Source organism: Ctenopharyngodon idella, chromosome 12 (assembly GCF_019924925.1).
Source record: "Ctenopharyngodon idella isolate HZGC_01 chromosome 12, HZGC01, whole genome shotgun sequence".
NCBI classification, from domain to species: Eukaryota; Metazoa; Chordata; class Actinopteri; order Cypriniformes; family Xenocyprididae; genus Ctenopharyngodon; species Ctenopharyngodon idella.
In genome coordinates, this window is record NC_067231.1 from 30,908,159 (window position 1) to 31,026,972 (window position 118,814).

General features: G+C 38.4%; 2 protein-coding genes and 1 long non-coding RNA gene across 20 annotated transcripts; all 3 read left to right on the plus strand.

Annotated features, from left to right (window-relative positions):
• The first annotated feature begins 3,204 nt into the window (after positions 1-3,204).
• Positions 3,205-28,474, plus strand: dlg5b.1 (discs, large homolog 5b (Drosophila), tandem duplicate 1). Of its 4 annotated transcripts, none has more exons than XM_051913609.1 (34): positions 3,205-3,847; positions 10,038-10,106; positions 11,459-11,612; positions 12,033-12,176; positions 13,493-13,676; positions 14,965-15,224; positions 15,530-15,878; positions 16,103-16,333; positions 16,406-16,590; positions 17,064-17,189; positions 17,459-17,591; positions 17,706-17,833; positions 17,910-18,085; positions 18,191-18,294; positions 19,322-19,414; positions 19,509-20,336; positions 20,580-20,682; positions 20,784-20,919; positions 21,021-21,142; positions 21,320-21,400; positions 21,507-21,666; positions 22,033-22,110; positions 22,316-22,478; positions 22,553-22,686; positions 23,568-23,702; positions 23,797-23,968; positions 24,040-24,188; positions 24,336-24,506; positions 24,625-24,821; positions 24,906-25,049; positions 25,152-25,279; positions 26,140-26,249; positions 26,652-26,761; positions 26,854-28,474. In XM_051913609.1, exons 1-34 carry the CDS (start codon positions 3,556-3,558, stop codon positions 26,955-26,957), a joined length of 5,853 nt encoding a protein of 1,950 aa, XP_051769569.1. In that variant the 5' UTR covers positions 3,205-3,555; the 3' UTR covers positions 26,958-28,474. The 4 variants fall into 4 exon arrangements, with proteins under 4 accessions (XP_051769569.1, XP_051769570.1, XP_051769571.1 ...); XM_051913610.1 differs by having other exon boundaries at positions 15,530-15,842; XM_051913611.1 differs by lacking the exon at positions 22,033-22,110.
• A 737-nt stretch (positions 28,475-29,211) lies between these two features.
• LOC127523192 (calcium-activated potassium channel subunit alpha-1) lies at positions 29,212-108,242 on the plus strand. 13 transcript variants are annotated; one of them, XM_051913614.1, is made up of 33 exons: positions 29,212-30,182; positions 50,470-50,634; positions 63,251-63,312; positions 69,436-69,529; positions 70,015-70,126; positions 73,351-73,426; positions 74,757-74,832; positions 75,023-75,193; positions 78,175-78,266; positions 79,786-79,896; positions 79,983-80,088; positions 80,835-80,917; positions 81,012-81,081; positions 81,325-81,480; positions 81,563-81,672; positions 82,084-82,152; positions 84,401-84,412; positions 86,434-86,520; positions 86,637-86,713; positions 87,901-88,074; positions 88,972-89,004; positions 91,368-91,461; positions 94,536-94,659; positions 95,338-95,562; positions 95,639-95,831; positions 96,708-96,821; positions 97,275-97,358; positions 98,347-98,477; positions 99,322-99,516; positions 99,638-99,756; positions 100,210-100,425; positions 103,028-103,056; positions 105,104-108,242. In XM_051913614.1, the coding sequence occupies exons 1-33, from the start codon at positions 29,889-29,891 to the stop codon at positions 105,250-105,252; spliced, it is 3,903 nt and encodes a 1,300-aa protein (XP_051769574.1). In that variant the 5' UTR covers positions 29,212-29,888; the 3' UTR covers positions 105,253-108,242. The 13 variants fall into 13 exon arrangements, with proteins under 13 accessions (XP_051769574.1, XP_051769573.1, XP_051769575.1 ...); XM_051913613.1 differs by lacking the exon at positions 78,175-78,266 and adding an exon at positions 77,999-78,090 and having other exon boundaries at positions 29,213-30,182; XM_051913615.1 differs by lacking the exon at positions 78,175-78,266 and adding an exon at positions 77,999-78,090 and having other exon boundaries at positions 29,213-30,182; positions 91,371-91,461.
• LOC127523227 (uncharacterized) lies at positions 32,892-34,793 on the plus strand. Of its 3 annotated transcripts, none has more exons than XR_007932831.1 (4): positions 32,892-32,952; positions 33,463-33,513; positions 34,228-34,635; positions 34,687-34,793. It is a non-coding gene; the product is annotated as an uncharacterized LOC127523227 (long non-coding RNA). The 3 variants fall into 3 exon arrangements; XR_007932832.1 differs by lacking the exon at positions 34,687-34,793 and having other exon boundaries at positions 34,228-34,329; positions 34,432-34,670; XR_007932830.1 differs by lacking the exon at positions 34,687-34,793 and having other exon boundaries at positions 34,228-34,670.
• Positions 108,243-118,814: the final 10,572 nt, after the last annotated feature.

Consider the following 118,814-nt stretch of genomic DNA (forward strand, 5'->3'; position numbering starts at 1 on the left):
TCTTAGTTACATTATTGATGAAAGCATTCATTAGTGTGCAGAAATTGAGTTCCAATGACGAGATCACTGCTTTCATGATCTCAACAACATGTCTGTGATCGACTACAATGTTCATCTCTGCAACCTTTCATGCCACGATCTAAATATAATGCTATAATCAACACTTTTCACGATTAGTTAACCTTGAGAGCTGTAATAGTAAAAACATGCTAAAAGTTTTCGAGAGAGTAATACTGAGCTATTTGATATGCAAAGATGTCAGCCAATCACAGCAGTGGGCGTTTACACTGAAGTCTCACACAGACACGCCCCTTAAAACAGAGCGTTCAAATCAGAGGATAAAATCAAAGAATCTAAATTATGACAATTTTTGATGTAAAAATCATACTAACATTTTAAGTGCACCACATTATTAAACAATAAAACAACGCAGTTCATGACCCCTTTAACTAATGCAGTCAACTAATGGAACCTTATTGTAAAGTGCTACCGTGTTTTGTTATGTGTGCTGCTTATTTTAAAGTACAAACTGTAGCAGTGTTCACTTGCACGTGACACAAAAATAGACTGAATTTGCATTTCAAATGCATTTTCATCCCTGCAAAGCATAAACAAAGAAGGAAAACATCTTCATTCATTCATTTTTCAGGGCATCTTCTCCACATAAACCCTGATGTTCTCTCTGGTGTTACCAGTGGTTGATCGCCAGTGAATCAAGTGATTTGATTGGACAAACAGGTCGTGTTCATGACCTCAGGCCTTCTATAGTGTGTGCTGCTCCATTAGTGTACATTGACCTCATCTGGGAGTTTTGGCTGTAATCATTTGAATCCATTTGCCTGACACAATTCCAAATGCCATCTGGGATCAGACATATATTCAGTCTTTTTGATGATTGCTGTAAACTGGGTTTGTATCATGGAGATTATGTGAAGCAGACTGTGTAATCTGAGCTTCAGATTTAAACACTCAATGCACATCATGAGCGCCTCAAAGCTTTAGCATATAAGAATAACAGATAAATATGATCAACAATCCTCTCAAATCAGGCAGATTCTGCCTCCGTTTACAGTGACGGCCGGGATTTAAACCAATCCACAATACAAACTAATGTTTTAGAAGAGGAAAGAAAAGTTAAATTGAGTTCCCAGATCAAGAGTACTTTTTATTAATGTCAGTTTGGGGCAAGTTGTCACATCTTTAAATGTTGGTCGATTGATTATTTATAATTTGCATTGGCCGAAATAATGGTCTGATATTTATGTAACATGTCAAAAGACTTTTTGGACGTATGTATCAGTAGGCTACATGTTTTTTATACTAATTTTTGTGGTGTTTTATAATTATTTTGTTGAAAAGTGTTTAAATATGATTAGATATGTTTCTCGTTATGAATTAGATATTGACAAATATATCAATAAACAGCAGATTTCCCGTGTTTCATGACTTTAAGGTTTGTATCTGTACAGAAATTGAATTTCATATATAAACCTACACTGAGAAGCATTCACTGGAGTAAAGAGTGTGACAACTAGCCCCGGTATCACCATTTTTGTTGTGATTTGTTGGTTCCAGCAGTGCTAAAGCTAATGAAACTCCACCGTCAGTCCTCTCAGATGAGTCGGGCAGGGTGTCGAGACTCCGTTGAGTTTCCAAATTAAACACTCGGTGAGATTGTGAGGTTATGTAATCACCAAACACAGTCACATGAGCACTGCTCCTTTCAGGTCCTCATCTCACATATGTCAGTTTGTTTGCTCAAATTACACCTGGATCAATCCTGCTGTGTGCTAACCTTCATTCTCATGTCCCTTCATTGAAACATTAAATCATTTCTGTCTTGTTACTGCACTATAACAAACTTCATCAATGAGAAACTGAACATTTAAATGTTCTTTCATTGAAACAGGAATATTCAGGAATATTATTGTAATTTCCTGTGTCCTCAAGATCACTTTCAATCCCATTAGTCTTTTATTTTATAAAATCCCAGTTTCTTAATGACATCACCTGACAGGAAGTGACATCATTTTGGAGGGAAATCAGCAGCACAAACATCAGTAAGGGTTTGATGGATTCCGTTTGGTTTGTTTTGATCTATTTGATCGTGGATCAGTTTGATAATATCAAAATACCAAAGATATTATTTTACAAATATATTTCAAAAGATATAAAATATGTAAATGAACTTCAAGCTGATGTTGTTCACTAACCTCAACTCATTATGAACATCCTGTTAATTAAAGTTATATGAAGTGAATGTGTTTCTCATGAGTTTAAATCTGTTTATTAAAATACTATGGTTTATTATGAGCTGCAGTTTATGTTATTGTGTGTTTTCTGTGGACAGTGAGTGTGTGTTGAGTGTGTGTTCAGGTTACACATTACACAGTTAACAATGGAAAATCAAATATCATATATTCTGTGCTTTGTGGACTTTACTGTTTGAATCACAACCAAATAAAAATCCATATAACCTTGATAACAGGAACCAAAATCTGTTTTGTTTTATTTTCTCAGCTCTATCTAATAAACATTTGGATATGTAGATTCTATTACTATTATTCTAATATTAACATATACACCTTATGCATAGTACATTTTTCTCCATAAATAATTTTTTTTTTCTGAGTTCATTAGTTCCATCAATGATTCTGCACTGGATTTTTAACAGTACAAACATAAAAAAGTTTTAAAATAAGTTTAAAATAGTTTTAGATGAACTACACCACAGGACATTACTGAGTGAAATTTCACTTTGTAAGTAATTGTTTGTTTTTCATGATAGAAAAAAGCAATTGTTTTTCATTTTGTATGGTTCACAAAATTAATATTAATAATAGTCAGGCATTTAATATGAACTCTCACATAAACTCTTCAGACTGTCAGTTTTTTCTTATTGCGATGAACACATTATTATCTACAAGCAGACACTTACAGGAACAGCATAGACATCTAAAAGAAATAAAACATTAAAACAAAGCATGAGAGTGTTTTATTACTCTGTACTGGTCTGTAAATGATGAAATAGTGAACGCCTAGGTGTTTTATCGGAAGCCCCGCCCCTCTCTGGTTCCCCTCCCATTTAACTGTTTTGAGTGGCATGTTGCAGCCCCGCCCCTTTCTCGTTCCCCTCTCGTTGAACCGGTTTGATTGGCAGGCGGAAGCCCCGCCCCGGCCTCCTTTCTCCTCCCGCTCCTAGGCTTTGATTGGCAGATGATAGCAGCTGCGGAGTTGTGGAGTCATGGCGGAGCTCCGCCGCGCCTCAGATCATTGGAGTTAATTTGTGATAAACTGTCAAACTTTACAACAAATCTAAAATGATCGAATGCGGGTTAAAGTTACGAGCGCCGTCGGACCACCGTCAAACGATCTGAAACAGAAAACTGGCAAAGATGTGAGACTCTCCGAAGCCGAAGAAGAAGAAGAAGAAGAAAAAACCGTTGGAGTCTCTCCTAAAGTCGCAAATATGGCTTCTTGTTTCTTTCCATTTCACACAAAAAACTCTTTAACAGGAGCTTCGTTGTTTTCAGCGCTTTGTGTCGCTCGGGTGTGATGGATCCCAAGCACAAAGAGTTGTTAGAGCAGTGCCAGCAAAAGTTGTCCGAGTCCGTCACAGATGTGGATCGGGTTCTGGAGCTGCTGGCCCAGTCAGGCAGTCTGAGCCCGGCCGAGCGCGCGGAGCTCGACAAGAACTGCTCCAGCGGCGCCGAGAAGGTCCATCTGCTCCTCAAGACGCTGGTGGAGAAGAAGGAGAGGGATCATTTCCAGGAGTTCTGCTGGGCTCTGGAGAAAACCCAACCGGTGCTGCTCAGCGCTCTGCTGCCCGCGAACAACCACAACACGGGTAAAACATCCAAACTCTGTCAACATTCCAGCCAAGTTTACTAGCCGAACCACCTTAGTTTAGTTGGTTGTCATTCCAGCAATATATCCAGAGAAGTGTTAATTAACCTGGATACTGACGGGATCAACAATACAAGCACTAATAATATTCATATGAACTATTTCCAACATGTAGAAACACTCTAAGCTATATTTATGTTAAACACTTCAGTATGGGAACAAGCCTCACTTTTAACTAGTTGCTTATTACCAGGATATTGGCTGTTTATTACTGCTTATAAAGCACATATTAATTCCTTATTCTGCACGACCATATTCTACACCCATAAATCCTACTCCATACCTAAACTTAACCTTACTAACTATTAATAAGCTGTAAATGAAGAGTTTATTGAGGCAAAAGTCGTAGTTAATAGGGGATATGTGTTCCCCATACTAGAGTGTTACTAATATAATAATATATGACACATGTAATTTTATTAAATATTAATTTAATTAAATATTTAATAGCTTTTTCCATATCTATCTGAATCTGGAAGTGCCTATCTATGATGTTGTTTTTATATTTTTAGGTACCTTAATTTTGTTGCAGTACACTTTAATTTTTAAGTACAAATACTCAAAATGGTTTCTAAATGTATATGATATCATAATAATTATGCATGAATTATGTTAAAATAAGATTTAAAATAGTTTTAGCATGTCACATTGCTGCTATTTCTTGATGTTGGAGATGTAGCCACATATGTAATATTTGGTATTATTGTGTGTATATTTTGTATATAATATCTAGTTTTTGTTGACACTGTCAGAAGTCTTTTTGCGCTGGATGTGGTCAGACCGACGCTTATAGGAAACACAGACCCGTCGGTGAGTAAAGCGTCATAGAGCTGTTGTGTAAATCTGCCGTGCGAAACATCGTACAGTAAATGTGTTACAGATGTTCCCAAGATTCCTGCGGCCAGAAAAACTCATCAGACGTGCAGGGATTTTTGCCATAAGCCAGAAATAGCTGCCGACTATAAAATAATGCAGCTTAAAGCTGGATCAAATAACATTACCTAGAAAGCCATTAAACCCATGTTACAGGAATCTGATTGGATGACAGAGAAACACATGAGAGTAATATTGCACCGGCGCAGCCGCTCCAGACTGAAAGAAAGAGTCGTTTAGAGTCTGTCTGTTAAATGGAGCATTTCTGATCAATTAGAGAAGTTAGAGATCTATGATGGCCGTCGATATAAAGCTCAGCGGGCGTCTGTTGGGTTTGTTTAGCTCAATTTAACACACTGATCATTTCCTCTCACTGATGTGTCCTGCGGCTCTGGGCTGTTTTTAATCATGCTTCAATTAAATAAACAGGCTCCTGAGTGATTGTGTCCGCCTCAATTATATAAAACCCCTATAGAACGTGACAGTCAGGCTCCGGAAGTAAAAATCCCATTTTTTTTCCCCCATTGATTTTTAGTGCTAACATATATAGAGCGTTCAAAGCAGACCAAGAGCTCTGAGGTTAAAGGATTAGTTCACTTCAGAAATAAAATCTCCTGATAATTTACTCTCCTCCATGTCATCCAAGATGTTCATGTCTTTCTTTCTTCAGTGGAAAAGAAATGAAGGTTTTTGAGGAAAACATTCCAGGATTTTTCTCCATATAGTGGACTTCACTGGGGTCCGCCTACGTCACACGTGACCTTTCCAACGTGATTACGTAATGCGTGGAGCATCACAGAGCAGTGCAAGACGAGCATTTATGGTTAAAAAGTATATCATTTTAATTTTTTTTAGAAAATGTCCGATGGTTTCTCTAGATAAGACTCTTATTCCTCGTCTGGGATCATGTAGAGCTCTTTGAAGCTGCACTGAAACTGACATTTGGACCATATAGTGGACCTTAAAGTCCACTATATGGAGAAAAATCCTGAAATGTTTTCCTCAAAAACCTTCATTTCTTTTCCACTGAAGAAAGAAAGACATGAACATCTTGGATGACATGGAGGAGAGTAAATTATCAGGATATTAATCCTTTCAGAGAGAGATTAATAAAAAACATGTTTAATAACCAAATTCTTGGGAAACACTAGACCAAAACGTCATGTTAGTTCACAGTGCATTGGCTTATATTATTAACAGACAATTTTTAATCTTAATAATGTATTTGTAAATGTTGATATTAACATTAAGATTAATAAATGCGTAAAACTATTGTTAGTTAACTAGTGAACCCTTGTAAAGTGTTAGTTTCTGATTCGGTGTTGTGGTTTGTAGTGATTGATGGGACGGTGGTGTGTGATGCTGTGGTTCTTCAGTCATATAGAGCGCGTCAGTCCCGGGCGGATGAGGATGACCTGTAATGAAGCCCCATGTGGAAGGCCGAGTTTAGAGCTGGTCTGGAGAGATGAGCTGTCATGACTCCGTCCAGTTGGTGATATGGAGTCCGTTTCTCAGGGCTGTGAGTAATGAAGGACACAGAGATTCTACCCAGCATGCAGTCTGGCACACACAGAGAGGGCTCAACAGATCGAGCGCCTTTCTCTGTCGGGTCCAAGTTTCCGTTGTCCGGCTCACAGCTGTGTGAGGGAGACAGAATTAAATAGAAGTCCAGTTTATGGGCCGTAGTTTGCCAAGCTTCATGCACTCTGTTTAAATGCCAGACAGGACACACACACACACACACACAGACAGAAGCACATGCACACTCACTCACATGTGCACACATACGCGCGCACACTATTTTTTTTTTTATTAATGAATTCATTTTTTAAAATATTTTATTTTGTTTTATTTTTTCATATTTCACATTTAAATAAAAACCCGCCTTGTACAGCTATGATCAGCTGTTCGGCTGAGCTTTCGATGTTTTGTTACGGAAAGGCCGACTTTCACTTTCAAATTAATGGCAATTGCTTGAATGGTGGGTTACTCTTACTGAAAAACACTCGACAAAACAGACATTTTGGCATAATTTGTGTATGTTATGGTTTGTTAAGTGCAGAAGAGAACTCGATCCTAGCGTGCGCGCGTTGTGTGTGTGTGTGTGTGTGTCACATAGGCAGGACATTCACAAGACAGCGCGTTCTCTTTTGCCTTGTCGCGCTTGGATGGTTTAAAAGCATTAGCATGAATAAGAGCTTGATCATATAACGCAGAAAACGGATACTACGTTAATTGCATTAAATGCAAATATTTTTAACACATTAAAGTGGAAAAAAAATTAACCTCGGTGCCACGGTGGGCAAGTGATGAAACCGGTGTTGCGACTGATGATCATGTATCGAGGATAGCCAGAGATATTGTCAAAAGCATCAAATCTTGGCAATATTAACAGGATTTGGTATTTCCGATTAATGTAGGCCTGTTACATTCTTCTAGTCTATTATTATAACTATTAGGTTCTTTTATTATTAAATTAATACGTGCTGTGAGGATAATAAAAGATTAGGCTATTAGCTATCTTTGAAAATGTTTTAAACATTTTTTTAGGTCTATTATACAATGAATTATAGGCCTAATTAAAATTATGAAGAGTGTAGGCTATAATATTGTCATCAATGAAAATTAAGCGCAGCTTTACTTCAAGCACCGACTTTAAAAAAACAACCTGTTTAACATGAAATACTGTTTCACTAGCCTATATGTACGTCCACAAGAGAAATAATGAAATAAATTAAGAAAATTAATAAATTTGTTGAAATTCGTCTCGGAGAGAATATGCTCTGTTAATGCAGCGTCAGACAGCTCCGTCACTTTTTACTTTCACTTTCTGTAGTGAATACTGACCGAGGTTGAGACTTTTTCACCAGCATAATTCTTGCGCAAAGTTTCCAAGTTGCTTCTTGTGATATCCACTGGCTCCGCTTCTTGTTTCAAAAAGGAAGGATTTCCAATATTATGACGAAGGGATACAGCTACGCCCCTGCCTGTTGGCAAACATCTTTACAACTAAAGACGTGAACGTGAACTTGCGCACTGCGTAATGCGTGTCAACACTGCACTGCGCATGTGACCCAGAGACTTCTGAATACGATTGAGAAAGTAGTCGGATTCAAGCGTTGGATCTGGATCGGATTAGAAAAGAAATAAACCACCCCTTCCAATCCGATCGAAATTTAATTCAGATCGAGCTCAATCGGATCGATTAAGGTGTTTACATGAACGTTTTTAAATCCGACTGAGCCGTCAATCCAATTACAAATGGATTATTTGGTTGCATGTAAGCGTAGCCACTGATCAAACATAGGGTCGTGCTTTGGTACTGAGAAACGAGAAACTTGGTACCGACTCCTGAAATTTCACAAAACTGTGTGGAATCCATTCAGATTCAGACTCTGAGTCAGGTGGTCAGATTCAGACTCTGAGTCAGGTGGTCAGATTCAGACTCTGAGTCAGGTGGTCAGATTCAGACTCTGAGTCAGGTGGTCAGATTCAGACTCTGAGTCAGGTGGTCAGATTCAGACTGGTGTGACTCGTGTGTTTAGAAACACATGTGAGGAGTCAGTATTTTACACACGTTCAGCATCTCTTCTGCTCGTTTCCCCGTCTGTTGACCCAGTTCCTGTCAGCCTCTGTCTGGATCTGTCGCTATAGTAACGCTGAGCCTTGTCACACCTCGCAAACATAATCATAATTAACTTCAGGTGTTAATTAACTCTTGTGTATTAATTATTTCTCAGCATTGGTGTGTTAGAAAGGAAACATCTGAGAGAGAGCGTGTGCGTGCTTCTACATGGCCAAAATCATGGATTTACCATGATACTTTCAGTGCATGTTTCTCTCTCCATCAGCATCCGTGGTATTTCCGACGTGTGTGTGAACGAGAGTTGATCAGAGCTCATCCTGTGCCGTCTCATGGGTGGCAGCAGGTGGACGGCGCATCCGACCGGATCAGAACACATGAACACAACCCGCCCGCTGTACAGACAGACAGACTCACAGCAGCAGTACAACATTTCAAATTCTTTCCTTTAAAGAACACAAAAGATGTTTTAAAGAATTTTTAAAGAAAAAGCGCATTAGTGCCGCCCACTTTTTCACCGACGTTGGTTCCGGAAGTATTTTTTCCGTTCATTTCTACCATAGGGATTAAAACAAATCTTCATTAAGGAGTTATAATCCCCAAGGAGAATCACAACATTACAAACTTTGATTTGAAATTAAAATTCTGTGCTGAAACCAAATATTCTGGATGCACTTAGGGTTATGCTTTTATAGAATGATTTATTTCTTATTTTAAAGGTAGGGTAGGCAAATTCAGAGTGAATAGCAATTAGGGTTGGGTATCATTCAAAAGTTTCGATACCGATACCTTGAATTATCGTCATAAATAATATATTGGTATGAATAATGAACATTGTATAAAATAAAACCCGACTGCTGCAGATTAATTTTGGTGTTAATAGTGTTGACACTATCACATAAATCTGCGTCTGATGTGAACAGCTATATATATAAAACAAGTATAGAGTTACAAATGTACATTCTTTTTTTAAATAAAAAATAGATTTACGATGTTAATAACTGTAAAACTGGATCCCATTGACTTTCATTGTTTGAAAAAAAAAAAAAAAAGTTTCAAAATGTCGTCTTTGGTTGTTACACAGATAAAAGAAGTCATAAAGTTTTGTAATGACATGAGAGTGAGGAAATGGACAGAATTGTCATTTTTAGTTTGCACTGTTCCTTTAAGAAGACCAGTGGTGTATCAGGTGTAAGTCGTGAGTGTGTCCATGCAGAAGTATATGTTAGTGTGAGTGTGAGTGTGTGACAGTAGAGCGAAAGAAAGACGAGCAAATGAACAGAGCCGTCCTGAGAGAGAAACTGAGTCTCCATTCAAGCCCAATTACAGGCTCAAGTTACTCAAGTACAGCTGGAGGCCTGTGTGTGTGTGTGTGTGTGTGTGTGTGTGTGTGACTGCACTGTTTATTTCAGTAGAAGTAGAGATGTCCATGCAACCGTTCTTCTCACAGGTGTGTCTCAAAGTACCTGCCATTTTTCATTGCCAAACTCATTCCAGCGCACTGAAACTGTGTTCATGTTCACCGTACACTGACGGACACAGGGCACTAGTGAGAAGATTGAGATGCAGACGACTGTTCAGATGCTCTTACGTTTCATTCACTCATTGATGATAGAGTACGTGTTGATGTTTGTTTGTTTGTTTGTTTGTTTGTTTGTTTGTTTGTTTGTTTCAGGCTCCACGTGCAGCGTTCTGTCTGCGATGCCGTCGGACTCGGAGAGCAGCAGTTCTCTCAGCAGCGTCGGTGAGTCCTGTCAGGATAGCGTGTGTGTTTGTTAGCCATGGCTATTCTGAGCATTTTGTCTTGCAGAAGCATCATATTGTAGTTGTAGGATGACCATGACACGATTAAAAAGCTTCATTATTTCATGGCTACACACAAAACACGCGTTTCGGTGCATGCCTTCCTCTCGGAGAGTAGCATCATACTGCATCTTGAATAATTTTTTTAGGAGGGAAATGTGCTTGAAATTAATTCCTAAAAATTCCACTATATTAGGCTTCATTTACTTTGTGAAACTATATTATTATAATTTCAAACAATATTTTTTCATCTTTTGATTTTTGATGTGATGTTCTTTACAGGTTTTATTATTTTGTGTACTCTATAAATAGTTTTTAATATATATATTTTTTTTAATTAAAATTTAATTAAAGACTTTTTTATATTATTTTCCAAATCTGGTTTATATGTTTACAGTAAAGTTCAAAAGTTTGGGGTCAGATTTAAAAAAAAAACATATTTCTGTTCAGCAGAGACACATTAAATCGATCAAAAGTGACAGTAAAGACATTTATAATGTTACAATAAATGCTGTTCTTTTGAACTTTCTATTCATCAAAGAATCTTGAAAAATAAAATATATCAGTTTCCACTAAAATATGAAGCTGTTTCCAACATTGATAATAATCATAAATGTTTCTTGAGCATCAAATCATCATATTAGAATGATTTCTGAAGGATCATGTGACACTGAAGACTGGAGTAATGATGCTGAAAATTCAGCTTTGATCACAGGAATAAATTACACTTTACTATATATTCACATAGAAAACAGCTGATGTACATTGGAATAATATTTCACTATTTTTACTGTATTTTTGATCAAATAAACACAGCCTTGTTGAGCAGAAGAGACTCTTTCAGAAACATTAAAAATCTTACTGCACCAAACGTTTGAACGCTAGCGTATGTTTTGCAGTCCTACACATATTCCTGACTTCTGCTGGTGCGAGACTCACTCGCTGTGAAAAACACAGAGCGAACTCAGACACCAGCTGCGAGACGCTTCTGTCCATTAGACGTCTAAAACGAGACAGACGGCTCTTGTTTTCTGCAGCGAGGGATATGGGACGGGTCGTCAGTGGCCCAGATAAAATCATTGTTTATTCATAACATCTGTATGAAGAGCAGAGCTGACTCTGAAAGTTTATAAACTGGCCTTCCATCTTCAAATCTGCGTTTGAAAGAGAAGCTCTCTTCTGAGCACTGCATCTACACGTGCTGCTAATTTACCTCTTCAGCACTAAAGCTACACCAGTACATGTGCTAATATTTTATTTTCTGAGCACTGATGTTCTGTCTGTCTATCCCAGCATCCTCACCCCCTCCTGCACACCTGGACAAGCATGTGATGAGTGAGAAACTGGAGACTGTGATCTTCCAACTCAGACAGGTGACCCGTGAACGAGACGACCTGCGCAAAAGACTGGCCCTCTCCTCACCCGGCACCACCTTCGACGACTGCAGGTACAGTGACACGGTGACCGCAGCTACGCTAACACAGACGGGCAACTGTAAAAGAGATCGAAGAGGGTGTTTGTTACTGACCTGGAGATTCATGGCCAGTTTCAATCTCCTGCCAGTCATATTTTCTTATCTGTATGTGAGTGTGAGATTGGACAGAGTGCTTTATGTGTATGAATAAAGTATGTGTACTTTCATTACTATTTCATAAACGGGGCTTTTGACTCTGTTTTTGTCTCTTCACCTGCATGCTGACAGACACTGAACAAACACACACTGAGCTTTCTTGTGCATGTGTGTGTGATCTCAATGAAACATCTCAATCAGACCTGTATATGACGAACAATGAATGATTACCCAAATCATGTGGCACAGTGTGAAGTGTAGAGCTCGGGCCGTTTACATGTGTCTGTGTGTCTGTAGGCCGAGCGTGAAGCCGGGTCACGATTACGAGCGTCTGAAGCTCCAGTGCATGAAGGCCATGTCAGACCTACAGTCTCTGCAGAACCAGCACACCAAAACCCTGAAGAGATGCGAAGAGGCCGTGAGAGATGCCGATTACTACCAGTGAGATCTCTACACTTATATTTCCCTTATGGAGTTCATTTTCAAGGGCTTTTTTTTACCTTTTATGAGGGCAATTTAGTTCTAACCATATACACTTTTAATTTAATACATTTTTTAGAATGTAATAATTTAATTTATAAACTGAGAACACGTCTAGTGGTCAACCGATATATCAGACAATATTTGGCATTTTTGTTCTAACCATATAAAATTTGATTTTAAATAAATATTTTTCATTTTAATCAATTACATTTTAAAAATGTAAATTAATTAAAAACTCATTTTTATGTGTAATTTCAGAACATCTAGTGGTCAACCGATATATCGGCCAATGTTTGCCTTTTTGTTCTAACCATATCATTTGAATTTAATAAATTGCATTTAATTATTTATTTTTAATTTTAATCAATTATTACATTTTAAAAAACATTTTATGTCATATTCTTATCACTGTGTACTCCCATTATCCATCAAATCAACAAATAATGACTCAACACACTGTCTGCTGCTCTCGAGGCGAGTAACAGGAGTGTGTGTGTGTGAGGCCTGTCCCAAATGGCACACTTCATATGCACTTACAGTCTTGTGGACTTACAGTGGGCACCACATGCGTGTGATCGTGAAGTCCTCGAGACCATAGGGTGCCCCATTTGTCATTTTAGGTTTCAGAAGGGTGATCGCGAGCGCCTTTTTTGCGGTCAATATGCGCTCAAACTTTTGTTGAGCTACGCAGCAGACTTCTACCCAACAGTCAGAGTGGCATTACGTCACAAAAGCACAGACTTGTAGGAAGTGAGTGTTTAGGGTACCATTTGGGACAGGGCTTGAGAGGATGGGCCGACAGCAGGATGTGCTCATTAGCGTGATGTGGAAGGCTCTGATTGGCTGCTGCGAGATAAAGCAACATCTGGTGGTAAAGCAAACACACAGATTAGGGATCTCCATCTTCATCTGAGATTACCCAATGATTTAGTTTTATTAATTTTCCCTTTAAAACTATTTTAAATTTGTGATTTGTTGAATTGAGTTGTGTTTTTGTGCATGTGCTGAAATTCTGAAGTAGAAAAACTGAAATGGTGATAACGTACTCCAATAATCTTTGAAAAATAATTTTTTACAGTGTTGGCACTGGGAAGTGAACCCATGACCTTGGCATTGCTAGTGCCATGAAAGTCTTAAAGTCTTTTCCATTGTCATCATTTTATCTGGTAGATAAAATAAACATTAACATTTAATTTGTTGTTCTGCTCACTGATGCGTCGGTTACAGTTGATGTCCGAGTCGATCAGTAACACATGTGACTCTCTGTCTCTCAGCACTCTTCACGGGCGTGTGGTTGGTGAACAGACTCAGCTGCGGGACGAGATGGAGGCCGTGAAGCAGAACTACTCTCAGCTCGTGCAGCAGCACTCACAGCTCCAGCAGACATGTGACGAGCTGCGCCGCATACACGACAGCGACCAGAGAGAGGTGGCCGACATGCGCCTGCAGCAGCAACAGGTAGACATCACACGTGCACGCTCAACTCTGTTCATGTGAGTCCCTGGCATGCAGAGATCTCTTCATTGATTTGTCTGTTTTAAATTGATGCATTTTAACTGAATTGAACTTGCAAACACTAATGCAGTTTTTGCTACTTAAGTTTAAATAAGAGACGATAGTGTCTACCGGTATATATCACACAACCCTAACTGAAATAAAGCTGAAATAATATAAAATATAAATATTAGATGAAAAAGTGAAAGTGTGAAATGTTGCCTAGCCAACTGAAATAAGTTCAATTACTAAATTACTAAACTAAAACCAAAATAAATATAATTTGCAGCTAATTGAAAATTAATAAAAACTGCAATAATATATAACTAATACTAAAATAACAGTTTTTGTGTCATTTGTTAATATAACGTGACATTTGTTTCTCCACGTCTATCTGTCTGTATCTGTCAGTTGAGGTCAAGAAATGACTGGTTCGTATTTCTGTCTGTTCAGACGAGGAAAAGCTCTTAATCTATTAATAATGCTGGAAAGCATGACAGGTGAGGTGAGGTGAGGTGAGGTGAGGTCTTCCTCAGACTGTGTGCTTATGAAGATACACCAGAGACAGAGAGGAGTTCGAGAAACAACCCCAGACGCACTCAAACTCGGGTTGCCAACACATTTTTATAATAAAAAACTCTCATCTTTATTTTGGCATAAAATATCACATTGTGAGTTCACTATCATGATTTGTATTGAATCGTGACATGAGTGTATCGTTAAACCCCTATTCAATATTTTAATAAAAACCACAATAGTATATAGATCATACAAAATAACACTGCTATATTCTTGTTCTTTCATTGAAATGTAGTAACTTTTATTTTTAAATGTAATCTTTAAAACCTCTAATATGACCTCTTGTTCTGATTCCGGTTGGACAGGCAAAAATAACGTGACCAGTGGGATCATTTATATTTTTACAGTATGATCAAATTCTGATGGATATATTATTTTCTTCTGAATAATCGGTTTCATTCTGACATGTCATGGTATACAAAATGTGGCATTTTGTGTTGTTTTTAATCTGAAGTGTTTTGAGTCCTGATCTGTGACTCAGTGGCGCCATCAGCTGGTGCAATGCTGCATTTTGTCAGTGATATTTATCCAGACATCTCTCACTCCTCACCTAAAATAATCCTCTTATATATAAATATTGTAGTTAATCCTGGAAATTTAGTCAACTCAGTGATTTGGTGATGGGTTCAATTTCTCCTCAGGGTCACAGTCGTGTCACAATCTATTGTTGTAGGTCATGAGGGAGAACGGCTCTTCAGACCTGCTGAATAAACTTTACGACACGGCCTTAAACAAGCTGGAGGGGATGAAGAAAGAGTACGATGCGCTGAGGAAACGATACAACGAGAAAACGGCGAGTCACAACGCCGACCTGAGCCGCCTGGAGCAGATGGAGGAGGAGAACAGACGTCTGCAGAAACAGCAGGAGGTTCTGCTGAAGCAGAGAGACTCTGCGCTGCACTTCCAGCAGCAGTACAGCGGCTCCATCAGGAGGTACAACTACACACTAGAGGTTTTTTGGAAATGTCCCGCCCCTTACCATAACCGCCAGTTTCAACACACTACTAATTAACTTAACCAGGCCCCGCCCCTTTATTCTGCATATGAATTATTTAAATGAGGAATATTGTGAAGAAAACTCAAGATGGAGGCGTTTCAGGAGTTCAGAAACACTGACACTGATATAGAGAAGAATAATAATACGTTTTTCATGCTCAAACAGCAACATTACACACTAAAGACAGATGAAGATGGGAAAAGCACCCTTTAAAGCAGAGCGAAATATCAATCTCTTTCAGGTTTGACAGCCTCCAACAGGAGCTGAATAAGATGTCCGCTCAGAACGAGGAGCTGCAGAGAGAAACCGAGCGTCTCCAGATGGAGAACACGCGCTATAAGACCCTGCAGCTGAAGGCGGTGAAGGACGGCGAGAAGCTGAAGGAGGAGAGAGACTCCGTGCTAAACGAGTACAGACTGATCATGAGCGAGAGAGATCAGGTCATCAAGGAGGTGGATAAGCTGCAGACCGGACTGGAGGCGGCCGAGGCCAAACTCAAGAACACGTCCAGCGAGAGGAGGGTCGCCAGCGAGGAGATCGAGGCTCTGAGACAGGTCAAACACACACAACTACTAAAGACAACATTTAAAGTAAATATGAAACGTTTATAAAATGTTTGACTTGCATAATCTGGTGTAATCTTGTATGGCATGTGAGCTAAACTGATGCATTTGAATCATCAATCAAAAGTTTTCCCATTAAAGAAATAATATGAACCCTAAAGAACCGCTAAAAAAAATATAACCTGCTCAACATTGCCTCTTTGTCGTGCAGAATTTACTCACTGATGGTTTGACACGTGTTGTGTGCGCAGGAACTGAACTCCGCTCTGCTGGACCGGGACCGGGCGATCCGGGAAAAGACAGAACTGCTGGAGAAGTACTGTCACGAGGTGCAGGACAAGGCGGAGACGCAGAAAGAGCTGAGCCAGGCCTGTAAGGACATCGAGATGGTGCGAGAGGAGCGTGACGTGGCCCGTAAAGAGCGAACGGAGGCCATCATCCAGAGAGACCAGCTCCTGAGAGAGTACTACCAGGCCAGACAGGTACCTGTCCTGTGTTCACACGACCTCTGGACTCGTATACTACTGTTATTTAATTGCATTTCTCTCCTGCAGAAGCAAGACAGCGCAACGCTGGACATGGAGCGCGTCAGTAAGGAGCTGGAGGTTTTGAGGAAACAGTGCGAGGCCATTTCGGAGGAGCTCCAGGAGGCTGTGCAGGAGGCAGAGGTGGCCAAGTGTCGCAGAGATTGGGCCTTCCAGGAGAGAGACAAGATCGTAGCAGAGAGAGAGAGCATACGGTGAGCAGATCTCTGTTACACATGTGATTCAGTTCAAGTGTGTCTCGTCATATGAAATCTGTGCCCTCATAACTGTTAAAAACCACCCAATCCCAATAATGTTCAAATCCAAAAACAGATGCAATAGTGTATAAACAGTATGGAGCTCAAATTATATATTTTTTTTAGTATATATGTTATATTTTATGTATATTTGAGTTTCTATTTATTTAAATAAGTTTATAAATATTTAGAATATATATAAATTCTTATTTTGTACATTTAAGTTGGGTTGTGCATTTGTGAAAGTAAATGATGCTTTTGTGAGTCATATTTTGAAAATGTTATTTTTGAGACTATTTAAGCTCCATAAAATGGGGCCAAAGCAGACAGCTTTCATTTTATGAGCAAAAATTGCTTATAAGGTCCTATAAAACAATATTCTAAATCGTATTATTGCTGTGTTTGTCTGTGTGTGTGTGTGTGTGAATCAGGACGTTGTGCGATAACCTGCGGCGCGAGAGGGACCGAGCTGTTAGTGATCTCGCCGACGCTCTGAGAAACCTCGATGACCTGCGGAAACAGAAGAACGACGCGGTGCGAGAACTGAAGGAGCTCAAGTGAGTCTCAAACACACACCATCACATCAGGGAATCTACTGGACTGAATTATTTTTATGTTCTCTTAATGATTGATGAGCGTCTGCATTCTTCTGCACGTGAACGAGACGCTGTACTAAAATACTAAAGGTTTTCTGCTGAATCTACATGGCGAAAGAAATTAGTTTGATTCCCAAACAAATGACTCTTATTCTTTTGAAGAGAATGAAAGAATGAATCATTCTCAGGTTGGAGTAAATTATGTGAACTCTTCCTAAAATGTGTTTCAGGGAGTGTATGGAGGAGCAGCTGGAGAAGGAGTCACGTTTTCGCCAGCTGATGGCCCACAATTCTCACGACTCGGCTATCGATACGGACTCGCTGGAGTGGGAAACGGAGACGGTGGAGTTTGAGAGGAGTGCGGTATGAAGCTGTGATGAACCTCCAAAGCTATTAAAAACATTTTTTGTTAATTGACATGAAGCATAAATATAAACCAAGAGTTTCAATCATCACCATCTCTGATCCGTCCTATAGGACGACATGGATTTGAGTGCTTTTGGTTTCGATATCGCTGAGGGGGTGAGCGACCCGTATCTACCCGGGGATTATGGGATATTCGTGAGCAAGGTGGACAAAGGAAGTATTGCGGAGGGCAGGTTAAGGTGGGTGAACTCTGTGTTCTCGGTCTCCCGTTCAGCATTGGTGTGCGTTTCTAACCAGCGTTTGTTCATACCGCAGAGTGAATGATTGGTTGTTGAAGATAAACGATGTGGATCTGGCCAATAAGGACCGGAAGCAGGTCATAAAGGCGGTGTTCAGTGGAGGCGGGGTCATCAACATGGTGGTCCGCAGGAGGAAGTCTCTTGGAGGAAGGATGGTCACCTCTGTTCACCTTACACTGGCAGGGCTCAAAGGTCAGATCAGGGGTCATTGTCTTTCAGTTGGTCAGGCAGATAAACCACCTTCATCAGTGCAGTGATTTTCTCTCTCTCTCTCTCTCTCTCTCTCTCTCTCTGCAGATTGTGGTGTTGGGTTGGAGAGTGGCGTGTTCGTGTCGTCTGTTTCTCCAGGCAGTCCTGCGGCGAGGGACGGTTCGGTGTGTCCCGGCGATCGGGTTCTCAATGTGAGTTACATATTTTCCGAACTGAATTATGACCCCAATTGTGTAAATCCTTGGAAAAAAAATAGTCCCTGCATTTTATTTTTTTGGTTACTAGAATAAAAGCTCTATGGTTTAACATTTGAAAGCAACGAAATTAAGACATACTAGTAGTAATTTTACTATTGTTCTGTAAAATAAAAGTATTATTATTATTATTATTATTATTAATAAATGTTTTTACTTTAAAGTGCAACAACAATATTATTACAGTAGTAATATATTTCTTATTCTGATTTGTTTAGTTTTTTTATCATTTTAACAATAATAAAATATTAATTTGAATAATAATAATTAGTTCACATTTTAGTTTAGGGTCCACTTCTCATTATTTAAGGATTAGTTCACTTTAGAATTCAAATCTCCTGATAATTTACTCTCCTCCATGTCATCCAAGATGTTCATGTCTTTCTTTCTTCAGTCGAAAAGAAATGAAGGTTTTTGAGGAAAACATTCCAGGATTTTTCTCCATATAGTGGACTTCACTGGGGTTCAACGGGTTGAAGGTCCAAATGTCAGTTTCAGTGCAGCTTCAAAGAGCTCTACACGATCCCAGACGAGGAATAAGAGTCTTATCTAGAGAAACCATCGGCCGTTTTCTAAAAAAAAATAAAAAATTTTATACTTTTTAACCACAAATGCTCGTCTTGCACTGCTCTGTGATGCTCCACGCATTACGTAATCACGTTGGAAAGGTCACGCCAGGCTTTTTTCTCCTTCAAATGATAGTAACGTTCATCTCAGAGCTAGATGTTTTGGTTCAAAGCTTATACAGCTTATTGAAGAGAGAACATGAATGAGAAAAATGTATCCAGATCTGAAGCTACTGAAACGAGTCATACTCCTAAATTGGGAGCCTCTGATTGGTAGATAGAGCAGAGGCTCATTTGCATGTATTCTGTCTCGTTAGAGTTACAGCAGGCAATACAGAATGAGGATAATGAACATATCTGCTGTGGTTATTTTAAGCTTGTTTAATTTTTTCTGGCAGATAAACGGAATTTCGCTGGATAATAAATCCGTGAGTGAATGTGAGACTCTCCTGCGGAGCTGCAGAGATTCCGTTTCTCTTTCCCTCCTGAAGGTGAGACATTATTGATCATTATTAATTTCCTTTTCAATCAGCTCACTCATTCCTGAAGTCTTTAATGTTTCACAGTTGTTTCTCCTCATCCCAGTTCTTTCCACAGAGTCTGTCGGGTCAGAGTCTCACAGAGAGCCAGCGTGACTGTGAAAGGAACTCCAACGGGAAGTCGGCCGATCACCTGCGGCCCTGCAGGAAGCAGCCCAGCAGCCATAAAGACACGTACAGCCCCACACGTGACGTCGAGAGCGACCGCGGTCAGTATCGCTCGGAACCGTATCATGAGATCTGTCTGCATCCCAACTCTAAACGACCCCTCACCTTTCACCCCGTTTCCCCCGGCGACTGCATCGCCGTAGAGATGGGTCAGGAGAGGCGGAAACAAAGCGGCGGCACGTGGCCGAAAATGGTAGCGGTTGCAATGACGACTGCTGACAGCATCCCTCCGCTGTCTATTTTTAAGACCCCAAAGAAGCGGAAGTCGATATTCGACGCAGACATGTTCAAACGGCCGGAGACGCCGTCCAAGCTGGACTACCTCAGTTTGTCCCAGATGCCCAAACATTCCCCGCAGAGCTCCTGGACGGAGGGGCAGACGCCACCCGACCCACCCAAGCGCAGCGACTCCTTCAAGTTTAAACACAAACCACAGGGAAGCTCCGCCTCCGATTCCACCATTACCACCGGTTCGCCCCCGGCCACGCCCATTCAGACCGCACCCGCAGACAAAGCCACGTCTGATTTTGAAAATCGAGACCGCAACGGGAATGTTCTTCAGAGACAGGGGTCCGGCGGCGGAGGGCCGTTTACGGAGGAAGCGCCCGGACAGGGCGCAGATGACCTGGAGATGAGGAGAGGAAGGCCGAGCTCCGCACCCGCTCAACGCCGCAGCCTCACGCCCCTGAAGATGCCGTATCCACAGGTGCTGCACCTCATAATCCCTGCTGGATCATGTTTGATATGTACAGTTCTAACGCCTCTAAATGATCAACATGATCGGATAAACCTGATCACTCGATCTCCTACAGTCCTTCTGTCGTCTGATTGACAGTTTAGACTTTTTTCTAAAGGTTCAATAAGGTGTTGCATTTCAAATGTCAGGGTTAACTCAACTACAACTAATCACATGGTCATAATCACTTCCTCATCTTGTTCTCTGCTGCAGAGCTTCTCTCATGACGAACACTCTCCTGAGCCTGTGGATCTGGTTCGGTTCTCTCCTTTCCGCTCAAATCGTCACAGTTCAGGCTTCTCACCTGTACAAGCGCGTGAGTTTGACAGCAATCAGACAGTGACCAGTTCTGTGTGTGTGTGTGTGTGTGTGTGTGTGTGATGTCAAAACCATTTATTTGTGTGTTTGTGTGTCTAGACACTGCTCCCAGAACGCTGTCTCCCTACCCTGCTGTCACCGCGGTCATGAGGAACCCAGTGTACACGGCCTGGAGTCACTGTGTCAAAACCACTAACTCTCCGTCAGTTCCTGCACACACATACACTCAAGTCAGGTACACACACACACACACACACACACACACACACACACTTCCTGACGTATCGCATCCGTTCCGATGTGAGACGGTGAATCTCTCTGTGTTCTGAACCGCAGTCCGCAGCACCAGGGGCGATGGAGTGTGGATCTCAACCACAAGTGCTCCGGTGAACTGTTCGACGGCTCTCGCGGATCAGGGCCGCACAACACCAACTCCCTGCCCTCCAGCGCAAGACTGGGTCTGTACCCCGAACGCCACACCAAGTGCACTAGCGCTTAACTCTCATGACCCTCATGACTCTAAAATATGCAGTCTGTGATTGGTTATCTCAAGTCTGTAGTCAATAATCTCATCGATGAATGTAAAGTCTGTCTTCTGTGACTGATGATGATCATGTCTGTGTTTACGTCTGTAGGTTTGTCTCAGTACCGCGAGCAGCGCATCAAGATTCCCTCCACCCCTCGCTATGCTCGATCTGTTCATGGCTCTGACAGAGGTGCTGATCTCGTAAAAATCTGGTTTATAACATTACCTGTAGTTGCGTGGATGATGGACGTACATATAATTGTACAAACCAAAACATTGTTGTTGTTGTGTTTCAGGATCACTGTCTCACTCTGACTGCAGCAGCCCAAGTCTCGTAACTCCGCCCCTCTCTCCTCTGGACGCCGCCTCCTTCACCAGCAGCCAATCACAGGGCTCCATCTCCGCCCAGACCAGGCTGTCAGTCAGCCCTGTGCCAATAGACAGGAGAAGGGACAGGTAGAAATAGAAATAGATAGTTAATGTCATTTACTCGCCCTCATGATCTCAAATCATTCTGTTCAATACAACAGTTCATAGTGAGTTCAAAAAGGACAAAAACTTATAAGAATCATAACAATAGTCCATATGCCATAAGTTGACTAAAGTCATATGATCGAATAAACAGATTCACACCCATTCACAGAAGCAGTAAAAGCTCACACAGGTTCATAAAAACATGAGGGTGAGTAAATATGGCGCCATCTTGCAGCCTGTCACGGGCGTTCTCCTCCTCTTCCTCTCGTACTTTATTTACCTCAGATCTGCTTGACTCCTTTCTAGTCTTTCTGCTCTTCTGCCCCATTTCTCTCCTTCCTGCTCCAGATGTGCGTTGCGTAACAGGTCTAACCTGAAGCTTTCTCGAGCTCAGAGATTGTGGTTTGCGTCTTTACGGATCCTGAGGTTTGTCCACTACGCAGTGAGAACACTAAAATGAACAAGCAAACAGGCTCAGTTTTTGCTGTTTAAGTGAATTTATCTTATTTGCTTTTCTTTTGTCCTCTTTTTATGTCATGTCTCTTTAAATGCATGCTCTTAGAACTCTTAGATTTTTTTGGTTTTGTTGGCTGATGAAGCTGATGGCCCATATTGTGTTTTTGTGTTTCAGGCCGTACATAGAAGAACCACGATGTGTCACTATCCCCAAAGGGGCGGAGCCTCTGGGCATCTCCATCGTGGGTGGGGAGAATGGTGGCATTTTTGTTTCCAAGGTAACGGGAGGCAGCATTGCTCAGCAGCACCACCTGGAGTTTGGAGATCAGCTGCTGGAGGTGCGTTAGAAAACACTCTTTAAAATAGGAGTCTTAATTTCAACACCTGTGAATCACTTCCTGTCTCTCTTTAGTTTAACGGCATTAATCTCAGGAACGCCACGGAGCAGCAGGCGAGACTCATCATTGGGCAGCAGTGTGACACCATCACCATACTGGCACAGTACAACCCACACATGTACCAGCTGGGCAACCACTCGCGCTCGAGGTACGCACACACAGAGCATGTGACTCTCTGGTGCTTCCAAAAAAATATCTACATGCCTCATAGTTGAAGCTGGGCGATTACATAGTTTATTATATAGTTTATTGTTTTCTATCGTAAAGAAGTGGCCACATATTAAAGTAAACATTTAAATTAAATGTTGTTTGGCCAATATTAAACAAGGATTTGATCTGCTGTAAAGGGTAACGACAGCAGGCTGCTGGCGCCATCTGCAGGCATTTGTTATAATACATAATGTACATAAAATGATTGTTTATATTATGTATTTTAACAGTGTTGTTCTATAAAACCTTATGATTACTTGCTTTTGATACTTTATTTGAACCAAATATTATTGCCTCATTGTTATGTATTTTAAGTCATTTTAAAAGCTTAGGTCTATTTTAATTACACAAAAAATCTGATTAATCGCCAAAAATAATAGACGATTACTCAAAATAATTGACCAATTGCGCATCAAAATAATTGGTCGATTACGGATCAAAAATAATTGACCAAGTACTCGTCAAAATACTTGATCAATTGGCAAAAATAATCGACAGATTACTCGATTAATCACAAAAATAATTGACCGATTGTGTCGAAATAATCAGCCGATTACTCGATTACCTGTCAAAACAATTGACTGATTACTTGACAAAAATAATATACGATTGCTTGATTAATCGACAAAATAATCGAGCAATTATGCGTAAAAACCGGCCGATTACTCGTCAAAATACTCGATCACTTGGCAAATTAATCGATCGATTACTCGATTAATCGTCAAAATAATTGAGCAATTACTCGTTTACCAAAATAATTGTTCATGACAGCCCTACTGGACACCCTTAATACTAATACATGTCCACTCATGCTGTCAGCTCCCGCATGGAGTCGTCCATCAGCTCTCACTCCACGCCCGGAACACCTGACACGCTCAGCGAACAGGACGAGGGCACCATGACCCCGCCCTCCAAACAGACCACGCCCACATCCAGCCCTCACAGTGCCGTCAGGTAACACACGCATTCTTTTTCTCTCGCTGTCAGCGACGTGAACGCCCCCTGCTCTAATTGGTTTAACTGTGCTGTCTGCTCTGTGATTGGCCAGGGAGGGCAGGAAGCAGGCGGAGCCGAGGCAGGTGGTGCTGAGGAAGACTCGGGTGGATCTGGGGCTGAAGATCTGCGGAGGAAACCTGACGGGGGTTTTCGTGGAGGACCTAGAAGAGGACAGTCCTGCTCGAGGAGCCGACGGCCTGCAGCCTGGAGACCTGATGCTGGAGGTACGGAGGAGAGATCACACATGTTTCAAGACTAGACATTTCCCTGTCGTGATGTCATTTCCTGTTTGCAGTGTAACTCAGTAAGTCTGAAGAATAAGACGGCTGAGGAGGTGTACTTAGAGATCCTGAAACCCACAGAGAACGTCGTGCTCAGAGTCCAGAACCGACCCGAACACTTCCGGAGGGTCAAAGACGCACCTGGAGACGGGTTTTACATCAGGTAACGTGTGTTTTGAGTTTTGACTAGAATATAGAATCGTCCTTCCTTAATTATTACATTAATATTAAAGCCACATATGAATATTTAATGACATTATATCATCTGCTCTTCATGATGTTTCTTACTCTTCATCTGTGTGACTTTCAGGGCTTTATTTGACCATGTTGGTGATTTAGAGCAGGAGTTGAGTTTCAAGAAGGATGATATTCTCTATGTGGACGACACGCTGCCCAGGGGGAATTTCGGCTACTGGTTGGCATGGCAACTGGACGAGAACGCACAGAAGCTGATGCGCGGACATGTGCCCAGCAAGTGCATGTATGTGATCTTCATGTAATCATCACTGGTTTTGTTTTATAGTTAAACATGAAAAATTCATTCAACACTCTTCAGTGCACATGATAAAGCGTGTGTGTGTGTGTGTGTGTGTGTGTAGGATGGATCAAGATGCTCAGCGGCGGTACAGCATCACAGATGGTAAGGACGAGAGTGGATCCGGTAAAACGCTCTCAGCCGCGGCGCGCCGCTCGTTCTTTCGCCGTAAGCTCAAACACAAGCGCAGCAGCTCCAGAGACGGGCGCGACGCTCCCGCGGCAGACGCCGTCAGCACCGACTCCGTGCTGTACATGGAGGGTGAGAAACAACACACATGTGACTCTGTTCTAAAACTTCACCTTTAGTTTCTCATTGACTCTGTGTGTGATGGTGTGTGTTCAGACTGTGTGAGTCCGGCGTATCAGCGCGTGCAGAAAGTTGAATCGGCCAATCGCAGGCCGGTGCTGATACTGGGGCCTCTGGTTGAGCCAATCAAAGACATGCTGCTCAGAGAGGCTCCTGGTAAATACTGCCGCTGTTTACCTGGTGAGATCGCTACCTTGACTGTGTTTTCATTTTTGCCTGTTTATGACTGTGGGATGATAAAAAGATGATGTCAAATTCTCACTCGCTCTTGGTTTTGTTCAGAGGGGATGAAGGCTACCCAGCAGGCCATTGAGAGAGGCGTCAAAGACTGTCTCTTCATCGATTACAAGCGCAGGAGCGGACACTTTGATGTGACCACTGTGGCGTCTATTAAGGAAATTACAGAGAAGGTGAGAGAAGCGACTCTTGTTCCAGTCGCTGAGTGGGAATAGTTTAAGTTTGACGTGAATCTGTTTACACACATCTGAATCTGATTCCGTGAATGTGTGTGTGTACGTATGTATGTATGTATGTGTGTGTATATACATATATACATATTTATTTATTTATTTATCAGATACTTTTTATGCAAAGTAACAAATGTTGCAAACAGTAAAAAAAAAAAAAAAAAATGAAGAGAATGTCATGAAATTGTCAAAAAAATATCTTAATAATTCTAAACCACTTATTTAAAATGTAAAATTGTATTTATTATGTAATTGTTATTTTATATATATATATATACACAATATGATAATAAATGTAGTTGTAATGCATGTAGTATGTAGTAAATATATTAAATAAAATTGTATTATATTAAATATATAATTTTCTCTCTTTCTGTCTCATATAATATAATAGTTATATTGAAATACAAATAGTATATAGTAATATATTAAACAAAATATAATATATGCTAAAATAATAAAAATATATATATAAATAGTGCTGTTTTACATGTGTGTACTGTGTGTTTATGTATATATAAATACACACACATGCATGTATATATTTAACAAAAATATATATTTATATATAAAATATTTATATATAATATAAATTATATATGAATATAAATATATAAATATACATACATGTGTATTTATATAATAATAAATAATAAAAAATTATATATATATATATATATATATATATATATATCTGTACATGTTTTCATGAGATTCTAATTTATTATTAGTTTTTCACTCAAAACATTCTCATTCTGAGCTCATGCTCTCTCTCTCTCTCTCTCTCTCTCTCTCTCTCTCAGGACTGTCATTGTCTGCTGGACATCGCACCTCACGCCATCGAGCGCCTGCACGTCGTAAACATTTACCCCATCATCATATTCATACGATACAGAAACGCCAAGCAGATCAAGTAAGTGACGTCTGCTGTCAGATGTTTGCATGGACAAATGCTCATTTGAGCTCATTAATGTCTCAAATTCATCCTGAACGTCTGTTTTTCCTAGTGTTAATGTGTCTCGTCACATTCAGTGCATGCAAAAACATACGACACAATGCCTTATTTATTATTGCATGACTCTCACATGGTTCTTTATAATGAAAAAGACTCAATTTGAATCAGTCACTCTACTAAAGCCAGGGATGTGGAATTGAGTCACATGACTTGGAATTGACTTAGACTTGTCTGTATTAACTTGAGACTTGAATGCAAAGACTCAGGATTTGTAAAACAATGACTCTGTTAACTAGAAGTGCTTATAAATGCATGTGACTCTGTGCAGTAGTTGTGTCTGTGTGTGTTTCATCGACTCAGGGAGCAGAAAGACCCCGTGTATCTGCGAGACAAAGTGTCACAAAAACATTCCAAAGAGCAGTTTGAGTCTGCGCAGAGGATCGAACAAGACTACAGCAAATACTTCACAGGTCTGAGACGCACACGCATGCATTTACACGGTGACGCACGTGTGACGACGACGTGTTGGTGTGTGATTTGTGTTGCTGCTGTTCTGATGCAGGTGTCGTCCAGGCCGGCAGTCTGTCCAACACGTGCTCTCAGATCATGGCCGTCGTGGAGCAGGAGCAGAACAAAGTCCTGTGGATTCCTGACGGAAGCACGTGAACAGAGTCCCCGCGACAGATAAACACACTTCCTTCACAATAATAACACCTGGCTGTAATAATAATAATAATAATAATAATGATAATAACACTCCACTGCTGTAAACTCCCCGGGGCTGGGCGCTGTCATGCGTTCATTAAATATGAAGCGTTTAATGAGCAAGCAGCTTATTTCAGCTAGATTCACAACTCTGATTCAAAGATTCATCGCTCATAAATGTCCTGTTTTATGTAAATATTGCTGTTAATATCGCCCAGCCCTGAACAGACACTCCTCAGGCAGCGATCACATCTGATCGAGCAGCAATATCCTCCGTTCACTGTGTTTTCTCTGTGGTAACACTAATTTATGAGGGCTTTCATGTAGTTCTTCATGTTTACAGAGCTGAACCAGCTTACTTGAATGTTTAACTTCACGTATCTGTCCCTGCGTGGGTCCGATCCCATCCCGGCAGACGCTAGTTCCACACAGACGCTCAAAATACTGACTGTTAGGCTTGTTTTCTGATCGCCGTGTTAAAGGATTCATTCACCCGAAAATGAACCTTCTGTCATCATTTACTCTCTCGTTCAGTGGAACACAGAAGCGGATGTTTGAGCTGCTCTTTTCCGCACAGCGAACGCAGACGGGCCTCAGAAAACAACACGAAAGAGCCGTGAAATAATGTATTTAGAGAGCTGAGGGGGAAATGTTCATTTTGAGATGTTTTTTCGCTCACAGCGGTCACGTGAATCAGAATAAAGTGTTTTTTGTCGTTGTGACGCTCGACAGCATCCGCCTCCGTTCGCTCTCACCGCGTGGACAAGAGCAGCCTGAACTTTCTGCAACTTCGGGTTTGAAACGACAGGCAAATCTTTTTCGTTTTTGGGTGAACTCCTCCTTTAAGCTTTAATGTAGCAGTTTCTTTATTTCATTTTCTTTTAAGTGTACTTTTTTATTATTTAAATGAACGATGCAATAATCTGCTGCATGATCATTCTACTATATGCTCTGATTATTTTTACTGTTTTTAACTCTAATTTAAATGTCTTTTGTGGTCGAGTATCTTCCTGTTCAGAAACAGACGTGCCAAACGTTTCCTTCTGCTTTGCCTGTATTTTGCACTTGAGTTCGATGGAAAGGTGGACAGACCTACTTTACTTTATTAATCCCGACGGGAGATTCAGTAATCCACGTTCGGGAATAGTTAGTTAATCCTCTCTGTAGTGAAACTCAGTGGTACTACACTAGTCTTCCTGTTTACCTTACAGACGGGTGCTCACTAGCCACAGTGACATCACTTCCTTTTCTGACCAATGAAACGAGTCGCCTGGTGTAGCTGCTTCAACATCACTCTCCGACGGCATCATCACTCTGGCGTTGGCGTTTGTAGCTGGAAAAAACACATAATTCCATTTAAAATTGTTTCTCGTAATGTTTTATAATTGTATAACACATTGGTACTGCCACATTAAAGAATCCTATGACAAAAATATGATTTTGTAATTGTTATATTAATAAAGTCTAAATTAAACACGGCTGTTTACACTTTAGTCATTTTTCCCATCTGTATGTTTTCAGTTTCTGAAGTCATGGAAAACCTGGAATTCTATAAATTTCTACAATCCCTGGTGTTTTTATGGCACTTGTGTCCCACAGGTCATGATGCAGTTCCTGTGAGGAGTCGCCGAGATGGCGCCATATCCTACTTCACCGATCATCATAATGAGGATTATATAAACTTCAAATATCAGGTGAAATATTATTTCTGGATGACGAAAGTATCATATGGCAGTGGGAAGATTATTTGTTATCAAGCAAAAGGAAAAAAGAGCTCATGTTACGCAATAAGACTTTAACAATTAAAACAACTGATTATTGAGAATATTTGTAGAAATTGCAGCTTTTTTATTTTTTAAATCATGTAGTAAATTAAACTTGTCAACGCTTTTAATTTTAAAGTCATAGCTATATCGTAATATGCCACATTTCAATATAAAAAAAAAGAAGAAAAAGTTTGGTTATTTTAAAAGAGTATTTTTATATATATGGCAGTTTGGCTAAAGCTCGCGCTCGCTCAACGCAAATGTTTATTTTATCGAACTGTTACGAAGACATTTTAAAATAAGCATAATGTTTTGTGATTATATTTTGTTGTGTAAGTTAATAATAATTAATAATAATGACAGTAAACTATATATATATTTTCGATACACCACTCGATTTTCGTCATATAACGCTGTTACCATGGTTACGTTCTCGGGCTAAAGCGGCTTCATGCGTGCCAGCGTTTTAACTTGAAATCGTACTTTTTGTGGTTACTGAAGCGTTTTAAATATTTTATCATGTTTTAAGCGTCCCCCTCCACCCCCTCACATAATTCACCCACTGAAAATAGATGATGTTTTTCTGAAGACGGCAGATGTCTGTACAATGGGAGCGATTGATGGACTACTTGCTGGGTTTGGAGACGTTCTGACGGGCATCAGACTGACTGACTCCGCCCTCCGGTACCTGTAAATCTGCCCTAAACGCGCCGAATGAATAGATCGGATCTGAACGCAACACGTTACCGAATGAGAGCGAGGTGATTAGACAGCGGTCTGTCCATCAGAGAGCGCACGGGGAGATCAGCGCCGGACTGACGGGGGAAACGGCGGTCACGCAGGCTTTAAATCGGGGGAATGTTTTTCGTCATGATAAATATCCACAGTACGACATCGTTTAAAGACGTACCGACGCTTTTCTAATAGGAGTTTACGTGCGTTTTGAGGACGACTTCTCAGCCGCGCGTCACTGGGTGCGTGGAGAACCGAAGAGCGGGCGAGAGCAGAGAGCGCGGCGGGAGGAGTGTGCGCGCACACGGGGACACACACGCGGGGCTGTCCGCCCTGCCAAACATGGCTGATCGTCAGGTGTGGGGCGCTGCCGGGATCTCCAGAAAGACGCTCGATGCTCCCCACTGAAGAAGGTGAAGATGACGACGGTGATGAGAAGCAGCTCTCCACAATAATGATCAATTTCATCGAGAATTCAAAAGCGGGTCCGTCCTCGGTTCGGAAGATGGATGTGATCATCCCCTACACCTCTGACGTGCCCTGTGACCCTGTGAACGGCCAGAGGATGTGGTGGGCTTTCCTCGCCTCCTCCATGGTCACTTTCTTTGGGGGTCTCTTCATCATCCTGCTGTGGAGGACTCTCAAGTACCTGTGGACGGTGTGCTGCCACTGCAAGGGTAAAAAGAAGGTAAATGACACCTGTTTTTAGGTCAAAAGTTTGGGCGCCCATCGCAGATGCTCTCAGGATGTGAAAAGCCTCGTTATCTGAAGAGAAATGCATTTACAGACAAAAAAAAAATGGTGGTTCTGGGTTAAACACATTGGGTCATTATGTTGGGTTACCTTAAAATTTGTTGGGATATATTTTTTAGTGACAGTATGACCCAGCAGTTGGGTTAAATACGGTTCCCGCCTCGATGGTTTAAATTTTAACGGTCCAGTGACAGTAACGGACATCAGTTACTACACGCGCGCGCGCACATACACACACAAAATATAATTATAATAAATGTTTTAGGTATGTTAGAGCAGAAGCATCACGAAGTGCTCATCTTCTTCCTTCAATTGTTTAAAATCACCTCATAAAGTTGGCGCTCAGAGAGGGCTACAGGAGAGTTTTAATTCAGTTTTAATCATATTTGTGCTGCTTCAGAGTTTACATCACTTGACGATTATTTTAACATGTAGGAAACGGTGAGGAATGAGTGTATGTGTCCAAACCTTTGAATGATAATGTATGAAAAAGTTTTCACTGATCTCCTTTCTTGTAACACAGCTTTTCAACGTCTTGATGCTGTTAAAATATAAACCACGAATGCACCGGAAGTCGCTTCGGATTGAAGTTTGCTAATTGTGTGAATGTAAATGTAGTTTTGCTCAGCTCTAAAATATTTATTATCTCTTTTTGGGAGTGCTTGAGTAGAGTAAATCTTTCCATGATAATTTTGTGCTTCAGGTTCTTACTAAAGTAATAATTGTTTAAAAAATGTGGGAACCCTGTACTGCAAATAGAAAATTATGACAAACTTTGAATCTTGGCTTGCCTGAAAGTTGAAGTCTGGTTGCTTTCAGTTGCGCCACAGACATTTGCTAAGGTGTTCTGAGAGGTCGCTATGCTAATACTAGATATGGTTTGTGTTTAAAGTCACAGTTCCTGGAAAAGTGGTTTCTTGTCTACCAACAGCTGTAAGAGATCAAATCAACATGAGACACGGTTTATAGCCCAGTTTACATCCATAATGGACATTTGTTAGAAAACAATGCAGGGCAGCACTTGATTATATCTATAGTTGATTGGATAGTGAAAAGTGTCTGATATAAAAATGAAGATAATAGTCATCAATGATACGGGCTAAAGTGGAAAGTCATTTCAGAGGTGGGGAAGGACAAACTTCTGTTTCTTTGGAATAACATGTACAGTTTAATCATTCACAGTAAGACCAGGAATGAGTTAAAGGGTTAGTTCACCCATAAATGAAAATTCTGTCATTAATTACTCACCCACATGTCATTCCAAACCCGTAAGACTTTCGTTCATCTTCAGAACGCAAATTAAGATCTTTTTGATGAAATCTGAGAGTTTTCTGTCCCTCCATTGACAGCTATGCAACTACCACTTTGACGTAGGGCTGGGCGATAAAACGATAACGAAATGTATCGCGATAGACAAGTGATCGATATCAATAAAAAATGTGTTCGATAAAACATTCAATATTTTTTTATTCTTTGTCGGAAGAAAACAGAGGTTGCGAAGCAAGTTTGGTTGCATTAACAAAGGCACTCGCTCTCTGGTAACCTAGCAACGTAGGGAGTGACACGCTAACAGCCAATCATGTAACAGTATCATGTTTGGTTGCGCCATATCGTTGTCTCGTGCTGGTCTGCTGGATTCCTCTTCAGTAACCGGCGACTGATAAGCAGAAAATGAGTGCCGCAGCGAGCAAGGAAATTGTAAATAAAAGAGGAAAAGTCAGCTCGCCAGTATGGCAGTTTTTTGGATATTATAAGTCTGACCGTAGTCAGACCAATGTCGTCTGCAAATTATGCAAGACCGTCGTCCCCGCCAAGACTGGTAATACCACGAACTTGATGTACCACCTTAGCCGCGCTCACCCTTTGGAGCACAGCCGTATTCAACCAACAACATCTGTAGCTGCAACACCGCACAACATTTTAATTATTTGAGTTTTCCATGGTTGTTGACATTTCTGTCTTAATAACTCAGGGGATTATGATCAGAGGAAGGTTAAGTTTAAAATAAAAATGTTTAAATGTAATATATTTTTCTCCTGGTCCTTATTTTAAATGGGTCATAAAAAATATCAATAATTATCGATATCGACCGATATGAAACACTGATATCGTGATACAGTTTTCAGCCATATCGCCCAGCCCTACTTTGACGCTTCAAAAAGTTCATAAAGAGATCGTAAAAATAATCCATATGAATTGAGCGGTTTAGTCCAAATTTTCTGAAGAGACTCGATGATGAACAGATTGAAATTAGGCTTTTATTCACATGTAAATATTCATCAACTTACACATCAGTTGTGGTAAACGAAAGCTCAAGCATGATTGCATGACGTGTGAGAACCAATCAGGTTCATTCTCGTGTTACGCATCACATTTGAGCTCCAACAAGAACCAATGAGGTTCATTCTCGTGTTACGCAGCACGTTTGAGCTTCATCGAGAACCAATGAGGTTGATTCTCGTGTTACGCAGCACGTTTAAACTTCTGCGAGAACCAATGAGGTTCATTCTCGTGTTACGCAGCACGTTTAAACTTCTGCGAGAACCAATCAGGTTCATTCTCGTGTTACGCAGCACATTTGAGCTTCAACGAGAACCAACGAGGTTCATTCTCGTGTTACGCAGCACGTTTAAACTTCTGCGAGAACCAATGAGGTTCATTCTCGTGTTACGCAGCACGTTTGAGCTTCAACGAGAACCAATGAGGTTCATTCTCGTGTTACGCAGCACGTTTGAGCTTCAGCGAGAACCAATGAGGTTCATTCTCGTGTTACGCAGCACGTTTGAGCTTCATCGAGAACCAATGAGGTTCATTCTTGTGTTACGCAGCACGTTTGAGCTTCAACGAGAACCAACGAGGTTCATTCTCGCGTTACGCAGCACGTTTGAGCTTCATCGAGAACCAATGAGGTTCATTCTCGTGTTACGCAGCACGTTTGAACTTCCGCGAGAACCAATGAGGTTCATTCTCGTGTTACGCAGCACGTTTGAGCTTCATCGAGAACCAATGAGGTTGATTCTCGTGTTACGCAGCACGTTTAAACTTCTGCGAGAACCAATGAGGTTCATTCTCGTGTTACGCAGCACGTTTAAACTTCTGCGAGAACCAATCAGGTTCATTCTCGTGTTACGCAGCACATTTGAGCTTCAACGAGAACCAACGAGGTTCATTCTCGTGTTACGCAGCACGTTTAAACTTCTGCGAGAACCAATGAGGTTCATTCTCGTGTTACGCAGCACGTTTGAGCTTCAACGAGAACCAATGAGGTTCATTCTCGTGTTACGCAGCACGTTTGAGCTTCAGCGAGAACCAATGAGGTTCATTCTCGTGTTACGCAGCACGTTTGAGCTTCATCGAGAACCAATGAGGTTCATTCTTGTGTTACGCAGCACGTTTGAGCTTCAACGAGAACCAACGAGGTTCATTCTCGTGTTACGCAGCACGTTTAAACTTCTGCGAGAACCAATGAGGTTCATTCTCGTGTTACGCAGCACGTTTGAGCTTCAACGAGAACCAATGAGGTTCATTCTCGTGTTACGCAGCACGTTTGAGCTTCTGCGAGAACCAATGAGGTTCATTCTCGTGTTACGCAGCACGTTTGAACTTCCGCGAGAACCAATGAGGTTCATTCTCGTGTTACGCAGCACGTTTGAGCTTCATCGAGAACCAATGAGGTTCATTCTCGTGTTACGCAGCACGTTTGAACTTCCGCGAGAACCAATGAGGTTCATTCTCGTGTTACGCAGCACGTTTGAGCTTCATCGAGAACCAATGAGGTTCATTCTCGTGTTACGCAGCACGTTTGAGCTTCATCGAGAACCAATGAGGTTCATTCTCGTGTTACGCAGCACGTTTAAACTTCTGCGAGAACCAATCAGGTTCATTCTCGTGTTACGCAGCACATTTGAGCTTCAACGAGAACCAACGAGGTTCATTCTCGTGTTACGCAGCACGTTTAAACTTCTGCGAGAACCAATGAGGTTCATTCTCGTGTTACGCAGCACGTTTGAGCTTCAACGAGAACCAATGAGGTTCATTCTCGTGTTACGCAGCACGTTTGAGCTTCAACGAGAACCAATGAGGTTCATTCTCGTGTTACGCAGCACGTTTGAGCTTCAGCGAGAACCAATGAGGTTCATTCTCGTGTTACGCAGCACGTTTGAGCTTCATCGAGAACCAATGAGGTTCATTCTCGTGTTACGCAGCACGTTTGAGCTTCAACGAGAACCAATGAGGTTCATTCTCGTGTTACGCAGCACGTTTGAGCTTCAACGAGAACCAATGAGGTTCATTCTCGTGTTACGCAGCACGTTTGAGCTTCAACGAGAACCAATGAGGTTCATTCTCGTGTTACGCAGCACGTTTGAGCTTCATCGAGAACCAATGAGGTTCATTCTTGTGTTACGCAGCACGTTTGAGCTTCATCGAGAACCAATGAGGTTCATTCTCGTGTTACGCAGCACGTTTGAGCTTCATCGAGAACCAATGAGGTTCATTCTCGTGTTACGCAGCACGTTTGAGCTTCATCGAGAACCAATGAGGTTCATTCTCGTGTTACGCAGCACGTTTGAACTTCCGCGAGAACCAATGAGGTTCATTCTCGTGTTACGCAGCACGTTTGAGCTTCATCGAGAACCAATGAGGTTCATTCTCGTGTTACGCAGCACGTTTGAGCTTCATCGAGAACCAATGAGGTTCATTCTCGTGTTACGCAGCACGTTTGAACTTCCGCGAGAACCAATGAGGTTCATTCTTGTGTTAGAATTAGCCAAAAGGCTGTGCAGCACGTGAAGCAAGTTCGGTTGAGCTTCTGTTTATGTTCGCTGTTCAATGTTTATTGATTTATATGCAAGTAAAAGCCTAAATTCAATCTGTTCGTCATATAAAGCGATCGAGTCTCTTCAGAAAATTTGGACTAAACCGCTCAATTCATATGGATTATTTTTACATCTCTTTATGAATGTTTTGAAGCGTCAAAGTGGTAGTTGCGTAGCTGTCAATGGAGGGACAGAAAACTCTCAGATTTCATCAAAAAGATCTTAATTTGTGTTACGAAGATGAACGAAAGTCTTACGGCTTTAGAACGACATGAGGGTGAGTAATTAATGACAGAATTTCAATTTCTGGGTGAACTAACCCTTTAAAACAGGAAAAAGGGTCTATTTTGATTTCCTGTTGATACTAGAAACAGTTTGAGGAACTGTGTTCACACATTGTAGTTGAACATGCTGCGATTTCATTAATTTGACAATATTGTTGTTTTGTTTGTTCCTCAGTATAAACAATTATTGAAGACTTATGAGTGATTTTTAAGCAATCTATTTGAGTATAGCCTGCCGTGCGTGTAATTATGCGTTTACACCTGTAGCTGCATGAATGCTGGAGCACAGAGAGAGAAGAGAGCCGCCTGTTCTGTTAGTAGAGACGTACGAGAGCTTTGCTTGCGTCTTTCCCCATGTTTGACATGGAGCCAGTGGTCAGGAATAGGTTGAGTTTTCACTGCCATTGTGTAGTCTGCCCACACACACACACACACACACACACACACACACACACACACACACACACACACACACACACCACAGCTGTTGCTTTCATTACAGGCCTGTCAAACATAGTTGTGTTCATTCTGCAAGACATTTCAGGAAGCCTTTTTCTCCTGTTCCACTGAAACACGACTCTGATCGAACCGGCTGATTGAAAGTCAACATGAAATCAATATTTATTCACTCTGCTTTTTTCTTAATACATGTTTCTGGTCTTGTTGTGAATGATTCATCTGTGACTGTTCTGAATTGTGTCGTCCAATACAGCAGACATTGAAAATATAAGTCAAAACTGGACACTGGTTAGATGTTGCTTACAAAAAAATGATGTCTTTGTAGAAATCTGAATCTGATCTATTCCCCCTCTGTATGTGTGTATATATATATATATATATATATATATATCGTTTACTGAAGACATTTACTAAATAAATCCCTCGATGCGGAAGAAAAAACTCACTTGACTTTGCCTCAGCAGACTTTGTCATAACTTCAAATCTTTTCAGAACACAAAAGAAGACATTTCTTTTCAACGGGGTCCAAAACAACATTGACTTTCAAAATACCTTCTTTTATGTTCCACAGAAGAAAGTCATGCAGTGACGTGAGGGCCAGTAAATGATGACAGAATGTCATTTTGTTTTGGGTGAAATATCCTCTCAGTACTTGTTGAAACATGTTTTCGTTTCACAGTGATTTACATCTGGCCGATCCAGTGAACGTAGTGTTAATTTAACCTCTCTATCTGTCCATCTCCTCTCACTTTCTCTGTTTTCATACATGCATCTTCCTCATTCAAACTGCCATGTCACTCTCCTATAGTGTGCGTGAATCAGATGCTTGTTGCTAAGCAACAGGCGGCATATTCATTATTGAGCTGGGAAATATCCCCTTATGTAATTGTGCTTTTCCAGAGACCACACACACACACACACACACACACACACACACACACACTCACCTGTCAGAGTGTGTTTCTTCACCATAAACACATTTACATGCAGAATCTACAGGCGTCACACACACAATCTGAGCCAGAAATAGAAATCCACCGTCTGATCTGCTTCAGATGGGTTTGATTATGTTGATGTTCTGCAGGATTCTGGTGTTTACTAATTACTTTTGCTCACACATAATTAAAGCATTGATACGGATGATAAATCAGGGGTTTTCAAACTATGGGCCGTGAGGGAAAAGCTGTAATAATAATAAATAAGTAAATAAATACGTTAGAGTAAAATAAAAATAAATATATATAAATAAATATAAATTTTGGTTTATATAAATAATAAGAAAAAATTAAATTTAAATAAACAAATAAATAAATAGAAAAAATATATAATAATCTAACTACTAATTTTAGATTTATAATATTAATTGTTCAGTGTATAAACTGGGTGTTTGTCACGGGTCAGTGAGAGAGACGGGTTTTTAAAAGTTGAACTTATTTTAACTTGAGCGCAGTGTTTCAGAGCGTCACGAGCGCAGTGTGTTGACACTGAACAACAATGGAACGGAAAAACCGGTTACAGTGTGAACAGCATCATAACTAATAAAGAACCTCACAAGTGACCGATCTGGACACTCTATAGGCAGCAGCTCGCTGTGTTATACAGATAGTGCACAAGAGTTTAACAACATGATACTCTGATAAATATATAGTCTATTTATTAATAGCCTAATTTTTTGTCATGTTTTCGGTTAATCGTTTCACTGATCTTGTTGCAGTGCATTCTGGGATTGTGTTCTCCATCAAAGATACCTTAATAGGTGATTTTGTCTGCTTGTTTGAGTTGAATAGAGTGTGTGTGTGTGTGTGTGTGTGTGTGTGTGTGTGTGTGTGTGATGGTGAGGTTTATATGCAGTCAGATAAACACGCAGATAAGATCTGTGTGTGTGTGTGTGTGTGTGTGTGTGTGTGTGTGTGTGTTCTCTCAGACTGGACAAACAAAGGCCGTCTGTCCACACACACATTAACCATGACGCTGTCCCAGAGTTCAGTGTTTGAGTCCATCTGAGATTAATTTTAGTCCATTATTTTAAACACTTGCTGCGTCCCAATTCACATACTATCTGTCCTGAAGAGTATTTGAAATTAGAATTAGTGTGTCCCAAATCGTAGTATGTTGAAATGAGTATTCCAAAGATACCCGGATGGTCTACTTTCTCCGGTTAGAATCCGAAGTGCAGATCCGTGAACACTCTAACAGCTAATATTGCCCACAACCCATTGCGCTTTGGACAAAGAACTACAAACACGAATAAAAAGTGTTAAAACTACAAACATGATGGAAGTGCGAGACCAACGGTTAAGATAAAGGGGTTTGAGTGATTAATAAGTAGTAGCCTAACTTGACGAAAAGATCTAAAAATGCATTGTGAACTTTTATAATGATGCGTTTGGTCATTAACTCTTAAATGCTTCATTATACAAAGTTGAGAAGAGTTCTCCACATGAAAGACCCACGACTGGCAGATAAATTTAATTGAATGTGGAGGATTTTAACGATGACAGGTTGCACGTAACTAAGCGACAGAGCGTCCGTTAAAGATGCAATTATGATGAAGTAGTATGTCCCGAAGCTGGCATACTCTTCTGCTGCACACTCAAAAGTATGTACTTTTTTCTTCTCAAAAACAGTACATACTTCTAGGGTATAGTATAAGTAGGCGAATTGAGACGCAGCAACTCTTATTCCACATCCTGCCCACTGCTGTCCTCCAAACAGTGTATATGAAGCCTATGAAAACAAATATAGGCCAGTGATCTATGTAGGCTGTACATTATAAGAGAGTTAAAATACAAACATCACATACTAAACCTAAAACATCTGATTGCTCGTTAAAGCAGAACGATAATAAACAAAAGCACAGAATGTGAACTTGTGTGAGGTGTGAGGAACACACTCATTCACTCGTCTGGACAGAGTAATTATATTACATTAATGAGCTATTCCAACAATATTGCTCTCATAAATATGATTACTTGTGTTACATGTAGAATTTTAACCTACATTTAAGTTCTAACAAAAGATATTTTAGCAAAATGTGTATTTTAGTCAAAATTATTGCGCTCCGTCCGTTTGATGCGCAAGTCACGATAAACGCTTATAAATATAAAGCATCCTCATGTTTTGATCGTGTGCCTTTCCCGCAGCAGCTCATCTGTTTTCCAAATGCGTTTTTTGTCCATAGAAATGGTTTATTAACTACAGTAAAGTGACGTGACTGGCTGATGGTGTCCGAGCACGCCGCGCAGACGTGAATAATCCATAAACAAATTCGTTGTCGATTATTTTCATTATCAATAATAATTGATTTCGATTAGTTGTTGCAGCCCTATAATTAGACCAATCTACATTTTTATGTAACTGACTTAAAAAAGTTATAAGCAGTCTGAAAGAAAACAGTGTGATGACTAACATGTAAGACTAGTCTTAGCAGTTTATGCAACTCGCCCCAGAAACGTAGTTTGTCTAGTCACAGTGAGGAAACGAGGAGGAAGCAGGATAGACACGGTTATTCCTGAACCGCAGAAAAGCTCATGATAAGAGTAAAATGAGACGTCTGTCAAAGCTTGAGCTGTGTGTGTGTGTGTGTGTGTGTGTGTGTGTGTGTGTGTGTGGAGCAGAAACATGAGAATGCTTTATATTAAAAAGCATTTACCGTGACTTTACTGGACGGAGCGCAGTAGAATAGGAGCGCAATAATTCTGACTAAAATATTTTGCTAAAATATTTTTTGTTAGAATTAAAGGATTAGTTCACTTTCAAATGAAAATTAGCCCGAGCTTTACTCATCTTCAAGACATCCTAGGTGTGTATGACTCTCTTCTTTCTGATGAACACAGTTGGAGAAATATTAACATCCGAGCTTTATAATGGCAGTGAATGGGATCAGTGAGTCATAAACGTACTCCACACGGCTCCGGAGTGTTAAGTGTGTTTGTGTAAAAAAAATATCCATATTTAACAAGTTATGAAGTAAAATATCTAGCTTCCGCCAGACCGCCTTCCGTATTCAACTTACGAAGAAAGTGTAAACTGGCGTCGCGTTAGTTAATCTTTTTCCGTAAGTTGAATAGGGAAGGTGTGGGACGTAGCGTAAGCTTTGTGAACTGTGAGAGTTTCACACTTTCTTCGTAAGTTGAATACAGAAGGTGGTCTGGTAGAAGCTAGATATTTTACTTCATAACTTGTTAAATATGGATATTTTTTTACACAAACACATCGCTTCACTTCAGAAGGCCTTTATTAACCCTCCGGAGCCGTGTGGAGTATGTTTATGATGGATGGATGTGGATGGAGACTCTTTCTTCAGCTCATACTCACTGATCCCGTTCACTGCCATTATAAAGCTCTGATTCGTCAGGATATTTATTAATATTTCTCCGATTGTGTTCATCAGAAAGAAGAGAGTCATATACACCTAGGATGTCTTGAGGGTGAGTGAAGCTTGGGCTAATTTTCATTTCAAAGTGAAATAATCCTTTAATGTAGGTTTAAATTCTAAATGTAATTTAAATCATATTAATGAGAGCAGTAACAGTAAAGGCACTATTGTTGTTGATATAGATAGATAGATATTATATTTATATATTTATATCTATCGTTCTGTCTGTCTCTGTTTTTCAGGTTTTTTTGAGCGTGTGTGTGTTTTTAATGTGTGTGTTTAGCGTGTGAGTGCGCATGTGTGTTTTAGCGTGTTATTGTTTTGGGGAGGATGGGGTCTGTCTGCACATTGTCTGGCATGCGGATAAAAGCTCTCTCTCTCTCTCTCTCACTCACTCACTCACTCACACACTCACTCACTCACTCACTCACTCACTCACACACACACACACACACACACACACACACACACACACACAATCTCTCTCTCTCTCTCTCTCACTCACTCACTCACTCACTCACTCACTCACACACACACACACACACACACACACACACACACAATCTCTCTCTCTCTCTCCCCAATCACATAAACAGTCTCATTAGTGGAACACCATTAAGAAGGAGGTCAACGCCAAATCTACTTTCACAATCCCTCCCCTCCCTTCCGCCGCTCTCCTCCCCCTCTCTCTCTCTCTCTCTCTCTCTCTCTCTCTCTCTATTTCTCTGTTTCTCTCTTTCTCTGTTTTTTTTCCCTGAATGAAAGCACCGCTTCTGACAGTCGGTTGTGACACATCTGCGTCTATATTTATCATATAAACAGTGGTTGTAATACTTGTTTTCTTGTTAGTCGTGATGACGGCGTGAACAGAATGAAGCGAGCGCATCGGCCGCTCCTGTAAATACAGTGTTTATTTTGTCCGTGAGCACTAACGGTCGTTAACGGTTATTGACTGGATTAAAGCGGGTGGAGGGAATCTCTATGAATGTTTTGATGCACACCAGATTTAAAATATTAATTTTTATTGAAATGAAAGAACGTGCGCACAATGTAGTTGGGGACTAAAGGCCTGCCTTAAGAACATTCATTAATTATAATTCATTCATTTGTGTAAATTGTTCTAATACAGTAATTTTTATTATATATTTGCTTTTTCATTTAATTTAGTTTATTAATTTTTTATCTCATCCCAAATTATGAGATAATCAAAACCAAATTTTAAAAATATATATTGTCCCTTGTCATATGTTTTGTTTGAGCTTAATGTGTTTGTTACTTGGAAACTCCCTCCTTTTTTAGTTGCGTTTAATTGTTATTATTGCAGCCAGAAACACTGCATGCTGATTGGCTGAAAGATGTTGCAGAATTAAGTTAGACAGACAGCATTCCCACACATAACAGTCACCGGTGAGTCGGAGCAGCTGAAACCGGGACACATTTACATGTTTTTGTGAATTTTTGGGCCACACCTCGTGTTGTGAGTGTTCGTGTGCGTCTGCGGATGTTTTGCCACTGGATATGTGAGATTATGCTGATCAGAGAGTTTTCAGGAACGAGGTGCAGCTCTGATAATGAACGTCAGGCACTTCCTTTATCAGTTAATTAACTAAATGGCCCAAACTCCTGCTGTGAGCTCTGAGTTATGCTTTATTATTCAGACTGATGGATATGGATTCAGGCCGGCCAAGAGCTGAGATGGTGAAAACCATTCCAGAGTATTTTAACTTCAGAAGTCTTCAGCCATTAAACTGAGCCCTGTCGGAATAACTCGCGTTCATAAACGAGTCTGTCGGAGCGGCGATGTTTCCGGCCAGGCTGATAAATGATACGAATTCACTTTTAATGTGGATGAATGTGACTTTGCCAAATGAAAAGTTTCCTTGCCTAATTTAGCCTCTCCAGATGGAACATCGTTGAAGTTTGTTTGAGGACATGATCGTATGATTGAACGAGGGTTTCTAATTTGAGCATTTAATTACAGTACAGAGAGAAATACAGATGCTGTGTGTGTGTGTGTGAGTAGTTGTGTAAAGGCTGTTGTCTAGTTTAGAAACAAAAGACACAAGAAATTACTTGCAATTAAAATAACTAGTTCTGTAATTGTAGGGAGTCCAAAGAGCAATCGGGTCAAGAGCCCAGAGACTCACTGAGTCTGTTATTAAAGTGTGTGTGTGTGTGTGTGTTTATATATGAAGGGACAGAAAGCTCTCAGATTTCATCAAAAAGATCTTCATTTGTGTTCCAAAGATGAATGAAAGTCTTACGGATGTGGAACGACATGAGAGTGAGTTACACTTTTGGGTGAACTAACCCTTTAACCCTTTAAATTGTTGTATGAAATCAATATATTTCCACTCATACTATTTGAAACAAAACTCCCCGCCCCCTTTCCAGAAGAGGGCGGAGCTTTAACAGCTCGTGCTTCGGTCGCTCAACAACAACAAAGCTGGAGAATCTCACGCAGCCAAAATGAGGATTGAGCGGCTTGTTTTTTCACATGCTTGCGGAGAAAGGTTGTGAAAGTGACTGGGTTGTCCTTTTTCATGTTTCTGGGTTGGTAGATGCACTGGGGACCTGATTATAGCACTTAAACATGGAAAAAGTCAGATTTTCATAATATGTCCAATTTAATTAAAAAATATATCACAAATAGTAAGACTAACATTTATGTAAATAATACTTCAAAATAGCCACATAATCAAATTTCTGTTTATTCACTTTTCATAACCTCTTAAGTGCGTTCTAAGATCTCTTTTAGTAAATTCTTATTTATTTTTTTTAAATACATTTATTTTACTTTATTGTATTATTTTTTCTTTAATATATGTATTTGTTTATTTAAAGTGTTAGTTCACCCAAAAATGATAATTCTGTCATTAATCACTCTCCCTCATGTCAATCCACATCTGTAAGACCTTCGTTCATCTTCAGAACACAAATTAAGATATTTTTGATGAAATCTGAGTTTTTTTTTTATCCCCAATAGAAAGCAACGTAATTACCACATTCAAGGCCAGAAAAGTACTAAAGACATCATTAAAACAGTCATGTGATTGCAGTGGTTCAACTTTAATGTTATGAAGAGACGAGAATACTTTTTGTGCGCAAAAACAAAAATAACAACTTTATTCAACAATCTCTTCTCTTCTGATGTAGAACACGGAAGCTGCACTGTCTGTACGACATAAACAGTGTAGGAGACTGACAGGGAAGAGAAGAAGTTGCATTAAAATAAATTGCATTTTTGCATTATTTTTCTTTTTGTAAATGAATATCGTGATTGGAGCCACAACAAATCCATTGGCTCACAATTTTGGCTCGTTTCCACTGAGCGGTACGGTTCAGTTCAGTACAGTTCGGAACGGTACACCCTGATCAGGCTTGCGTTTTCACTGCCAACAGTGCCCTCACTTGATAGGCGTGGTGTAGCCGGACAGTAGCGATCAACGTCATTCTCGTGCGAAGAAGAAAACGACACAGTAAACAACAATGGATACAGCAGATCTTGTTCTTGCTTCTCAGCTTGAGGCTGTCTGTCACAAGAAGAAGACAAGCTTTGCTTGCTGCACACCAGCATACGGCGTTTCACAATACCAAGTACGCAAAGTTCAGACGTCCATGCAGCAGCACCTATTTTAAAAACATTGTGTCATGAAATGTAGTTTTAAAAGTTTTTTTAGGCGAGAATTTAGTTGTTTAAAGCTCAAATCTGTGGTTTATTTATAAAGATAGCACCTATTTGAAAAATTGATCCGATCTGATTGTGAGATCCGGGCGCTCAGCGCTCATGTACCCGTCCGAGAGCAGCTGTACCTCGGCTAGTCCTTCTGACGTTTGCCGCTGGCTCAGATGTCTCTGTAGTGGTTAAAAACGAGATATCATTCATCTTGTGTATGACGGGCAATCTTTGGTCTCATGAATTTATAATTTGTTACCGCGGGCAAATCATTTTGGCTGAGGGCAAAGTGAAGTTTCATAACTTTATATATTTATTTAACTTTACCGTTGTACTAGAGCGCTGACTTTGTTCGTTTGACTGAATTGTTTGCTTGTCTTTATTTCTTATTGTACAGCTTCTCATACTTTATACTTTTATAATGGTCATTATTGGTAATTAAAACAAAAAGAGAGGGTTTTGTCTTATTTCGTTTTATTATAGGCTACATATACAGTGAAGATAATCAGAGTACATATGCACATATTGCCTGAGCCACACATTAATAGGTTTCATATTTTTTAAATGAAAATGAAAAGAGGCAGGGTTGTATTTTATCTTTTGTTTTGTTATATAGCCTACATGAAGTGAAGATAATCAATGCACTTGTGTTGTCATTCCCCTTGTAGCTCGCGCAAGTGACGATTCTCTGTCAACCAATCAATGTTCGGCAGAGAGTAGCTCCACCCTTTTGGTACGGTATCGTGCTTGGTACCCCAACGAAAGGGTACCAAAAAAGTGGTACGGTTCGGAATTAGGGTACCATTCACAACTTTTGACAATGGAAACGACAAAAATTGCGTACCGTACCGTACTGAACCGAACCGTACCGCTCAGTGGAAACGAGCCATTATGGAAAACAATTTGTTGTTCTGCATCTTCCTCTGCTAAACAGTGTTTTGGTGCCGTTATTGGAGCTTTATCAAACTTAATTAACTTTATCATCATGTTGTCTTTGGATTGAATGGCTGAGGACGGGTATATTCATATGAACATTGATGTTATGACCTGTTATTATTTAACAAGCGTGTAATCTAAATGTAAAAGCAGCTTATATGTCATTCTTTTTTGACTGTATTGTTATGTTGACGGATGAAACTGGCATAACTTGTGTAAGTCCCGTAGGGAAAAGATTTATAGGCTTAATTTTTGCGGGAGGAGTTTTAGACGTGTTGGACGTGTTTCAAGCAGCTGTAGTTTCCCATTAGCGTTTTTTCCTGTGTGCTTTACAGGCGGAGCTCATCTCTTTGATTCATGAGGGACGTTTTCAGAATTAATTGGAGCGAGGGATCTTTGCCATCACTGCCGGCCATTTTTCTTTGAACTTTGCCATCTTTTAAATTAAATATTTATAAAGAGCGAGCATTTCTGGGCGACATTTTCAGGCGAGATCATTAGGCCGGACAGATCTGCAGCGCGCAGCCAATTAGTCCTTCGGTCGCTCGTTCCCGATCTGAGGACGGTGTGTGTTAATGGCAGGTTTTATGTGGTGTTTGTAAGCTCACCGTCTGTCATTTGCATCGTTTCATCTCGGTCTGTGGTAGTTAAGGTTGTGTGTTTATTAGTGCCTCCTTACTTCAAACAAAACTTTGCCATGAACCTCGTAAACTTCACGTCAAATCCAGTGACTAGATCTTTCTCATAAGCGTTCATGTGGTCGTCTGGGAAATTGACTTGTTGAACAATCAACCACAATTTAACAAGATAGCACACACTTTCCCCTCTACTTTTTTTACTGTAATAATGGTAAACTGATTTCTTGTCCAATTAGAGTGGCGTCTTGTTCTTACATCCCAATTGTGATCTGATTTTCAAGAGCTATGGCCAGTTGTGCGGCTCACCAATGCGATTAGAGCATCCGTCAGGAGAAACGTCCACTACACCCAACAGTACAGCTGCTCGGAGACCTGCAGCGATAACATCAGAGTCATTGTGAGCGGCTCTTCAGTCTGACACTGATCACTGGATATACGCAGCTTCTGTCCTCGCTCACTTTCTCCATTTTTCTCCAATTTTTTTATCAAGTCAGTTTAAACCAAACACCAAATGGCTCTTAAATCTCAGCCGCCAAAGAGTAAACACACATAAATATATAGGACATAAATATTGTGTCTTTGATGGCTAATAAAGCTGAGAGCGAGCGATTGATTGTGACTGGCCAAGGCCAGCTGTGTTTGGATCTGCTAACCGTCAGAGTTATTACCTGTTTCTGTTTAAATAACCACTGGCTCCATTTTAAACCCTAGTGAGCCTCCCGTCTACTGACGACACACCCTTATAAGTCACTGATTTGAAACGCTCTATATAGGCAGCGGTCTCCATTTCAAGTGATTCAAAGGATTTCAATAGGCATTAAAAATAGGCTGCATTTATTTGATCAAAAATACAGGGAAATCAGTAAATTTGTGAAATATTATTACAAGTTAGTTGTTTTCAGTGTTTAAAACAGTTCTTATTTTTGTGGAAATTGTGATACATTTTATTTTTCAAGATTCTTTGGTGAATAAAAAGTTCCAAAAAACAGCATTTATTTGAAATATGAATGTTTTGTAATATTATAAATGTCTTTGTCACTTTTGACCAATTTGATGTGTTATTGCTGAATAAAAGTTTAATTCGCCCGAGCTGGTGTTCCTCAGGGTTCTGTCCTTGGCCCTTTACTTTTTATATTTATGTTTTTCCTTTGGTTCAGTTATTAAAGTCTCTTGGTCTTAATTATTATTTTTATGCTGACGATATGCAAATTTACCCCTTACTCCAAACTCCAAAAAAGATTAATTAATTCCTTAGTGTTTTTCTGCATTGACTGTAATGCGCTATTAGTTGACATTTCAAAATTGACTCTTAATAAACTGCAATATTTATTATATGCTATATAAACTAAAGTTATAATTCTTTTTTTTCTTTTTTTTGTTCAAAACTTACAGACCCTAAACTTTTGACCAGTAGTGTACATTTAATCAAAATTGTTAATGTTTTATCCACCATCTTGGAATTATTTAAGATCTGGCTGCAGTACATTAAGGGATTGTCTTCTCTGAGAAGGATTCATCTGACTAAAAAAAGGAAAATTGTGTTGCTAATAACTTTACAGTCCCTGAAATACTGCCTATAAAGAGCCCTCGAGGTCAAGTCTTCAATATAATTTAGTAGCCGCTGTATCTTTAATCGTAGACGTCTTCAGAGAGATGCTGTACAGTCTGTAGTATTAACAGTGATGTGTGTGTGTGTGTGTGTGTGTATTCCAGGTGTTTCTCAGTAACGGTTTAGACAAACACACAAATGCGTCACACAAACTTCAGCCTGACTGGTTTAACGTTTGAATCTTCTCGACTGTTATCGGCGCAGCTGAAATGGATGTTTCTTCCTTTTTTGGCGTCGTGAGCCGAACGCTGTTGTAAAATCGCTCAGATTCCTTTGGCTTCACGCAGGATCATGTTTATTTTACCAACACGTGTGTTTTATCATACTTCAAACTTATCTGGCAGAATTTAGATGAAATTTTCTGAATATGATTTCAGAGATGTTTGATAACTGGAGATGTTGGTCAACTCAACAAAATGTCATCAACAGACGAAAAGCAAAGTTCAGCAGCTCTAATGCGCTGTTACTGTAATTCTGCACGAATCAAAGCCCTTTTGGTTGGTGTTATTTTATTAGGATTTTGTTATTCTAGTACTATTTTTTTTTTTTTTTTTTTTTATACTATATTTACTTTGTTAAAGCTCAAGTGTGTCCGTAGGGTCCAGGTGAACGTGTGATTTGTCAGCGCAGTGTCTTCCTTCCGTCTGTCAGGCATAAATATATCTGCTGTTGAATGCAGCTGCGCTTGTTAAAAGTGTTTAGAGGAGGGAATGATCTGTATTGTATTTTAAGGTCAGAAAGGTTTTGGATGTGTTTGCTGGTGCTGATTTGTAATGGGTACAGCTCTGAATACATCTATAACTGTACTAGATTTTTTTTCTGATTTATTATTATTAATGCATTTCTTTATTGAACATTGACGTATTTGATCATGCATCTGCTTTGTATTGTGAAAACAGAAAACAACAACACTCTTTAAAATCGCATGAAATGGAAGTTGATCGTCGTCTTCTCTATTGTGCCGTATATCTGAGTGAAACGCTTCTCAAACAAGAACAAATGTAGGGCGGGGCTTGATTTTGTCTGTGGGGAATTGATTGGATGGTTGTGGTTTGCTATTGGTGGATCTCATGTGAGTGACAGGTTGCCCCGCCCTCGTCATCAGAGAAGAGAAGAGATGCTGCAAGAGGGAGAAGATATTCTGATTCAAGATTACCAGGAACATGAATTTAAAACAATGATAAATCATTTAGAATAAACTGCAATATTCCATAAAAACAAGCATTGTCCATTTAGATTTTTATTCTGACTTTAATCATAGTGAAGTTTGTATCCAAAATGATCTTCTTCTTTTAGAATCTATATTTTGACTGATGTTGTTCTTATTTTCTGATGCGTGTGTTTGTTGGTTTTGTGGAGTGTGATGTGATTAAGCGTGTCTGTGGTTTCTCTCGGCTCTGTTCGGGTCTCAGTGCTGACAGCCGCTGCGTCTGATGACCTACAGATCCACACAGATTCTCCTCAATATGAGAATCTGATTTTAATGGAATATTGCAGTATTTATTCTAAATGAAAGATGATCATCATCAACATGAAATCCAAATGAGCTTATTTAGTTTCGTGTTCCTGTTTTAATTGTGAATTAACAGAACAAAAACACGTTTGTCTTCAAAATCGCTTTTCTTTTCAGCTGACGTCAACCAACTTTATACATTACTATTCAAAAGTTTTGTTTTTGAAAGAAATTAGTACTTTTATTCATCAAGGACGCATTAAATTGATCAAAAGTGACAGTAAAGACATTTATAATGTTACAAAAGATTCTATTTCACATAAATGCTGTTCTTTTGAACTTTCTGTTCATCAAAGAATCCTGAAAAAACAAATCTGAAACAGCACAACTGCTTTCAACACTGATAATAATCATAAATCACAAATCATCATATTAGAATGATTTCTGAAGGATCATGTGACACTGAAGACTGGAGTAATGATGCTGAAAATTCAGCTTTGATCACAGGAATAAATTACACTTTACTATATATTCACATAGAAAACATTTTTTTGAACATTTAAAAAATCTCCAAACTTTTGAACAGTTTTCTATAGGGACACTTTTTACCATCCCCTACGTTTTTCTCATGTAATATCCTTGGAAATATTTGATATTATTGAAGTGAAATGGTGATTGTTGGTGCTAATGTTTGTGAGTGAAATGAAACTGGAGTGGTGAAGTGTTTACAGTATTTACAGAGCGTTTAAGGGGCGTGTGAATGTGTCTGTGTGTCGGTAGGTCGGCGCTAGCGTGTGTATTTCAGTGTGGCATGTAAGACCGACTGCTCGTGTGTTACGCGTCTCACATATGTGGCATTCTCTGGCCGGCGTGTTGGACCGTGACACCGGACTCCAGCGCTGAGGTCCTGTTTTAGACACACGACCGAATATAAGCCTGCATGTGGAGAATCGCTGCGAGTGTGTGAGTGGAATAGAGGAGCAGGTGAAGGTCACGTGTGTTTGTCAGAGACTAAACATCATATGTGGGCCGTCGTATGATACTGCAAATGCTTTCTGAGCAGTTCCACATCGCATAATAACAGTGAAATATAAAATGATTCAATCCTCATGGAGATCACCAGCTTACAGATGAAGCACAGCCACACTGCAAGGGTTAAAATGAGAGGAAAGCACTGTTGTTACTCATTATCTTGATTATTTATAAATAATAATTAAGATTTCATCTGAAATGTCAGCCAAAAGAGCAAGAGCAATGACTTTCCTTTTCAGCTAATTTCATCAATTCATTATTTTATCTGATCAGCTCCTCATGTCTAAATGTCTAAATAAAATGCTGAATACTGTTACTCATCTTCAATACAAAATATACATTTTTCAAAAAATAGTACATTTTATTAGATATTTTATTGTTTTCACATGCTCTCTGACAAGTCAACTATCCTATGAGTCATTTTTAATAAATTTATTCTTATTTTTTGTAAGCTTATATTAGATGTTTCCATCTCACAGGAGATTTCTGCTTTGTGACGTTATATTTATGACAATTGAACACGTTTCCCTCCAAGTTACCATTACTGTAATGCATTCGGATAGTGTACTTTTAATACATTTCTCATTAGATTCCAGTTACTGTAATGCAGTCATTTAAACCATATCAAGATGATATTTTTTTATTTAAATCTGAATAAATTATTTAATTATAATTATTTTATTTCAATATAATTATTTTAATAATAAAATATTTATTTTTATTACAGTAATTGAATTCAAGGAAGAAAAATTCTCAGTTGACATTATAATGTAGCAATGTTGCTAAAATCAGCGTCATGTTCTTTTTTGCAAAACATTAATATTTCTTTCTTTTGATTTTGTGATGAAATGTGTGTGTTCTTGACAAGCTTCATGAGATTCACTCGTCTCTCCATGGTCACTGATGGTGTGTGTGTGTGTGTGTGTGTGTGTGTGTGCAGGACGTGCAGCGGGTCAGTAACCCGGTGGTCCTCAGTGACGGCGTGATTAAAGCAGGCGGGCAGCGGGAGACGGAGGCGGCGGCCAGCGAGGTGGGATGGATGACCTCTGTGAAGGACTGGGCCGGGGTCATGATCTCTGCTCAGACGCTCACTGGACGCGTGCTGGTGAGTCCAGACGCCCGACACCTCTTTAGTCTCTCGCGGTGCCATATTGTCAAGCTTTATGAATTATAATCCAACATGACAAGAAAATCAACAGGATGTTCACACAGAGCTAAAGTTAGTGACAGACTGAACTGGATTGTAATATATATATATATATATATATATATATATATATATATACACATAGTGAGACTGAATGATATCACCAGTGCTGATGCTGCTCTCTCTCTCTCTCTCTCTCTCTTCCATTATGGTCTTTGATCTTGAAATTAGTTGATGATAAATAAAACATGAACTCCATTGAATCTGCATGAATTTGACCATATTAAAACAAATTTTATGGAAAATTGCTTCCATCATAATGTTGGAAAACACTCTTAACAGAAAAATCTCTGTTAAACTTGTGTATATTATTAGTTAAAGGGTTAATTCACCCAAAAATGTAAATTTCTGTCATTAATTCCTCACCCTCATGTCGTTCCACACCCGTAAGAACCTGTTCATCTTCAGAACACAAATTAAGATATTTTTGATGAAATCTGATGGCTCAGTGAGGCCTGCATAGGCAGCAAGACAATCAACACTTTCAATACTCAGAAAGCTACTAAAGACATCGTTAAAACAGTCATGTGACTGCAGTCGTTCAACCTTAATGTTATGAAGTGATGAGAATACTTTTTGTGCACCAAAAAAAACAAAATAATGACTTTATTCAACAATATCTAGTGATGGGTGATTTCAAAACACTGCTACATGAAGCTTTACGAATCTTTTGTTTCCAATCAGTGGTTCAGAGCACCAAAATCACATGATTTCAGTAAACGAGGCTTCGTTAAGTCATAAGGGTTTCGAAATTTCAATAGTTCACGTGACTTTAGCAGTTTGATATGCGCTCCAAACCACTGATTCAAAACAAAAGATTCGTAAAGCTTCATGAAGCTGTTTTTTTGGCGCACAAAAAGTATTCTCATCACTTCATAACATTAAGGTTGAACGACTGCAGTCACATGACTGTTTTAAATATGTTTTTAGTAGCTTTCTGTGCATTGAAAGTGTTGATTGTCTTGCTGTCTATGCAGGCATCATTGAGCCATTGGATTTCATCAAAAATATCTTAATTTGTGTTCTGAAGATGAACGAAGGTCTTATGGGTGTGGAACGACATGAGGGTGAGTAATAAATGACAGAATTATCATTTTTGGGTGAACTAACCCTTTAAAGCTGTTAAGATATTCAGCAATGTCTCATGTAGGTTCTTTTGTGTTTTATATAATGACCACTAGGAGGTGCTCTAGGAATACATTTTCCTTGATTGGTTTTCTCTAAAGAGAGATATGTTGTTGTTTAAAACGAAAGTAAAAGAGTGACGCTCGTTCGTTCCGTTTGACCGTGAAATGAGAGTTCTGTGTCTTCATTAAAACCAACACATTAATGACTGATCTCTCATCCACCTGCGAACCACACGCAATTTTTGGAATGTTATTTTTATTTCTTGACCCGCCCGACCCCCTACAAACAAACACAGCAAACATGCATTTTTATTTTAAATAACATATTGAATAGCAGTTAGATCCCCCCCCAGCCCTGTGATTGGCTCATAGAGGCGGATTGATCCATCAGATGTCACTCACGGATGATGGGCGTCACTCGACGAGGGGGAAGGAAACGGGCGGTTCGGCTGTAATAATCTCATGTGAGGTTTAGAGGGTTTTGTGATGGCGAGGGGCGGCACATGTAGAGGAACGTTACTGGGATTGTGATTGTACGACGGCTTAGAGCAGAGACTTAAACCAGAGCAGATTATCCCGAGTCCCAGAATCTGTCTGCCTCTGTCTGATGCATCACACACACACACACACACACACACACACACACACACACACACACACACACAAACTCACATACACACACACACACAATTCTATAACGTATCGTATATCACTCGCAGGATAATGTATCTCTCACACACACCTAAAGTGCCAATGTTTACACACACACACACACACACACACACACACACACACACACACACACGCTCCTGGTGTGTCCAATCATATGACTTATTCATATGCCACGAGATGCTGCAGTTGCCATGGAGGAGAAGTACAGTACCATCAGAAAATATTATCAAATCATCTAATTGTATTTGTTTGTTTGTTCTATAGGGAAATAAACATTAATGAACATCAGTTTAAAATACAAAATGTAAACATGGATTATAGAAATATTTCTGACTTATATTTGTTGTCCATTGGTAGGTTGTGACAATATACAAATACATGATGATCAAATATGATCTATTAATCTTTCCATGATTTAGTCAGTCTGTTTGGAGAGGATAGTTTTGATATGTGTAAACTAGAGCTGAATAACTCTATATTACTGCAGTAAAAACGGGTAATTTTGTGATTACTATGTTTAAGACAAATACCACTGTGTCTACTGTATACTATAGTACAACTGTGATTAATGTTTTAGTTACATTTTTATATTAAATGTCACTGTAAAACTAAGATTTCTGGGTTAAGTGTGTGTGTGTGTGTGTTTGCATGTGGAAGTTAATTCGTGAGTCATTTCCTCTCCAGTTTACAGCGATGGTCTGTAACCATGGTGACAGCAGTTAACCTCCATACAGCAGGTGTGTGTGTGTGTGTGTGTGTGTGTGTGTGTGTGTGTGTCAGGGGTCAGATGAAACCTCGTGCAGCTCAACACAAGTACAGCACAGGTTCATCAGTTACTGTAGTTGGGTTAGTTGGATAGAGTTCATGTTTTGTTTTTGAGGATGAGGAACTGTTACTCAACTGTCCCTGTTGACATGTGTCTAATTTGACGAACATGAATACAGTCATGTGACCTGATCAGATGACCCCTGCGCTCAGCTGTAACCGGATCTCTTTCATTAAAGCTGTATTAGCGCTGACAGTATATGAGGGTCCTCAGCGATGATGCGTTTCCTCTTCCCCTAGTGAATCTTCAGGGATATTTCAGGAAAGGGTTTTATTAATTCATGTACTGTCCGGCTGCGTTTGAACACCGCTCTAATGACTTTGGTGATGTATTATTCTCATGACTTTAGGTGCTGAAGGTCTGAGATGATTCAGAGTCGCTCTGAAACATTCATCTGTCACACGTGGAGGACAGTCAGTCTCGGACGCGCTTCATTTGCTTTTTTTGTTGAACCTTTGTCAGAGGTTGCATGGAGTAAAACTAGAGACTTTAAGCAACAGCTGCTGATGGAATGGCAACGGCGCTCCGATGTTCTACTTGGCTAAAGGGATAGTTCACCCAAAAATGAAAATTATCCCATGATTTACTCACCCTCAAGCCATCCTAGGTGTATATGACTATCTTCTTTCAGATGAACACAATCAGAGTTATATTAAAAGATATCCTGGCTCTTCCAAGCTTTATAATGGGAGTGAATGGGGGGTGAGATTTTGAAGGCCATAAAAGTGCATCCGTCCATCATAACAGTAATCCATACGGCTCCAGGGGGTTAATAAAGACCTTATGAAGCGAAGTGATGGGTTTCTGTAAGAAAAACATCCATATTTAAAACTTTATTAATATATATAATAACTAGCTTCCGACAGACTCCGGCAGGATATTTTTAATATAACTCAGACTGTGTTCGTCTGAAAGAAGATAGTCATATACACCTAGGATGGCTTGAGAGTGATTAAATCATGGGATAATTTTCATTTTTATGTGAACTAAACCTTTTATGCATTAGTCATCATTTATTTTTTGCATTACCTTACATTACTCTTTTAATTAAAGTTTTTTTTTTTTTTGCTACTGCATTTTTAAAGATGCAATCGAACACGCCCCTCTCTTCATTGCTCCACCTCCAAATTCACCCTGCATTTTTTTTTACACCGAAAGAACATGCAAAATATGACCCATTTAAAGTATTGTGAACTATATGAATAATTTTTGATAAGGAAAGTAATTATAGCACAGCTGTAAAGCTTTTAGCATGCGACGGTTTCAGTCAAACTTTCTCCACTTTGACCTGATTAAAAGTGTTCACTTATTAGGACAAACCCCTGCGTTCAGTAATGAGTGAAATATTATGTCAGATTCAGATAAAGAATTAATGTTGATCAGAGTTTAACATTTCTATAATCCTGATAGAGAGAAACAATCATAGTCTCACAGTGTTCTTTTTATGAACAGAAAAGAATAATAAAATATTAATAATAACCCATAAACCCTGTATTTGAAGATCTCTAGTGAAGTAGTCTGCTCCACATCACCTTCATCTCTCCCGTGAGGAGGTCTTCCTCCAGCAGGAATGAGAACATGTCAGGAAGAGCAGCGGAGAAGATGTGATGTGGAGCAGAAACATTAAAAGGAAAAGGTTAAAAGTTCTGCCTGGAGGAAGAGAGGAGCTCATTATAGAAGTGTGAATGGACTGTGTGTGCGTGCGTGCGTGCGTGTTTGTGAGTGAGTGTGTGTGTGTTTTCTCTTTAGTGGTCTTACAGGCTGATTTGTTGTTCTGATCCAGAATGCTGTGGTGTTAAACCTCCTCCGTCTGGAATACAGATCATCTATAAACCAACCAGTTAACCAGTAAACCCGTCCTGACATCTGTCATCAAGCGTGCTCATTAGTATTCGTAGATTTTCGTTTGTGAATTGTGGTTCTGAAAAAAAAATAAAATAAATATAAATATATATATATATATATATATTCCCTAGAAATGCTTGTAAATGTCAGAATTAATTACAAAGAAACAGCAAGTAACACACTGACTTGACTTTCAACTAAAGCAAACACTAATCTCCATGATGGTGGCATCATTTTTTGACCAATAAAACTTCAATATCTAAACGTCTGTTAATTCTCAATTAGAGCTTCTGTAGACTTCTGACAGAAATAAAGTCAATCTGGTCAATAATAAGTGAAGCTGGTGATGCTGTTTGTGGAGTTGTTTAATCAGATCTCTTTAATGTCTTTTGTCTTCAGTTGATTTGATCTAAGGCTGTGGCTGAAGTCGGTTGTAGTTCTTGTGTTTCTCTTTTCTTCTGTGATTTTGCTTGTTAACAGCAGGTGTTCATCACTAATGCTCAATCATCACTTTAATTAATCGCTTAATTATCTCATTAACTTTAACTCTGCTTCAGTGTTACTTCAACACTAGGTAGAGTCGGACCATATGTACACTTGTGCATTCATTGATATCGTCTTTGTCGTTCTGTATGGAGCTGAAATTAATCAATAATTAATAAAATGCATCATTTTGTTTTAGAGATGAATGCAACATACAGCTGACAGAAACCAATAATTAAATAAAACTAAAACTGAAAGCATTAAAAATATTTGTTACTTTAAATAAAATAAAAAACAAACTTTATTTCATCTAGTTGACAAGGCAGCAATTCTCATTTTAATGTAGTTTAACTAAAATAAAAGTGAATAAAAATCTATTTACATGTATTTTTTAAAAAACAAAACCTATTAAAAATTACAAAAAATGTAACTAAAATAAAAATAGAAAATAAAAAAATAATTTGTGCTAGTATATGATAATGCAATATATCACAATAATGAACATGCATGATGATGTTATCGTGGGCCCTTCAAAATATTGTGAATAATTATTTGTTACAAATTATTCAGATTGTTAGAATGCATTTTAAGAATACTTTTCTATCAACCAGTTAAAATGTACAACACTGCATGTGTGCTGCATCAGAGAGACATCTCAGTACAGTACACACACACACAAACACACACACGCACACACACACACACACACTGATGTAAATAAACTCAACACACATGAGCAGCATGGACAAAAGCTGAACAAAAGCTCTCCAGCAGGGAATCCTGGGAATCATCAGCCTACTGAACTGTCTCTGACAGCTGGCGTGTCGCCCGTGAGCGGAGCACATCACCGCTTCACTCTGCATGTTTAAAACCAAACCTGGAGTTCAGGATCTGACAGCGGCGGTCAGTCGTTTTGTCTGGCGGTCAAACGCCGCTCTCCACCTGTGATTTATCTGTCTCACCTGTCAGCCTGCAGATTTACTTCACCAAAACACTGGCAGGAAACACTCCTTTTCTTAATGAAAAATATACTCTCTCATTGTTTCTTTTTGATGTTAAAAGTCATTGGTTCAGTTCTCCAGGAGTGCATGAACTAATAAAATGTAAATGTTGAGTGCAGTGCAAGTCTCTTCGGATAAAATGCATAAATGTAAATGAAACGTGACCCAGACATTACAGTTTTTTAAGACTGACCCAGTCAGAAAACACACGGATGAGAAAGAGACGCAGGATGTTCTAGTTATGACTCTGCAGGGACAAACTCACTGTCCTGTTTTGTGGACTCACACACACGCACGCACACACACACACACACATACTCGCACTCGCGTTCACACACACAGTCGCGTTCGCACGCACACACACACACAGTGTTCTCCAGCCTCCTGCACAGGTCAGAGATCTATATTGGACAGACTCTGATCCAGATTCATTAATGATAGCAGGTATTTCTAGAACTGAGTCTACAGAGCTGTTTGTGTCTTCACACTCCGTTCAAAGAAAATGGTACTTTTGTTCATCAAGGACACATTAAATTGATCAAAAGTGACAGTAAAGACATTTATAATCTAACAAAAGATTCTATTTCAAATAAACGCTGTTCTTTTGAACTTTCTATTTATCAAAGAATCCTGAAAAATAAAACGTATCAGTTTCCACAAAAATATGAACTGTTTTCAACACTGATAATAATCATAAATGTTTCTTGATCATCAAATCATCATATTAGAATGATTTCTGAAGGATCATGTGACACTGAAGACTGGAGTAATGATGCTGAAAATTCAGCTTTGATTCACATAGAAAACAGCTGATTTACACTGGAATAATATTTCACAATTTTACAGTATTTTTGATCTAATAAATGCAGTCTTGGTGAGCAGAAAATAATCTTTCAAAAACATTAAAAACTTTCTGATGCACTTTTGAGTTGTCAGGAGTAAAACAGAATAGGAGATTGATCTGTAGTGTGTTTAGTAATGTTTGTGTTAGCAGATCTTAAACTCCTCTCGATGCTCTACAGACCGTCTGGTTCATCTGATCATTTACATTTATGTGTTTGGCAGATGCATTTCAGATTGTGTTTAAGGTATTACATTTTATCACTTCATGCATTCCCTGGCAATCGAACCCATGACCTTCTGTTGATATATTTTGAAAGAAATATCAAGAAAATGAAATCTATTTTTGATTTTTCTGACAGTATGTTTTGGGCAGAAATGCCATAAAAATAGCAAGAGCTTCATCAAACACTAATCTTCTCTGTAATTCTGGGAATGCGAGTGCACAGGTTCACATCGGTCCATCAGGAAACAAAGACATGTTTACAAAATCCCTCAATGAGCTCTTCTGAGTAAACAGAGGACTGAATGAAAGCGCTAAAAGTGATTGTACTTCGACTAGTGGCCAGATTGTACAGAGCTTTGACTGTTTACTGACTGATCCGTTCTCTCCTCTGAACTTCATTCGCATCATTGATTTTGTGTAATGCTGGAAACTCATGAAGACTTGGCAGCTTTAAGTAAAAGTAAAGTAAAATTTGCAGCAGATTTGAGTTGTAATGTACTGTATGTTTTACTAAGAGGACAGATTCACGTCATGAAGGTGTAAATGAAGTTAAAGCGGTTAGAAAGGTTATCAGAAGCTGCTAGAGATGAAATAATCTGCTCTCACTGAGGACATGAGACTCAAAATCCTCTTTGTCCCTCTTCCACATGCTCAGAGTTTTTATCGGAACAGACACCTCGATTCCAAACCCTTGTTATGAAATTCCTCTTATTTGAGTCTCGACACACAAAATGTCATCAGAGAGTTACATCACAACACTGGATTACATCAGCACTGACTCAGACAAAACTGGACATCCTGTCATTCGCTCACCCTCACGTTGTTCAGAACCTGTGACTCGGCGTGTTTTTTGTGTTGTGACGGATTGAGATGAGGAAAGTTTCAATATATGCACAAGTGAAAGTGCAGTTTGAGGTTTTTGAGGTATGTTGTGTCGTCTTAAGAGAATAGATCAAAATAATAATGATTTTATCGAAACATGGAATAAAATATTGATATCAATCAGTAATTTGGTATTTTGTCAGCCAATATTACTTTTTTGGATTTGGATACTTGTTTCCAGCTTTGTTCTGTTGATTACAACCCGAATTCCGGAAATGTTGGGACGTTTTTTTAAATTTGAATAAAATGAAAACTAAAAAACTTTCAAATCACATGAGCCAATATTTTATTCACAATAGAACAGAGATAACATAAATGTTTAAACTAAGAAATTTTACAATTTTACACACAAAATGAGCTCATTTCAAATTCGATGCCTGCTACAGGTCTCAAAATAGTTGGGACGGGGGCATGTTTACCATGGTGTAGCATCTCCTCTTCTTTTCAGGACAGTGTGAAGACGTCTGGGCATCAAGGTTATGAGTTTCTGGAGTTTAGGTGTTGGAATTGGTCCCATTCTTGCCTGATATAGGTTTCCAGCTGCTGAAGAGTTTGTGGTCGTCTTTGATGTATTTTTCTCTATAGGTGAAAGATCTGGACTGCAGGCAGGCCAATTCAGCACCCGGACTCTTCTACGACGAAGCCGTGCTGTTGTAATAGCTGCAGTATGTGGTTTTGCATTGTCCTGCTGAAATACACCACGCCTTCCCTGAAATAGACGTCATCTAGAAACCTTTATATACCTTTCAGCATTCATAGTGTCTTCCAAAACATGCAGGCTGCCCATACCGTATGCACTTATGCACCTCCATACCATCAGAGATGCTGGCTTTTGAACTGAACGCTGAAAACACGCTGGAAGGTCTCCCTCCTCTTCAGCCCGGAGGACACGGCGTCCGTGATTTCCAACAAGAATGTCAAATTTGGACTCGTCTGACCCACTTTGAAACAGTCCATTTTAAATGAGCCTTGGCCCACAGGACACGACGGCGCTTCTGGACCATGTTCACATATGGCTTCCTTTTTGCATGATAGAGCTTTAGTTGGCATCTGCAGATGGCACGGCGGATTGTGTTTACCGACAGTGGTTTCTGGAAGTATTCCTGGGCCCATTTAGTAATGTCATTGACACAATCATGCCAATGAGTGATGCAGTGTCGTCTGAGGGCCTGAAGACCACGGGCATCCAATAAAGGTCTTCAGCCTTGTCCCTTACGCACAGAGAGATTTCTCCAGTTTCTCTGAATCTTTTGATGATGTTATGCACTGTAGATGATGAGATTTGCAAAGCCTTTGCAATTTGACATTTAGGAACATTGTTTTCCACAATCTTTTTACGCACTCTTTCACAGCTCTGCCCATCTTAACTTCTGAGAGACTCTGCCTCTCTAAGACATCCCTTTTATAGCTAATCATGTTACAAACCTGATATCAATTAACTTAATTAGTTGCTAGATTGTGAATAAAATATTGACTCATGTGATTTGAAAGTCTTTTAGTTTTCATTTTATTAAAATTTCAAAAACGTCCCAACATTTCTGGATCTTTGTAGATTTAGAAATCACACAGAACAGAATGGATGTCAAATGCATTCAGTTCAATCGCAGTAAACATTTAATTATCATATAATTTGTCATTAATACAACAATTTCAATCTGTGATTGAAAATGTCTATTAGAAATATTGTTCATATTCAAAAGGGGCTGCGCTTCAGAAGCTCAACATACATTAATGTTATACGTGTCTCAATCATGAGATCACACTGTTAGTTCTCGCAGCTTTTCAGTCATTTATCATTTATAATAAAGCGAGAGTTTCAGTGACTAACACTCCGTCCTTCATCAGAAGATCTGTGACATTTCCCTCTCTTTACTACAGACACTCATTTACAGAGTGCTTGTGAGGATGATGATGGGGATGAAGAGGTGATTCAATAATTCACGAAGCCGCTGTAAACACCTCTCTCTCTCTCTCTCTCTCTCTCTCTCTCTCTCTCTCTCTCTCTCTCTCTCTCTCTCTCTCTCTCTCTCTCCGTCCGTCTGACAGATGAAGGGATGAGGAAGTTCAGGCCCCCGGTGACTCTCTGTATCTGCCATATTCAGCCTATTAAACGCAGTGGCATTTCTGAGAGGATCCAGCGTCGCTGTCATTGTCCTAATAATGAGCTCAACCTTTATTAGCCTTTATAGCTGTTACACATTCAGTCTGATCCACTTTACTGCTTCTTTGGCTGCGCATCTAAAAGGGAAATTGGTAAACTACTGCGTTATTGTGAAGGAATAAACCTGTGAATATCATCTGGAAAATTGTGTAAATGACCTTTAATTTTGGAGGCAGTTTTCAGAAGCTCTGGCGCAGACGGTAATGAAATGAGGGCTGACCTCTGACCCCTGCAGCTGTAGTAAACGCTTGGACTCGGTCAGCTCTTTATTCTGCGTGTGACAGGAGGTCAGATCCGATCGGCTCTCTGTCAGACTCACAGGTGTCTTAGATATCAGTCAGCGATTAGAAATCAAACTGAGTTTCACTTTCAGACAGGCTGATTACATCTCATGTTGGACACACAACTCACACTCGTACATTATACATTCAAATTCTGAATTATTCACATACAATTGATTCAGATGTTATACGTAATATGTGAGACCGGGGCTAGTTGTCACACCTTTTACTCCAGTTAATATTTCTAAAGGTTTGTTTATTTCCATTGTTTTTGGAAAGAAAGATTCAGTTCATTAAAGAGGACTATATCAGTGTCAGTGTTTCTGAACTCCTGAAACTGAAAAGTTTTCTTCACAATATTCCTCATTTAAATAATTTATACGCAGAATAAAGGGGCGGGGCCTGGTTGAGTTAGTTAGTAGTGTGTTGAAACTGCCGGTTATGGCAAGGGGCGGGACATTTCCCAAACACCAATCACAACACACTGCTCCAGCCGACCAATCAGAGCACATTGTGCTTTTCAGAAGGAGGGGCTTCATAGAGACAGGAAGTAAACAGTGCGTTACTGACAGACTGGGAAGAGAGGAGCTGAACAATGGAGAATATGAGGAAAATAATCAACATTCAAGCAGGAAAACCTGCTCTAGTAGAGCCCAAAAACAACATCAAGACACATATTGAGTCACATAGACTTGTTTGAGGATCTGAATCATGTCAGATTTGTGTCCATGGGCTTCTGAACGTGGAGGAAGCTGGTTTGTTTTGTTTGTGAGCATCAGTTGCTCCCTCTGCTGGTCAAACAAAGCCAAATTGATGGAAACCATGGAAACAGATGTGTCAGAGCATGACCACGCATGAATCAGACTACAGGTCCTGCTGAGCGTCTGGGTTCGGTGTCCTAAAATCAGGCGTTTGATGGGATGTTTTGACTTGGACTCAGAACCGGGACGCTCCTGTGTGTGAGTGGCCATTAAAAATACATGCAGGTGTTTTCTCAGTATGAGTGATTCAATGGTTTAGAGACAATGGCATTTCCCCTCATGGAAAATAATCTACCTGCTCATTCAAAATGCATGAGAGACACACAGCGAGAGGAAGAGCAGGTCAGCGGCGTTTCCTCCAGATCTACACACCTGTTGCTCACGATCGCTTTACTGTGACCTGTGCTCTGAGGGGCTTGATTTTTAAGGATGGTTCACACAGAAATCTGTCATTATTTACTCACCCTCATGAGTGACTTCATTTCCTCCATAACAAAATGATTTACTATTAAGTCATATGGCTTCAGAAGACATTTTATGATACTTTTATGGTGTTTTATGTCTGTTTTGGAGCTTGAACAGTGTGAATATTCTACTAAACATCTCTTTATGCTCCACAAACAAAAGTAAGTCTGGTTTGGAAGGACATGATGGCGAAGTGAATGATGACAGAACGTTTATTTGGTCTGAACTGTTCCTTTAAAGCTGGATGTTCCTTTTAAGATCGTTCTGATGGTTGCTAAATGGGTTTTCCTGTCCTCTGTGGCTTGATGTTTACACACCATCCAATTCCTGCCCAAATCTCATCAGGATCTTTAGATTAAAATGGGTTTCTGCCAGCAGGACATACTGACTAATGAGAAAGACGTGTCCCAGTTCAGCTGGAGTCTCGCTCTCACACACATAAAATCAGCATTTTAAGTAGTTTTCTCCAGGCAAATCAATAAAATCATGGGTAACTCTGTCTACAAATACCACAGTTAAACTATGGTTACTGAAACTGAATATAAGTGCTTGAACAAAACTACAACATTTCTCCAAAATGACTTACCTGTAGACTTGCATTGTAAGTGCATTACTATAAACTAGGGCTGTCAATAGATTACATTTTTAATCGCACCCTTTTTGTGCAATTAATCGAGAATAATCGCATACTTATTGTGAAATGAAGCATACATCATTTATCTTGTTTAACGCATTTATTTGGTGTTTTTGTGACACAGTTTAGCCTGCTTCAGTCATTTATTTACGATATTTGTGTTAAATTGTTTTAACGCATAAAAGATTTTGAATTAATCACGTGCTAACATGTTAAGGTGGACAGCCCTACTATAAGCACAGTGTTTCTTTGTTTTTACAAACTGGTAATGGAGGTTCATGTAAAGTAACACACATGTCTTGTGTTTCAGGTGGTGCTCGTGTTCGCTCTGAGCATCGGCGCTCTTGTGATTTACTTCATCGACTCCTCTGAGTGAGTATATTTCCTGTTTTATCACTGTGCATCTCATTAGATACAGTACAAAGATAAAGAGTTCAAAAATTTACACTTTTTAAATGCAAGTAGATGTTTTTTTTTGAGTAAATAAATTGGCTCAGTAGTAAACACACACCTGCCTCTTCTCACTCATTTGTCTCATTCGCTCCGGATGAATAGTGCTTGTATGGCACATGATTTTAGTCATTCTCGCAGGATTCACCCTCACACCAAAAGCACTGATCTATAACAGTGGCGCTCAGATAAAGCTGCCTCTCAAACAGCGTGTGAGTACCACATTGAGCTCTTTTTTGTGGCTTATTGCGCTTAAACAGCCGAGTATTCCGGTAAATACGGTAAGTTTTGGAACGTAAATAGTTGAAAAAAATCACACGTTGTGTATCAGTATATTGGATCCGTGCACAAGCTCTTAAAGTGACAGCAGCCTAATAAACCTGCAGCTGTCGGTCATGTTTATCACAGAACAAAAGAGAGAGAAAATCACTCACCGCTTTTGACTGAATAACTTTTGTAACTTTAATTGTAAGCATTTTTACAATGAAGACTATCCAGTGTTATTGTACATTTGATTACTTTAATTTCGGTAGTATTTCTTACCTGAATATACTGAAACACTTAAAGCTGTGTTTATTTAATATCTCTTTATTCTATTGTTTTTATTTCTGCTATTGTTTGCAATTTGTTCTTTATGGATGCACTGATATGAAAATTTTGGCTGATACAGAAAATTTTTTATATTTGGAAGCCGATAACCGATATATTGGCCAATAAATCTAAATCAAAATTTTTATATAATTTTTGAGAGCCTGATTACAAAAACAAGTCTCACCATTAAAATCCATGTCCCAAACACACAATTATAATGTTCTCATTATAATATTATATATAATATATTAATATATAATATATGACAGACTTTTTGAAGTGATTTCAATCATATTTCAAGCAATTCAAAACCATAATAGTGGACAGTGTGCATCTGAAGTGTCTCAACTGAAGGAAATAATCCATTATTAATCGGCTTTAATATATCAGCCAAATTTTCTTATTGTGCCGATAACGATAACATTAAAAATGAACATATATCGACCGATACCGATATAGTGCATCCCTATTGTTCTTATTTTATTACTGACTGTTTACTTGTCTCTTTTTTTGTAAATTTAGTTCAACAGTTCAAATAAAGCCTCCCTGTTCTCTGTGTAATCTATTACAGCAATATTACTCAAATTATCAAAAAATGATGAGATAATAACAAATTATCTGTATGGTGGTATATATGCCAGTTTTTACTGCGGTATCAAAAATGGTATCGAATATCGATATTTTTCAAGGTATCGTATCGACTGTCGTATCGACTACTACTATAGTCCAACCGTCATAAGGACAAAATAATATATATATATATATATATATATACAATGCAGAATACACTGGAATAAACATTTGTGATTCATTCTCTCTATTCAGAAGGTTAATCATGGAGCCTGTATGAATAAGTGATGGGGACTGGGGCGGAAGGAATCGTCCCTTGGGGTGTGACAGACAGATTTAGGAATAGAAACAGAGAGAGAGAGAGTTTAGACCATCACCACTGAACATACATCGTTTCATGGGTCACGGAGACACTAAAACTGACGTCATCCAAACATTACACACATCAGTGAGCTCATAGAGGTGAAGAGCGTTTGACACAACCTGTTTATGCCACAGGCTCGATGTCGAGAGAAAGAGAGAGACAAGCCTGTTGAATAGACTGAGATTACAGCATCATTACATTAACAGCAGCAGGTGCGTCTGTCAGAGATCATCTGGAGCTTCAGTCCAACCATAACTCATGACACGAATACTTTAAACACAAAAATGAGCTCTTTTCCATTCCCCGAAAGTAAATCGGCACAGATGCCGTCAAGCTCCCAAAATGCACCACAGAAGTATTATAAAAGTAGTTTATTTGTCAAATAAACCAGATATTTAAATTATTATTTGCTGAAAATCTGAGCTCTCGAATCTCATTCCACTTGCCGTGCTGCGATTGGTCACAAGACACACGAGAACCAATTACTTTTGGTGTCGTTGACAGGTTTGGAAAGAGATGAGAGTGTGTAAATGATAAGGAAACCAAATTAACCTAATTGCATCTCTTCAGTTAAATACACATATGAAATGACATTGTGTCAGATAGACTTACATCGATCCCGGCTCTGTGTAGTTTGTGTTTTCTCTGTGTAATGCATCTTGAACATTATAAAACCGTCTGACACATGCAGGAATAGGGCTGGGTAAACAATATCGATTTCTCGATTTTAATCGATTCTCATTTTTACAAACTGATATCGATTCTTAAATCCCAAGAATCGATTAGTCTAGTCTGTTTTCATTTGATGAATGAACAGAACATGTAGCAATAATCACAATAATCTCTGTGCTTTGTTACTTTTGATATGGAGCAAAGTCTCAGATTTCAAATGACGTCCATCTTATTATGAGATTCAAAAATTAAATACCGTTTTGGCGCTGTTAAATGTGGCGTGACAGATCACTTTAGCGTCTCAGTTAAAGAGAAGTGGCAGCACGGAGCACATGTGAACATCCTCTCCTCTGCTTTAATCCCAGTTACAGCGTGAAATATACATGAATAAACATCTGAAGGTATGTTAAAAGATACAGTACAACTTACTGAAACCCGTATCATGTCTCGTGTAATAGCTCAATCAGTGTTTCAACCTCGGAAAGACGTCAATAAAACAGCTTGATATACTACATCCAAAATAATCGATATCGAATCGAAAGCATGTGAATAGAAATCGAATTGAATCGTGAAAATTGTGTCAATACCCAGCCTTATGCAGGAATGTTCATTTTCAGTGTCAAATATCAGAATCAGTGTGTGCAGTTTCAGTAAGTTATGCCCTGATCCTTTGTGTTTTAATCTTTCCGATCTTCCGTATCTGAACGGCACGTCCTATTCAGCATTAGAAACACACACATGCTGTCCTGCTGAAAACAGACCTGTTAACACAGGAAGTGAGCCTTATCCTCTTCCTCATTAGTGCATCATGGGGGATTTAGCAATTTCATTTGAGACTTTGTGCTCTGGCTAGCGGAGTGTAATTGTCCTGAGCACTATAAACCTGGAGCGGGGCATCAGGTCAGGGCCGGGGGACGGCGTTAGACCGCCTGCTCAAACTGCATTAGAATAAAGAGGGATTTCATTTGTCAGATGAACAGCAGGTTCAGAGTGTCATTCTGCTTCTCTGTGGCCTTAAATCTCTAACAATGTTGTTCCTGCAAGAAGCGAGACCCAAACACGTTCCACAAACTATCCGGAGTTCATCAAGGTCGTGTGAATATCACTGATGATTGTGTGTGAATGAGGAATGTGGACCAATTCCAATTCCCGTGTGTGGCCAGTTGAGTTGAGTTGAGTTGTGAACTGCTCCTCACTGTTGTTCACGTCTGCTGTATGTAAAGCTCCATGTGACCCGAGACTCCTGTGAAGTATTACTTACGTTAAACGTCTCTTAATTACAGCCGGGGTTCAGTTTCAGTTCAGTCCTGTCACCGAGAGCTGGGTGCGTCTCTCTGACCCGCTGGAACAGAACCGAGCAAACAGAGATGGATAGAGTTGCGTTTCTCTGTCCTGCAGCTGTTCTGAAACGTCTTCAGGTTGAGAGTTTCACAGCTCGCTGTTCTCTCTTAGGTCCTTTGATGATCACAGCCTTTGTACAGGAGCGTTCATTCGCTGACACCAGAGTCACACCTGATCCACCTGAACGCAGTCATAAACGCTCTGATCTCTGAACTGCTTCCTGTAATTGTGTCAGTCTCTGAAACCTGAATCCCACACCAAACCCTAAAGAAAGAAAAATTGAGAGTATTTATATATATATATATATGTAATGGAATTGAAATTATGCCATTTATTTTCATGACTTTTCTCCCCAAAGCTCTCATTAATGTAATGCAAAAAAATCTCATTCTTATAGTAATTTGTAAAAATTATTTAATTCAAGTATTTATACTTCAATAAAAAAATAGAATATTGCAGTGTTTATTCTAAATAATTTATCATTATTGTTTTAAATTCATGTTCCTGGTAATCTTGAATCAGAATATCTTCTCCTCCCTCTTGCAGCATCTCTTCTCTTCTCTGATGACGAGGGCGGGGCAACCTGTCACTCACATGAGATCCACCAATAGCAAACCACAACCATCCAATCAATTCCCCACAGACAAAATCAAGCCCCGCCCTACATTTGTTCTTGTTTGAGAAGCGTTTCACTCAGATATACGACACAATAGAGAAGAAAAGACCAGTGCATCTTCCATTTCATGATATAGATGATATAGATGATTCTTTTGATGTTTGGGTGAATTGTGTCCTTTACATGTCTGTGTGGGATTCCACCAGCTCTCGTGAGTGATGGACACAGAGACACGGATGTGAGCAGAGCCAGTGAGCGCGCTCAGACTCCTGAGGACATGATTACAGTTCTCTGATCCAGTGGCGCTTCTCGCTCGTATGGTGCCCTGGGCAAACCGCCTCTTTTGCCACCCACCCCCCGTTACATAAATTATCAAAATAATAAAAACAAACTACAATGCAGAACACATTCAGAAATGGAGTGACACCTTTACACATCCACAAAGGAGAAGAAATGAAAACACACACATATACAAACATATAACAAAATGTATAACACTATGTTCAGGTTCGACTGTAACATTATTATAGAATACTTCAGAAAAAAAACCTTAAAATGTTAAATTGTTGCTATAATAATGATTTTATAATATCTAAACATAAATCTAAATGAAAAATCCTCTTAAAATCCTCTGCTGCCATCTAGTGGCTGTAGTTGAAAATTCATGTTATTTTAATTTTAAAAGTGTTTGTTTTCCATTAGACGATTGTAATCATCCACTGGATCAAGGCACATTTTTCATGTTATTGCCATGAATGAAACTGAGAAATGTAGATATTCTTTAAAGTGATTTTTTTATATAATTGTATATATTTATACATTTTGTACATTTATACATAAATGATTACAAATTGAGGCAAATAAAAGAAAAACATAAATCCCCCAAAACTGCACAATTCTACAGTAAAAACTTTAATAAAGTGAGTGATATTACATGTGTTTAAAACTGTTTTACAAAATCTGGTTACATCAACTAGTTGGACAGAAAAAGGAATATTGTTGCTTTATGTGTAATAGCGTAGCAAGCAACAGTGCAACGTAAATGATATTAGCCTATATTATTATATGCATGATATTATACTCATAACAATATGACTGATAGCTTTATTTTTTGCACGTTTCCCTCTTCATTTTCCTAATTTAGGCTTCTGATGGGTTAGTCCAGGTTAATTGACCCACACGGTGGCATGATGTCATTGATGTGATGTGCAAATGAGCGGAAAAAGCCACTGCTCTGATCCTTGACAAGCACTGAGTCAGGCCTCAAACACACAAACTCTGAGGCTCAGATCCTTCTAGAACACCTGCTTCTGTTTGCTCTTCATCTCTGTCCACACACACTTGTTTGCTTCTGACTGAATTAAAACACGGGATCTAATTTACCAAGTGAAACGGCTTTGATTCGATCTGTTCTGAGCGTCTGCTCATCAGAACATTATCATGTAGAAACCAGAAGCAATTTTAGATACGACTTTTTCATCTACCTGCCATCAGAAACACATGAAAATCATTCAGTAATATACATGTGCCAAACATTATTAAAGCAACATTTGAAGCAACAGTTGCCTTTAGGGGATTTGAAATATTGACCCACAGTATGTATCATAATAGCGCACATTAAAGTCATAATATGATTGCTTTAATAATTAATAATATTACTGAATAGATTTCTGCTGTTAAAGGCGCAGTGAGAGCTGAGAATCATTATATGTAAAATGTGTTGATCGATCATCGTGCTTTAATGAAATAATGCTCAATGCCAATTTTACAGATTCAACCTTTTAATGTATTTATCTAGTGCCACTAATGATGAATCCCCACCGTCAGGTTAATTAATGTGAGATGACTTCCTTCATTAAAGTGAACTGAGGTCAGTGTTTCTGTTTCACAGCCCCATCGAATCCTGTCAGCACTTCGACAAGGACTTCACGCTGCAGATCGACATGGCCTTCAACGTCTTCTTCTTGTTGTACTTTGGACTGCGTGTAAGATTGTTATATATAGTACTTTTATTTTTATAGTTTAAATTTTTTGTTTTGTGATTTTGTCTTTTTTTTTTTAAATAATTCTTTAATATTTTTTTTTTTTGTAATTTCAGTACTGAAACTTATTTATTAAAGTTAGATCAGTTTAAGTTTTCTATCTAATATTCTTATTTTATTTTATTTCAGCTTTATTTCAATTATCGATTTTTGTACAGTTTTAGTTAACAATAAAAACTGGTTTATTTACAGTATTTGTTGAATAACATTCAATGTTATTTTAGCATTATTTATATACTATTTTAGTGTTTATTAATATCTTGAATTATCTTTTGTTTTCATTTTAATTTAGTTAAATTCTTTGTAATTTATGTAATATTCTTATTTTCGGTTACTGAACTTTTAGATTTAGTTGACAATAACAACTGGTTTATTTACATGTATTTGTTTAGTAACATGCATGTTTTCTTTCGTTTCTTCTCCCACAGTTCATTGCAGCCAATGATAAGCTGTGGTTCTGGCTGGAGGTGAATTCAGTGGTGGATTTCTTCACCGTTCCGCCCGTGTTTGTGTCCGTGTATCTGAACCGGAGCTGGCTGGGTAAAACACTTCACACTCTCTCCCATTACTGCCACTTTACCTTTAATACCCGATCATTTCATCAGATTATGAGCAGAGGGTGACAGAAATCTGAACCGCAGCGGAAGATATCATTAGATGAAGGGCTCTGCCGCCACCTGCTGGACATTATACGTATTACCCTGAATCTGTATCTATGGTACACACACAATCACCATCCGTTCCACCAAATCAGCTTATTCCGCAGGTCGCTGGGATTTGAGATCTCTGGCATGCTGGGAATTAAAATGACATTCTCTAGAAATCCTCCTGTTGTTTAAAATCGCTGATTGTTTTTCTCATGCACAGCGTCATGTTTGAGTTCATGTGTGACTACATCTAAACAACCTCCAGATGATCATAAAACTATAGCAGGAATAAGAAACAGAGCGTTTCATTAACAGATGAGCAATCACTATGTTTTCAACACTGATAATAATCATAAATGTTTCTTGAGCATCAAATCATCATATTAGAATGATTTCTGAAGGATCATGTGACACTGAAGACTGGAGTAATGATGCTGAAAATTCAGCTTTGATCACAGGAATAAATTACACTTTACTATATATTCACATAGAAAACAGCTGATTTACATTGGAATAATATTTTCACAATTTTTACTGTATTTTTGATCAAGTAAATGTAGTATAAGTGCTGCCCTCTGCTGGTAATATCGGCTCAGAGCAGAAATACTGTGATGTGAGGAGAGGCCTGTATGTGTGTGTATGAGCAGAGAAACACTGCTTTAATGCTTCACGTCCCTCATGAACGTCTCGGTCAGAGCGCAGCTTATGTTCTTCATGTCCGCGGCTGTTAATCCTCCTATAGGGAACAGGAGGTCACGGGGTCACATCATCCAGCTTTAGAGTTATTATTCAGCTTTCAGTAAATTAATGTCCTTTTGTTGCTACATGTGTGTGTGTGTGTGTGTGTGTGTGTGTGGAGTGTGTCCAGAACAGTCTCGTTCTGTTCAGTGACGGTTTAAAAGTCATTGAGGAACTTTTGTTTGTTTTTACACATCAAAGTCATTGGTTCCGTGTGGAACGGTTGCTTAGCAACTGCACAGCAACATTCTGAAAGCCACTCAAGAAACTGTTACACTGTATCAGATGATCTTCAGAAGATCTTGTGTTCTGCAGCAGTGATTATTGATGATTATAGGATCAGAGTTCAGTGCTGCACTGCTGTCAGTCAGAGAGGCTGTATTGATGATGATGATGATGATGATGATGATGGTGCAGCAGATGAACAGGATTCTGTCTGGTGTCCCAGGGCGATTGCTAAAGGAGCTTATACTGTAATATCCTGATGAAAAAGGCTTGTTCTAAGCTTTCACTACATGACTACATGATCACAACTGGGATGCAGTTTTCTCCGGTGGGCTTGCGTGCGTTCAGACCACCCTTCTTCTGAGAGCGTCTCACGGAGCGTTCACTTCCTCGGATTGAGCCGGAGCTTCTTCCCTGCCATGACACCGCTGCAGCTTTGATCATTTTCATCAGGCGTCATGATCCCGACCAAGATGTTGGTGTACCGGAGCCCTGACGGGGCCACGCGCACAGAGACGCTGCAGAACACGCGGCGACGCAAGAAGTCCTGCGGCGAACTCTTTCACAACGGCTACCGCGTGAAGATGATCCACGGCGCCGAGAGAGAGGAGAGCCACAGCTGCCAGCACACGCTGTCCTCCTGCTTCCACGCCGTCTCCTACTGGGGTAAGAACTGATCCCGGCGGATTGATGGAAGAACACGGAGCAGCGATAATCAGCTTCAGATGTTTCCTCTGATTCTTGAGACACGAGACAAATAAAACAGATTAGAATTGAAATAATCAGATGATCGATAGACTGTTGAATATATCATTGAATTTAAGATGATGACAAAAACTTCACATTTATAACGTCATTACAGTGACAGACAGGAGGAAGATTTCCTTTTATTTTATTCCTCTTTTATAAGGTTTCACAGCTGGGAAAGTACTTTTTATTGGGTATTTATAAAGATATTCATAAAATCTGGCAATATTGAAGTCAGTTTTTATACCGACATGTTTTTTTATTTCATGCAATTCACGTTTTATATTCATATTTTTTAATGTTTTTATGACATCTTAAATGTCAAATAGTTTGGGATTGTAAGATAATTTCCCTCGTTAGTAGTGAGCAACATTCGAAAAACAAAATGTCTGATGTCCGAAATATTTAGTCAACAGTATTTTGTGTGATTGTGGTGAAAATCAGTTTAAAACACTCATTTATTTATTCAATACTGCATTCGTCAATATTTATAATAATTTTATTTCTGCATCCTATGAACAAGTTTTTATTGATTAATCTAAAATAATCTGTTAATGCATGAATTTTTACTTTATTATTATTAATATTTTCCATTTCTCTGACCTGTTTTGTCCAGAATCAGTGTTTTTAGCTCATGTGTGTTTAATCGTAGCTTATGAGCTTATCTTTTGGAAGACTTGCAAAATCATTTTAACCTTTTAATCATTGGGATTATAATCGTTATTCCACATAAGAATAAACCTTTTTCTTGAGTTTTGTCAAAAACATCATGTGTTTATCATGCGTCACACTGTACATGGAAGGTCAAGTCAAGTGCATTGCATTGTGGGATACAGTATTTGTGCATTTGTTGTATTCTACACGTTTCATGTTTACAAAAAATGTGCATATATACATACTATAGGTGTCTCTGCAGAAGAGTGCTAGTATGATATTGAGAACACAGTCCTTGTGTTTTACAGTGGACTATATGATGCTAAACACAGAGAAATCAGATGAAGTGTGTGAATCTGTCGTGTGTGTGTGTGTTCGTAATAATCAAGGTCACCTCACTGAAGTCACGTGTTTCTCTCTCAGTTTGGTCGCTGTTGTTGCTTTAAAGCTTCTGAAACCCAAATTTAGGCGTTTACGTCATGAATGTTGCCCGCAGATGTTGAGCCGACTGTCAGTCGAGAGTCCAGATGTGTCGAGTCCAGTGGAGCGGCTCTTTCAGACGCAGATATTTTGATGCTCTTTGAGGGGTTTTTCTGTAGCTGCGTTCAGTCTTTTGCTCTGTTAGTTGTGTTCATGAAACCGTTAAACATGGATGAACGGTTCAAAGGTGCGATCTGATGTTTAATGTGTGCTGTGATGTTTTGTGCGTCAGTGTTCTTCATGTTTCTAACTCGCTTCTGCTCTTTCATGCAGGATTGAGGTTCTTGAGAGCCTTGAGGCTGATCCAGTTTTCAGAAATATTACAGTTTTTAAATATCTTAAAAACAAGGTAAGAATCTCTTCATCCTGCAGCATGTGACCAATGAACCGCTTCACCTGCGTGTTTGACCTTATCCTTCATCATAAATGAAAAACTTTGATCTGATCTGACATTAAATCATCTAGAGACATTTACTTAAAGTGTGTTATTTTGTTTTATTGATAATATTTTGAATTAGCCTTCTTTTTAGATTTCATGCTAATTTTACTTTATTTTGTTGTAATTTCATTATGTGCTGTTTTTTTTTTTTTTTTTTTTTTTATAAATATTGCAATTTAGATTTAATTATTTTCATTTCAGTTTTTATGTATTTCCAGTTAAAAGTTGTAGTGCTTCAACTTATTTCGGTTTATTGCAAAGACAACATTTCTAATATTTATATATTTTAATTTTATTTAAGCTTTATTTTAATGTACAGAAATGTTTTTAATATTTTAGTTAACAATAATATCCCTCATTTTATTTTTTAAAGGGTATATTCACAGTTTCTGTTCCAGATTTGCTTTTCTTCTCAAAATGTTGTTTTCTTTTCAAAACGTGACATTACAGAATGAAAGTGTAAATTCACAGATGCTAAACTGAAATGGACAACAAATACTGTAACTGTAGTTTAGTCTTTATTATTATGATTCGTGTTTTTCCTATATTTTGCGTTCTGCATTCACTGCATTGTGTTTTAGAGTTAAAGGAAACTTAACAGAAAATATCCTGGCAGAAAATTATCACTATCTTCTTTGGGGTTTTTTTTGTTTTTTTTTCTTACAGTGTATTATATATTTTTTTATTTTATTAATTATATATATATATTTTTTTTTATTATTATTATTTATTTATTTAATTGTTTTGTCCCGGTCTCCCTGCAGCTTAGATCTGAAGCTTTAGCACAGATGTCCAGGAGAGCTTATTGTGCATCAGAATGAATAATCTCACACAGAGGTCAGATCTACTGAACAGACCGAGCCAAAACCATCCCGATTGATTTTTGCACTAAAATTGGCCAGTATTTTACAAAGAGCTTCAGTTTATGGACACAGCAGAATATTTCATTATCAGGGTCATTTCTGTTCTAGGCTGTTGCTTAAAACTTAAAGTGACGTATAATTTGCGTACCAGTTCATGTACTCATGCACTATTCAGTGCTGTTTGTAGTACGCTGTAGTGTGTACTGCACTTTAAATGATGATGCACTGAATAAAGTGTGGAATGTCGTGAACTCTGATGATGAATGACAAAATAACCTCACTACATAGTGTATCGTGCATCATTTAGGACACAACCATAGTATTGTTGATTATCATTTGTGAGCTGATGAGAGTGTTTGTGAAATTTGTTTTTGTAGCAACTCCATAAAGTTGGTGAATTTGTGCTCAATCTTCATCAGCACATGGCTGACGGCGGCGGGCTTCATACATTTGGTAAGTCATCAAGTATTGACCGGATGAAAGATTACGACCTTTTTCTTGTTTAGAATAATGTGCGTTGAGGAATCGCTCACAGTTAGACGTGGAACGTGTATCGAGAAAGTTGTTTTGATTTCATGTTGACATCTGTTCAGGTGGAACTGAAACTCATTTCCTCACGTTTCGGCTGTCGGTATGTTTTCAGGTGGAAAACTCAGGGGATCCTTGGGAAAGCTTCCAAAATTCCCAACCTCTGACGTACTGGGAGTGTGTGTACCTGCTCATGGTCACCATGTCCACAGTGGGTTATGGAGATGTTTGTGCTAAAACAACCCTCGGCCGCCTTTTCATGGTCTTCTTCATTCTCGGAGGATTGGTAAAACCATCTAAATCAATAGAAGAAATCCCATAATTATTCTCCCGCAGCCTGCATTTCTGCCTCCAATTATCAGGTCCTTAATCATTGTATCCTTGACAACCAGAGCTGGAAAACAAACCCTTCATTTTGCTCCGATCCCCATCCGAACGTTCCCAGCTTCTGCTCGTCCTGATGGAAAGATCTTCATGTGTTTCTGCTTGTACTGCATTGCGTGTTTTTGGTTCTTAAGCATTTATTATCTGTATTTAAACTGCTATTGTTAACTCTGTTGATTGATGTTAGAAGTGGAACCATCATTAGGGAGTACAAAGTGATTCTGTTTGTAGATTGACTGCGGTTTTAGAAGACCCGACCCAATTTACCCCACCCAGACTCCAACAAACTCTATGAGGAGATGTGATACGACACACCGTCATGATGTCAACATACACGGTTTCTACATTCAAAAACACATTAAGGACACATTAGTGCAGCGATCATTTAAAAATCATTAATAAGGATTAAGTCGCTGTAAAACAAAATATCATCTGATTTTGAAAGACAATTCACTGCTTATTAGAAAGTTTAAAGACCAATAATGATTATTTCCTATAAATAAATGAACAGAATGTGAATTTTAAAATAACACTTAAAAATGAATTATTAATATGAATGTAATATTAATAATTAACATTGATTTTAATAGTAATACTTTTTCCGTAAAGTTTAAAAAAACAGATTTTCTACATAAAAACATGTAGTTTTAAGACAAACTTATTGTCATACTGTCTTTTTTCATATAAATAACTTAGTAAAATATTAATAGTACAATTTTGAACTATTAATATGTATATTATTATTTATGAATATTATTTATTTTATATAAAATATAATTTGTAAATTTGTAAAATGTAAATATATTAAAATTAACATTAATTTAATATTAATAATTTTCATAAAAACTGTAATTCTTCTATTAACTGTAGTATGTACTATAATGATTTTATATTTTCTACATAAAAACATGAAGTACACTGAAAGTCTTTTTTCATAAAAATAACTTAAAATATTCATATTAAAATATTATTTTGATACTATTAATATGCATATTATATATTTATATTATTATTTATTAATATTATTTACTTTATATAACATATAATTTGTAAATAAACAAATATATTAGACATTTATAAAATAATTTTACATTTGTAAACACTGTAAAATGATTATATTTATATCAATAAAATGATACTATTTTGTAAATATATTAAAATGAACATGTAATATTAATAATTTTAGCGATCTGCAGTAGTTTGATCTGACGGTCGTGTTCATATCCGTCCGGCGTGAGAGTTTGTTTGGACTAAACATGGCTCTAGAGGTTTCCTCCTTTGCATCACTGTTTTCCCTCTTAAAACGGCAGATCGAATCTCATCTGTGGCTTTTTTCTTTTCAACACCGATATCTCTTAAAACAGGGATATTTGTCAAACAGAATGCTTTTACTTTTAACCTTCCAACCTCTAAATTCTCGGCAATGCATGTACTCAAGCATTCTGACATCTCACTGTTATTCAATCTGTCTGGAGTTTTAAAGTGACAGCTCCAATATTGAACTCTTAAAGGGATAGTTCATGCAAAAATGATAACTGTCATCGTTTACTCACCCTCGTGATGTTTCCTTCTTCTGTGGAGCACAAAAGGCACGTTTCAGAGGAACATCTTGGCATACAATGAAAGTGAATGGGGTCCAAAGTAAGTCTTGTTCTTCAGACACCCAGCTAACAAAAATTAAGTTGTGAAAACACTAATTCTGAACGTCCAGTTTTTTAAATGTTTTAAACGTGTTTTTTCTTGGTTATGTGAATGTTAAGAGAACATTCTGTTTTATCATTCTTCAAACATTATAATGTTACTTTTGAATGTTCTCTTGTAACATTTGAAAAAATGTGTCCAACTACAACAATTTAGGGAAAAAATCTCCATAAACGTGTAAATAACATTTTTGTGCTAACGTTTTGAGAACATTAAAGACCAGATAACTTTGAGCGAATGTTCTAGTAACATCACTGGAAGAACGTTTGTACGTAACTTTGAGAGAACGTTCTCAGAATGTTCCCTGTTACATTTAAAAAAATAACTAAAAAACAACACAAATTTACACAATAAAATACAGTTTTCCATTGAAACAGTAATATACTGTAAAACAATGAATATATTTGTTATTTTAAGAAAAGAGGCCTATAGGCTACTTTCTCCAAAATGACAAATAATATTACCCAGAATGCATTGTAAAATACAGAAGTAATATACTGTAAAAACAGGGCATTCTGGGTAATATTTGTCATTTTCGAGAAAGTAGCCTATAGGTTACTTTCTTGAAAACGACAAATAATATTACCCAGAATGCATTGTTTTTACAGTATATTACTGTTTCAATGGAAAACTGTATTTTATTGTTTATATTTGTTTAGTTTTTTTACAGTTTTTTTTTTTAGCAACTTAAAATATATAAATCACAACTCTTTTGTGATTTATATATTTATAGCTTTTTTTGTCATTTTGAAGCTTGAGCTCCATTCATTTTCATTATATGCCAATGAGACTCTGGGTTCTCTTGATAAATGCACCTTTTGTCACAGAATAAAGAAAGTCACATGGGTTTGGACTGACACGAGGGCGAGTGCACGATGACCGAACTCTCATTTTGGGTGGAACTGTCCCTTTAAGGCTCTTATTTCTGATATGAGAACTCTCTTCTACTGAAAGTAGAAGCATTGGCAGACTTCTATTGTCCTTTGTCTCCTGTCTCCTCCTCCAGGCCATGTTTGCCAGCTACGTTCCTGAAATCATAGAGTTAATAGGAAACCGCAAGAAATATGGTGGTTCCTATAGTGCAGTAAATGGGAGAAAGTAAGTACCGCGGGCTGGGCTGCGCTGGCTCGGTGCAGTCTGCCCGTCTGCATGCCCGTCTCTCTCTCTGTCCCATGCATGTAGGCAATGTTTGCTCGCTACGTGCCTGAAATCGCTGCTCTCATCCTTAATCGGAAGAAATATGGAGGGAGTTATAACTCGACCCGAGGAAGAAAGTAAGTCAAAGGAGTGAAGCCGACGAACCTCTAATGAAAAGGTTCTCATTCCGCAGGGTTTGGAGGAGCTCCGACTCTTACCTCAGAGGAAGTGGCTGTAGTCCTTCCTGTGATGTCAGAGCTGCTTCTCCACAGGAAATAGTATAATGACATAGTGACTGAGGGTCTGGGCTCAGATGGCACAAATCATCTCATTGCTTGTCGCGTTCTGTGAGTCGCCCATCGCTTGCTAATCTGTGCTACTTGTGACACTTGGGCAGTGTTTTGTGTCGTCTGTTTGGCTATACTTCCTGAATCCAGAACTTCTGAACTGCACATTTGCTTTGGAGATTCAAAACAAACCCATTTGCCTTTATATACACTACTGTTCAAACGTTCTTTGGAAAGAAAGTAATACTTTTATTCAGCAAGGACACATGAAATTGATCAAAACTGACAGTGAAGACATTAACAATGAAGCAAAAGATTTCTTTTGAACTTTCTATTAATCAAAGAATCCTGCAAAAAGTAATAAAAACTGTTTTCAACATCGATAATAATCATAAATGTTTCTTGAGCAGCAAATCATCATATTAGAATGATTTCTGAAGGATCATGTGACACTGAAGACTGGAGTAATGATGCTGAAAATTCAGATTTGATCACAGGAATAAATTACACTTTACTATATATTCACATAGAAAACAGCTGATTTACATTAGAATAATATTTCACAATTTTTACTGTATTTTTGATCAAATAAACACAGTCCTGGTGATCAGAAGAGACTTCATAAACATTAAAAAGTCTCACTGACCCCACACTTTTGAACATTAGTGTATATATATATTCTCAGTTAAGGGATAATGTCAACAGCATGTCCCAAATATTTATTAAATATCTTTAAAATGAGCTTTTTCAGTAAATTAATAATTAAATCAATTTAATAAGCCATTTTACAAGGTGTCACAATTATGCACATTTTTCACAGTATATGTACAATCACAGTGCAATGGTTTGTGTGTCAGTGGTTAATTTAATGCCATCCAAAACAGATTATATATAAATATATACTTGCTTAAATGTAGAATTGATTATCATTAATCATTTTGATTGATTATCCTTTTCAGACTTTCAATAAAGATTCTTATTCTTGCTTGTTAAATGGTTCGGATGCTTTTGGCTTTAAATTCCCCATGAAATTAAGTTTTTAGGTTTTAGTCTATATTGTCTATTTATTGCTATTTGGTTTAAATTTTCAATATAAGCATTTAAAATGCAGAGACTTTCTCCTCAGGGGAAAAATACACTAGTAATGCTGGTCTTCATCACTTCAGATTACATTCAGGTTTTTAGTCTATTTTTAAGAGTCTGAGAAGTGATTTTTTATTTCACATGATGGCGTCTGATTTTCTCTGTATTTAAGGCTGAATGTTGTTAAACTCGTGATATCACAGACGTGGTTCCTCGTGGTCTGGGCTTGTTTTCTAGTAGTTCCTGTAACGTCTTGAACTCTTTCTCATGATAACTCATTTCTCAGGCATATCGTCGTCTGCGGTCACATCACACTGGAGAGCGTCTCCAACTTCCTTAAAGACTTCCTACACAAGGACAGGGATGATGTCAATGTAGAAATAGTTTTTCTCCATAAGTAAGTAATTGAATGGAGTAGTTGACCTGCTGGCGGTGCTGCGGGCCGATGTCTTGGTCTCACCGTGATGTTGTGTGTGTTTTCAGTATTTCCCCTAATCTTGAGCTGGAAGCCTTATTCAAGAGACACTTCACACAGGTGGAGTTTTACCAAGGATCCGTTCTCAACCCTCATGATCTCGCTCGAGTGAAGGTACGAGTCTGGCAAACGCAGGGTTTTCATAGTCATAGAAAACCTGGAAATATCAAGAATTTTTAAACAATTGGGTAACACTTTATTTAGTAGTAATCTTTAGACATTCTACTAACTACAAGTAACTTGGGCTCTCACTAATGATTATTTTGTTAATCGAGTAATCAGTAAATTATTTTGACAATTAATCGAGTAATCTGATATTTTTTTGTGATAATAAAAATAGACCTAAGCCTTTAAAATGACTTAAAATTCATATAATAACAATGAGGCAATAATATTTGGTTCAAATAAAATATCAAAAGCAAGTAATCATAACATAATATAAACAATCATCTTATGTACATTATGTATTATAACACATGCCTGCAGAGGGCGCCAGCGGCCTGGTGTCATTACAGCAGATCAAATCCTTGTTTAATGTTGGTCAAACGATTCAAATGTTTACTTAATCTTTAATATTTGGCCACTTCTGTATGATAGAAATGCTACAGACTGTAATTTCTTGAACAAGAATATGTGGACATCAAAACATGCAAACTCAGATCGAGGGTTTAAACTTTTATTCTGAAATTGCGATGCACAGTCTTGACTTAATTGGTCTGAATGATTTGAATATTTATGCAGTAATCACAAACAAATGAGCCCATGCAAAAATATGGGAATCCTGCCAATTTCGACCAATTTATTAATTAAGTTTATTCACTTTTTTATATTAGATCTGTTTTAAATCTGTTTTCTCATAGATTGAGTCGGCCGATGCCTGTCTGATCTTAGCCAACAAATACTGTGCAGATCCTGATGCAGAAGATGCGTCCAATATTATGAGGTGACTTACTTTAAACCTCCTTAATAATAAGTTTGTCAACAACTTTTGATGTATTTCAGAAGGGACTTGATTTGAAGTGTGTGTGTTTTTCTAGGGTGATATCCATTAAAAACTACCATCCAAAGATCCGCATTATTACACAGATGCTGCAGTACCACAATAAGGTGAGAGTTTCTCTTTCTGCTTTTACACAAATACTCCATCACACTTGACGTCACTTTGTAATTCCTAGATGCAGGATATTCTCTAAAGAGTACAGAATCCATATTTTGCACGATTTAAATGAATTATTTAAATGAGGAATATTGTGAAGAAAACTACAATGGAGGCGTTTCATGCTCAAACAGCAGCATTACACACAGTAGCTCCTCTTTAACGCGTGTTCTTTCTGTCCTCGTCTTTTCCAGGCTCATCTTCTCAACATCCCGAGCTGGAACTGGAAGGAAGGTGATGACGCCATCTGCCTCGCTGAGCTGAAGTTGGGCTTCATCGCCCAGAGCTGCCTGGCGCAAGGTCTCTCCACCATGCTGGCCAACCTCTTCTCCATGAGATCCTACATCAAGGTCAGTCCGCATGTGGGCAGCTGGAGCGAACCATGTCACCTTTTAAACACTGAGTATGAACTCACAACTTTCTTCTGCTTAGATTGAAGAAGACACATGGCAGAAGTATTATCTAGAGGGAGTAGCCAATGAGATGTACACGGAGTATCTGTCCAGTGCCTTCGTGGGTTTATCCTTCCCCACGGTTTGTGAGTAAGTATGATGTGTGCGGTTATGAATATTACTTTTCCACCTTATTATAATAGTAAAGTCATCAAAAATATACAAATGGAAGTATGAGAATGATCTAGTGAAATATAAACATTTATATTTGAGCTTCTTTAAAGTTGTCACCCTTTGACAAAATTTTTTTTTGCAAAGAAATTCAAATGTCACAGATGTTTGTCTACAAAACTGCATTTATGCAGAAGGTTTAAGTTTATGATCATGAGAAACAAATTCAGTCAAGTATGTTCAAACCTTTGGCAAGTTCCTACTTGATTTAGCTGGATATGTTTCTACATATTTTGGCTGTAAAGTTGCTGGTTTGATCCTTGTAAAGAGATAATATATAGACAATATATAAGATAATTTATTTTTAATTTGCCTTTTATTTCTCTGCAGACTCTGCTATGTGAAGCTGAAACTCCTGCTGATCGCGATTGAGTATAAATCAGACCAGAGAGAGAGCAGGTCTGTCTGATCTTCATTAAAAACCTTCATAGTCCTAAAAGATCCAGTATACTGACAGTAGAGCTGCACGATTAACCGTTAAAAGATCACAATCTCGATTCAAACACCCACGCAATCTCACCGATTTGCCTTTGTCTATTAAACCTTTGACAAAATCTCACTGGAACATTCAGATCTGCGTTGGTGCTGCCGCTGATCCAGAGAGAGTAAACAGCTTCACAAACAGTCTTCTCAACCACACAGTTTTGTTATTTCTGTCTTACACTAATTCATATTATGACAGAAGTACTGGGATAAAAGTTTATAGTCTGAATATTAACACTGATGTCTATAGTAGCGATCAAAATAAAGCAAATCACTATTTGAAAGTTACAGAGCCCTGCACATGACATGCAGGAAAAAAAATTGTAAGCTAAATCGTGCACACGATTTAACAAATCGAGGGATCGAAATGGTAAAACGTCAGCACGATTTAGCAAATCGAGGGATCGAAATGGTAAAACGTCCACACGATTTAGCAAATCGAGAGATCGAAATGGTAAAACGTCAGCACGATTTAGCAAATCGAGGGATCGGAATAGTAAAACGTCCGCACAATTTAGCAAATCAAGGGATCGAAATAGTAAAACTTCCGCACGATTTAGCAAATCGAGGGATCGAAATGGAAAAAACGTCCACACGATTTAGCAAATCGAGGGATCGGAATAGTAAAAAGTCCGCACGATTTAGCAAATCAAGGGATCGAAATAGTAAAACGTCCGCACGATTTAGCAAATCAAGGGATCGGAATAGTAAAACGTCCACACGATTTAGCAAATCGAGGGATCGGAATAGTAAAAAGTCCGCACGATTTAGCAAATCGAGGGATCGAAATGGTAAAACGTCCACATGATTTAGCAAATCGAGGGATCGAAATGGTAAAACGTCCACACGATTTAGCAAATTGAGGTATCGAAATAGTAAAACGTTCGCGCGATTTAGCAAATCGAGGGATCGAAATGGTAAAACGTCCACACGATTTAGCAAATCAAGGGATCGAAATAGTAAAACGTCTGCGCGATTTAGCAAATTGAGGGATCGAAATGGTAAAACGTCCACACGATTTAGCAAATCGAGGGATCGAAATGGTAAAACGTCCACACGATTTAGCAAATCGAGGGATCGGAATAGTAAAAAGTCCGCACGATTTAGCAAATCAAGGGATCGAAATAGTAAAACGTCCACACGATTTAGCAAATCGAGGGATCGGAATAGTAAAAAGTCCGCACGATTTAGCAAATCAAGGGATCGGAATAGTAAAACGTCCACACGATTTAGCAAATCGAGGGATCAGAATAGTAAAAAGTCCGCACGATTTAGCAAATCGAGGGATCGAAATGGTAAAACGTCCACATGATTTAGCAAATCGAGGGATCGAAATGGTAAAACGTCCACACGATTTAGCAAATTGAGGTATCGAAATAGTAAAACGTTCGCGCGATTTAGCAAATCGAGGGATCGAAATGGTAAAACGTCCACACGATTTAGCAAATCAAGGGATCGAAATAGTAAAACGTCCGCGCGATTTAGCAAATTGAGGGATCGAAATGGTAAAACGTCCACACGATTTAGGAAATCGAGGGATCGGAATAGTAAATATTTAGTAAATATATATTTAGTAAATAAAGGGAACGAATTAGTAAATCATGTTATTTACTTTTTTCCTTGCATGTCATGTGTGGGGCTCCTTAGAAAGTAACTTGCCGATTCAAATGACAATTGAACAATTACGTCGAAACACCAGTAGGTGGCGACAAGTGACTGTTAAAAATGTTTTTGTCATTGAATTATTCATTCAAGAGACTCGTTCAAAGACGCTGATTCATCCAGTGATGAAACCAGGGAAGTCTTTATGAGTGAGTCATTGAATCGTTCACTCAATCCGATTTCTTTTTAAACATTTTAAATGGACTGCAGCAAATAACATTTTGTCAGAACCTTTGGTAAATTACATTATTTTGTTCAGTTTGTCTCTTCAGAATCATGATCTCTATTTAAAACAAAACAAAACAAGCAAAAAAATCATGAGTCTCAGTTAATCCAGAATCGTGCAGTTCTAGACAGCAATATATATTTCTATAAAGCGAGATTAACATGTTAACACATTGTTGACTCAAATGTTTAGGAGAACACATCTCTGGTTTGGTCTTTATCCTGCATTTAGTGGCTTGTCTCACTTTGCTGCTGTTTGTGTGTTTGTTTCACACAGGGGTGGAAAATGGTATGAAATTAAGGTTTCGTTTGGTGTGGTCACGTCATGCCAAATTCTCTTGAAAATGTACTCGTCATATTTCCCTGAAACATTCCTGAATGCTTTAGGGTATTTTGTAAATGCTGGGTTAAAACTTTCAGTCGAGACAGTACAGTATATATGTGTAGATTTTCAAGGGATACGTTTCTGTCCTTTTGGTCGAGCTGTGTGTGTTAACTGTAATGTGGCACTGAAACACAGTGGTGACGGTATCTGCCACTGCCCTTCTCAACGTGTTTAATGCTTTTACTGTGAACAAATCTTTTATTTTCTGTGGTGTCACACTTATGCATTTAAACATGCTAAATGTTTAAGGGGCATTTCACGCAAAAATGAAACCTGTCGTCATTTATTTACCAAAACTGTATGACCTTTTTCTTCTGTGAAAAACTAAAAGGAGATGTTAGGCTCAATGTTCTTTTCCATGCAGTCAAAGTGAAAGAGGACAGACAGTCACGCTCCACAAATGACAAAATAACACGTCGAAGCATCCTAAAAGTATTCCATGTGACTTAGATGTTCTCAGTCACTTAAATTAAATTTATTAAAAGGTGCCATTAGACACAGCACTGTCCAGGTGTGATGTCCCTGATAGCAAAAGACATGTTTTTTGCGTGTCATGTGACGGATCGTGATGCAGCTGGGAAAATGTTACACTGAGATTTGAGCGTGGCAGCAGAAGAGAAAATGATCAGTAAACTGTTACTTAAACAGAGCTGTTGTACTGCTGTGGCATTCTGCTAAACATCTCCTTTTGTGTTGCATGAAAGAAAATAAGAATGACATGAAAGTGGAAATGATGACATATCATTTTTGGGTGAACTATTCCATGCTTGCATGCCTTTTAACCAAATGAACTAATACTTTGTGTTTGCATGCAAGAATCATCCTGAAACGTTTAAAACCGTTTATTTGTTTTAGTTCAGATGTAACAATAACTTTCAACTAGAAAAAGGTCCTCAAGTAAACAGTCAGCAACACGAATAAATACAACAGAAAGAAAAAAAACTAATTAAATAGTGTTTTTCAGGAAGATGTACTAACAGTGGTATTCAAATAAGTAATAGCCTACAGCAAAAAATTCAATAATCAAATGTAAAATAACATTGCATAGTCTTACTGTACACATTAAAGTATAGATTAATCTTTATTAAAGCTACTTAAATTATTCAGTTGAGATCTGTGTGTGATTTTCCTTTGTCAGTTGTTGTTTATCATTAATGACAGACGGCAGCAGGTTTATTAGGCTGCTGTCACTTTAAGAGCTAATGTACTGTTACACACGCGTTGTCTTTCTCAACTGTGTACGTTTACTTAAGACATAACCCAATGTTTACATGAATACTCTCCAAAAAGGCATTTTGACAGTTTTGTGTGTATGCGTTTAGGTGCACATCTGAAGCTCATTTGCGTTCGCGCACAGAAAGCGTCTGGTGAACAGTGGTGGCTTTATGCACTTTTAATAACACTGTTTAATATCAAACACGTCCTGCAGTTTAGTGACAGTAGACTGCGTTTTACAACACTCACTTATTCGGCTGATTTTGATATTAAGTTTGGGCTTTTAGGGAGGAACGAAAGCGCGCCGTGAAGGAAAGGAATCTGCGATGGACAGAATGCGGCAGTGGCACAATAATCATTTCACGTCGATTATCATGTTTTCATAATCGTTGGAAGCCTTACAATTACAATTAATTGCACAGCCCTGCTTAATTTCGTTACAAAAATCATGCATGCCCTTATTAACATTAAAATGAGATATTTTTTGAATTCTGTGTTTGACATCACTGTACAAACTCTATATTTAGTCTCTTTTGGGTCCATTATTTTCTTCAGTTTTGATCTGTATGTGAATGTTTGATGGTTCATTTTTGAATGTGTATTGACGTTGTGGCATGAGCCGTCCCATCATGAGTGCAGAAATGTTGTCATGAACGCGTATGATTTGGAGGGCAGTTTTCAGAAGACATTCTGTGGTTTGTTTTTCACAGCACTCTGATTAACCCGGGCAATCACGTGAAGATGCAGGAGGGAACGCTGGGCTTCTTCATCGCCAGTGATGCCAAAGAGGTGAAGAGGTGAGGAGTTCGTCAGATTTGTGTTGTGCTGTTCTCTACATATCCAGATATAGATTCATATCATATCAGCTCTTTTATTGTGTGGATGGTTTGAGTAAAATCATCTTTTCCATCAGGGCACTTTTCTACTGTAAAGCTTGTCACGATGACATAACAGACCCAAAACGGATCAAGAAGTGTGGATGCAAACGAAGTAAGTTTTCACAGGCTATTCATTACCATGAGAAGATTTATTAATAATTGCCTTACATTCACTCTATATATAGGGTAAAGTGTATTTAATTTTACTTCTCATTTTACATAAAAAATACAAGTATTTTTTTATTGCAATATTTATTAAGTTATTTAATTAGATAAACTCTGTTTTGGGATCATTAAATTAGATTTGTTGTAAGGATTTTACATTGCACTTGACCACAATTTTCCCCACAGCTGGCAAACAGTGATTTAGATTCCTAACAGAGGAAGAATTCTTTCTCAAGAATTTGTGTGTATATTTACAAGGAGTCGTCTTTTTGTTCCCAAAATCACTGCACCGTCTGGCCACATTATTGACCTTTTTGGCTTTTACCTCCACCTGATACTTTTTTAAATACATCAAAAACATTTTTTTTTTTTTTTTTAGTAATTGACACATTTTACATTTTCCCTTTTTCTCGCTGCCCTGGATCTGTGATCATTTCCCTCACCCTCTGATAGTGTTGTATTGTGAGTAATGACTGCCTTCATCTGTTAATGCAGATTGCTACTGTAGCCTGCTGCATGTGTGAACGTAAAACTACATCTCCCATCAACCCACTGTCATCCACCACATCATCAGCAGGAGACAGCTTTACTTTTCAATGTTCTAACAGGCTCCTAACAGTACTTGGGCTTTTCTGAGGATTATTCTGTTTTGAGTTTAGATGTAACCCAATATGTTTTTCTTTTGTTGTGTTTTTTTAAGAACATATTTTTTTTTAAGATACATTTTTGTATTTTATATAATTTATGAGGTAAAAAAAATCTTGTTTTTTTTATATACCATGGCAGGACACGTTACAGTGAGCTCCTGATATCTCCTTCACATTCACCTCCATGCATTTCCATGGTTCACCTACATCTCAAAAATAGAATATTCCCAGGAATATAAAAAATAATTAAAATAGAATTGGAACCATTTGAGCTGATACATCTTTTTTGAAAAATACAACAGATTTTACTCTGTAAAAGAATTGTATATAACTTGATAACAAACATGTTTTTCTGACGGTGTTCCTCAGGGCTCTGTACTCGACCCGCTGTAGTTTCCAGATGTCCAGCTTCTGTTAGTGAAATAATGCTCCCATCCATTAACATGCTTCTCCTCCTCCTTTCCCCTCATCCACCCCATGACCCCAGATAAGAAGTCCACCTACAAGAGAATGCGTCTGGCATGTTGTGTAGCTTGCGGTGGGGCAGAACGTGGCTGCTCGTGCATGTCAGACAGTGTGGCTAGTAACATGGAGGTTCTGCACCGTGGCTACCCCTTCTCTCCCGTGTCTCTGTATGATAACACGACCACTTTACACTCCTGTAAGTGAACGCCTCCCCAGGTGGCACTTGTGCCGAGTGCCTGTGTAGTCATCTGTGCCCGCTGCCTGTGTATGTGCCATCTGGCTGGTGCGGTGCCATGTAGTGGCATCTGATGTTGTGAAGGCTGCTGTAAGCCCATGGATGTACAGTATCTGTGTGGTAGACTTGGTCTCCTGCATGCTGTTTGTGTGAAATGTAATAAAGCAGTTCAGTAGTTTAGTTTTGTGATTCATTAAATCTTCATTTTAATGTTTTATTTTGCTTTTGGAATAATATAGCGGTCATTATCTGAATATGTCCTTTATGTGTACTAGTTTATGCTGTTTTATGCTAATAATTTAGATGTGGTGATATGGTGATCGGAATTGCTAACACTTACAGGAAAATGGTTATATAGGAGAATTATACAGTATATGCTGTAAATACGCGCAGTATGTATATCATTTGTATATGAGGATGAGAGGATGGATGTGTAACAGCTTACACCAGCCTAAGGTGTCCCAGCCTGACCAAGCTGGTCTGGTTTGATGGTTTTAGAGGCATTTTGGGTCAGATGGTCAGGCTGGGAGACCAGCTAAACACCTTATTTAAGTATAGTAATAGTATGCCAGTGGTAGTTGGATAGTGTACTATTTCGTCTAAGTATGTGCATGATTTTTGGGCTAATATTTCCCACAACCCCTTGAAGAGTTTGTGTAGGTTTTTTTTACTTTTATTTAACATGTTAATTTATAGACTATAGCTTTTTTAAGATGGTCAGTTCTGTAGAGAAAAAAAAAAAACACCCACACTAGCCGATTTATTTGCATTTTTGGCTTTCATTACTGAAATGCTCACTGGTTCATCATTTCATTGTTCCATGTGTCTTAACTTCATTTTGTCTTTGCATTTTCTCAGCTAAAAGTAACTATAATGGATACATCAAATCAAGTAAGTCTTTCCCTCATTTTTACTCATATGTTTCTTAACCTGCTGTCGTGTCTTACTCACTTTCTTCATTCATTCTTCTGTTCATGTCCAAACCTTAGTGTGTTTGTTCTGGTGTATGTGTGCAAATTAAGGTGTAGAAACACCAGCTGCAGAAGGCTTATATACAGCAGCCCCCAAAGAAGTATTTGAACAACTAAATCACACATACAGTAAATATGTAATTCCATTTATCAAAGCAAGTGTCATTCAAAAGCAGATGCTGCAGTGATGTATAACTCTTTTGCTCACTGGTAATATTTATTGGATGTACAAAGTCAGTTCACACAGGCTGTAAGTGTCCAAATACTTTCAGGGGTCTGTGTGTTTCCTCTGAATCTGAATGTAATGCACCTGCTCTCATTCAGCACCAGGTGGCGCTGCTGCACTGCAGTTCTGATAATGTGGTGTTAGACCTTTATAAACTGCTTGTGCTTTAGCTTTCATATGTTTTCATTGTTTGTGAAGTTTTTTTTATGTAGAATAATGCAGAATATGTCAGCTAATTTTAGTTTGGAATTGTCACTACTACCTGACAGATGTCAATAATAATTCAAACTTTAAAAAAAAAAAAAAAAAAAAAAAAATTAATACAGTTAATCAATATTTTAAAAATCATGCACTGGATTTAAATCTGGATTTATTTTTTCCATTGTAAAAAATGGTATTTTCAAGCATCACATTAAATAGCAATAAAAATATTAGGTTTCAAAACTATTTGACAACAGTCAGCAGCTGTCTTTAATATTACAGTTGTTAGTCAAGATGGCAGTGTTATTAAAAATAACATTGAATTAAAAAAAAATATATATATATAATATATATATATATATATATATATATATTTCCCATAGAAATACTGAATTGAATAAGTAATATTAAAATAAAATTTGAAGTAAAATTGAAATAAAATTTCTAAAATGATATCATTCATACATTAGCAACAGTATAAAAAATATCCAGTGAAATCTGCCTGATTATGAATGTTTCTTGTCCGACAGTAAATGATGAGCTCAATCCGACATTCCAGCCCCAGAATCCTAAACCCATCCTAAGCAGAGCTCCGAGCGCAGTGAGAGCGCCCCCTGCTGTCTCAGGCGTCCGTGTGTCAGTGTCTGTAGTAAATAACCGTAAAGGGAGTCTGCTGTCACCCGCCGCCTCGTACCTGCACAGACTCAGTCTGGCCAGCTCTAGAGAACTGTATCAGAGCGGCGCGGGCACAGGAGCGGCCGCTGATGCCAGCCGTCTGCATCGGGCCTGTAGTCTGCCTGTTAAATACAGATATCATTCCAGCCACGGCTCCACCTCCACCACCGGCCCGCGCACACTCTGTAAGACTCGGCCTGGCATTGTGGGAAATGCATGTGGACTAACAGAGTTTAGAAATACTAAAACGGTCCTGTGTTCATTATTGGAAAAATACTAAATCAGTGTGTTTTATCGTTTACAATGTTTAGAAGAGCTGGGGGCAAAATTAAAACCAAAAAACAAGCCACTTTTAATAAAATTCATGAATATTTAAAATGTAAAGATTAATTATAACATTTTTTTTATTTTTAAATTTTGTTAAAAAAAATTTATAGTTAAAGTTAAACTAATATAAAGCTGTAAAAGTTTTTAAGGCATAATTAACTATTACTACATAATTAATTTGCATTATTTAATTAAAATTGGGCAGTTTCTTGGCAGATATTTATGGCACTGTGCATTTCTTTCACCAGCCATTGGCAGATAAGGTTAATGATGAGTTAGTTCACTTTAGTTATATTATCATATAAGTAACTAATATTAATATAGTAATTAATCTTAGACCCTGGTTGAAAGCGCGGATGCGTTTAAAAAGTGAGTGAAATAATCCATTTTAATGGTGGTACGTGTGAAACTAACGCTGTACAGAGCTGGTAAAGAAACTTCCCACTCTTCCTCTTTCCATACGGTTCATCCCTCCTTATTTTCTCCCACAGCTGCTTGACTGTGTGTTTTGATGGCTTGTTAAAGGTTAAAGGGATAGTTCACCCAAAAATGAAAATTCTGTCATTTACTCTCCCTCAAGTTGTTAAAAACCTGTATGAATATGTTTGTTTTACTGAACACAAAAGAAGATATTTGGAAGAATGTTTTTAACCAAGCAGATCTCGCCCCTTATTTAGTAGGAAAAAAATACTATTGTAGTAAATAAAACATTCTTCCTGATATCTTCCTTTGTGTTCAGCAATTATAAATTATACAAGTTTGGAACAACTTGAGAGGGAGTAAATGCTGACAGGGTGATCTATCGCTTTAATGAACGAGTTTCGTGGCGTCTCACACTGTCTCTGGTGTTTCAGTAGTTGAGGAGGAGCAGCAGTCGGCTCTGTCGCCCAAGAAAAAACAGCGTAATGGAGGCATGAGGACGTCACCCACTTGCTCGCCAAAAATCAGGTAAGATCTCAAATGTGTTTCTGCTTCAATAAATACAACCATAAAACATTGTGATGGATGTTTTCCCCTCACATATATTTCAGAAAATGTCTTTGAAATATTCAAATCTAAACCCTGCACGAGATCATGCGTGCGCACTAGCGTGAGTGTGTTTTCGAGGTCGCAGGGCATCTCTATCCCCGCACAGCTCCAGCCAATCAGAGGCCGGGATCAGTCCCTGTTGCCTCAGGCTGTAGTTCTGCAGTCCCGCCCGCACTTAGTGCTGTCCGACACGCCGCCTGCTTTTAACTCCGAGTACCTGCCTTTTATCCTGTCCGCCGGAATTAAAGATCCATTTATTGATTTTGACGGATGAAAGAGCTGCTATTGAATTAATAAAAGCCATTAATATGCAATGATGGAATGAGAATAATATCTTCTGAATACTTTATCAGGACAGCAGACAGGAATGATTCATATTATTCGGACAGTAATTAACAACAAGTGGGATTTAGAGGGAAATAGATCAATTAATGAACCATATATATATATATATATATATATAGTGTAATAGTATTTTGTTATATGTTTAAGAATATATACTTTTTGTTAGTTTCCTTTTTTAGACTTTACTTTAAATAATGATTAGTTCTGTAACGTTCACGTTCCGGACTCAAGCGCTGAAGATCTGCTGTTCTTTCTTCATTCGCAGCTCATGTGAGATCTGTGCTTGTGTTGTCTCTGTATGGGCATGTAACACAGAAGCAGCAGGATAGTCGCGTATGAGCCGTTTCAGGGTACTTTTATTCCAGCCGTTTCATTGTCTGCACCGTTCTGCCGTAGCCTTAGGGCTCTTTTGCTTGTACAAGCGGCAGAAAACACTGTGGTGTAGCGTATCAGCTGCGGTTAGAGCCTGCAGGCCCGAGTGAATTAGTAATGAAGAGCAGATTGAATCGAGCTCTTTAGAAAGCATGTTAGTGTCAGGTGATGTGAGGGAAGAGAGCTCTCTCAGGGCAACAACGCTCTTCATAGCCTGGAGAACATCAGGGCTTGAGCTCATCCAGTGGATCTGGTGTGTATTAAACACATTCATAACAAACAATGCAAAATAACCTAAATACTCTAGTATTTCTGCCACTCCTCAATCTGAGGCCCGTGTCATAGTTATATTATCACTGTACATTATCAGATATATATATATATATATATATATATCCTTTTTTTCTAGTGTATGTTTAGTAACTTAGTGACATTATTCTTCTTCTTCAGTGATCTAATAATCACTTAATTTCTCTTTATGTTTAAAGAATTTCTCCAGGATATTTATGCAATTTACAGTATATTCATGGTCTTTGTTTTCCAGCCTGTATTTGAGTGTGTGTGAGTGTGTTTGTGTCAGGTCAGCTACAGGACCCGACTGAGACACACTCACTCTCTCCTGACCGCTCTGAGCAGATCAGCCAGATATTGATTTCCTGCTGGCGAGGATCGTATAAATGTGTTCAGCATTGACAGATCCAGCCCCTGAGAGTATGGGATAGAGCGAGCGAGGCTGTTTGTTGAAACATTAAACGTTGTTTCGCTGTGAGAGATTGAGTCTTTATGAATCTGCTGTCAGTGAAGGTCTGATGGAGTCCAGTCTGATGTCACGTCTGATAACACTCAGCTCAGCTCTTCATCAGGAAAACACGTCCAGGTCACGTTACGCGCTAAAATCAGAAAATGTCAATTATGTTTTGCATAAAGAAAAGACGAGGTGAACAGCGTAACTTTATTAAGGAAAAAAAGAGAAAAATCCAACATGAGAAATAAACGTATCAATGTGCTCAAGCTCATCCAACAGACAATGAGTGAAACTGAGGGCGGTAAAAACACAACTAACTGTGGATAAACACGAACAGGTGTGTGAAATCAATTAAACAGTAAGTAACCATGACAACCGATGATACGCGTGCTAGAAACAATGTCAGTAATTAAGACAAACTAAAAGTCCTTGAACATTAAAACACCACAGAATGTGACAATTGTTCTGCTTTGTGACGTTCATTTTGAATCTTTTTTAAATAAGAAAATAAAATCTGAATGACATTAAAAATTGTTACTGTTCAAGTTTTTACCAAGGTTAACGATCGTTTTTCAATTAGTGGTAGATCATTTAAATTTATAATAAATTGTGTGTGTGTGTGTGTGTGTGTATATATATATGTTTTAGTAACACAATTGGTGACATTATATTCTTTTTTGTTATATAACAATAACTCTATAAATGTATTATATTTATACATTGCATGTTAAAAACATATATAAATAGTTATTTTTATATTTGTTTTAGTAACAAAATTATTGATAAAATATTTTGTTTATTTATTATGCTATTTAACTATTATATGTATAAATTTAGTGTAAAAAATATAATAAAAAAATATATAATTTAATTATATATTAATAACGTTATATATATTTTAAAGTATTTTTTAATTTTTGATTTTCATTTTTTGTTATTTTGTGGTGAAGCATGACTCATGTTCGTGACAGATGTTCAGATAATCCGTGTGTTTGTGATGTAATGTGGCAGTAGCGTGTAGCTGGCGTGAAGGTGAGCCGCCGCCCGCGGTCTCTGTTCGCTCTGACAGCGGGCGTCTCACGCGGTGCTGACCGTGCGGTTTTGCTGTCACGGTGCGCATTAAATTTGATGGACAGGGAGCTGGAGGAAGTGAAGAGAGCCGTCTAGAGCTCAGCTCAGCCTCTAATGGCCTAATGATGGAGGGAGACGGACTGAAAATAAAGTCACAACAGCCGGCTGCGGCTGACGGATGGAAAAGCTCTCTGACAGTATGCTGAAACCTTCACCCCTCTAATGGGCGAATCAAACGTCCCTGAGACCCCAGAGCTTCACTACGACCCCGTTCTCCATCATGTCCTGTAACACGAGCCGCGCTTCCCAGAATCCAATTCATTCTCTGAAAATTTCTGATTTATAAAGACTACAGCATGTCGTTGATCTTGTTCTAAATGGAACCGAAGCATGCATTTTCCCAACTCGAGATGTGGGTATTTTAACTTTTCAGTGTTTTTTTGTGGTTTGTTTATTTCAGGCATGACCCGTTGTTGGTCCCAGGACACGATCAAATGGAAACAATGGATGAGAACATAAAGAAATATGATTCTACAGGCATGTTTCACTGGTGTCCTTCAAAAGACATAGAGAAGGTCACGCTGGTAAGAGACAATCAGAACATCACAAATCAGAATTGAGTGTTGAATGAATTTTAGAACGGCAGAATTTCTCCAGTATTTAGATGTCAGACCAGTGTTATAGTATCATATTTTATATTGTATTATAGTATTTATTAATATTTTAAATTAGTTTTTATTTGTAAATTTTCCATTTTAGTTTTAGTAATTTTAGTACTTAAGCTAAATGGAAATTAGATATGTTAGCTTTTTTGTTACCTAGTTTTCTTGTTTTTGTTGTTGTTTTGTTTTGTTTTGTTTTGTTTTTCTATTTTGCTGAAAGTATAAGATTTTGTGACTTTTCCTACTCTTGCTATACTTCATACTTCAGTACAATAACATTGCTAAAATTTGCCAATATTCATTTTATAATAAATCCAAAAGCAAAACACATGCAAATAACTATAAATGGGAGTGGAAATGGCAAATGAGCGAATGAGCGGTCCTCTGGAGCCATCTACTGGTTATAGTGGTAATTTCATGTCATTTTCATGTTAAAAGTGTTTGTTTTCCAGCAGTTGACAGAAATTCTTTTTCCATGTTATCTCCATGAATGAAAATAAGAAATGTAGATCTTCTTTAAAGTTAATTCCACTGCACAAGTGTATAGTTAAAAATATAATAGTATTTAAAACATTACATTTGTCTGTTGTTCTCTCTCAGACTCGGAGCGAGGCGGCGATGACCGTTTTGAGCGGTCACGTGGTGGTTTGTATATTTGGGGACGTGAAGTCGGCCCTGATTGGTCTGCGTAACCTGGTGATGCCTCTGAGAGCCAGTAACTTCCATTATCACGAGCTGAAGCCCATCGTGTTCGTGGGATCTCTGGAGTACCTGAAGAGAGAGTGGGAGACGCTACACAACTTCCCCAAAGTCTCCATCTTACCTGTGAGTGGGCGTCTCTGTCTGTTAAACCAATGATGGCGTATGAGTGCCGTGTTTCTGACGCGTGTCACATGTTCAGGGCACTCCATTGAGCCGGGCCGATCTGAGAGCCGTCAACATCAACTTGTGTGACATGTGCGTCATCCTGTCAGCAAATCAGAACAATATCGATGACGCCTCTCTGCAGGATAAGGAATGTATTCTGGCGTCTCTCAACATCAAGTCCATGCTGTTTGATGACAGTATTGGACTTCTGCAGGCCAACTCTCAAGGTCTGGTTTTCCATTACATACATCAAATACAACTATTATTAAATATCATTTACTTGAGATGCAGATAAAGATACTGAGTTTTGTTTTCTGAAAAATGTATCAAAATGAAGTGGATTTATGCTTAAAACAAGAACACATATCTGACAGTGAGGTCGGATTTCTGACCCCATTGGCAGATATTTTTTCTTTTTTTTTTAAGCATAAATCCACTTTTGATACAAGACTAAATATCTTGAAGTGCCCCTATTTTAAAGGCTATTTTAAAGGCTCCTAATGTTGTTTTGAAGTCTCTATAGTACTTTTACACACATCCAAGGTCAAAAAACACTTTAATTTTCTCATAATATCCACTGCAGCATCAGCTCTTTTCTCTCTGTGTCTGAAACGCTTCGTTCAAAGATTCGGTCTCTCTAAACCCCGCCTTTCTGAGAGCTGCTCTGCTCTGATTGGTCAGAATCCAAACGCTCATTATCATATCTGAATCTCAGCTCTTGATTCACAGTGATACGAACAGTACTGATGGCGTCGGTTTTACCGTATCAATCTCATCAAAGTGGATTTGCTTTGGCAGCAGAAAACAGCGTCTTCTCGACATGAACAACACGAACCAAACTCTTCCAGTCTCAGATACAACTACAGTGATTGAGGGCGGGGCAAAGAGACGCTGTTAGCTAATAGGCTGGCGTTATGCAAATTAGTTACAAACCCAGCAGGAGTGAGACTGAATTACTGACGACTCGTTTCAGTTCAGAATCAATTCTTTCTTTTACGAGACAAAAACTCAATTTATCAAAACAATAAAAAACATTTTTTCATAGTAAAAGCCAAACAGGCAGTCAGAAAGAAATAAAATGGTTTTGTTTGTTCCTGCTCCAGGTTTCACTCCTCCTGGGATGGATCGCTCCTCTCCGGAGAACAGTCCCGTACACGGACTGGTACGGCAGGCGTCCATAACCACAGGAGCAAACATTCCCATCATCACAGAGCTCGGTGAGCCCACACTCACGTTCACACACTCCTGTTCATCAAGGACACATTAAACTGATCAGAAGTGACAGTAAAGACATTTATAAAGTCACAAAAGTTAATAAATGCTGTTCTTTTGAACTTTATAATCATCAAAGAATCCTGAAAAATAAAATATATCACAGTTTCCACTAAAATATGAAGCCGTTTTCAACATTAATAATAATCATAAATGTTTCTTGAGCAGCAAATCATCACATTAGAATGATTTCTGAAGGATCATGTGACACTGAAGACTGGAGTAATGATGCTGAAAATTCAGATTTAATTTAAGTAACATTAACTAACAATAAGCAATAACGTTTGCATGTAAATGGCTGTTTTAGTAACTGCTGGTTTTGGTAAGTTTATTTTGCAGCTATTTTCTGGGTTTATGGTAACTAGTTGCTATGGTAACTGGTTGTTTTATGCTGCTAGTTAAAACAGACAAGTTGCTGCCCCTGGTTTCTCTGAGCCAGGACAAGAGCAGCGGAAACAACATCCCAATGATAACTGAGCTGGGTAAGACCCGCGGCGGGCGGCTCTCAGAGCTTCTGTTCCACACCTGAATGACCTGCTTCATTTCTCATCCTCTGGACTTTATTCCTTTAGTTTCGTCAGTGTTTCAGCTTTTCTTTTGATGCACTCTGTTGCTGTTTACGGGTGTTTTCGATGTTGGCATGAGCGCTGTGTGTGACCGTCGCATGCTGTGAGTCCTGTGTGCTTTTGTGTGGTCAAACTGCTCATGAATGGTCTTTTCAGAAATAATCGCTTAGTGTCTCAGACAGGAAACACACCAGTTCAGGGTCCAAAATGAACTTCCTGCCACTTCTGCCAATGAAATGACAATATTCTCCAGCCATAAATGTTTTTTTACTGACCATGAAACTGCATTTTGCATTTTTTTATTTAATGAAAAAAAAATATATATATATATATTAATTGTATTAAAATAAAACTTAAAAACTTTAATGTATTGATCTTGTAGGCTGTTCTTCTTACTGTTGGACTTCTGATGAACTTCTTGTTAATCCTCTGGTGCTCTTCGGTCATTTTTGACTGAAAAATGATACTTTCTGTTCTTTCTTTTTTTCTTTTTTTTAGAATTTAAAACAGTATTTTTTTTTTTTTTTTGTGGGGCGGAGTTGTCATGAAAAATGTTATAATACAAAAAAAAGTCCTGAAATGGTCCATCGTTGTGCAATATGTATTTTAAATGTGTTTTTGTTTTGTTTAAGTTTGCGGTGAATCGTGACTCATGACAGTGTTATCAGATTCTGGAGAAGAACCTCATCTAGATTAGATTGTTTTTTTAGGCTGTTGTTCTTACTGTTCTAATGAAGTTCTTATGAAATTTACCAGCCACTGACCTGGAAAGTTACTCCAGAAAGTGTTCATTTTTGACCCTGTGTTTTCCTGTTATTTCCTGTGAATATTCTTTAATAATAATCCTCACTTAAATAATTACATTCCTAACAATCAGTGTGTGTGTGTGTGTGTGTGTCTGCAGTGAACGACTCAAACGTCCAGTTTCTGGACCAGGATGATGACGATGACCCCGACACGGAGCTGTATCTCACTCAACCCTTCGCCTGCGGGACAGCGTTTGCCGTCAGCGTGTTGGATTCGTTGATGAGTGCTGTAAGTGAAAACACTGACCTGCGTCTGTAACCCTCTGGTCTCGTTCATTTGAGAGTCACACTTCACGGTCAAAAGTGACCGAACACCTGAAATGAAACTTTTATATTTACAGTAAAATCAATGTAATATATTTTTGTTCAATAATATTTTTATTTTGTATTTTGAGAGAATTTCATGGTACTAATTAATATTTTGTACAATAATTATGATCATTTTTTCCCACTGAAAATAAAACAAAAATCTAATTTTTTTATTACTTTTTAATTAAAGCAGTATTTCATGTTAAAATAGAGACAATGCCTTCAAAATCTAATTTTTCAAGGCAGATTAGCGCCATCTGGAGGGAGTGAAAAAAGAAAAACACTTTTTGTTTTGATTTTTTTATTTGAAATGTTGATTTGAAGTGTCAGTTTTTGCATTAATTTTACTGCAGTCAAACCTGAACACAGAGGAGGACATTTTGTAACACATAACATCAAAATTCAACAAAAATGATCGGGAATGCTTCATCAGAGCTTAATCAACCTGATTTCACTCTTCTTCGAGTCTTCTGGCTCAGTTTTGTCGTATAGTTTCAGCCACACCAGTTCATTTGTGTTTTCTATGGTCGTCATTTTTGACTGCGAACAACACAAGTGTGACTTTTTTTTTTTTTTACATCCATTTAGCTTTTTCGAATCAAGTCCACGTTTATATATGTGGTCACATAATGACTGCCTCAGTAATGGTAGAGTTTCATATGAAGTAGTGATTTTTTACAATTTCAAAACATTTTTTTTTTGGTCTAAAATGACCGAACATCACCAGAGGGTAATGCTTCTCTCGGCCTGTCTTTCTCTCTCAGACGTACTTCAATGATAATATTCTGACTCTGATCCGGACGCTGGTGACGGGCGGTGCCACGCCGGAGCTGGAGGGTTTGCTGGCGGAGGAAAACGCTCTGCGCGGAGGTTACAGCACCCCTCAAACCCTGGCCAACAGAGATCGATGCCGCGTCGCCCAGCTGGCGCTCTATGACGGACCCTTCGCTGATCTCGGGGTCAGATTTATTCATCTTTATTTGACATACAAGTGTTTGAACAGCCATAAAATGATGTTCCTCTTCCAGTTTAAACACAACTCTGTAGCACCATATAATGTTTATCGTTGTTTGTTTTCAGGACGGTGGCTGTTACGGTGATTTATTCTGTAAAGCATTAAAGACGTACAACATGTTGTGTTTTGGAATCTACCGATTAAGAGACGCACACCTGGGATCCCCGAGTCAGTGCACCAAACGGTGAGAGAACCGACCGCTTCACTAGCGTTTGTTTTGTTCGTATGGGACATGTTTGTGATATTCAAATGTTTGCCTGTAAGATTTTTAAAGTCTCTTCTGCTCACCAACGCTGCATTTATTTGATCAAAAATACTGTAAAAACAGAAATATTTTTACAATTTAAAATCAGCTGTTTTCTATGTGAATATATAGTAAAGTGTAATTTATGATATGATGATTCAGTTTAACTCTTTCCCCACCATGACAGAATTTTCCGTCAATTCATGTTCCGTCAATCCAAGAGTACAGAATCTATAGAGTTAATGCATCCTTGCTGAATAAAACTATTAATTTCTTTCAAAACGGTGATCCCAAACTTTTGAACGGTAGCTCATATGAGCAAGTTATTGATCTTTTCTTCAGTAGATTGTGTTTCAAATGAAACTGTGTGAACGTCTGTCTCTCTCGTTACAGATACGTGATCACAAACCCTCCGTACGACTTCGAGCTGGTGCCTACAGATCTGATCTTCTGCCTGATGCAATTCGACCACAACGCCGGCCAGACCCGCACCAACCTGTCCGCTCAGTCCACCTACTTCCCCAGCAAAAAGAGCCCGTCCGGACACTCCATCCCCTCGTCCGCGCGGCCGGGTCGTAGCCGGAGCCGCGACCTGCGGGACAAACAGAAGTACGTTCCTCTGTAAGCTTCTGTGCGTTTGAGCTGTGCCTGTTTGTTCTGGCGACATGTGACGTCACGGACTCATGAGAAACGCAGATTCCGGACTTTATTTTTTTACTTCACACGTATCAAATGTTTACTGAGCGTAATTGATGTTGCATCTGTATAAACCACCGGCCACCGTTTACACGAGAAACCATGTTTTGTTTGATGATTGGTGTCTTCACACGGGTAACACTGTGTTGGGTCAGTTAATCAGTTTTACCATTTTGCACTTTAACTGCACTTTAACCTAGACTTTCACGACGCCGACCCGACGAGTGCTTGTGTGGCTCATGAACGCGTTACGCCTTTGTGCTTCGACATCCTGATGTTCCTGCAACACGGCTGCTGTCTCACATCACACACCTACACTGAGCTCCAAACGTCTGACGCTTGTGTTCAAAAATTATAGTCAAAAAGTAATATTATTTTAATAAATATTACATTTTCTGATCATATAAATTGCAGTGATAATTACATTTTTTTTTTGCAATTTGTGATTTATTTTCTAACAATTTACATTCACAACACAAAATCTGTATAATTCAATCACAGATCCATAAAATAATTGAACAATACATATTAGAAAAAATAAAAATAAAAAATAGCAAACAAATCCACCAAATATAAAGGACAACAAATGAAAAATGACTAATATTGTGTATATATTTTAATTGAAAAAAATCAATTGATTTAATTACTGTATTTTTAGTTTAAAATATTACAAGTCAATAAAATATTATAAAATAAATAATACTTATATAATAATATTAATAATTAATATTATTTAGTATTATTAAATAAATAATAATCCATTTTCTAATATTATAAATTACCATGAAAATTTAAATAAACTTGAATTTACTTAATTTTTTTTTATTCATTTATTTATTGATTGATTGATTTTTTTTGCATTTTTTTAACACATTAGATTGACAACTCAATCGATGTCAAATAAACATTTCGTGGATTCTTGCAGTAGAGAAAAATGTGTATAATTCAATCAATTACAGATTCATAAAATAAATGAACAATACATATTAGAAATATTAAAAAATAGCAAACCAAATATAAAGGACGACGAATGAAAAATGTCTAATAAAGTGTACATATTTTAACTGAAAAAATCAATGAAATGTTGTGATGTTAATCTAAATTGTTAAAAAAAATAAAAAACTTAATTTTCACTGCAATTTATATGATCAGAAAATGTCATATTTATTGAGTATTAAAATAATATTTTTATTGACTTGTTGACTTGAAAATATAAATGTAATTTTAGTTTAAAATATTATAGTCAATAAAATATTATTATTAAATATTGCATGTTCTGATAATATAAATTACAGTGAAAATTTAAATAAACTTGAATATTTTTTAATTTATTTATTGATTGATTTTTTTTTTTGCAATTTTTTAACAATTTAGATTCACAACACAAATGATGTCAAACATTTCATGGATTCTTGCAGTAAAGAAAAATCTGTAAAATTCAGTCAGTTACAGATTCATAAAATAAACGAACGAGACATATTAAAAATGAATTAAAAATGACTAATAAAGTGTACATATTTTAACTGAAAAAAAAAAAATCAATTGCAGGTCAGTGTCACAAAACGTTTGATTATTATTGACCCAGAAGGAATCAGAAATATTTATTTTATCCCATATAATTTCTGTAAGATTTGTCATTGTTTTCTCAGATGTTTGGACTCACTGTATTCATACATTAATATACTGTATGTGCTCATAAAGAATGTTTTATTTTCGATTCACTGCCTTCTTGAGATGACAGAATGAGAGTAGAATCACATGATCAGCCTTGACAGAAACGCACAGCATTTGCATGAAGACGTGTGTTTACGTCTCATACGAGCTGCTGACGTTCGCCGCTGTGAAACGTGCGCTTTCTGGATCGTGACACAAAGGCGAAATGTCACTCGTGATTCCTGAGCAGGTTTTAGAGTCAGGTTACTGACAGATTCATTGTGATTTAAAGACCCTAATGGAAAGACACCGAGGACTGATGGTTGGACAGATTGGACGGCTCTCAATGGAAACGAAGTTAAAGCGCGTGTCGTTTCGCTGCGATGCTCAGATGTTTCTGTTCTAGAGTCATTTGACACGTTTTATCTTCCACTTTCAATATTTCTAAGGCTGTTAAACACTTTTGGACTGAACTTTGGTTGGTTCAAGAAAATGTTGCGATGCTGCAAGAATCGATGTTTGAGAGTTTTTGTAAAGAAGCAAGCAGGACGTCTGTTTGCTTTGTGTTTAATTCACGTTCATCGCTATAGTAACATGCTCACACCAAAGTTTTGATTCTCTAAATATCAAGTGTAAGAGATTTTTCTTATATGATTATAATGAACTAGTGTATGCGACATCTTAAACATAATAAAATATTTTTTTTCTGTATGGATGATGTGAAGTCTTTGCTTTAAAACACGTTTGCTGTTGTTGGGCGTCTCAGAAGCTCAGTTTTTAAATCCATCATGCAGATTTTATTGAGTTGCATCAAAGAATCAGGATGTTTCAACTTACACATTTACCTTTACCTTTCTTTAAGTGCGCCCAGGACGAATAGAGGGCTCTCAGGTATGGAAATAAATGCATGTCATTACTGCAACCATCTCTCATAATTCAGATGGTTATGAGCTGAAAGCCGTGCATTCAGACGTCACGCCAGCATTAATTCTTTGCTTTCTAACTGAAAGCAAAGCAGCTTTTGGCAGTTCTGAAGGTCATGTCTGCAGTGCATGTGTCTTCTCTAGATTCAGCGGATCAGTAGATGTCTTGATCCATACGAGCTCCATAACAATGCTTCTACCATCCGACCGTCTGTAGAGATCGAGTGTTTGTAGTGCTGTAGTACATACTTCCTCTGTAGTTTGCATGGTTTTGATTTTTAACATATGAGCATGATTACAACAAAATCATTTATAAAAGTCCCTACACTGCAAATGATCTCAAATGTCTTCATCAACAAAAATAAATGAATAAACAATATATAAAAACACACATATGCACAAGAAAATACAAGATCAAGAAATTCTATGAAATATTGCTGGGGGTTTTTCTTTTCAAATATTAAAAAAAAAATCCCTAAAATTCAAATTCTCAAATTTCTTCACCAAAAAAAGTTTGCATTTAAATAATAAATTGTAAAAAAAAAAAAAAAAAAAAAAAATGTAGAGAAATGCACAAGAAAATATGAATCCTGCAAAATATTACTGATTTTTTTTCTTTCAAACATTGGTGCTCTTTGCGTGTCGGTCAAAAATGACTGAATTTTTTTATTTCAATTAAATGAATGTACTATATTTTGGTTCAATAATGTTTTTTATTTAACATTTTGTATTTTTAGGGGATTTTATGGTACTAAATTATATTTACGCTGTAGTTATAATCCATTTATTCACTTTTTGAGCACAGACCTGAAAATGACATTTCCAACTTACACTGTCATACATTTTGAATAACTTAATTTTGGTCTCTTTTCAAAGACGAAAAAAGTTTTAAAAAGTGAACTTAAAAAAATGTACAGAATTTTAAGTTTATTGTTATGAAAAATGCACAAAAATACTATTTAAAATTTTTATATGAAATATATATTTTCGAAAACATGTTTTACTCTAAAACTGCAAGATAATTAAAGCCATAAATCTAAACAGTTGTTCCAAATTAGAGCTTGATATCTCAAAAAATGAGCTTTTAGTAAGATTTTGTTTGGCCGCAGTACCAAAAGTTTCCACTAGATGAAATTCATCTCCAAATCATTTCCAATGTGCTCATTTTTGACCGCGAGGAGCACAAGTGTGACTATTTTTTCAGGACCATTTAACCTTTTCGAATCATGTATGGACATTTTTTTTTTTTTTTTTTCAAGTGCCAAAACCTTTACCAAGTTTTGTACCATTCCAATGAAGTAAAAAATACAAAAAAAAAAAAAAAAATGTTTGACCGGAGCGCCAGAGGGTTAAAACAGTTCCTATAATGTAAATGCTCTCAAATTGCATTTAAATAATCAAGAAACACTGTCACACATGTAGATAAATGCACAAGAAAATACATGATCAAGAAATCCACAAAAAAAAAAAAAAAATCAGCAATATTTTGTACGTCGCTGGAGAAACTGCTCTTGCTTAGGCTTAACTAATGTTTAACTGATGTTTTTATAGATAAATGCAAAAGAAAATACATGATCAAGAAACTGTATGAAATATTGCTGATTGCAAATGCTCTCAAATGCATTCATCAAAAAAAAAATTGCATTTAAATGCTAAAAAAAACTAAGATACATGAAAATACATCAAGAAATTGTACAAAATATGGCTGAAATTGTTCTGGTGAAGTGTATAAAAATCTTGCTGATTCTTTTGACTCTGTTTAAGTTGCATTTTCCAGTATATTCCATATGAAATCATTCCATATGCAGCTTTTGCAGTTGCTTCACTTGTTCTTCTGAGAGCAGAAACGCGTCACAAGCACAGAGGCGTCAATCCATCCGTCTGAATGCAACATGTACATTATGAATTGCTCATTTCAAAACTCAAGAATGCACGAGACAATGCATAGCTGAACGTTTGCTTTCCCATGTGTGTAGAGCATGCTTCAGGCCTAAACCATGTGAATCATTCTGCAGACAAAAACTGGTACACAGATGAACCCGAGAACTTCCCCAGGAACACACAACTCAAACACACCAACACACACGCAGCCAATCAGATCAATCAGTACAAATCCACCAGCAACATCATCCAGCCAATCAGAGAAGTGGAGGAGGAGCCTTGAGACGACGTCTGGACAAACTGAATGTGACGCAGACTCAATCATCGCTGGACATCGAGACATCTCAACTGCTGTTGCTTCTGGACAACAAATGGTGTTTATCATAGAAATAAAATTCTGATGGTTTAATGATTCAAGCAGCCAATAATTCGCCACACAAAACTCTCTGCGGTCAACAGAAATCTCATTCATTTTTGCTGCAAACAGCCCATAAAAATGTATCCTACTTCTTCAACTTAAATTGTTTTTTCAACTTAAACTGGGTTGAAATATGTTAGTAATGGGGGTAAAAACATGTTGCCATGACTTATTTACCATAATCAAGTGTATTTTATTTTCGTTCACAGTTGAGAATGTATTAGATTGTGTGCGTTTTAATCGCATAAAGCATCGTTCTTCCCAAATGTACGACCTCTAGAGCTCATTCAGAGCCGCGCCATGACCGCTGTGAGGGAGAGACTCCCGGGCCTCATTTATAAAATGTTGCGTAGAAAACGGCCAACGTTTGATCATACGAGCATTTCTCAAATTCTAAATTATTAAAATCTCAAAAAAAAAAAAAACAACAACATGCGTATGCCTCTCTTCCAGAAGTGAATCACAAATTCATCTTGAAATTGTGCACAGCTGAAGTTACTGACAATCCTCATTTTGGCTGCGTGAGATTCTCCAGCTTTGTTGTTGTTGAGCGACCGAAGCGCGAGCTGTTAAAGCTCGCCCTCTTCTGGAAAGGGGGCGGGAGCAGCAGCTCATTTGCATTTAAAGGGACACACACAAAAACGTTGTGTTTTTTATCACACCCAAATAGGAGCAAATTTGTCAAGCTATAATAAATGATCTGTGGGGTATTTTGAGCTGAAACTTCACAGACACATTCTGGAGACACCAGAGACTTATATTACATCTTGTGAAAAGGTCATTATAGGTCCTCTTTAAAAACACAGAGATCAGCAGGAATATTAGGCTGCTGTCACTTTAAAACAAATGCACAGATCCAATACACTTATATTGTACACATCTTAATTCACTTAAGCTATAACCGACTGTGTTTACTAGGATACTTGCCATTTTTGACACGTTTTTTGAATCTGTCTGTTCAAGCACAAAAAGACGTGAAAGAGAGCTCATTTCAATATTCACACGCTTTGGATGTTTGCGCACACAAAACTTTCCACAGGGCGCGAGTAATGAATTCAGTTCCCTTTCGCATCTTCTTGCTCTTGAATATTTAAATTGCTAAGGCTCAGACTCGATGCAGCGCTGTCCCGAGCGTCATTCACGTTTGTTCACGTTCATGTTCTCACGATATTGCATTGTTAGATATAAAAATAGTTATAAAAATGTTGTTGTTAGCTATAAAAATGTTACCGGCTGACTGGCGATTGACACCGTTTCATACGCTGCTTTTTTACTCATATTTGGCGGCTGGAGAGTGTTAATTTTAGACCCTGCCTAAAAAACTTTTTCCACAACAAGGACTGTTTTTATAAATATGAATGTTGGTGTGGATTTCAGCGTAGTTCAGATCTGTTTATAAATGAGGCCTCGCCGTGTTTTCAATGGCATCCGCTCTATAAATCATCACTTACAACAGCCTCGCTTTCATTCCCGTTTAAATCAAAGATGGCGCTGCTGTGAATTTGGTCTATCTATGGACTGATTGTTACCAACCAGTTGAGAAGCTCTGGTTTTGGAAATAAGTATCATAGTTATAGACGTACACATAAAGAAGAGATGAGCGTAGAATGTACTACACTTACTGTAGATGACAGAAATCTCTTCTATGAGCTAAATATGTATAAATAACAGGTTTACTAGCTGTTCGTAGGCACTTCATTTACAACTTACCGTACAACAAAGTTGTCATTATGGGTGGGAAATCCAGCTGTTTCCCTCTTCAAGCCAAAGAGCTCCGATGTCAGATCCGGTCGCAGTGATATTGGACGGCACGCGTCGCGTAGAGCGGGAACAGGTCCTCCCTCGGTCCGGCTCTCTGCCCGGCACGGGATTGGCGACAGAACCCCAAACCAATCCAGATGCTGGACACATAAAAACCTAGAAAATAAACTCTGATTATAGCTGGATGAAATGGCAGCTTCGCCGTGTTCTCGTACCAATGATGATGCATTGTAGCAATAAACCTGCTGTTTCGCATTATTTGTTTTGATAACGATGCTTTTTTTGTACCTCAATTATAAATGGTGAGGGTTAATAATACATAATCAGCTTCATGAACCTGCTCAGATCTCCATATATTAGTAATGCGAGGATGGAGGTTAAAGTTCATGTATGACACTGATTAGTGCCGTTTCTGAGAACGATTAAACGCATTCCACATCTTGTGCCGATCTGCAGTATTTTAGTGTATTTTTATTTAGCCCTTTGCTTTCAATCTGATGGTTTTTACTGTTAATAACGAAGTGCTGTTAGTCATTTTATATGCTCAGACCTGTGAAACGTGTCCTTGAGCGTCTGTGTTCACTTCTTCAGTCATTCCAGTGTTTTCTATAAACCTCTGATCAGGTTAAACGTGTGCTTTATTTATATATGCGTCACGTGAGCCTTAACAGAGCTGATCTCAGATCAGCGGTGCCGGGCAGAACCGGACTCGAGGGAGGAACCGAAAAGACCCGCTCCAGCGAAAAGTGACCCTACAATTAACAGATTTCAATATTTAAAGACTGGATGACTGAAAAGTGACATGAATTTGCTCAAGGTATTTGATTAATGTGTGTCATTTTAATGATTCACACAAACGATTTACAACACAGATGTATTTAAAAGAAAATGTCTTAAGCATTCAGTGTGAATCATGTGGTTTAATGAAGTGAAAACGGATGGAAAGCTGCTGGATTATTTAACATGCCACTATATACATGTCAACGCAGATATAAATACAGTATATTATAATGTACAAAAGGCTGTAAATAAAATGTACATGATTTTATTTTGTATTTTCACAGAATAAATATGGATGTATTAGTGCTGGTAAATCTGTAGTTATTTGATGCTTTTATTCAGTCATTTAGAAATGTTTATTAAATATACAAACAAATAAAAATCAAGTGATTAAAACAATAATGAAATAAAAAAATATATATATCATTGATTCGGCGTTCAGACGTAGACACGGAAGCTCTGCACTGCGTAACAGACTGACGGGGAAGAGGAAAAATTGTTGAATAAAGTCGTTATTTTTGCGCACAAAAAGTATTCTCGTCTCTTCATAACATTAAGGTTGAACCACTGCAGTCACATGACTGTTTTAACGATGTCTTTAGTACCTTTCTGGACCTTGAAAGTGATTATATTGCTGTCTATGGGCGAGTCATGTACCTCTCAGATTTCATCAAAAATATCTTAATTTGTGTTCTGAAGATGAACGAAGGTCTTAAAGGTGTGGAACGACATGAGGGTGAGTGATTAATGACAGAAATTAAATTTTTGGGTGAACTAACACTTGAAGATCATCTGCTGATATCCGCTGAGGTCAGAGAACAAAATAAACACATAAATGCAACATAAAACATCTTCCATAATAGAGAATCAAAGTTGTAGTTCTGCCCTGGAGTGATAAAAACGCCGTGAGATGGCCTCAACACACATCTTCTGAGTGCCAAAGGCCGTCCATCCATTTTACATGAGCTCATCCTGCAGGAAAAACTGCTCCACTTGATCCGCACAGCCTCACAAACACACTGGATCAAATATCAAAAATGGATTTCAGAGTTTACAAGCTGTTAAAATGCCAGCAAGGCGAGTGTGCGTTCAGATAACACTCATAAAACTGAACACCAGTGAACAGAGACGAGACATACAGAGATATTTATACCAATAATAAAATGGTCAAAACACACATTATAAGAGTCACTGACAAATTTTGAAGTTATATTAAGTGTTATCAATGAGATTATGTGTTTTTTAGAATCAATTAACACTAATTTTGTCATTTTTTACAAGATGGACAAAATTTGTCACCAAAAAAGTCATTCAGGTTTAACCAAAATTTCGGTTTTACCGAATGACGATATTTTCAAACAATGCTAACAGGCTGATATCTAGCTAGCTAGCAAAAGGACAATCAAACATTTTATATTTAGTACAAGTTTTTAAAATATTACAACATTTTCCATGTTTTATAGCGGTTGTACCGAATGACCTGATGTTTCGGGACATGTGTATGATCAAGTGAAAACATGAATTTTTCAAATAGTTAAAAGAGAGTTAGTTACTTTGCTTCACGACCATGTGGTCCTTTGCAGGTGTCTGAATGATGTCACATCCTGTCACATGATATTGACCGCATGACTTGATCCAAAATGGTCCCTTTATATTGGTTACTCCGAATGACATCAATGAAATTCATTTTTCCGGACATTCTTTCTCATAACAAAGCAACGACTTCTACACGTAATTTTAACACCATTTTGCACTATGTTGATATATGATGTTATAAAATCATGCCAGAATAAAAAATATATACATTTATTACATTTTAAGATATTTTAATCACAAATGAAATGGCTGTATTGGCCTTTGGACGGTTAAACCGAATGACCTTTTGACACTTCAAAATCTTTAAAATACCTTTATATGTAGAAAAATATAATTAAAACCTTTTGGATTCAATAAAAGAGATCTAGTTGTACTACCTTACATACTTTAGATGTCATATCTTTATTATTATTAAGGCCTTTGGACAAAAAAATGACCCGTCACGTCATTGACCCACATATACATTATATATATATATATATATGCACGAATGTTCCAAATTGCTGTAAACCATAAAATGTAAACAAATGTCTCGAATTAGTGCTCTCTCTCTCTCTCTCTCTCTCTATATATATATTTACACACACAATGACAGAACGGAATTACAGCGGGTTCAGATTTTAAATTAGGATACAATTCCTGAATTCACTTGTTTCGTTTATGTACACATGATTGACAAATATGCATCCCATTATGTTTATTAGTTAGTTCATGTTAAAACTGTAACCCAAACGGATGGAAATTTTATATGCACCTGAAATATATAATGCTTAAATTTAGGCTTATTTTTAATGTGATCAAGGCTCTGCAGGTGGGAAAAATAATAACCAATAACTGAATATAGTTTCATCCTAATCGATAAAAAATGATGTCCCACATTTCCTGCTAGATATTCTGTTTCCTTCAACAACAAAAAGATGTCACTTTACCAAACTAGAATCCTAAAAGTCATCATTCTTGTGTCCGTGCTTCACTGTCTATATATTTCTTTCATAACATTTCGTTCCCCACATCCATCTCTGGATGACATGTTTGCATTATATTACAGTACATATTTTTGTGTTTGTGTTTTAAATTTCATGTTCGTTCCTCTCAGTTCCTATTAGGATGCTTTACACGCTTCCAGATCCAATAAAGCTCTCGCAGGGTGAAAAACGAGTGTCCTCCGCTGCGGATGGAAAGTATTGTGGTGTGTAAGGCGATGCTGTTCTGTTACAAGCGTGCTTTCAGTTCCACAATGATCCGTGACATTAATTCCCACATTATTGATGGCCTGTTGGCTCGTCTGGAGTCGGCAGAAATCGCCAGCTCAGCTCAGCAAACCGGCCGAATCACATCTGATCATCACGACCATCAGTTACACACGCTGAGACGACACGCCGATCCAGCTCGAGTTTTAATGACTTGTCAGAAGAGACGTCTAGATGGATATCAGCGTCCTTCTCAGTCGTGACATAAAAAATCAAACATACGACACATATTTGCTTATTTCAAGAATATTATTTCTTCCCTAAATATTCAATGACTCCTAATGCTTCATTTGAGAGAGAAAAGCACATGTTAATGAAGCGTCTGATTATTGCATTAATGTAGAAGCTTCACTCTCAGTAACAGTCATGTGACACCAGTTGGAGAAAAGCTTGTTGTTTTGATGATATCTGTGCTCCTGTCAATCTTTACAGAAAACACTGCATGGATCTGCGTCTGTGCATCCCAGAACAACTTCCATTTTAAAGCCCATTAGTTGTTTGCGTGTTGCATCATCTCTGCGTGGCGTCTGACTGAGCGCGTGACTGACGGCAGGCTGCTGTCTGTCTCTCAGAACGAGCACAAACTGAAGTGTTGTCAGAAACATTGACGGATGTCCACAGAAACACTGAAAAACATTGAGAGACGTTGTCAAATTTGTTGTGAGAGAGGAGGAGAAAAACGCCGCAGCTGCCATATTAATGGTCAGTGTTACCCATGATGCTGAGCAAGTCTGACATCACATCCTGTCACCTTCACAACAGGCGGCCCTTCAGTTACCTGTCAGGAAGATGTGTGTCGAGTTTCTGCTGCGTAACCAACTGCAGCTCTGTGGAGAACGAGAGATTTCTGAGTAAAACAGCCATCGATTATAACATGGTCATCATCAACCCGCAGCATTAAATAATACATCAAATATTTAATTTATCCATAATTTAGAACTACTGCATGAGATTTATGGAAAGGTGTGTGGATAAATTGTGCATTACAACGTATAACTTCAGGATCGGTCCAGTTGAACTCAGACAGGTTCAGTCAACATCGCTGTGAGGAGATCGGATCCAGACGTCGAGGTGTGAAAGACTGTCACAGTGTGTTAATGTGAGCCGCGACACGCCAGTCGAGCTCTGCGGGCGTCTCACATGACCTCTCGGACCCAGCTGCTCCTGCTGACCGGAACACACACATGTGACGGTGTGTTAATGTGTGTGAAGCTCGAGGGACATCAGAGATCATCACAGAAAGACATGTCACTGCTGTCGGCACCTCTCGACACACATACAGTACTGACGTCTGTTTATGCCTGCATTCAAAAGCCTTTTTATGGGTTCAATAGAAGTTAAAGGGGTGGTTGATTATGATTTCACTTTTTTAACTTTAGTTAGTGTGTAATGTTGCTGTTTGAGCATAAACAACATCTGCAAAGTTACGACGCTCAAAGTTCAATGCAAAGGGAGATATTGTCTTTTACAGAAATTGCAATGGCTGGTAGGGACTACAATGTTAATGACATCACTAACACTAAAATTTACATAAACCCCGCCCACAAGAACACACAACAAAGGGGGCGGGGCCATGTTGGGCTGCTTTAGAGAAGAGGAAGAGTTGTTGTAGTAGAGTGTTGTTGTCATGCCGTCATTTTACACCGGACTGCTTCACAAACGAGGGTCAATTCAACACAAAAGATGAACATGACGGCACATGCTAGTGGATGAGTTGAATCAACTCCACAGCAACTACATAAATTTATCCACTAACCATTCAGAAACGTCTAAAAGTTGTAACTTCTTCCTGAGTCTCTCCATCAGTGTCGACTCCGGTTTGAACAATGTAAGGCTGAACACCGTTACTGACAATCCTCATTTTGGCTGCGTGAGATTCTCCAGCTTTGTTGTTGTTGAGCTGTTAAAGCTCCGCCCTCTTCTGGAAAGGGGGCGGGAGCAGCAGCTCATTTGCATTTAAAGGGACACACACAAAAATGGCGTGTTTTTGCTCACACCCAAATAGGGGCAAATTTGACAAGCTATAATAAATGATCTGTGGGGGATTTTGAGCTGAAACTTCACAGACACATTCTGGAGACACCAGAGACTGATATCTTGTGAAAGGTCCCCTTTAAGCTTACGTCTGCAGAATATCATTTTGCATGCAAAAAATGCATGCAAATCAGATACAAAATCATGCAAGTAAATGTGTGAACAATGCAATGTGGATGTCATTTTTCTGTATAGCAGGCCGTTTCTGAGCACTGTTTGAACATGTCAAAGCATAGGCACAAAGAAGCACAGATTTGAGGTTTGTGTTACTGTAAATGTCTGAATGACAGGCTCTAACTGTAATAATACACTGGATTGGATCAGAGAGCCTCTGCAGCCGCTGGAGTCAAACACACCCGCCGCTCACAGACAACCGAGAAACTTTAATTGGGTTGTTAATTGATTTTCTTGTCAAGCATTAGTACCATGATGGATGGCTCATTTTCTGCGAGTGCTCTCTCTCACACACACACACACACACACACACACACACACACACACACACACACACACACACACACAGAGCAGTACAGTCTATGCTGCTTCTCATCATGTCAGATGTTCCTACTTGAAATTCTCAGGCTTCCGACCTTAAAGGATTCTGAGTGCCTGATGCATGAATGATGATGTACAGAGAAGTGAATTAACAGTGGCTTTACAGGTGTTTGATTGTCTACTAGCATACAGTAAAAACAGTGAAATATTATTCTAATGTAAATCAGCTGTTTTCTATGTGAATATATAGTAAAGTGTAATTTATTCCTGTGATCAAAGCTGAATTTTCAGCATCATTACTCCAGTCTTCAGTGTCACATGATCCTATCAGAAATCATTCTGATATGATGATTTGCTGCTCAAGAAACATTTATGATTATTATCAAGGTTTTTTAAGATTCTACATTTATTTTTATTTGATTTTTTAACAGCATTTATTTTAAATGTAAACTCACTTTTGATTAATTGAATGCGTCTTTGCTGAATAAAAGTATTAAAAATCTTGCTGACCCCAAACTGTTAAACGCTAGTGTATATTATTAATATTACTACTACTACTAATAAATTATATTATTGTTTTCTACATTTGAACTTTTTTACCTTTATTTTATATTCGTGTTTCTGATGTTCTTCTTGAATATGATGCAGACATTACTCAAAGTGAAGGAGGAAATGATTCATAAGTTCAGGATTCTCAGGATCTTGGTCTCTAAAGACTGACGGTCTGTTTTGCTGTTCAGTGTCAGAGTCTCTTCATCTTATTACAGAAGATCCCTCAGACCAGAATGGATCTCTTTGAATCATCACCCTGATTCAGAACATATTGGTTTTTCAATATTGTTTATGAGAGCGTAAGCCTGTCCAAATCTGACCTGCTGATGAACTCCTGCAGACGGTTAAACTAATGAAAGCAGAGACGGTTCAGTTGACAAGACTCAACCTCTTCATTTCTTTTCAAGGAAAAGTCACATACTGTCTTCCTCCAAGATTTAAAGGAATATTTCAGCCAAAAACGAACGTTCTGTCATCATATACTCACGTTTACACAGTTATTGAACTGAACTGAATCAACATTGAGTTGGATATTGACACTATTGACCTTTCAGAGCTGCTTTACAGCAGGATTTGATGAAGTTTGCATGATTATTTACTAGGAGCTGTTTTGAAACAATCCGTATATAGAAATAAAGAAGACATAACTTGACTCACGTCGTTCTAACATCTCAATTTGCAAATGCACAGAAGACATCGAGTTACACAGGTTTAGATCAACATGAGAACAGAACTTTGTGAAAGGAAGACGGACGTTCTTTTGACCTTCAGACTGTGGCACAGCTGTGCGGAGACTCCCAGATTACAGTGTGTCAGACTGCGCTGATGTCCTTCATCTGTCCGGGATTATCCCGCTGACAGGTTGATCGGACACAGACACACAGCGGGGCGCGCACACGTGTACAGGTATGTTGCAGCAGCGGTCCACGCGCGTCTGCTCGCCCTCAATCCCTGCATGTGTCCCGCGGGACTGACAGGTTTCATTAGCACAGGCCTGGGAACAGTTATTAACCTGATAAAACCAGATCACGGCAGAGGAAATTGAATTGGAGAGGACATCAGTTCTCACGCAGAGAGCTCGGACGCCAGACGAGAGGCTGGTTGAATGTCAAAGATATTTCTGCAATCTGCGATAGAGCAGGACACACTGCAGCGCTGCCGAGAGGAGATAAGGAACCCCGGAGAACATCCCGGGCCGGGAAAACCGAATATCCAGGAAAAACTGCTGATGCCGGCAGTTTGTTTTACAGCGTTCCAAGTTAATTGAGCTGCAGCTCGTCTGTTAAAAACACTTTGTGGAGGGAATTCACTAAGAATGAATTGCTGCAGATGGTGTTGTCTGTTTTAAGGTGCAGGCATTGTTTATGTCATATCAATTAGGACATAAAAAGTCAAAATTATGGCATAGGCCTACTAAGTCGAAATTATGAGATAAAGTTATGAGATAAATGTCAAAATGATGCTATTGTCAAACTGAGAGCCTCACATGATTGGTTGAATCAGTGGCCGGTTGCATAAACTGCTTAGACTAGTCGGTCACACTTTATATTAGGTGTCTTTAATTACTGTGTAGTTACATCAAAAAATAAGTACAATGTACTTATTATGTTCACATTGTATTGCAAAACACTTTTGCTGCTATTAAAGTGGGATACGGGTAAGGTTAAGGTCAGTGTAACGTCTGGACCAATCAGACACACAATTATTCATTATATTTAATGAATTATCCATAAACTCATTCCCTCGAAGTTCTGTGAACCCATCCACCTAAAACTGCAACTAGCACCCTAAACGTAGCTAACACACAGACAGAACTAGACACAGGAAAACTGATAAGAACTTTTACGATCAGAAAGAATTTACTTTAAGAGACTAGTGACTCTGACTCTGACAAATAAACCCTCTTAATCCTATATATTCTATATATAACCTCTTGAGAAATGTATAAACATGTATCCATCTCTTGACTTTCCTTTTATAGGGTTTATTCTACATATTAATTCTCTCTTTTAAACTATTTTGGTATTAATGTTTCAGAGTTGCATATTATGGTTAACTAAAATCACATGGGTAGCATGTTTGGTATCTACGGACTCCAACTTCCGTTTCCTATTTGTTAATTAATGTTACATGTTTCTCACTCTGTGACACATTAGTATTATAAGAATCTAGAAGGTTCTTCTCTCATACATCCAATACAATGTCTTATGCTAATATCTTGCTAGAGAACAAAGACTCGTAAAAAAAAGTTCCCTCCGAGGGAACAACTCCTTATTGGCTCAGACACCCCAAGAGGGTGTGACATCTTCATTTTAAAATCACTGATCACAAGATCAGTCTCTCTTTTCCTGTACTGAAAAATGCTGATGTGAAGATGATGCTGTACTAGAAGCTTCCAAGGAACCCCAAGCTTGTGCCAGGCTTCGGCCTACACCTTCCATTCACCAAAGATCCTCTGAATCCAACTGGTTCTCTTTCATCAAGACAATATCAGCAAAGATTCAACGGGAGCCTCCACAAATTGCATCAGGACAGTTTTAATTCAAATGGGCGAGACATGCAAGTATCAAACTTAGTCTCATTATTTGATACATTGAGTATCCTTACCCCTTTTAAAGAAGGTCCTGTTAAAACTAAACTGATGGTTTGCTCAAGGCTGTTGATCTGCTGAATTACGATAACTTCTTGCTTTCCTGTATTCTGCTTCAGCTCTCTCTTTCTCTTGGTAAACTATGCATGTATGTGTATGAATGTTAGAGTAGTTAAGTGTTTAGTCTAGTTAATAAAGTCTTGTTCATGTCACACGTAAAGTTGTCCGTGTCTCATGCTCATACTGGAGTCCCTATTCATGCAGATCCTGACTACATGCTCTGAGCAGTACTGTACAGATTCGAGGAAGTAGTTGATAACCCCAAAGCAAAAAACTAGTTCTCAAGACAAGTCCTAGTGGCTGAGTTTATGCAACTGGCCCCAGAAGCTGAAATGTCGAGACGGTCAAACAATCAGATGTTCTGACAGCGTCACAGAGTCAAACTACCAATTACACTAAATCATGCTGGGGTTTTTTCATGTCAGAGATGTAAATATTGTCCACCCTGAATGTATAAGTTTGGAGTGGACATAACCAAATGAGTGATGAAAATGTGTTTGCATGCAAATGTGTTTCATTTATAAACAAATAAAGAGTAAACAGCAGGACTGAAAAAGAAACAACAGCAACAACAAAAGAATTCTCACAATGAGACAAAAAATGTAACAATGTTTTAATGTCCGCATTCCAGCCAATCACAATCAAGTATTTAGACCAGGGGTCAGCAACCTATGACATTAAACTGTCAATGACTTTACGCAAGCATGCAGTTCTGACAAACCATTAGCGTGACCACGGCGCATCACGCGCACACAAGTCACTGACTGACAGTGCTATACATTTCAACCAAGTATATAGAGTCCTTAATAAACATTCCACACACATCAAAATGACTGTGATGAATGCATACCTGGTCACTTCATGTGTTTTCTCTGATCAGATAGCTATCCAATCATGAAAAGACCAGTGGTATTTTTCACATTCTAGATGAAACTGGACAAGATGCATTTGGTTGTTGAAGTTACATACAGTATGTAAAATGTACTCCTCCCAAAATGGTAAAAACATACGGTAGTGTGCCATAATGGCTCCCGGTACTACTGCAGCACTCATTTCTACTTCAGTTGTACCCACACTCACTCACATCATTAACAAACACATGTCTCTTCACACTGGTACCTTTCCCACAGCATTTAAGCAGGCTCGGGTAACCCCACTGCTTAAGAAACTCGCTCTAAATCCAGCACATCTGGAAAATTACAGACCGGTATCCTTTCTTTCACACTCGAATGAGTCTTTTTCAACCAAGTTTCTGCCTTTCTTGCACAGAACACCCTCCTGGACAACAACCAGTCTGGTTTCAAAAGCAGACACTCAACTGAGACTGCCCTGCTCTCGGTTACTGAGACTCTGAGACTGGCAAAAGCAGCTTCCAGATCCTTAGTACTCACCTTGCTGGATCTGTCAGCTGCTTTTGACACCATTAATCACCAGATCCTCCTGTCCACCCACATGACAAAAGGGCATCTCGGGAACTGCACTCCAGTGGTTCAAGTCTTACCACTCAGGTAGGTCCTTCAGGGTGTTGTGGAGGGGTGAGGTGCCTAAGTCTAGCGATGGGGTACCTCAGGGCTCGGTGCTTAGACCGCTTCTCTTCTCCATCTACATGTCATCACTAGGATCTGTCATTCAGGAATGTGGTTTTTCCTATCACTGCTACGCTGATGGGAAAAACTGATGGGACTCAGATGGGACTGGAGTGAAAACGGACTTCATCTTTTGTGTGAAGTACAATAAACTTCATAAGCTAAGTTTTGGCCATCATTCAGACGGGGTCTGCTACAACAGGATTGTACTAATAGTGGATAAAAGCAAGATGACAACATAAGTTATAACCGTAAATAAATACCTGTTCGATCTCCATGCAGCATATATTCTCTGGCTCTGTAGGCATCTTACAACAGTTCCCACACAAGCACCTGTACAGCGATTTATAGATTATTATGACGGAACATGCTAATCAATGACTTGAAGATAGTTAACCTCACATCTACTATGTAAATTCATCAATTAACCATTCAGAAACGTCCTGTTGCATTCTAGGCCAACATGTTGTCACTTCTTCTTGAGTCTCTCCATCAGTGTCCGACTCTGGTTTGAATATATAAGGCTGAACACCATTACTGACAGTTTCTGACATTTTCAGTGCGTGAGATTGCACTGTTTTGTTGTTGCCGGTATGCCAGAGCATGAGCTCTTGAAGCGCCACCCTCTTCTTGAAAGGGGGCCGGAGCAGCAGCTCATTTGCATTTAAAGAGACACACAGAAAAACGGCACGCTTCTGCTCACCCCCAAAAAGAAGCAATTTT

Coding starts and splice junctions, on each gene's coding strand:
- dlg5b.1 (XM_051913609.1), top strand. CDS start 3,556: ATGGATCCCAAGCACAAAGAGTTGTTAGAGCAGTGCCAGCAAAAGTTG. Junction 22,687..23,567: donor GGCAACCACTCGCGCTCGAG/GTACGCACACAC, acceptor TCATGCTGTCAG/CTCCCGCATGGAGTCGTCCA. Junction 24,189..24,335: donor GGAGACGGGTTTTACATCAG/GTAACGTGTGTT, acceptor TGTGACTTTCAG/GGCTTTATTTGACCATGTTG.
- LOC127523192 (XM_051913614.1), top strand. CDS start 29,889: ATGCTCCCCACTGAAGAAGGTGAAGATGACGACGGTGATGAGAAGCAG. Junction 89,005..91,367: donor TAATGGATACATCAAATCAA/GTAAGTCTTTCC, acceptor CTGGTGTTTCAG/TAGTTGAGGAGGAGCAGCAG. Junction 103,057..105,103: donor GACGAATAGAGGGCTCTCAG/GTATGGAAATAA, acceptor ATCATTCTGCAG/ACAAAAACTGGTACACAGAT.